Genomic DNA, 121,896 nt, shown 5'->3' with positions numbered 1-121,896 from the left:
CTCCCAGCATGGTCTCAAGAGCATGGAGGAGATTGCAGGAGACAGGTAGTGACTCTGGAAGAGCTGGACAGTGCCGTAGAAGGTCCTTAACCCATCAGCATGACCAGTATCCGCTCCTTTGTGCAAGAAGGAACAGGATGAGCACTGCTAGAGTCCTACAAAATGAGGACTTTTGCTGTACGAATCCATCGCACCCTCTCGCGGCAGGTGCCGGCCAAATTCCAGGTGAAACGCACGAACACCTAACACCTCGCATGGCACTTTGAAAATGTGTGGCCAGTCACACTCTTGGCACAACGGGAGACTGCAGACAATCACTGTCATACTGCTGTGAAATTTGTCTAAGTTCCCCACGAGTCTGACTTTGCAAACACACACACTGACGTGGGTGTGTGTGCTCCATTCACAGGAGACGTGGCTTCCGACGGAAGCAGCTGTGGTGAGCTGTCATTCTGGACATTCCAGCTACACAACACCTACCGTGTTTGGACAGTCATAGACTAAAAACTGTCCACTGTGAGGCGCGTGTGTCTGATTGCTGTATTTACGTGGACATAAATAAAAACATATATCGCCGTGGTGGCGACAAGCTGCAGCAAACGATCATGCACACGGAGTGGACACTGACAGCCCCCCAGGTTGAAAAGGACCGTCAGCTCAGAACACGCAGCGGGCAATCTGACTGTCATGTCACCCAACGTGAGCTCTGTTCCACATGATGCGGTGTGTGTGCTGCGACATGCCGTCCACAAGACACGTGTCGGGCAGAACACGCGCAGCTGACTGGAGGCACCTGAACAATAGATGTGGACATGATCAGAGCACACTGCTTCTCATTCATGACATTTCATGACTGTATGTCTGTGACCATGGGTCATCACTAGAGGAACAGATGGATCATATTTGTATTGATCGCTTGATAAATGCAGTGTTTTTATATGGTGTGGGATTTAAATTTTTTTGGAATACTTCCATGTCCTTGATATGACGCAGTTTCCCGCAGGTTTCAAAGAACAGTTCCGTAGCTCAGTGGTAAAGTCTCAGTGGTTTTGAAAGATGTGAGTTTATGTCCCGGGTGCTGTGTTTTTTCTTTTTTTCTTTTTTTTATTTATTCCACATAAGCGACGATGTGGTCGCACAGGTCCCAGCTGGTTTTTATTTCTTCCACATAAGCGCTGCACCATGTGGTGCACCTGGCACTGTTCCTGCTCAACGGACACCGGCGCTTGCACTAACTCTAGCACCGGGTTCGTGCACGCCTGCCTGTTGGCGCAATGTTTCTTGTGCTAATTTCAATCTGTTTCGCGCTGTTTCACACCGTTTTCATCCAAACTTCGTACTATGTGTGAAGGGGCCATAACAATCTTTATTCAGACCAGGAAAAGTTGTAACAGTCAGTGTGCTGAGTCAAAATGTCTCTCTTTGGAGGAGGATTTTAAGTTGGGATCACCTCTAATACCATCACTGTGAGGGGAAAAAGGAGACAACTGTCCTGCCTGATGATGATGGACTGCCATGAGACAGGCTGGGTTCCTTGTTCTTATGGCATTCTTGTGAACATTGTTTTAAAGTATTCCCGTAATTTTCTACATGCATTTGATGACAAACTGTCGATCTTCTGCCATCAGTCTTTCATGTGAAATTCAGTGAGCAGGTGAGAGAAGCACTGGATGGAGGGGAAGCAATTTTGGACAACTGGTACTGCAGATGTGGTGATGGAGACAACTAGGAAGGTACTGGGTGTGACATCTGGACAGCGGTAGGAAGACAAGGAGACTCATCGGTCAGCCTCCTAAACCCCTTCAAATATCCTTGAGAGGTTAAAGAGCTGGTCCACTGTTCCACGACCAGGATGGAATCCATATTGCTCCTCCTGAATCATCTTATAATCAGGGTCATCTTATATTCTGGCCAAAATTTCATTTTATTTGTCTACAACGGCATATTTGACAAGAATAATTAATGAATATTAAAGTGCAGATTTTCTGGTTTAATTTGTTTCGTGTGTGTTCAACCAGGTTTAAAGGACCAAAAATATCTGGACATGCTAGCAAGAAATTACTTTGAATACTTTGTCAGAATAACACTAAAACTTGTTAAATTCTTGTCTGTCAATGACTTCCCCAAGTCTGAAATTCAGATTCTGTCACATGGTGGGATTATTTACACTGCAGTCACATTCAGTTCCTGCTTCTTCTGGAGAACTTTCACCTTTAACCACTGAAACACATGTTCTCAATTGAAGTCATTTCACGCTTTGACAAAAAAAAGTATGTGGTTGTAGATGGGTTCTGAAGCAAAATCAGTAAAATATGTCTCTTAGTCCTGGATTTTGATATGTTTATGCATAAAAATCACAAGTTCTTCTCTGTTGGGGCGACCTCTAAGAACAGCTGCAGGAACACAGTCACTTTTCTGAAGAGGCCTGGGCAGAGCCTATAATGGATGAAGGGCACATAGAGAAAAACTCTACTGAAGATGAATAACATCACGTAGAGGTATTCCATCTGAGGATCATCTGATGGGTGCCAGCACCAGAAATACTGCAGCAATTAGGACCAATATGGGGCTCAAAATGGGAACCTTTGAGAGAGGAGACAAAAATCATGACGAGAGACGTGACTGTCAGAGTGAACTGAGCAAATGACCCTGATGTATTTTTGTAACATTTTCACTCCCAACTCATCACATTTTGATGGAAAAGGTTCATTTTGACTAAACTTCACTATGTGACGACGAGTTGGGTGCCCCTTTGTGTCACCATGTGACATGTTAAGAAATGCTATGTTACGGTTTAGTTCCACTAAATAGAAGATTGGACCCCAAAATGCAGTACAGCCAGATAGAGGAGGGTTGGGTTTAGAAACAAGGTGTTACTGTTTAATATTCAAACGTGACAGGTGACAAACAGTGGCAACGACTACAACATGACAGAAAGAATCCCAACAGTAACAAAAACCTGAAGAATGAGCGAATGGTGGAAACAAAAAGTGACTGAAAAATGGCCAGAAAGGACTTACAACACAGTGACCACTAGAGCAGACGGATAAACTACTGGAGCAGGAAACAAGTGCAACTCAGCGAGGTGAACCAAACGAGGGAAGAAAAAGAAAACAGGCTTAACTTAAGACACAAGTCCAGCTGCTCTAATCAGAAAGAATAAGAAGACATGTAATAACACCAAATGAACATAAGAGGGCGACAAACCATTACCCGCATAGTGGACTGAATCATGACACGAACTGCATATAACGCTGACCCACTTGTGCACTTGTAACATAATATAGCCACAACATGAAGACCAGAAGAAACCTAAGACCTCTAAGAAACCAAAAGACCTCGATACCCCTGAAAAACTGGTGAAAAGGAAATAATAACACGCAACCGACAGAGCCCTCTGAAGAGACAGAAGTAGACAACTGCAGCGGCGTATGCACACTACAGAAAGATGGAGGACACGACAGGAACTGAGGACAGGTGGTGAGGACCATGACAGATCAGGCATGGGCATGATGTGCATGCTCATCCCTGAATGCCTGCAGGAGACCAAAAGGAGGAAGCAACACACTTCACTCCAGCCTAAGACATGAGAAGGAGACACAGCACCATGCGCCCTCAGATGCATATGCGTTGTGAACACTGGAGGCAAGTTCGATGGGACATACCTGTAGGAATCTCACACACACACGGACCATGGGAAGAAAAGCTTGACAGGAATACTACGGGAATGGAAAATCACCCCCAACAACCCAACAGAACCAAAACCACTAAGCTGAACCATGACACAAAGGGGCGCTGACAGAATGTTAAAATGTTACGAGTTGTGAGTGAGAATGTCGTTTTTTTTATGCTGACATTTAGAGAACAGACATGAAACAGACCCTGTATGCCCTGGGCAGCTCTGGCTTCTTGATCTTTGGCTACAGGAGTCCAGACAAAGTGATGCCATAAAAAAAATCCAGGTAGTGAAGCTGATGACATCAATAAAGAGGAAAATTAAGCATAACTTTTGTTTAAAAAGAAGAAATGTTGATGTGTGGTGTGAATCACGGACTCAGCCTTCACCTGGCGTAGTTGACAATACTCTGGAAGTCTCCAGAGGCCAGCAGGAGCAGGCCGATGGATGTGGTGAAGATCAGTGCTGGAGACGGAGTCAATCTCTGGACATGAGCCATGGCCAGAATATATGGCTGCAGAAAGAACAAATGAGTGAACCATGTCTGCTCTTCAGACAGTGTAAACAGATTCTCATAGAAAACAAACAACAACAATATTATGGGGTGATTCTTAGACTACGGGCACTTTTATGTCCCTTGATCATATTTTATGAAAAAAAGAAAAAAGGGGAAATTTCACACTTTTATAGTTATTTTTACAATGAAAGTGTTTTAAGAAATTTGTCCTAGTAGTCTATGATGACTTTTTCACCTTTTTTCAGCATCATTATATGCAAATATTGCCGTTTTGTGCTTGTCCCACACCCAGACTTATGATCTTCAATGATAAAAATGAATAGTAAACAAATGTTTTTTCTAATGTTTTAAAATATCTCTGAATAAAATATCAGTAAAATAATCAAAACATAATTGGGGTATTCAATGTCATACAACTGTTGTGATTTTTTTAAATGAAATGTAGTTGTCCCACACTATTGCCGTAATTTCCACCACAACAATAATGTCCCTTTAAAACGTTTGTATGAAAGATTGTGTGGGTAGTTTCTATGGAGATAAACAGTGACATCAGAGCACATGTATATAGCGCCAAATCACAACAAACAGTTGCCCCAAGGCGCTTTATATTGTAAGGCAATGGTGTGGGGAAATTACATTTACAAGGCCAATAGTGCCCGTAGTTAAAGAATCACCCTATGGCTGCAGTCATATTGTGGTACAACTGCAACTCGACCGCCCTTCAATTGTTTTCAAACATGAGCACAAGCCAAATATAGAATGCACGTGCTCTGGACACACGAATCAATCAATTTTATTTATATAGCGCCAAATCACAACAAACAGTTGCCCCAAGGCGCTTTATATTGTAAGGCAAGGCCATACAATAATTACGTAAAAACCCCAACGGTCAAAACGACCCCCTGTGAGCAAGCACTTGGCGACAGTGGGAAGGAAAAACTCCCTTTTAACAGGAAGAAACCTCCAGCAGAACCAGGCTCAGGGAGGGGCAGTCTTCTGCTGGGACTGGTTGGGGTTGAGGGAGAGAACCAGGAAAAAGACATGCTGTGGAGGGGAGCAGAGATCAATCACTAATGATTAAATGCAGAGTGGTGCATACAGAGCAAAAAGAGAAAGAAACACTCAGTGCATCATGGGAACCCCCCAGCAGTCTAAGTCTATAGCAGCATAACTAAGGGATGGTTCAGGGTCACCTGATCCAGCCCTAACTATAAGCTTTAGCAAAAAGGAAAGTTTTAAGCCTAATCTTAAAAGTAGAGAGGGTGTCTGTCTCCCTGATCTGAATTGGGAGCTGGTTCCAGAGGAGAGGAGCCTGAAAGCTGAAGGCTCTGCCTCCCATTCTACTCTTACAAACCCTAGGAACTACAAGTAAGCCTGCAGTCTGAGAGCGAAGCGCTCTATTAGGGTGATATGGTACTATGAGGTCCCTAAGATAAGATGGGACCTGATTATTCTAAACCTTATAAGTAAGAAGAAGAATTTTAAATTCTATTCTAGAATTAACAGGAAGCCAATGAAGAAAGGCCAATATGGGTGAGATATGCTCTCTCCTTCTAGTCCCCGCTAGTACTCTAGCTGCAGCATTTTGAATTAACGGAAGGCTTTTCAGGGAACTTTTAGGACAACCTGATAATAATGAATTACAATAGTCCAGCCTAGAGGAAATAAATGCATGAATTAGTTTTTCAGCATCACTCTGAGACAAGACCTTTCTAATTTTAGAGATATTGCGTAAATGCAAAAAAGCAGTCCTACATATTTGTTTAATATGCGCTTTGAATGACATATCCTGATCAAAAATGACTCCAAGATTTCTCACAGTATTACTAGAGGTCAGGGTAATGCCATCCAGAGTAAGGATCTGGTTAGACACCATGTTTCTAAGATTTGTGGGGCCAAGTACAATAACTTCAGTTTTATCTGAGTTTAAAAGCAGGAAATTAGAGGTCATCCATGTGTTTATGTCTGTAAGACAATCCTGAAGTTTAGCTAATTGGTGTGTGTCCTCTGGCTTCATGGATAGATAAAGCTGGGTATCATCTGCGTACCAATGAAAATTTAAGCAACGCTGTCTAATAATACTGCCTCAGGGAAGCATGTATAAAGTGAATAAAATTGGTCCTAGCACAGAACCTTGTGGAACTCCATAATTAACCTTAGTCTGTGAAGAAGATTCCCCATTTACATGAACAAATTGTAATCTATTAGATAAATATGATTCAAACCACCGCAGAGCAGTGCCTTTAATACCTATGGCATGCTCTAATCTCTGTAATAAAATTTTATGGTCGACAGTATCAAAAGCAGCACTGAGGTCTAACAGAACAAGCACAGAGATGAGTCCACTGTCTGAGGCCATAAGAAGATCATTTGTAACCTTCACTAATGCTGTTTCTGTACTATGATGAATTCTAAAACCTGACTGAAACTCTTCAAATAGACCATTCCTCTGCAGATGATCAGTTAGCTGTTTTACAACTACCCTTTCAAGAATTTTTGAGAGAAAAGGAAGGTTGGAGATTGGCCTATAATTAGCTAAGATAGCTGAGTCAAGTGATGGCTTTTTAAGTAATGGTTTAATTACTGCCACCTTAAAAGCCTGTGGTACATAGCCAACTAATAAAGATAGATTGATCATATTTAAGATCGAAGCATTAAATAATGGTAGGGCTTCCTTGAGCAGCCTGGTAGGAATGGGGTCTAATAGACATGTTGATGGTTTGGATGAAGTAACTAATGAAAATAACTCAGACAGAACAATCTGAGAGAAAGAGTCTAACCAAATACCGGCATCACTGAAAGCAGCCAAAGATAACGATACGTCTTTGGGATGGTTATGAGTAATTTTTTCTCTAATAGTTAAAATTTTATTAGCAAGGAAAGTCATGAAGTCATTACTAGTTAAAGTTAAAGGAATACTCGGCTCAATAGAGCTCTGACTCTTTGTCAGCCTGGCTACAGTGCTGAAAAGAAACCTGGGGTTATTCTTATTTTCTTCAATTAGTGATGAGTAGTAAGATGTCCTAGCTTTATGGAGGGCTTTTTTTATAGAGCAACAGACTCTTTTTCCAGGCTAAGTGAAGATCTTCTAAATTAGTGAGACGCCATTTCCTCTCCAACTTACGGGTTATCTGCTTTAAGCTGCGAGTTTGTGAGTTATACCACGGAATCAGGCACTTCTGATTTAAAGCTCTCTTTTTCAGAGGAGCTACAGCATCCAAAGTTGTCTTCAATGAGGATGTAAAACTATTGACGAGATACTCTATCTCACTTACAGAGTTTAGGTAGCTACTCTGCACTGTGTTGGTATATGGCATTAGAGAACATAAAGAAGGAATCATATCCTTAAACCTAGTTACAGCGCTTTCTGAAAGACTTCAAGTGTAATGAAACTTATTCCCCACTGCTGGGTAGTCCATCAGAGTAAATGTAAATGTTATTAAGAAATGATCAGACAGAAGGGAGTTTTCAGGGAATACTGTTAAGTCTTCAATTTCCATACCATAAGTCAGAACAAGATCTAAGATATGATTAAAGTGGTGGGTGGACTCATTTACATTTTGAGCAAAGCCAATTGAGTCTAATAATAGATTAAATGCAGTGTTGAGGCTGTCATTCTCAGCATCTGTGTGGATGTTAAAATCGCCCACTATAATTATCTTATCTGAGCTAAGCACTAAGTCAGACAAAAGGTCTGAAAATTCACAGAGAAACTCACAGTAACGACCAGGTGGACGATAGATAATAACAAATAAAACTGGTTTTTGGGACTTCCAATTTGGATGGACAAGACTAAGAGTCAAGCTTTCAAATGAATTAAAGCTCTGTCTGGGTTTTTGATTAATTAATAAGCTGGAATGGAAGATTGCTGCTAATCCTCTGCCTCGGCCCATGCTACGAGCATTCTGGCAGTTAGTGTGACTCGGGGGTGTTGACTCATTTAAACTAACATATTCATCCTGCTGTAACCAGGTTTCTGTAAGGCAGAATAAATCAATATGTTGATCAATTATTATATCATTTACTAACAGGGACTTAGGAGAGAGAGACCTAATGTTTAATAGACCACATTTAACTGTTTTAGTCTGTGGTGCAGTTGAAGGTGCTATATTATTTTTTCTTTTTGAATTTTTATGCTTAAATAGATTTTTGCTGGTTATTGGTGGTCTGGGAGCAGGAACCGTCTCTACGGGGATGGGGTAATGAGGGGATGGCAGGGGGAGAGAAGCTGCAGAGAGGTGTGTAAGACTACAACTCTGCTTCCTGGTCCCAACCCTGGATAGTCACGGTTTGGAGGATTTAAGAAAATTTCTAGAAATGAGAGCTGCTCCATCCAAAGTGGGATGGATGCCGTCTCTCCTAACAAGACCAGGTTTTCCCCAGAAGCTTTGCCAATTATCTATGAAGCCCACCTCATTTTTTGTTCAAGGGGAATGTTCAAGGAGAACATGCAGCTAAACATGTCACTCCTGGTCTGATTGGGGAGGGGCCCAGAGAAAACTACAGAGTCCGACATTGTTTTTGCAAAGTTACACACTGATTCAGGGTTAATTTTAGTGACCTCCGATTGGCATAACCGGGTGTCATTACTGCCGACATGAATTACAATCTTACCGAATTTACGCTTAGCCTTAGCCAGCAGTTTCAAATTTCCTTCAATGTCACCTGCTCTGGCCCCCGGAAGACAATTGACTATGGTTGCTGGTGTCGCTAACTTCACATTTCTCAAAACAGAGTCGCCAATAACCAGAGTTTGATCCTCGGCGGGTGTGTCGTCGAGTGGGGAAAAACGGTTAGAAATGTGAACGGGTTGGCGGTGTACACGGGGCTTCTGTTTAGGACTACGCTTCCTCCTCACAGTCACCCAGTCAGCCTGCTTTCCCGGCTGCTCGCGATCTGCCAGAGGGAACCTTACGCTACCGTTCGCTACCTTACGAATGCGCCGAATGCTGTACAAGGCGTTTAAGTGCAGCTCGAATTTGCACGAATGTCGTCCGAATGTTCATTTGGATGACATTCAGGCTCATTCGGGCTGCCTCCACCAGCAGGCACGAGGAACCACAGTGCGTGCGGTGCACGTTTGAGTCGCCACCTCCTATAAAAGAGGCTGTTGCTTTGTCCACATTCTTGTTTGGCCTTCAACGGCTGTGCGTATTGCTTCGCAGAGGGCGCCCTTGGCTGGTGTGGTTGGTGTACTGCACAGGACTGACTTTACCTGATCTGATTAATATGGTGGGGTAAGGGTTTCATTCCCTTTTGGCCGAGTTCCCTTGCCTTAATTTTATGCATATTTTGGTTGTTCCTTTGTTGGTTTGTTGCCTATGTTGTTTGTGTTTTGGTTTGCAGTGTTTGTTTGTATTTAGTTGGTTTTTATTTGTGCCTGAGTTGGGACCTTATTCAGTCCATATTAATCACGATTAAGGTGAACAATTTAACTTTGTGCAAAGTGCAACATAATGCCTGATGGAAAAACGGTGCCATGAAATGATAAATGTGTAATTTGTGATATGTTTTATATATTTTAAATCAATTGTGAAGAATAAATCTACCTTGTAATAAACACACCTTTCTGTTTCCCATACCTAGTGTAGCCTTTTTGTAACAAATTGGGCCTCCAGTAACTGCAGCACTGCACATCACCCTTATCTTTAAAAGTAAGAACCAGTATTATTACAGCTGAGTCTGAGTGACAGAAAACAAAGTACCAATTTATTAAAATGTTGATACAGAGAAATTTGAAATGTGCTGGAGACACCGGACAGGTAACCGGGATCAGGTGGCTGTCCATGTAGCTGACAGATGGATGATGACCCTGGAGACAAAGTACATAAAAACGGAGTCAAAAAAACATGAGGAGAATAATTCAGAGATATGTTCTACACAGATGAGGAGGCCAGCTACCGCTAAGCGAAAGCTGAGTTTCTGGTGAATTCTGAAATTAAAGAACCAGGGCTTTTATGCAGGTGTTGATGAGTACTGGACAGGTGAAGATAATCAGTTCCACAATGTGGCACCTACAGAAACAGAAGGGGAGGGGAGCAAAACATTGCATACACCAAGGCAGAACCCCTCAACGGAGTCCCCAGGTGACCCACCAGGCCTGCCCAGATGAGCCCGATAGAAATCCCACAGGATGGAGGGGTCCAGGATGAGGCCCCGCAACACCCAGGATTGTTCCTCAGGTCCATAACCCTCCCAGTCCATCAGATACTGGAACCCCTGGCCCCGGCAACAAATGTCCAGGATCCGCTGCACAGTCCAGGTGGGATGGCCATCCATGAGCAGAGTGGGAGGAGGGGGATCAGCCAGAGGGCACAATACACTGGTGTGCACAGGTTTGATCTGAGAGACATGGAACGATGGGTGGATGCTGAGAGACTGGGGCAGATACTGCTGGACGGCCGCTAGGCTGAGGACTCGATCCACAACATATGCTCATGTCCAATGTAATGTGGTGCCAGTTTCTTGGATTCTGTTCACAGAGGAATTTCCTTGGCTGATAACCACAGCTCCTGGCCCAGTCAGTACTGAGGGGCTGGGGTTTGATGCTGATCTGCATGGGGTTAGGTCCTGTCCCTTATCTTGAGCAGAGTGGAATGGGCTGTCTTCCACACCTGCCGACAGCGCAGCAGGTGGGCATGCATGAATGGCACTGCCAGGTCCTCTTCTTGCATGGGGAACAACGTGGCTAGTATCCCAAACAACACTCAAAAGGCAAATATCCTGTGGCTGAGCTGACCTGAGTATTGTGGACATACTCCACCCATGGCCGCTGCTCACTTCGTAATGTGGGGTGGGAAGATGTAACACACCGGAGGGTGGATTTGTGTTCCTAGTTTACTCATTCTGCCTGACCATTGGTCTGTGGATGATAGCTGGACGAGAGACTGACCAAGGCTCTGAGTGCTGGGCAGAAGCCTTTCCACACCTGGTAAGTGAACTGGGGTCCTCTGTCTGACACGATGGCCGATGGAATGCCATGCAGTCAGAAAACATGGTGGACTAGGAGATTGTTGGTTTTCTGGGTGGCTGGTAACTTCGGCAGCACCATGAGATGTGCTGCCTTGGAGAGGTGCTCAACAATTGTGCGGATGGTGGCATGTCCTTTTGATGGTGGGAGTCTGGTTATGAAGTACAGAAAGACCAGGGGCAGTGAAGAATGGGCAAGAGCCTGAGGAGGCCAGGTGGGGGCTGGTGCGATGATTTGCCCTGACGCAGATGGTGCAGGCTTTAATGTAGTTCCTCCCATCTACCTGGAATATGGGTCACCAGAATTGGCAATTGAATATTTCCAAAGTCTGAGTGGTTCTGGGATGGCACAAGAGTTTGGAGCAGTGGCAAAAATGAAGAACTTCAGACTGGGCATCTGGAGGAACAAACAGCCATTTGGGAGGTCCTCCTCCGGGATCAGAGTGATGGCGTTGTGCCTCCTGGATGACTCTTTTGATGTCCCAGGAGAGGACTCTCACCACCAGGTCCGAAGGAAGGATATGGTCTTGAGTAGCTGACTGGTCTGCATGTAAAAACTGTATGGAGAGTCCATCCAGCTTTGTGTTCTTGGATCCAGGACGGTAGGTTATGGTGAAGTTAAATCTACCGAAAAAAAGCGACCACCTAGCTTGTTTGGAGCTTAGTTATTTGGCAGATTGTATATAAGCTAGATTCTTGTGATCAGTCCACACTACAAAAGGAACGGCAACACCTTCCAGCCAATGCCTCCTTGAATGCCAGGAGTTCCAGGTACCCCATGTCATAGTTTCTTTCAGAGGAGACGTCGGGGGAAAAATGCACAAGGATGGAGAAAGTGATCCCCTTAGCTCACTGGAACAGGTGACCCAAATCCCATTGTCAGAGGCACTGACCTCCACAATGAACTGGCGGTCCAAGTCAGGCTGAATAAGGATGGGTGCTGAGAAGAAATGGTCTTTAAGTACAGAAAAGGCAGTGTCTGCTTCGGGAGACCAAATTAAGGGGACTTTGGATGATGTGAGTCTTGTGAGAGGCGCGACTACCTGACTAAAGTTCCTAATGAACCTATGGTAAAAGTTAGCAAAACCAAGAAACTGTTGAAGTTGTTTGACAGATGTGGGAATGGGCCTTGGGTAACTGCACTGATTTTAGCTGGGTTGGGCTTAATTTGGTTCTTGGAGAAGATGAATCAGAGGAATGATATGGTGTCTCTGTGGACATCCCACTTCTCTGCTTTGACAAACAATCGGTTCTCCAGCAAACGCTAGAGAACCAGACAGATGTGATGGGTGTGTTCGGTACGTTTGTTGGAGAAAGTCAGAATGACGTCTAAATAGACATCACAAACAGGTTGAGGAAGTCCCTAAGGATGCCGTGAACAAGGGCAAGGGCCTGAAATGTGGTGGGAGTGTTGGTAAGGCCAAAGAGCATGATCAGATATTCAAAGTGTCCCAGGGTGTGTTGTACACGGTCTTCCACTCATCACCCTCATTGACTCGGACAAGATGGTACACATTTCAAAGATCTAATTTGGACAAAATAGCTGACATGTGCAGGAAGTTGAATGCTGATTCAAAGAGGGGAGTGGGTGCCAGTTGCGGACTATAATGGCATTCAACCCCCTAAGAGCAATGCATAAGCACAGCATCCCATCCTTCTTGCCCAAAAAAAGAAGAAGCCTGCCCCCAGCGGTGATGAAAAGAGGCGAATGAGACCAGCAGCCAAGAGTCCTTGATGTATTGGTCCATTGTTTCCCTTGCTAGATGTGGCAGGTTGTATGACCAACTGGTAGGGAGGGACATGCCCAGAAGCAAATAAATAGAAGAATTGTATAGTCAGTGTGGAGGAAGCGATAGAAGCGTGATTTATTGAACACCTCACCAAGGTTCTGGTAGCACTTAGGAATGGGTCTCTCTATGGACTCTCTGGCAACTAAACTATGGGGTTCGGATGACAGTAAACACCAGCAGTGGCAGGCTTCACTCCACCGGTTATTTAAGCCAGTTATTTAAGCCCTCACAGTCTCACAGTCCCTTGCTCGATTGTTAAATGTATTTCACTTTCCAGCTCTCATGTCCTGCCTTGTTTTGCTTGTTGATCTGCCTGCCGGTTTTTGACCTTGTTTTGCCTTCGACCACGTTTTTTGTCATGTTTTAAAATATGGCTGAGGTTCTTCTGAGGAAAATAATTAAATCTTAAACTATTCATGTTTCAGAAGGATTTAAAGTGCTCACCATGTGGCCTTCTCTTGCAGCGATAAAGCATAGACGAGGACTGCTAAAGAAACTCCCGTTCACCGAACCAAAACCAGACAAAGCTGCAAACACAGACATGATCCAACCCCAGCTTCTGAACACCTTGTATCTGTGAAAACATCACATATTAAATGACCTGCATTTGTAAAGCTTGTTCTTTCAAAAGCCTTTAAAATAATACTACACATACTCAGTCATTCACTCATCTTCAACCATCCATCCAATTTCTATACCCGCTTACTCCAATTAAGCGTCACAGGCGTGGCTGAAGCCTATCCCGCCAGTCACAGGGCATGAGGCGGGGTACACCCTGGGCAGGACACCAGTCTGTCGCGGGGCCACATGTAGACAAACAAACACATTCACACCCGCATGCACAATTTAAAGTTTCCAATCTGCCTAACCCGCATGTCTTTAAATGTGGGAGAAAGCCAGAGCACAAGGGGGGAACATGCAAACTCCACATAGAAAGGCCACAGGTGGGAATTGATCCCATGTCCTTCTTGCTGTGAGCCAACAGTGCTAACCACTAAGCCACCATGCTGCCCCACTACACAACAACTGAAAAGAAACAAAACGGTGAAAGAAAACCAGGAACATAAATACCGTGCGATAATGAACAAAGTGAAGTCAGATCAGAGAATTAATTGAATTAAAGGCAGGTGTGTGTGATAGGAAATAGTGCAAACCCAGTCATGGACACCAGAGAGAGACAGAGAAAATAAATGAAACTACCACTCATGCTTCTCCCCAGATTCCATAGCATTAATGTGAGTGTGCCATGATTGCGGCTGTGGATATAAGAATGAACAACATGAAACATTTATTTAACTAGTTGGTGAATGACCACACACATACAGTTTTGTGAGAGTTTACAAGGAAAAGTGACTATGATGGCTACAGTGGAAATTAGCATGAATGAGGTGGAGTATTATTTTTTTTAATCAACCAGGGATTCGGCAAATGAAAGTGGACATGAAGAACGATGATGAACCTGTTTACATCCCAGAAAAGGTTGTGATGTGAGCTTCTCTTCAAATAAAGTGAAGCCATCCCTTCCTCCCTCCCTCATCTTCTCTCTAAATGTGGGTGAAGCTTTTCTTTTGTCTGTCTGATGTGCTGATCAGGGGTTTTTATTTATTTTTTTTTCAGAACACCCACGCACCCAAACCATTATTTGAGTCTTCTGTGTAGGCTCTCAGTTGTCCAGGTGGTTAGAAAAGTGGGAGTTGAAGATCTGTCTGACCGTCAGCTCCTCCAGAAGTTCTCAGTTCACTCGCACTATCTGTTTATTATGCAGTTTATAAAAATAAAAATGCTGTTTTTAGGTTGTAACAAATGTCTAATCATGCAAGAAGAAACATGGTTATTGGAACATAACAACATGAATAGGAATAGGCTCCTCTGGCTGATAAGTAGAAAGTTTTTAACTTTCAGCTGATGTCTCATCCTCCTGGCCAGCAACACATTCCCATGAATCACAATTTATTATCTAACAATCTCACCTCTGGTCTTTTCAGCTCCCCAATGACGTAGTTCAAGTTATACCAGCCGGCGTAAGACCAGAGTCCTTGATAAAAAGCCATCCCTAGACCACTTACTGAGTACTGAGTCCCTTTAAAGGAATTCTCAACTTTTAGATTTTCCACAATGATGGTTCTACTCTGTATGAGCTCTGCGATGCCTCCCACAATGATGGCCGTCAGCGTTAGAACCTTGGCCACAAGGAAGACCACCTGGATTCTGATGGCAATACGCACGTTCAAGATGTTGATTATGGCAACAACCATTAGAAGAACTGCAGCGACACATTTCACCACCAGCTGAGGAGGGTCACAGCCTCGGTAAAATGGTGCTGTGGCATATTCAGCAATAGTGATTGACAGTGCTGCCTGACCGAACGGTTTCACAAGCGGGACAAAAGTGAATGCTGCAAAGAAAGCAGGACATGAGTTGTAAATCTTCAGTAGGTAGATGAACTCCCTACCAGATTCAGAAAAAATCATCCCAAGCTCGATGTAGGACAGTGCTGCAAACATAGCTACAACTCCTGAGACAGCCCAGATCACTAAACTCACCCCAGGACTTCCTATGTAGGCCAGAACAAACTGAGGAGACATGAAGATACCAGAGCCGATCATTTCCTTTTTCACTGTGGACTCAAAATTTGGCACTTCCTGTTTGGGACTCCCTGTACCATGAGCTAGCTTTGCGCTGCTTCACCCGTATTATAAAAGAACAAAAAGCTTCAGAAGGTAGAGATATGCGTGGAAGCTAAAGTTAATGGGATTGAGATTAATATATGCAATATCTATGCCCCTAAAATAGAGGAAGCAATTTTTTTTCCATAAAGTAAACAAAATAATGGTGGATTTGTTGGGGATCATTATACAAGACCACCTTCTCCAAAAATTAATCAAAAGACAAAATGGCTATTGAATTAATGATGGAAGATCTTGGATTAGTTGATAAATGGAGAGCAGTCAACCTGAGGGAAGATCTGCTGAGATAATCCATCCCACCTCACAGGTGTGCCATACCAAGATGCTGATTAGACACCATGATTAGTGCACAGGTGTGCCTTAGACTGCCCACAATAAAAGGCCACTCTGAAAGGTGCAGTTTTGTTTTATTGGGGGGGGATACCAGTCAGTATCTGGTGTGACCACCTTTTGCCTCATGCAGTGCAACACATCTCCTTCGTATAGAGTTGATCAGGTTGTCAATTGTGGCCTGTGGAATGTTGGTCCACTCCTCTTCAATGGCATCCCAAACATGCTCAATGGGTGACATGTCCAGTGAGTATGCCGGCCATGCAAGAACTGGGACATTTTCAGCTTCCAAGAATTGTGTACAGATCCTTGCAACATGGGGCTGTGCATTATCCTGCTGCAACATGAGGTGATGTTCTTGGATGTATGGCACAACAATGGGCCTCAGGATCTCATCACGGTATCTCTGTGCATTCAAAATGCCATCAATAAAATGCACCTGTGTTCTTCGTCCATAACAGACGCCTGCCCATACCATAACCCCACCGCCACCATGGGTCACTCGATCCACAACACTGACATCAGAAAACCGCTCACCCACACGACGCCACACACGCTGTCTGCCATCTGCCCTGAACAGTGTGAACCGGGATTCATCCTTGAAGAGAACACCTCTCCAACGTGCCAAACACCAGCGAATGTGAGCATTTGCCCACTCAAGTCCGTTACGACGACGAACTGGAGTCAGGTCGAGACCCCGATGAGGATGACAAGCATGCAGATGAGCTTCCCTGAGACGGTTTCTGACAGTTTGTGCAGAAATTCTTTGGTTATGCAAACCGATTGTTTCAGCAGCTGTCCGAGTGGCTGGTCTCAGACGATCTTGGAGGTGAACATGCTGGATGTGGAGGTCCTGGGCTGGTGTGGTTACACGTGGTCTGCGGTTGTGAGGCTGGTTGGATGTACTGCCAAATTCTCTGAAACACCTTTGGAGACGGCTTATGGTAGAGAAATGAACATTCAATACACAAGCAACAGCTCTGGTTGACATTCCTGCTGTCAGCATGCCAATTGCACGTTCCCTCAAATCTTGCGACATCTGTGGCATTGTGCTATGTGATAAAACTGCACCTTTCAGAGTGGCCTTTTATTGTGGACAGTCTAAGGCACACCTGTGCACTAATCATGGTGTCTAATCAGCATCTTGATATGGCACACCTGTGAGGTGGGATGGATTATCTCAGCAAAGGAGAAGTGCTCACTATCACAGATTTAGACTGGTTTGTGAACAATATTTGAGGGAAATGGTGATATTGTGTATGTGGAAAAAGTTTTAGATCTTTGAGTTCATCTCATACAAAATGGGAGCAAAACCAAAAGTGTTGCATTTATATTTTTGTTGAGTAAACCTGGAATTATAAATAAAAGCAACACCACCGCCTTTCCTCACATCACGTGAAACGTGACTAAAAGTGTACGCTGGTGGGCAGGCCTCATTCAGGGGAAGGAAAGCTGTGGATTTAAGCCAGGTCTCACATAATCCAAGCATATCCAAGCGATGCTCCACAATTAAGTCATTCACCAGCAATGACTTCAGAGACAATGATGTGATGTTAATGAGACCCAAACTAAGGATCTCGGTGGGATCAGCAGATTTTAATGAAGTCATGCGGAAGTTCAGCTCCTCAGCAGCCAGTGACGCAGCGTGTTTCAGCGGCCAGAGGAGCTCAGGTGAAACACCGCGTCTGCAAGCTTGCAGACGACAGCACCGGCGCAAAAACTCTGCAGCCCGGCGAGAGGCAGCAGCAGGAAGCTGCGGCAAAAAATGGGCACAGCTTTAGCGGAGCCGGTTCGGTCATCGGAGAGGACAGTCCAGGAACGACAGGACGAACCCAGCAACCTCTCGTGCGCAGCACACGCTCCCACACCCAAAAATATCGTCCATCCCAGAGGAGGCGAGGATCAGACCCTCTAGTGAAGGCTGCCAGGTAGAACTTAAATTTCATCAATGATGTCCTGAATATGTCCTGAAACTGAACGTATACTCACAATATCACCTAAAGCAGGGCTGCCAAAACATTGCAGCAGATAACAGAATATTTACAGAGGAATCCTGTAAATGGTGATATAAACACCACATTCGGCATAAATACTCCTTAGACATTACTCTTTTGGAAAAAGAAACAGCTGGTGACTTCAACTGGTAGAGGTCACTTGAAGAATTACACCGGAGTCAAAATTTTAAAATGCTCCAATTATATTGAAAACTATACCACATTGTCTTATCAAAAAGGTATAGTTTGGACTATCTGTGACTGAATATTGTGGAGTTATGGGGTAAAAACAGCAAGAATGGTGACAAAGGTGAATTTCAGTTTGTACAGGGGTAAAACGTTAAAGTTGCTCCAATTTTGGTAAAAAAAAAAAAAGTGACACAAATTATTGGCTAATAGTGTTTTTAAAAGGAATAGTTTGCACCGTGTGTCATGCTTAGTTAGCTGCAGGGGAGCTCCATTAAAAAAGAATACAAACAAAAACAAACAAAACAAAACAAAAAAAAACAGTGAAACTGTCATGCAGCCATCTGTGATGGGTTATTTTTGGTGTTTGTTCAGGTCTGTTCCCCTTTTTAGTCTGTTAAGTTATTTCTTTGTTACCTCTGCCAAGGAGGTTATGTTTTCGGTCGCGTTTGTTTGTTTGTTTGTCGGTTTGTCTGTCTGTCAGCATGATAACTCAAAACGTTTTGAACGGATTTTGATGAAATTTTGTGGAGTGGTTGGAAATGACAAGAGGAACAAGTGATTACATTTTAGTGGTGATCCGGATCACGATTCGGATCACCACTAATCACCTCAAAATCTCTCATCAGCCGTTAAAATTTTCACCGAAAACCAGCTTAATTTTTTGAACCATGTCCACTTCGATGTGCCTCACAGGTTTAGAAAAAATTTTGATCAAACAAAGCGCCAGTCTCTCAGCAACGTCTCAGACAAAGGAATTCCGACGAGGGGCTGGACGACTCCTCCCACAAGGAGTGGTCACAGGCGAATGACGTCACCGACAGGCGTAGAAAAACTCACGCATGCGCACGAGGTTTCAAGCATGTCTGACATAAAAACATATGAATAAATCCATATAGTTTTTGAAAAAAATAAAAAGGACCTATACTTTATTGACAGACCTCGTATATTAATAATCTAATGATTATTATATACAATTTTAGAGAAAGAGACAAAAAGCAATAGATCACTGTGCCAAGGAGGGAATCTAGGATCAGTGACCCTATGGCCTTGTTTAGAAAAGTGTTTCATAAATGTTAAAAAATTAATATATTCGCAGTTTAGTTGAATAATAAATTGAATTTTGTCTCTTATTTGTTTTTGTCTATAAGCACATGCAATATCAATATCAGTGCTCAGATGACAGTAGCTTCTGGGAAAGGTGCAAGTTGCAATAAACTGTGATGCCAAGCGCTAAGGATACATGCTATTTTTACTACTGAGCAAACATCATTGTTAGACTTTTTTAGGTTCAATGATTCCACGGCGTGTAGATGTTATGGCGTCAGTGATCCCATGGCCTTGGCGGAGGTTTGCACTCTCTGAGTGCTTCTAGTTTTATTTGTGTTAACAGTCCTTTAGGTTTCATTTGATTTTTGCAGTTCCTTTCTCTGATGTGTTCAGGTTGACTTGGGGGTCAAGTGTTGTATTTCTCTTGACATGGAAGTCTGGTCTTTGCAGCACTCTGTTCTCCTTTGGTCAGTACATGTTCTTCTTTTGTAATCAATACAGGTGTGCCTCATTAGTTCAACTGGTTATTTAAGGTCACATTTTGAGTTTGCTGGTCCATTGTTTGTTGCTCATGCTTCTCATGTCATGGTGCTGTGTATTATATTATTTATCATTGAAATTCTTTAAGTTTATTTGTTTGTTGATATGTTCTGGTAATTCCCTGGGGCCCTAAGCATATTTGGCTTTTGTTTGTACTTTCTGTTTTGCTGGTTTTTCTCTCACCCTGTGTTCAGGGTTATTTGTATTTTGGTTGTAACTTTCCTCACTCTTGCTGTTTTTGAAACCTCACCCTAGTGATGGCAATTTCGAAGCCTCGTGAACCAAAGAGCCACTGCAACACAACTGGCTGACAATCAACACACTGCTTTGAGGCGTTTGATACAGTTTGAAAGGTGACATCTGCTGGATTGTTTTGAGAATTACCGTGACCTGTGAGGCTTCATCACGGCATTGCTTTGCGCCATGCAGCTCCACCGCGACGCACGGGATTCCTCCGCATGTCTGTCTCAATGTGCCGAAAAAGTGCTGATGTCCACGTCTTCCGCAATTCCTGTGCTAGTCAGACGACATACCGGATCAAGACAGCGTCCAGTTTAGAAATGAACGGCACATGGAAAGAGGAGCGGAGGAATCCCGCGCGTTGCGGCGGAGCCGCATGGCGCAAGATGAAGCCTCACAGGACATGTTGGGGCATGTCCAGCTCATGCTCAATTTCTCGGATATTCACACGACTGAAAAACAACCGGAAGCCGTCCTGAGAGGCCAACACGGAGGTGGTTTTGTCCCGCGCCATGAGCAGCACGGTGGCGCATTCATCCGCTTCTTTTTCCATGAAAAAAACTCCTATAACAGTAGAATGTGCCGAAAAAGTGCTGATGTCCACGCCTTCTGCCTTTTTGTGAAAGTCAGACAACGCCCCGGATCAAGAAAGCCTTCACGTTGGAAATGATCTGGTTGTTTCAGCGGGGTGTCAGCCTGTCGATCGGCGCTCAAAGCGCGCCGCGCTCTCAGACGCTGTGGGCGGTCTTTAAACCGGCTGGAGCACTCCTTAATCTGTGCAATCCCCATAAAATCATCCCTGAAAGCCATATTAATTTTCCGAATGGTGTCCACCTGGAGGTCTCTCACAGTTTCAGGAAAAAATTGATGCAGCAAAGCTCCAAATCGTTCAGACATTTCCTTAACGACAAGAGGGGTGGACCACTGCTCACTCAAGGCCTGCTCACAGGCGAATGATGCAACCAACAGGCGTGAAAAAACTCACGCATGCGCACGAAGGTTCAAGCTTGGCTGATGCAATCACAAGTGATTCAAATCCATATGGTTTTTGAAAAGAATAAAAAGGTCCGATACTTTTCTAACAGACCTTGTATAGTCTAACCTATAACCTATGTTGATGTACTGTGTGAATAAATGTTGTATATGAATGGATGCCTGTTTTGTATGGTGTGTGTCTATGTTAGATCCTATGTGTATGTTACTAACTATAATAAATGAACTCCAAACTAGACCTAAATATAAACTAATGCTTTCCTTGGCTCCGATTCACGTGGTGATTGGCAATAACAGTGTCGCTAGCAATCTCCTCCTCTCAAAAACCCACGGTTTGAGCTGCAATTCAGATCTCATTTAAATACTTGGCAGGTCATATTGAAACGCACAGATTGTTCGACTTTTCAGCGAAGCTCGACACGTGGTGTGACGTAACGGGGCCTCGCTCGCAGTGGTCTTGTGATGGGGTGTGCTCGAAACGCTGCTCACTGACACTTCTGGTTCAAAAAGCTCGATGCTGTGTCGAGCAGACTGACTCGAGCTTAACATCACTACCTCACCCCTATTTGGATGACGCCTATTTTTGTTGAATCCTTTCACTCTCCTGCTGAGTTTTTGATATTACACCCTTAATGGGATAAATACTGTATTTTTGTTAATCTTTTCGCTCACCTGCCGTGTGTTAGATACCACACCCCCTGTTGGACGTAGACCTATTTTTGTGGAAGCCTTACCCACTCCTGTTTTTGTATATTGGGCTCATTGACTGTGTATTAAAACTTGGCAACTTTTTTTGAACTCACCTCCTGTGTTTTGGCTGTCTTGCATTTGGGTTCTATTTTGTTAAATACCTGGCTCTGAATCCTGACAGAAACAATGAGTTGTATAGGGCCTCTTTAATATTCCTAATCAATCAATCAATGTGTCATTGAACATTGTACTTACCCAATAAAAACATTTTCAGCCACTGTTAACATTGTCTACTTTCCCCCTTAATCATAGACTTCTATGTCCCCACTTTAAACATGTTCCATTCCCGAAAATAACAATAGTGAATGTTGAAGTGAATTGGTGAATGTTTTGGGGACCACAGTGCAGGCCGGATCCAGACCGGTTTGGACCGATGCAGTTTGCGGTCAGATTTTTTTACGCATCGTTCGTCATCGGTTAAAAAAAAAAACTTGAATAGTGCCGAACGTGTCCCTGCGGTGAACACGGCTTTTGTTTTGATCCCACAATGCACCGCGCAGGTGGATCAAAACAAACATAGCGTCAGTCGAGTCGATGATCATGGCATCCAGGAAAATTGGGCGCTTATTTCAGCAAGAAACGGTGAGTGGTTTATAAATAGTTTTCAGACAATAGTGTGGTTTGAAAGGGATTCTATGATGACTGAAATTACATGTTCGGCAGTTTTCTGACTAAAATCGTTGGTCGATCGATGGGCGAAACTTGGGGGGGCAAAACCCCACTCGCTCAGTCGCTGTCGATTGTTGATGCCGACGATATCGGACATGCCACATGCATTGATTGTAAAAGTATTTCATTTATCCATAAATCATCATGGAATTATGCCTGGTTTAAGTGTATTTATGCCACACACAAACTTTCAGATCGGAAAACATTTATTTATTTACTAAATACATGTATCCGAATGAAGGCACCCATTCGGTCACGTCGCATAGGACACTTTCCGATAATCAAAGAAATTAAATCATTGTTGACACACAGAACTTTCTTCATATTTTAAATACACTGTAAATTGATAGTTATTTTTTTTCTTCTGGAGCGAATAAATACTATTAGAAATAAACTCTATAAAATTCCAAAAACTACACTGTAAATTTGCAGATCTACTTTTCTTCTGGAGCAAATAAATTCTGCAAAATTCTAAAAACTATTTTTAAATTATAGAGAAGTTCCACAGCCATGTGATACACGAATAAAATAAAATACGAATAAAAGAATGAAGATTATTAAATACCAAGACGCGCATGATTTTTATTTTATCATTGGGCAAAAATGTATCTGTCAGATTTTCACTCTGGATCCAGCCCTGCAGTGAGCTTACATTTCTCCACAAATTTAAGTTTGCAGTTTTCCTGATTGATGGTAAACCCGTGAGATATATGATCCTCAGATAAAATAAAGACAGTGTAGTCTGCCTATTGAAGCTTCTGGGGGGAAAAAAATCAGGCAGTTTTTCTTCCAAACAACCTTCATTATCAGTTTCATAACTCAAATCATTCCGTTTGTTACAGAAATTAGCACAAACTACAGAATTTGGACAGGACACATCTCTCCAAAAGGGGGGAAATGATGTACCCTGCATTTATATAGAAAACTGAGAATACAAATATCAGTGAAAGTACAGATAAATGATGATAAACTACTAAGAAACATTATTTAATTATTGTCTTTCCTCCTCAGGAGCTCCACAACAACATGTTTAAAATGATCCTAATTATCAAACAATCCTCAAAGCCAGGAATGGTAGATTTCTTTGTTGTTTGGCAGAATCTTCATCTTCATGATCCAGGACAATCCCAAACACACCAATTCCACACTCAGCTTGTCAAGAGCTCCAATCAACGTGTCCCTTGATTCCACAAAGATCACAGCACCGTACAGGTCTGTAAACCTTTACTGGCCAACAAAAGCACCCAAGTCACTGGCAACCATAATCCTACTTTTCCCCCCAAGTCCATAGAAGCAGTGAACAATGATGCAGGAAGAACACATATACGGAACATTTTTTTTTTTTTTTTTTGTCTCACACTTTTTGTTGCACACTTTTCTGTCTCGCCAACCACTAATATAAAGAAAAGGATGATAAATAAAGTGAAAATGCAATTTTGGCCTGAAGGCCTTGTGTCTCCTGTCACAAATATGTGTGCAGTCTCATACCTATTTATGTGTGAGCGATATTTTCATGCAGCTTTACCATAATAAAAATAATTTATTTTGAAATAATCACTGTGGAGGCAAGTTTCCAAGTTTTTATTAGACTACATTCAGAGAAACAACGCAACCAGGAAAAATTTTTATATACGTTATTTTATTGGTTTGGAAAAAGTGTGGGAAAGAAGAAACTTGATCTGGATCTTCAAGGGATGCATCCTTCCTGCAAATGAAATCCGTGGGAATGTATAGAGAGGTGAGTGTTCATCTCACACACACACACACACACACACACACACACACACACACACACACACACACACACACACACACACACACACACACACACACACACACACACACACACACACACACACAATTTTTGGCTCTGTGACTTTCAAAACTAGGTGAAGGCCATTCATCTTTGAACTTGACCTAGTCCATCAAGAGATGTATCGTTGCTCTCAATCTGGTAAACCTGTGTTATTCCGTTTAAAGGTTATTGGGAGTACAGTATTGTGGATAGTTTTGGCCCTATGACCTTCAGAATTAGGCCAAAGTCAGTCATCATTGAAGTTGGTCCAGACCTTGAAGGAATGCATATTTGCTGCAAATTTGATGAACCTGTCTGAAATTCTTGGGAAGTTATGGAGCGTAGTGTTGTCAATACACACACACACAGACAGTAGTTTTGTCTCTGTGACCTTCAATATTTGGTCAAGGTCACTCATCATTGAACATGACCTTGACCTTCAAGGAATATGCATCCACTGAAGCTCTGCTGCAAATTTGGTAAATGTGTCATCAGTCACCTCATGGCACTTGAATAAGTGTAAACGTACCCATCCCCGGAGTAAACACTTTGACAACAATGGTAAAGAAAAAAATCCCTCAAGTGTTTTTGATTATTTTGTTTATTTTATTTATAATTTGATATTTAATATATAATACTCATATTGCTCTTATTACAAAACTAGCGTGCTGCCCGTGGGGATCCACGGGCTCTAGATTGGGTAGTGTTTATAAAATAGGTAGGTGACATTTTTTGAAGGGTGGGAAGGGATAGAATTTTCAAGCTTATGTGCAGTTCATAGATGACATTAGTAGTGGTTACCTATCGATAACTTTTAACCAGTTGCATACGAAAATGCTTTTCTCCCCCGTAAGAATGTCTCACTCCACTGTCTCCTCCAGGCCAGACCTTGAGGGCAGAGATGTCTCCTCCCTTTTGAGATAAGTTGCACTTTCACATGAAGCCTCAGCATTAAGCAGTCAAATTAAAAATGCAAGAGTTTGTGCAACATATATATGTGTGTGTGTGTCTGTATATACGTGTGTGTGTGTGTAATGTTTATGATCACACAAAAAAACAAAATGCTTACATTTTTTCTCAAATTTCCCTCCTGTTTTATCATTATTTATAAAATTTGTCGTGTCCAGAAATCAGTTACTGCAAAGCATCAGTTCGATACATCTTCTCTTGATTTTCTGTATGCATTTCATATAACAGTACCCGATTTTTAAGGTCTTGTTCACAATATCCCCATTTGGCCCTCCACAGGATCTCAGCTGAGATTTTTTTCCTGCAGGAACATCATTAGGCCTCCATTCTAAGTGTGCGTTCCCCTCAGGGTACTTGCAATCAGGCCGAGTGTGACCATGGGCCTTTTCAACAGTCCTTTACAAACCTAGTCAACAGGTTCAGGGTTGTTTTTCTGCCACACAAAACCTTTTCTGTTCAAACATGGAAAAATCATTGCTTAGACTTCACATTCACCATAATTCTCATGATCATCCTCCTGTTGCAATCCATCATCATCTCCTAGTTTTGCATGTGTCAACAGTGCCATGTAGACACATATGTTGTGTGTTGGGGGGGTTTGGCTGGACATTTTGGTGTTCTTTTCTTTTCTTTGCTCTCCAGGTGGTATGTAAACTGATTTATTGTCTGTGGAGAAGGTGGTGGCAGAAGAGTCCTTCACCCTCATCAACGTGATATGCAGCACCTGTGGATGATGCTCACGTGCAACCTTAAAGACTTTCAGCTGAAGCAGATAATGAGATGGCGTTCTGCATTTAAGCCATGTGTGATTCAAGCAGAATTGCCGGGAACTCGACCTTGTGATGTTCGTTTGTGAGACGCTGAGGACCGCGCCTGGGTTTGACACATAGTGCCTGTGAAGGAGGACAGGTGAGGGACACATGCTGTCAGCACACATCAGAGGTGATTTGATTGTCTGAATAATTGTTAACAGTAATTTGGTATTTTGTTACGCAGTATATGTGAATATTGATGAGAGTTGTGCAGCTTGCTTCTCACGGCCGTGGCGTGCGGACAGATGATCCTCCACCTGTTGTGAGAAGCTGCTCATTTACATAAAGCTTAAATTCAGACCTGAATGTGTTGCTGATAGTGTGTGCCTTTGAAGGATATTAGTTGTAGCTGCTGACTTACCTCACCTTTTCTACCTTCACAGAGTCGGTTTGTCGTGTCCACCTGGGGGGTGTTTGGCGGTGAACGTGAGTCCAGAAGCGCCGGGCTTCCATCCCTTTGGGCGCTGGAGAGCGCGCCGTCCTTCACTCCGCCAGACAGACGCGCTTTATGTTTGTACACTGAGTATTGCACAAAAGGGGGAAAATAAATTGTTTTGTTATTGGAACCGCTTTCTGGTTATTTTAGCGCTGGGTTCAGTCAGACGCAGGTCCGCTCCTCAATCCGCGTCGACACATAACAACATAATGGAATATGCAGCAGGAACAGCGACTTTTTCTGGATCAATTTGTCCCTCAACGAGCTCCACATCTTTATACAATCATCAGCCTCCAAACCAGTGGTACGCTTTGTGCAATTTCCCTCCATGAATTACCAGTCATTTGAGTCTTTTTCTGCCTCTGTGTTGTAAAGTTGGTTATATTTGCGGACTTTTCTGCCAAACGTATTTGATGCACAATTGAAATGTAATCGGTGGGCTACGGGGAGGGTTCGCAGCCACGCAGAGGCCTCTGGTCTAAAGCAGTTGTCTTTGGTTCTCCACACCCAGGGATATGTGTGAAATGTAACACCATATTACAGTCCAGGCAGCAAACAGTGTTTTGTTAATAATCGCCAGCCTTGAATAAAAGTCTGCCTCATTTATGCGCTGGGTCTGGGCACGATGTGAAAAAAGTAAATGCTCTGGCTTTTAATCAAGGAAATATGGTACCCACTTTCCTCAAATCGGCGAGTGTCAGTGCTGGACTTCATTTCGTACCTCTGTTGCAACTGGACACATCCAGCCTGCTCTGTCCCATATATGTGAGGGATTTGGAAATATATATGGATATGCATTGAGATCGGACGGGACATTTTGTCTGATGTTAGCAAAAAACTGTTAAATAAAATCTGGTATATACGGTGTTTATTACATGGAACCATACAAAAGCAATGGAACTTTTACTTTTGCTTTTGCAATTGATACAGTTTATACAATGACAGTTTAGGCGAGTTTTACTGTATCCCAAATTTCTCCAAAAATATTAGTTGTATCAACTTGCTGTTTTCTCTGCATTCATCCTTGACCCAAAATGATTAAGCATACCAAACAGCAAATGTCTCCATGATCGAAGCCATACACATGCACGCATACTTGCACACAAAGGCCACTTGGCTATTAATATATAGATAACTGCACAAGATTGGTTTTCCAGAAAAAAGAAGGCCAAATAACTCATCCCTGAAGGAATATAATATATATATATATATATATCAATTCAATATCACTGTAAAATTGTTCAAGGCAATCACAACCTTTTTTATTCTATCAGTCAATCAATGTGATGCAATTTATACATGCAAAATGTGGAAAATATGCCATTATACAAAAGTCACACTTCACATTTATGCCTAGCAATACACGATATTACATGTTTCAGAAATATATGAGAGGTTTTGAGCCTGACCCAGAAAAAGTAGGCTGTGGTTGTCCATCTTTTACATTCTGAGAAACCAAATGTAACAACCAGCTTTTTCTGAGTCAGGCTCAAAATGTCTCAGTTGTGCTTTTGTATCTGAAGAGCAAAATGTAAAAAATAATAATTTCATATTGCAGCAAAAATAACTGAAAGTCAGGAATGGCTGACCTCCTTGGGGTACAAGGGGAAGATTATTTGTTGACACACCACAACACAATTTGATTGTTTGATTTCAACTCCATTGTTGTGGTTTTCAGAGACAAAATTACAAAAAAAAAAAAAAAAAACTGTGCCACTGTCCAAATACTTATGGCCTTGTCTGTGGGGCAGAACATGAGCGTTATATTGTTCACCAAGTTGTACTTGGATCTCAAAAAAGGCAAAGATCAAAGCAACCTCATATCAATTCATGAATTATACAACTCATTTTCTTGAATAATTATTAACTACTCAAGCTCCAACAAGTGTGACTTTGGACAGAGTTTTACAGTGTTTTGTTTTGTTAGGACAACAGAGTCTGGAACAGATATCACTATGGATGACAAGAAGCTCAGCCTGAAACGAGAAGTGGGGTTAATCGGGGCAGTCTCCCTTATTGCTGGGACGATGATCGGCTCAGGCATCTTCATGTCCCCACAATCGGTCCTCCTCAATAGTGGCAGCGCTGGAGCTAGTTTGGTCATCTGGGCCTGCTGCGGTCTACTGGCTATACTGGCATCGTTCTGCTATGCTGAGCTAGGCACCGTCATACAAGAATCTGGAGGCGAGTACATCTATATCCTCAGGACCTCAAGCTCGGTGGTTGCCTTCATGGTGGTCTTCAGCTCTGTGTTATTTGTGAGACCTGCTGGTGTTGCTGGCATCGCACTGAGTTTAGCGCAGTATGTCGTGTCTCCTTTCTACTCCAACTGTCCCCCTCCGGAGCTGGTGGTCAAGTGTGTGGCTGCAGCTGCGATTATAGTGCTTGCCACCGTAAACTGCCTCAATGTTCGCTTTGCAATGTCAGTCCAAGTGTTTTTTATGGTGGCTAAGGTTCTGGCTCTGGCTGTACTCATTATAGGAGGCACAGTGATGCTTATCAGGGGCCACACTGAAAGCTTAGAAGACTCCTTTGACAATACCAATATTGGCATCAGTCCAATTGGCATTGCCTTCTACCAGGGACTCTGGTCCTATGATGGCTGGAATAATCTGAATTATGTGACAGAAGAGCTAAAACATCCAGAGGTAAGAGGGCTCAGTGGGAAACAGTCACATGCAGTGTAAAATAACAGTTTGAGAGAGATAAGGATGATGTCAAGATATTTTTAGATAATGGGTCAGGATTGGAACCAACATGTTTTCTATATTTCCATGCTTCTTTACCAATTTACAAACTTGGACAATTTTAAACACTGTCATCCAGAAGCTGTTATTTATTAAAAGAAGAGTAAAACCAACAAACCAAAGACAGTTGATAATTCATCATTATTCTAGAATGTATGAACACTGGATTTGTATCATTTTTTGGACGGGGGGTTGTATACAGTTTTATATACTGTTATCTTGATGTTTTATCTTATTTTATGCTGAGTTATCTCTGTGTGTGTGTGTGGGTGTGTGTGTTAGTGCCTATCAGTTCACTTTTGATTTCTGAAGAGGTGTGCCCAATGGTCGCCTGCCAAAAAGAGTCTGAAAACAAATGGCTTGACTTGCAACTAGTTAAAACACCAAAATATGCCATAAGTGCTCAGCAGAACTGCAAAACAACAAAATAAATAAATAAAAATAAAAATCACCAAGATATCTAACAGTTATCAAAAGTACAGCCTGAATCACAGACTATGACTTTGTTTAAATTGATATAAATACAACATTACACTACTCGCAGATTACCATCCATAACTACGGCTAGGCTAGGTTAGGCTAGGTGGCTAGTTACAATATCTATTTCATAATGGCTCAAGGTTCAACATAAGCTTTTATATGTCACTATTTAATAGCAACTTTTATGATTTGTACACAAGGTGAACTTTATCAATAACAATCCTCATAGCTAAGGATTAGCTTAATGCGAAATGGGGCAAAATGGAGCCTGATAATCACAAAATGGGGGTAAAATGTAACGAAATGGAGCAAACTGACCCAGACTGACTCTAAATATGATTCACTTAAGTACTTTTATTTAATTATTTTTAAGCAAAATGGTGTGAAATGGGGACTGATAATAACGAAACGGGGGTAAAACATAGCGAAATGAAGCAGACTGACTCCAAATATGATTCAATTAAGTACTTTTCTTTCTTTCTTTTTTTTTTTTTTTTTTAGAAAAATGGGGAATGATAATATGAAAATGAGGGGTAAATTTTAACGAAATGGAGCAGACTGACCCATTGACTGAAGTTTCATCTCTTGAACGTCAGATGGCACACCTGCCCCTAATACATATACTGAGTGTAACTACGCTGGTCTGCTCAAAAAGGACTTCACGCTCCTTACTGATGTCCACAGACATTTATTTCTTTATTCAGCTCGTGTAACAGCCATGGAACAACCGTGGGTAACACCAGTGGAACACCGTGAAAACTAAAAAGACAAAATGCTACATTTAAACTCATATTCATAGACATTAACCCTAAATTACACATTTCGGCTGTAACAAGACAAAACAGCATTATAAAATAACTTTTACCGTGTGCGCCTGTTTGACCAGCAGTAGAATGACACCATAAGCAGATTCTGTGTCTTATATGAGTTTTACGTGCTGCTCTGACTTTCCTTGTCCCTTTTTCTCTCCCGCTCTACACATATGCCCTTCCGGGTCGTGCAATTACGTGGCTTATTTCCTCTTCAGCACAGGTAATTTCAAAATAAAATAAACATCTTAAGCTGTAAAGCCGTGTTACACATAGCCTTAAATAATCGTGCAATTATTCACCAAAATGAACAAAGGAAATTTTGTATCATATTCCTGTTGTCGTGGTAACCTATATACAATTCATTTTGGCGTCAGTTACACTGAGAGCATGTCACAAAACAACACAAAAGCCAAACAATTAAATAAAAGTACTTATTTGGAATCAGTCTGGTTCACTCTGCTCCATTTTGTTACATTTTACCCCCATTTCATGATTATCAGTTCCCATTTCGCTCCATTTCGTATTTTAGTATGGCCAAAAAACACAATTAGAAAAAGCAAGTCGGACATGAACGTACTCCATAATTATCTCAACAGCACTGGGAAACACACACACACACACACACACACACACACACACACACACACACACACACACACACACACACACACACACACACACACACACACACACACACACACACACACACACACAGATTGAAAGCTTACCAGCTAACGACAGCTACTTGCAGACTGTCTTGGACAGTCTTATGACAATAGCGGTACAGCTTCGGATGTTCTCCAGATGTTCTACAACCGTTTCAGTTCCTTTGTTCAACACTGGGTAGTTTTACAGCAACATGTAAAACAGTTAACGGTAAAATCTCTCTCACTGACCAGATTAGACACCAGGATTGACAGTGTAAAAGCAGTCTGTTACCACCTACCAGACATCATACAGGCACTGTCTGCTCTTCAAACTGTCTCAGTGCACAAAAAAGGACTCAAACACTGACAACAACCACCAGCATAAAAAAGGACTCTTTGACATGGTGTTTTGTGTTGTGCACCGTAATCTGGTACAACATACTGTAGCAGTCAGAAAATACCTGGAATAGATCAGGCTGAATGGGCTTGTTGCCTCCAAAACTGATGCCAAAGATATAGCGGAAACCTTTGAAATTGAAATGACATTTTTCAGAAAAAAGACATCGTAAAACAACCCAACAGTTTCTGTAAAACAGCAGAGAGGAAACCCAGTCTCCTCCAGAGGAACATTTCAGTTGTCGGCTTTATGGTGTCAAATCTCACATCATGTAATCACGTTCTCACTGGGGAGGCCGAGATTTCATTGTCAGGTGTAAACAAGCGTTTGCGGCAACTTGTTTGCAACATTGTGTCATTATGGAGGTGAGTTCAACCAGAATGTGTATTTAGGTGTTTAACTAAGATAATCGTGAGTCTTTAATGTGAGTTTTAAAAAAATCGATGCTAACACATTAGCATGTTTATGGCATTTGCAATGTTAAAGTTAGCATTAAGCTAAGTCATTATCACGCCTCCCTCCCCAGCGCGCAAAGGATTCTGGGATACTCTAAAAGGTCAATAGAGATTTTTGTCTTCTCCCTAGTGGACACAGCCCTTAACAGCCGAAATGACAGATTTTTCCAGACTTGAAGATGTTTATAATCTTTCTGGCTTTCTTTTTTTTCAAAAGAAGACATGTCAGCCGCTACTCACACACAGAAAAGTGGCACACTCACAGAAAAGTGTAAAAACTGGAAAAAGGCCATTGACGACAGATTCAGAGGATTTGGTGTTGGAGGTCAGAGCTGCTTGTTATACTTTTCCTGATAATGTGACCTCCCCATGGGAAATGCTTAACTACATTTACAAGGAGCAGCTTTTGGATCTGTATGGAATTTTTATTCTTCTGGTTTTGATTGTTGTAATAATTTTCAGAATTTCTATTTTAAAATACACATTTAATGTTAACATTCAAAAAATGCCTATGTGCACTTTGGACATAAAACCAAGCTTTTTGCTGTTGTTTTCAAGTTAAAGTTCTGTATCTTTTTATTATTATGGCTGGTGTGTTTTTTTACTTTTAAGAATTACAATTTTAAATTGCACATGTTGGATGATGCACTTAGGAATAAAAACAAAAGTTAAAATTTTCCATTTTTGTCAGTGTTGTTTTTATTTTATTTGTATGATGAAAGCTGGTCAGAGGTGTTGTGTGGGCCGCCAGAAGAGGAGGTACTGCTGGCCCACCACCAGAGGGCGCCCTGCCTGAAGTGCGGGCTTCAGGCACGAGAGGGCGCTGCCGCCATGGACACAGCCGGGAGTGACAGCTGTCGCTCATTACCTCTTGACAGCTGTCACCCATCTACTCAACATCATCTCACTCCATAAAGACCAGACGTCATCTCCACCTCGTTGCCGAGATATCATACTTCATTGGAGGTAATAGCCTCAGCCGTTTTGTAATTGTAATATTTGTATATTGTGAGTGTTTGCAGGAGTACCAGTTCCTCCGTCGGTGGAAGCTGTGAGAGCGCTGAAGGCACTCTTTTCCCCTGAGGAATCCACAGTACTCTGCAAGTTATTGAATGAGAGGTGGAGGTGGCATTCCCACCATTGTTGTTACTGGGTGTACACACACCCACACTTGACTGTCTTTGTTCTCGCCAGCAGTACCAGATCCGACAGTCGGGGACGGTGATCACCTGGGAATTCGGGACTTGGCGGCTCCGTATTCACCAGGTTCTGGGGCGGCGGAAATCGTGTGGTTCCGGCTCTTCTTAGGACAGACGTCTTCTATCCTCGAGCCTGCCCACACGTCACCTTTGTGTATTGACTGTTATGATATTCTGAGATTGTCTGTATGTTCGTTGTGCACATTCACAACATTAAATTGTTATATTTTGGCTCATCTATTGACCGTTCATTTGCGTCCCCTGTTGTGGGTCCGTGTCACTACACTTTCCCAACACAGAGGGATCCCTTGGAACTTTCTGCTTGGGGCCCCATGAGACCCTTGCAGCGCGGGTGGTGGCTACGGACTGAAAGAAAAGGAAGAAAATACAATGAGCAAACAGAGTATAATCAAGAAAAAAAAACACAAGAAGAGACAAACTAAAGTGATGAGGAAAACATTGTGAGGTCAAGTTATCACTTCCATAGATGGAAAGATCTAGCAGCATCTTCCATTTCAGCCTTAACGCCTGAATTTATATAGTTGTATAAAAAAATGTTTTGTGTGTTTTTGCCTTTAAGTAGATGGTAAATAATGTTGAGATTATTAATTTCACTTTTGCACAAAAAAATAAATAGTAATTTTGGTATTTTGGTAATAATTTATGTTATGATGTTATAATAATAATAATGGTATGTTGCAAATTTGTGACAACAGGCATACTGGTCAATGTGGTATGTTGCATATTTTAGTCAAATATTGTAGCATATATGCGACAATAGGCGTTAAGGGGTTAAGTAGGACGCAGATAATCAATGCAGATGTGCCGCAGCCACAGGTGTAGTCAATCAGTTCGACTGACAGAGAAACACAGAAGGGAGGGGGATACAAACACAGAGCCCAGATGGATTCCTCAGACCACAACAATTTTCAAAGAGGCTTTTTAAGTTTGGGAGTGGCTGATGCTGAGTAACGGTATTATACTATCAAACCCCAGAGATCTGAGTTTCCAGGTGCTTTAAAGACAGTGTGTCCTATGTCACACTCCATCTTAACCTTCTCTCAAATCTCATGCAATCCTTCTCTGTGTCTCTCCTCCGTTCCCTCGTTTGAGTTTTTCCTCTGGGGAGGTGATGGTGGTTAAGCATTGGGTTTCAAACCAGAGTTATTCTCCGTTCAAAACCCAGCCAGGCTGGAAAATCACTAAGGGCCCCCTGACATTGGTGTGTATGGGTGAATGTACGGCATCATTGTTAAACGCTCTGAGCTTCTGATGCAGATCGAACAGCGCTATATAAATGCAGTCCATTTATTTCTGTTTGTCGAGATCATCTGCCAGACAGACACTAGTGATCTTCCTGTGGGGGCAATAATGTTTTACTATATCAAATTACAACATGACGCCTGGTAAAATGCCCCTTCCTGTTGAAGACGTGATTATGCAACACAGTCTATAAAACAGCGGTGTTATACAAATCCACTTCTCTTTCTCTCTCTGTGGAGCATGTGCACAATGGAAAATTGTCGTTAAAGGCTCTCCATGTAGGAACTATCCAGACATTTACTGTCCAGCAACCTGGCTACCTGTTTGTCTTGGAGACATCTCGCCACTCATCCAAGTGTCTTCTTCAGATTTGGAAGCTAATCAACTTCTAGATGCCAACAATGGAACATGATGTGCAGAAACTCACTCTGAAGAGAGAAGTGGAGCTCACAGGAGCCGTGTCTTTCATTGCTGGCACCATGATTGGTTCTGGGATCTTCATATCTCCACAGTATGTGCTGGCTGCAATTGGCAGCCCTGGGGCCAGCCTTGTTATCTGGGCTTGTTGTGGCCTCTTAGCCATGCTGGGGGGCCTCAGCTATGCTGAGTTGGGCACAGTCATCCCCGAGTCTGGAGCCGAGTATATCTACATGCTGCGAACCGTGGGGAAAGTAGTGGCCTTCATGTTTGTCTTCACCTTCATCAATGTCATGAGGCCTGTTAGTGCCTCAGGAATTGCTCTGGCCTTTGCAGAATATGTTGTTGCCCCCTTCTACAGCTGCAGCCCTCCGCAGCTGGTGGTGAAATGTGTAGCCGCAGCTGGTATTTTGACACTGGCTGTAGTAAACTGCCTGAATGTCCGCTTGGCCACAGGCATCCAAGTGGTTACCATGGTAGTCAAAGTCCTGGCTTTAGCAGTAATCGTACTGGGGGGTGCTGTGACGCTTTTCCAAGGCCAAAGTAACAGCTTCAACAACTTCTTTAAAGGAACAAATATTGGAGCCAACTCCATTGGAATTGCTTTCTATCAAGGCTTGTGGTCCTATGATGGCTGGAACACTTTGAATTATTTAACAGAAGAGCTGAAACATCCAGAAGTAAGAATTCGACTATTTATATGTAATGACAAATGTATGCGCAAATGCCTTGCAGTACCTCTGATAAAAATGGCATATGCAACAACATGCTTGTATCATTTATTAAAATGAAATTGTACCAAAATGCAAACACCAACATAATGCAAAAACAACAAATACCATCATCTTGTAATTCACTAAACTGAAAGGCTTTAGTGCTCTTCACTTAAGATAAGATAGCATAATCCTTTAATAGTCCCATGATGGGGAAATTTATGATGTTACAGCAGCACAGGGACAGTCACAGAACAACAGTGCAAGTATGCAAAAAAATAAAAATAAATAAAATAAAGTAGAAGAAAAATTACTAAAATACAGAAGTCAAGTTCTGTGCGGAATAACAATATAGATACAGTAGAATAGATTACACTATGTACAAGCAGAAAGAATGTCTCATAATGTTGCACGAGTGTTCATGTAATGTACACAACTCTTGTCTTTTGAATTGTTGGACACTGGGACTCCGAGACTGAGCCACCTGGGGTGTGCAGAAGTACGTTCTGAGTGTCAGTCCCAAGCTCGGATAAATGAGTAGGGTTGAGACCACTGGTGATTTGTTGCTGTAGAAATAAATGAAATTGAATTGAGTCAAAGTTTACAAGTTTTCAAACCCGGAAAACTAAATAATACACAGGGAGAATGTGACAAATTTGAAACTGAAAATGAGTTGGTGAACATTGAAAATTCCTGCAAATTCAAATAGAAAATACTGTTTGAACATTTGTTCCAGTCTTTTATATTGCAGTTTGTCAGTTTCTTTCATTTCTAGTGCTGAGGACCTGTGACCACCAATGTCGTCAGTGTTTATGTAGCTCTGCACTTAAAGCTTCGCTAATCTTGACACAATATGATGTTTATTGCAGTCATTAACAGCTATAGTTAAGTATCACCCAACCAGACTGGTGAGATTAAAGATGTAGTCCCCTTCCAATTTCTACAAAAACTGACAAAATTTATATTGTGAACATTATTTCTGTACCTCAAATTACACTTTTATATTTTGTAACGATTCCATGGAAAATGTAGTGAGTTTTCACCATGAGATTTAGTAGAAACCTAAAGTTTTCCCAGCAGGACCTATGCTGTGCCCATCATTCCTTCTCCTTCAATTTTAAGTCTCTTCTAGTTTTCTTTTTCTCCAGACTGCCTATAATTTTTTGCACCTGCATATAGGTTTTCCCCTCTCCAATCAACTTTTTAATCAAACTACGCTGTTCTTTCTGAACAATTTCTTGAACGTCCCATTTTCCTCAGGCTTTCAAAGAGAAAAGCATGTTCAACAGGTGCTGGCTTCATCCTTAAATAGGGGACACCTGATTCACACCTGTTTGTTCCACAAAATTGATGAACTCACTGACTGAATGTCACACTACTATTATTGTGAACACCCCCTTTTCCTACTTTTTTTTTACTATAGCCCAATTTCATAGCCTTAAGAGTGTGCATATCATGAATGCTTGGTCTTGTTGGATTTGTGAGAATCTACTGATCTACTGGTACCTTGTTTCCCATGTACAATAAGAAATATACTCAAAACCTGGATTAATCTTTTTAGTCACATAGCACTACTATTATACTGAACACTAATGTATACCTTTTTGGAATCTTTGTGATCAGGCAAATAATGTATAGTTTTCTTCTTTTTTCTTTCTTTTTACTTGTATCACCATTTGCAGGATTCCCCTTAATCTTTTAGTCACATAGCACTACTATTATTCTGAACACTACTGTAAAACAAACACAATAACAACATCTTATAAACCCAGAGAATATATTCACAAGGGTTTTAGGCACAATATACAAAGAGTTTAATGCTGTTGTCCATGTGGAGCCTGATCAGAGTGTCTCAAATGCATTTCTCCTGTCGTGACTGTACTGAGATTATCCATAATGCACCTGGACACAGCATGTCCACACTAAAACCTTCAAAATTAGTGCAATACTTTAAAACTAAGACATATAGCTGATGTTTTCACTTTATAAAACTTCAGAAGTGACGTTAATTTAAATAACATGTCCGAAATTAGTTTGGTTAAAATTTTAACCATAAGTTAAAACTGTATGCTGCTGGATGACTTGGGTGATATTGCCGGTGAGTTAGCATTGTGTCGAGATCAATTATTTTGTGACCAGCTCTTCTCTGTGTCAGGTTGAGCAAGGCACAAACAGACGGTGGACACAAATGCAGGCTCTCAAACAGGACATACAGTGGCTTGCAAAAGTATTTAGTCCCTTGGTTTTTCACACATTTTAATTTGTTTATGGCATTTCAAATACAAAAAGTAAACCAGTCTTCTCAATATAAAAAATTCTAAAATTATCTTTCTTAAACTCAAACTGAAAGTAATCTCTACAACCTGATATAAATTAATTAAAAATATAAAAGCCAAGATGATAGGTTGCATAAGTAATGGGCCCCTTTGGTATAATACCTGTAAATAATCAGTTTTATTGCCATTTTTTTTCAGACAAGTCAGGGGATGGATACATGAACATTTCCAAGTCACTGAATATGTCTTGGACTTTATTTACATCAATTATGAAGAAATACAAGCAGTATGGCACTCTATGGTAAATCTGTATGGAGTAGACAGTTCTGAAAAACTGAGTCACTGTGCAAGAAGGAGAAGAGTGAGGAAAGCCACCAAGACACTGGAGATTTTGTTTTAAGTTGTGTTGAGTGATATTTTTTAAACAAAAATTGTTGATTGCGATAATAAAGTATTTTGTTGTCACGTACAATGTTTGGCGAAATTCTATCCTGGGTCTTTTGGATCCTTTGGATCTATGAAGCTTAAATATGAAGAGTATCGATATCTGCGATACTGGGCCTGTATTTACTTTGTATCGGATCAATACCAAAATTCCCGGTATCGCCCACCTCTACCAAACAGAATTGTGCCGTCTGCATCACTTGTCTTTGCATCCATAGTCAAAATAGAGCCTGGAACATCTTTGCGAAATGGGAGCTATTAGAATGTTTGTGAAATTTTATTTCTATTAGTCAAGAACTGTACCATTTTGCTAGGTACTTTGAAAATATACACCACATTGACCAATCCATATTTACTTACTTATTGCAAGTACTCAATGAGTATGACGAACAAAACAAAAACTAATTTCTCATGTTTCTCTCATGTCTCAGGTGAATCTTCCCAGAGCTCTTGTGATAGCCATCTCCATGGTGACGGCTCTGTACCTGATGGTGAACGTCAGCTACCTGACAGTGATGACCCCTAAGGAGCTCATGTCCTCCACCGCGGTTGCAGTTACTTGGGGGTAAAGCAGCACGTCGCTGATTTAGATTCAAAGACATTTAACCACTCAGATTTGGTTTTAAATGAACAAATCCTGTATTTTTAGCATAATCAACCACACTTGCCCAACCAGCGTGTTGGATAGAGTTGAGTGCACCATGCCTGAAAATATTTGCTACCACTTGTACTTTGTCGAAGGCCCTTTGGTCCAAACTGACCAAATTTCACACAGCCTCATTGGTGGATGATCACCATAATAGGACTCGACCGATATGAATTTTTAGGGGACGATTCCAATACAGATTATCAACAACGTTTCGAGGTTGATACCAATATTTCAGGCTGATATTTCCTTATAGTAAAAAGTGTCAAAAATGGGGTCAAAATTTTGTATAATCCAGTTACAAAACATTCTTGAAATGTTTTGCAGCATATGTTTAATTCACAGAAATTTTCAACATGGAGCAGCGACGTCCTAAGTTCTTATCTGCCCCGGGCCTGGGTTTTCATCCTGGTTTTGTCTGTGTTCATATCCCATGTCTTTGATTTTCAGTTTAGGATTACTTTAATCACTGGTTATTTTGTGTTTTACCACTATAGTCATTGCTTGTCATTTCTGTTTGTTATACTTTTGCCACATGTTAGTTCTGTTTTAGTTTCAGCCCCAACCTTTAATTCTGTTGCTGATCACTTTTCAGTTCTCACCTTTGTTTTCCAGGTTTTGTTTCTTTGCCCCTTCCATGTGTAGATTTTTCTTGCATTATGTTTGGGACTCACCTTCCACTTCTTTTTGTGTGCTGTTTACTTTACTGCACTCTCTTTCACCTGTTCACTTCATCTTTGGCTCTTTCTTTCATGCCTCTATTTCTGTCTGGTTAGTGTTTGTTTTACTGCACTCTCTTGCTCCTGTTTGCCTCCGTTTAGTCCCCTTCCTGAACTTTCGCACACACCTGTTTTCACTTTCCTTAGTCACACCCTGTTATTTATGCCTTGCATGCTTCTCTGTTTGTTTTGAGCTTGTCAGCGTTCCAGCCTTGTTTTGTCCTGGGCCGTTTGCTCTTCCATGTATGACCTTGTTTCATTTTGACCCTGTTCATTCCATGCCATGAATCATGACAAGTTCTTTGAGTGACTGTGTCTCAGAGTTAAGCTCTGGTGAGTTTGTGCTGGTGGGGGACTTAAATCTTGATTGGTTGTCATCAGTGTCATAAAAGCTATATGTGACACCAAATTTAAGTCAATTAATAGACTGCCCAACTCGGCCTAACATTAAAGATCCTTCTTGATCATCGCTTCTTGAGCTAATAACAACAAATGCCCCTCATAAATATGACAATATTGGTGTTTTTGGAAATGACCATAGTGACCACTGTGTCATTGCAGTGATCAGAAATGCCAGACTTTCTAAAGCCAAACCACAAATTTTCTTAGAGAGATTTTAAACATTTTCAAGAGCAGGCATTCTTGCATGGTCTGTTAAATGTTGTATGGAAGTGAATCTCCATCCTTGGTGCTGTTGAGTTGGCCTGGAATTTATTTCATGAAGAGTTCTTGAAGCTAATCAATAAGTACACTCCTTTTGGTAAATTTAGAATAACCTGGTGGAATAATCCCTGGTTCTCCATGGAAATTGGAAATCTTAAAGAAAGATATCATGCCTGGACCAAGGCGCGAAAAACTAAATCTGAGGTGGACAGGATTATTTTTTGTCAGTTACACAATAAATGTACGTTCTTAATCAAGGAGGCTAAATCAGACTTTTTTTTATCTGAAACTACCACAGGAAACTAGACTCATCTGTATTTTGTCTTTTCCCTGCTTGGTTAGAACACCTCTGCAACTAGGGCCAGCCATGTGACAGTAGCCCGGCTCAGTGTGCTCACTCAAGTCAAAGAAACCAAACTTTATACCCCCTTCACACATAACACGTTTGAAGCCGAATGGTACACAAAGGAGGACTTGCATGCCACTCGTGAAAAATCAGAGCCACCTCAAACGCTTTGTATAACTTTCACCAAAACCATTCGTGCACACAAGTGTCTGAAAGACAGCGAGTGCCCTGCGAGTGCCCATTCGACTCCTCTCTCGGCATGTGTCAGCCAAATTCCAAGTGTCACACATGAGCATTCAACACCGCTCGCTGGACACTTAGAAAACACAGGGCTATTCGCGGTCTTGGCATGAGAATAGGAAGCTGTAGTCTTGTTTGAACCCTCCGTGATATCTTGGGATTTGACTACTTACCGGAACCTCCATGTAGTATATACACAGCGTCACTTGTACGGTGTACGGTTTGGTTTTCGGCTGCAATCACCGAAGCAGTTGCGAAAAGTTTTTTTGTTTCAGTTCCCGGTGGAGAAGAAAAGGCGAAGAGGTGGGAGATGTCATGTCAGTAAATGTTAGCCTACACATCTAACCAGAGTAGCTCCGTTGTCTTACCTGCAAAACCGCATCGACACGTTTGTGCTCCGGATCATAAACAAAAGGCAACACATGTCCACTTTCCATCGCATCGTCACTTTTTCTTTACATTTTCACTTTGTTTGCGTGTAATTTGGTCAAAAAACCATTGTAGTGCAGCAGAGAAGAGAATAATTAGAGCGGAATCCTGCAAATGGTGATAAAAGCATCAAATTCGGCAGAAATACTCCTCAGACAATCCTCTTTTGAAAAAAACAATTGGCCACTTGAATTTTCAGTTGGCGTTCAGGTAGAGGTCAATTCAAGAATTACACAGGAGTCAAAATTAAAAGATGCTCAGTCATATTGAAACCTATGCCACATGATTTGCCCGATCATAAAGATTCCAAAAAGGTATGGTTTGGACGGTCTGTAACTGAATTCTATGGAGTTATGGGATAAAAACAGCAAGAATGGTGACAAAGGTCAGTGTCGGTTTGTACAGGGGTCAAAAGTTAACGTTACTCCCAATTTTGGTAAAAGTGATGCAAATTACTAGTTGAGTTAACACTGTTTTAAATAGGAATAGTTTGGACCATGTATCATCCTTACTTATCATGTTAAGGGGTAACATATGTCACATGTCATAGAATCCAATAGACGTAGACCTTGTTTGACCTTTACTTTGGAAACCAAGCATTCAACACTGTCAAAACTATTCCATTTATTAATCCTATTAGCTCAACCAATAATTAAAGTTTATCTGATCAAGCTTAGAAATTGTGTTGCAACAAAAACCTGATGAAACATTTCAAGAAGGTACTTAAGCTCCTCAAATACACTCAGCATTGACATACAGGGTGAACACAAAAACACTCCTTGGTGTCAAATATTTATAATATCAAATGTTACATGAATAATTTTGCAATTTTGAAAAAGAAGAATCTGAATATTTGACAGCAATATTTGACAGTGTTCACCCTGTATTTTAAAAAATAGAAAAAGGACAATTTGTGTGAAAATTTGGTGTTTTCCCACAGGAATAAGATGTTTGGAAACTGGGGGTGGATCATGTCTGTGGCGGCAGCATTGTCTGCTTTTGGTTCACTCAACGGGACTTTCTTTAGTGGTGGCCGTGTATGTTTTGTCGCTGCAAGGGAAGGACACATGGTAAGATTATTTAATATGCATAGTGTTAATGTGCCTCAGATGCAGCGTAGACCTTTGTTAAAGCATCTGTGCAAAGTGCTTGTGCTGTTTACTTTTTAGAATTTAATTTTTACACACAGAAAGTTCATCACAACTGGACAAAAGAAGTGATAAAGAGTCTGGCCGATAAGTAGGATCAATAATGGGATGGATGTTGATAAAAACTTAGCAGATTCCATCCTTACACATATGATAAATAATATGTCACTAATGTTTGCATCAGTGCCTGTGATATGAAGCTCCAAAGTGAAGTTTATAGACACCTCTGTGTGAGAGGGAGGGGTCCCTGGCATACCAGGATGGTAGAATACACTGATGTGATAACCCAACTCATCATGGGAGCATATGGCTGGCAAGAAGATCACCTTGTCAGAATTTTGGAGAATGGAGCCACACCGATTCAAGTTCTTTGTCCAGTCATTATGACATCCTACCAAGTCCGTCCAATCTATTCACTTGAGGCCTGGCAGACACACCGGTGTGCCAGCTCTGCCAGAAGAGGGGGTCATCGAAGGACATTTTAAGCTGCTGCCCAAAGGCCTTGGGAGATGGGTGATACCATTGGCACACGAACAGGTTCTACAGGCAGTAGCAGATATCGCCTGCAATGGCATAGTCTCCAGCAAGTGGCAACACTCTTCAACGTGCTCCATCACTTTTGTTCATGCCAGGGAGAAGCCACAAACCCGACCAAAACACAGAGTACGTATTCTGTTCCCAACAGCAAGGGATTGGCAACTCTTGGTTGAAGTTGGTAGGCAGCTGAAGTTCCTGGACACCATCAGATCTGCCACACTCATGGTCATGATATTAAAGGCAACCAAGCAAGTGGTGGTACTAGTGTTAATAGTCCCCTGGGAAGATGGGATGGAAGAGGTACAAGAGAAGAAGAGAGCCAAATATGCCTCTCTGGTAGCAGAGTATCAGATGCAAGGGGGATGACTTGCTGTGAACCTAGTAAAGTAGGCTGCAGGGGCCTTGACAACCTGTTCTCACGGCAAGTCGTGATTCAGCAGCACGAAATTTACATTAATCTATTGGTTTGTGATACTGTGATGAAAAGTGCCTCATTTTCATCACAGCGGCACAAATTCATTCCTAAGATGTTCTAAAATGTGAACACTGCGTTAGGGTTACATCACCACTTGTTGCTTTGGCATACTCTTGACAATGCTTAAGAATGTATTTTGCATTTTCATGTGGATGGAGAGATTTTTAAAAACCAAAGGTGGAAAACTCCTGTTTTCACATCACCCTGTGTCTGTGTGGACGTAGCATTAGGTTGTGTTCTTTTCGCAGCCAGATATTCTATCCATGGCTCATGTCCACCGACTGACTCCGTCTCCAGCACTGATCTTCACCACGACCATCTCCCTGATTGTGCTGATCCCTGGAGACTTCCAGAGTATCGTCAACTACTTCAGGTGAAGGCTGAGCCCTTCATGCCCACCACACATCAACATTTCTTCACTGTTTTGAACAAACTGTTATGTGTTATATTGAAAGCAAAATAATCATATGATGAGTAGAGTGAAAAAAATGGTTTATTTTATCAGGACAGGAAAATGAGTCTAAAATCTAGCTGAACTAGTCAGCACAGGACAAATGACCAGTATACAGGAATAATTCAGCAAACTCAGGCAGAAGGTGAGGAACTAAAATAGTGAAAACAGTAATGAGACAATACACTACAGGTGTTATTGTGATGAAAATCAGCTGTGAGACAACATGGACACATGACAGTAAATACCGACAAACACATGAGGAAGAGGGGACATGAACAGAGAGCAAAAAAGTAAAAGCAAATAACCCAAACAAGCAAATAACCCAGGTCAAGGCAAATATGGTTTGAGCAAAAAATGAACTTTAAAAAAGGTTTCTCAGCATGTTTTTGTTTCTGGTTTATTTTGTTGTTGTTGTTCAGTTTGGTTTGGAGAATCAGGTGTGCTTACTAACATACCAAAAGTCTACTACAGTCTGACCCCTGGAAATGTCTCATTTTCAAGACAGTGTCCAAGATGGCCACCAAATCCTTAAAATGCCCATCATTATTCATCCTGAACAACTCAGTTTTGTGCCTAACCCCATATTTTGGGGTTCTAGGAATTTAATTACTATTTTTAAATTCCAGTAAAGTGATCACATGATTGTGAAATCCAATATGGCAGACTAATATGGCAGTAAGTCAAGGGCATTTTTTTGTAGTTGCGCGTCATATTGGTCCACCATCTTGGATTTCACAATCATGTGATCACTTCACTATAATTAAAAAAATAATGCATTCCTAGATTCCCAAAACATGGGGTTTGGCCCCAGAATCCTTGTTTAAGATGAATAATGAAGGAGTAATGGACATTTACAGATTTGGTGACCATCTTTGATGCCATCTTGAATGTCAGACCTTTCCAGTGGCCAGGCTGTGGCAGACTTTTGACACAAAAATAAAATAAAAAGTTGAAAAACCTTTTGTAGCAATCTTGTTAGGGTGAGATGGGTTTTCTTTTGTTTGTTTTGTTTTGTTTTTTTCATAAAAGCATTTGCCTGTGTAGAAAACCAAACTGAAACAAATCTTAAAACACAACATGGGGAAGACAACAATGATGGAAAACCAAAGCTGAACTATGGCACACATAAGATAGATTTTAAACACAAAACAGAACACAAGTAGACCAACACCAGGGATGGATCATGACACTAACCTCTTCATTGTTGTTGTCAGCTTCACTGCCTGGTTTTTTTATGCCATCACCTTGTCTGGATTGCTGTATCTAAAGATCAAGAAGCCAGAGCTGCCCAGGCCATACAGGGTCTGTTTCATCATCAAAATCACATCAGCATCATTTTTCTCAGTTCACTCTGATAGTCATGTCTCTTGTTGTGATTTTTGTCTCCTCTCTACAAAGGTTCCCATTTTGATCCCCATATTGGTCCTCATTGCTGCAGTATTTCTGGTGCTGGCACCCATCATAGATGATCCTCAGATTGAATATCTCTATGTGACGTTATTCATCTTCAGTGGAGTTTTAGTCTACGTGCCCTTCATCCATTACAAACTCTGCCCAGGACTGTTGAGAAAGTTAACTGTGTTCCTGCAGCTCTTCTTAGAGGTCGCCCCAGCAGAGAAGAACCTGTGATTATGTCCAACCACAAATCAGAAAATGTTGGGATGGTATGGAAAATGCAAATAAAAACCCTGCCGTGATTTTTACATTTACATTAACTTGTATTTTATTTCATTTAATAATTTATTAATTAATCATTTATTAATATTTTATTTAATAAGCCCAAGATATTTCATATTTTGTGTTATCAACTTCATTTAATTTGTTAATATACATCCATTCCTGCATTTCAGGCCTGAAACACATTCCAGAAAAAGTTGGGAAGCGAAAGCATTTGCCACTTTGTAATGTTACCATTCTTTCTTTCATTTAAAAGACATTTTGTCATGAATTTGTCATTGTCTTTGTAATGTGTGCAGAATGTAGTTTTGCATTGTGTTGTTGAAAAATGCATGAACATCCCTGGAAAAGATGTTGTCTTGAAGGCAGCATATGTTGCTCTGAAATCCCAGTGTACTTTCTACATTAATGCTGTCATCACAGAAGTGTAAATTACCTTTGCCAAGGCACTGACACAACCCTGGACCACGATAAACCCTGGCTTTTGGAATTGTTGGTGATGACAGTTTGGATGCTACTTTTCATCTTTGGTCTGGAGCACACAGTGTCCATTTCTTCCAAAAACAGTCTGGAATACTGAATCATCTAATCACAATACACACTTATACTGTGTGATGGTCTAACCCAGTTGCCTCCAAACCAAGAGAAGTCAACACTGCTTCTCGACAAGGTTAAAATAAAGCTTCTTTTTTGCACAGTGAAGTTTCAAGTGGCATTTGCTAATATAACTGTACTTTAGTGCTTGGTAAAGGTTTTCCAAAGTAATCCCATGCACATGTGGTATATCAGGTATTGATGAATGTCTATTCTTAATGCAGTGCCGTCTGAGAGCTCAGAAATTACAGATGTGGTGCCCTTACCTCTTTCCTCACTGAAATTCCTCCAGATTACTTGAATCATTTAATGAAAGAAACATAAATAGACAAACAGAAATAGACAAATCTTTTCCAAATATTCTTTAAGCAAGATTGTTTTTAAACAGTTCTGTTATTTTGTTGCGTTTCTTGACAAACTGGAGATTATCTGTCCATCTTTGCTCTTCAAAGACTCAACTTTTCATGAATACTGCTTTTGTACCAAACCATAATTACAATAATTTGTTGACATCACCTGTTTGAAGTAATGCTTTTTTTTTTTAGAATTTTTTTTTTTTTTCATATAGTTTTTAAAGTTTTTAATAAATTGGAACTCATTATGAAGGTAAATGTGCTGCCAAATGTGAGCGCTGATACACTTCATGTGAGAACACAGAATATGATGTGAGAGCAAAAACATTAAGCTGCATGTTTCTATTTTCACTTGTATCTGTTGTACGTTGTGTTTACAGTCTCGTGAGAAAAATATTCATAACTGTGTATATTATTTATTTAAATACAATGATGGTTGCAAGCCTTAATGAGTTTGTTTTTTTTTTTTCAATCAATTATCCAGTACAACGGTGAGAAGCTCTTCCACCACCTTCTCCAAAATCAGATCTACATGCCTTGACTTCAACAACACTTCTATAGCAAACAATTTGCACTGTATCCACAGAGAGGGGCGTGTAATGATGACTTACAGTTTGGCTTTGACCCCCGTCAGTACACTGGAATGGAAGGGGCAGTTTGGTTCACCAGTAGTCAGCACAAATACACAATCACATAAAACACAAGATGATAAATAAGGACATAAAACCACTCTGAACTTGTGATCGATCAGAATATTTATATATATAGTACAATAACAATAGCTTGTTAAGAAGCCAACAACTAAAAGGACAAATGATATCAGGTACTTGTTAGACGTGCCCTGGCTTGCTGAGGAAACTTTTACCTCTTAAATTAGTGGAACAACCATTCATTTCTGGAAACAAGCACCAAACTTCACACACATACTCCTTAGACATTACTCTTTTGAAAAACAAAACAAAACAACAACAAACTGTCCACTTGAATTTTCAATAGGCAAAAGAATCGCACAGGGGTCAAAATTAAATGATACTCCAATTATATTGATAACTGCATCACATTATTTGTCTGATCACAAAGGTATAATTTGGACTATCTGTGACTGAATGCTATGGAGTTATGGGGTAAAAGTTTAAAGTTGCTCTAATTTTGTTTTAAAAAAAAAACATGCAAATTATTAGTTAATGGGGTTTTTAAAAGGAATTTTGTGTCGTTGTGTGGGCTGCTGAAGAGGAGGTACTGCTGGCCCACCACCACCAGAGGGCACCCTGCCTGGAGTGCAGGCTCCAGGCACCAGAGGGCGCTGCCGCCTCACAGGAGCAGCCGGGGTGACAGCTGACACTCATCACCTGTGACAGCTGTGTCAGCTGTCACCACTCATCTGATCTGCATCGGTATATCAGCAAGACGTCATCTCCACCTCTTTGCCGAGATATCGTTCTACCTGAAAGGTAATATCCTCAGCCTGACTGCTTGATAGAAAGCCTTTTTGTTGTGATTTTTGTGAGTGATAACAGACTTTTTCTCCAACGAGAGGTGGAGGTAGCTTCCCTGCCGTGCAGATTGCTGGGTGCAGACGCACCCACGTTTAATTGTGTTTTTGTTCCTCGCCAGCAGTACCAGGTCCGACACGCGGAGGCAGTGGCCACCTGGGAGTTCGGGACTTGGCGGCTCCAGTATTCCCGGGGTCTGGTGGCGGAGGAAATCGTGTGGTTCCGGTTCTGCTTTGGACAGGCGTCTCCTATCTTCGAGCCTGCCCACACGACACCTTGTAATTTGACCTTTGATCTATTGTGTAATCTGTTGTGTTTGTTGTGCACGTTCGCAACAGTAAAGTGTTGTTATTTGACCTATTCCATTGTCCGTTCATTTGCGCCCCCTGTTGTGGGTCCGTGTACTTACACTTTCCCAACAGGATATCTCGGCCAACGTCATGGATCCCGAGGGGTGTCAACCGGCTGTTGAACGGCCAATGGAAGAACAGGGCGCACAGGCGCCCGCAGGAGGAATGATCGGTGAGTTGCAGTGGATCCTCACCGTTTTCACGGCTCGGTTGGATTTAATGACCGAGCAGAACGTCCTCCTTAACCGCAGGGTGGAGGCTCTCGCCGCGCAGGTGGAGGCGCGCCCTCAGGGCGCTGCAGCGGCTCTCCCTCCTGTCGACCCTGTGCGTAACAGTGACGTTCCCCTGGTCGTTCAACGACCCCTCCCACCTTCCCCTGAAGCATACATAAGCCCTCCAGAGCCGTACGGAGGTTGTGTGGAGACGTGCGCGGACTTCCTTATGCAGTGTTCGCTCGTCTTCGCACAACGTCCCGTCATGTACGTGACTGATTCTAGTAAGATAGCTTATGTAATTAATCTGCTTCGCGGCAAGGCACGCGCTTGGGCTACAGCGCTTTGGGAGCAAAATTCACGGCTCCTTCTGACATATTATGGGTTTGTGAGGGAGTTCAGAACAGTGTTCGATCATCCAAATAGAGGAGAGACCGCTTCAGCCGTGCTGCTGTCAATGAGACAGGGGCGCCGGAGCGCAGCTGCTTATGCAGTCGACTTCCGCATCGCGGCTGCGAGGTCCGGCTGGAATAACACTGCCCTCCGCGCCGCCTTCGTAAACGGACTGTCGTTGGTCCTGAAGGAGCTCCTGGTGGCTAAGGACGAACCGCGGGATTTAGACGGGTTTATTAATCTCGTTATACGATTAGACAATCGGTTAGAGGAACGCCGTCGGGAGCGAGGCGAAGGACGTGACCGGATACGCGCCGCCCCTCTCCCTTCCGGGTTCGAAAAGGGGCCGCCCTCCCCACGCTCCACAGCCGCAGCGCTTTGTGGGGCAACAGCTCCCCCTGCTGACGTTGTTAGGGAAACGCACAGGGCCAAAATGGGGAGGCTGATCCGTGGAGAGTGTTTTCTCTGCAGCTCAACAGAGCACACACAGAGAGACTGCCCCAAACGGCCAAAACGTCAACACTCGCCCTTAGAGACTGGGCTAAGGGGGGGTCAAGACATTCAAGTGAGACACACACAAATTGCCACACGACTCCCAGTCACAATCCTGAGCGGGGATTTAACCCTTCAAGCCCGAGCACTGGTGGACACGGGGTCAGAAGGGAATCTGCTAGACAGCAGATGGGCAAAGGAGGTAGGGCTCCCTCTGGTGGCGCTTCCTACGCCATTGCAGGTGCGGGCACTAGATGGCACCCTCCTCCCTTTACTCACACACAAGACACCACCAGTAACTCTGGTGGTGTCTGGAAACCACCGGGAGGAGATTGAGTTTTTGTAACTCCTGCCACCTCCCGCGTGATTTTGGGCATCCCATGGATGTTAAAGCACAATCCCCGGATCGATTGGCCGTCTGGGGTGGTGGTTCAGTGGAGCGAAACCTGCCATCGGGTGTGTTTAGGATCCTCGGTTCCTCCCGGTTCCCAGGCTAAGGAGGAGGTCAAAGTCCCGCCCAATCTGACGGCGGTGCCGGTTGACTACCACGATCTTGCTGACGTCTTCAGCAAGGACCTGGCACTCACCCTTCCCCCGCACCATCCGTACGATTGTGCCATTGATTTGGTTCCGGGCGCTGAGTTCCCGTCCAGCAGGCTGTACAACCTCTCACGACCTGAGCGCGAATCAATGGAGACCTACATCCGGGACTCATTAGCTGCCGGGCTGATCCGGAACTCCACCTCCCCGATGGGGGCAGGTTTCTTTTTTGTGGGCAAGAAAGATGGCGGACTTCGTCCATGTATTGATTACAGGGGGCTGAATGAGATTACGGTTCGCAACCGATACCCGTTGCCATTATTAGATTCCGTGTTCACCCCCCTGCATGGAGCCAAAATCTTTACTAAACTGGATCTTAGAAATGCGTATCACCTGGTTCGGATCCGGAAGGGAGACGAATGGAAGACGGCATTCAACACCCCATTAGGTCACTTTGAGTACCTGGTCATGCCGTTCGGCCTCACCAACGCCCCCGCGACGTTCCAAGCATTAGTTAATGATGTCTTGCGGGACTTCCTGCACCGATTCGTCTTCGTATATCTAGACGATATACTCATCTTTTCTCCGGATCCTGAGACTCATGTCCGGCATGTACGTCAGGTCCTGCAGCGGTTGTTGGAGAACCGGCTGTTTGTGAAGGGTGAGAAGTGTGAGTTCCACCGCACCTCTTTGTCCTTCCTGGGGTTTATCATCTCCCCCAACTCCGTCGCTCCTGATCCGGCCAAGGTTGCGGCGGTGAGAGACTGGCCCCAACCCACTAGCCGTAGGAAGCTGCAACAGTTCCTCGGCTTTGCTAATTTCTACAGGAGGTTCATTAAGGGCTACAGTCAGGTAGTTAGCCCCCTGACAGCCCTGACCTCACCAAAAGTTCCCTTCACCTGGTCGGATCGTTGTGATGCCGCGTTCAAGGAGTTGAAACGGCGCTTCTCGTCTGCACCCGTTCTGGTGCAGCCCGATCCTAGTCGCCAGTTAGTGGTTGAAGTGGACGCCTCGGACTCAGGGATAGGAGCTGTGCTTTCCCAGAGCAGGAAGACCGATAAGGTCCTTCACCCGTGTGCCTATTTTTCCCGCAGGTTGACCCCGGCCGAACGGAACTATGACGTCGGCAATCGAGAACTCCTTGCGGTGAAAGAGGCTCTTGAAGAGTGGAGACATCTGTTGGAGGGAACGTCCGTGCCATTCACGGTTTTCACTGACCACCAGAACCTGGAGTATATCAGGACCGCCAAGCGGCTGAATCCCAGGCAAGCCCGCTGGTCACTGTTCTTCGGCCGTTTTGACTTCTGGATCACCTACCGTCCCGGGACCAAGAACCAGAGATCGGATGCCTTGTCCCGGGTACATGAAGATGAAGTCAAAACGGAGTTGTCGGATCCACCGGAACCCATCATCCCGGAGTCCACTATCGTGGCCACCCTCACCTGGGACGTAGAGAGAACCATCCGGGAGGCCCTGGCACGAAGCCCGGACCCCGGAACTGGGCCGAAGAACAGACTTTACGTCCCATCAGAAGCTAGGGCTGCAGTCCTGGACTTCTGTCACGGCTCTAAGCTCTCCTGTCATCCAGGGGTGCGAAGAACCGTGGCAGTTGTCCGGCAGCGCTTCTGGTGGGCGTCCCTAGAGGCCGACGTCCGGGATTATATCCAGGCCTGCACCACCTGCGCCAGGGGCAAGGCTGACCATCGTAGGGCTCGGGGCTGCTCCAGCCGCTGCCCGTGCCCCATCGCCCCTGGTCCCACATCGGCCTGGATTTTGTCACGGGTCTCCCGCCGTCCCAGGGCAACACCACCATCCTCACGATAGTGGACCGATTCTCCAAGGCGGCCCACTTCGTGGCCCTCCCGAAGCTCCCGACGGCCCAGGAGACAGCGGACCTCCTGGTTCACCACGTCGTCCGGCTGCATGGGATCCCAACAGACATTGTCTCAGATCGCGGTCCCCAGTTCTCCTCGCACGTCTGGAGGAGCTTCTGCCGGGAACTGGGGGCCACGGTGAGTCTCTCATCCGGGTACCATCCCCAGACCAACGGGCAAGCAGAACGGGCCAACCAGGAGATGGAGCAGGCCCTGCGTTGCGTGACAGCCGCGCACCCGGCGGCCTGGAGTACCCATCTGGCCTGGATCGAGTATGCCCATAACAGCGGCCTCTCCCCTTTCGAGGTATGTCCGGGGTACCAACCACCTTTGTTTCCAGTGGTTGAGGGAGAGGTCGGTGTGCCCTCGGTCCAGGCCCACCTACGGAAGTGCCGTCGGGTGTGGCGTGCCGCCCGTTCTGCCTTGCTGAGGGCCCGGATAAGGTCAAAGGCCCATGCAGACCGTCGGCGGACCCCGGCCCCTGCGTATCGGCCAGGGCAGGAGGTGTGGTTGTCGACAAAGGACATCCCCCTCAAAGTGGACTCCCCCAAGTTACAGGACCGTTACATCGGTCCCTTCAAAATCCAGAAGGTCATCAGTCCAGCCGCAGTGAGGCTTCAGCTGCCGGCCTCACTGCGGATCCATCCTGTATTTCACGTGTCCCGAATCAAACCACATCACACCTCACCCCTCTGTACTCCGGGTCCGGCACCGCCTCCTGCCCGGATCATCGATGGCGAGCCGGCTTGGACTGTGCGCCGGCTTTTGGATGTCCGTAGGATGGGCCGGGGCTTCCAGTATTTGGTGGACTGGGAGGGGTACGGACCTGAAGAACGCTCCTGGGTGAAGAGGAGCTTCATTCTGGACCCGGCCCTCCTGGCCGATTTCTACCGCCGCCACCCGGACAAGCCTGGTCGGGCGCCAGGAGGCGCCTGTTGAGGGGGGGGGTCCTGTTGTGTGGGCTGCTGAAGAGGAGGTACTGCTGGCCCACCACCACCAGAGGGCACCCTGCCTGGAGTGCAGGCTCCAGGCACCAGAGGGCGCTGCCGCCTCACAGGAGCAGCCGGGGTGACAGCTGACACTCATCACCTGTGACAGCTGTCACCACTCATCTGATCTGCATCGGTATATCAGCAAGACGTCATCTCCACCTCTTTGCCGAGATATCGTTCTACCTGAAAGGTAATATCCTCAGCCTGACTGCTTGATAGAAAGCCTTTTTGTTGTGATTTTTGTGAGTGATAACAGACTTTTTCTCCAACGAGAGGTGGAGGTAGCTTCCCTGCCGTGCAGATTGCTGGGTGCAGACGCACCCACGTTTAATTGTGTTTTTGTTCCTCGCCAGCAGTACCAGGTCCGACACGCGGAGGCAGTGGCCACCTGGGAGTTCGGGACTTGGCGGCTCCAGTATTCCCGGAGTCTGGTGGCGGAGGAAATCGTGTGGTTCCGGTTCTGCTTTGGACAGGCGTCTCCTATCTTCGAGCCTGCCCACACGACACCTTGTAATTTGACCTTTGATCTATTGTGTAATCTGTTGTGTTTGTTGTGCACGTTCGCAACAGTAAAGTGTTATTTGACCTATTCCATTGTCCGTTCATTTGCGCCCCCTGTTGTGGGTCCGTGTACTTACACTTTCCCAACAGTCATACTTAGTTATCACATTACAGGATAACATATGTCACATGTCAAAGAATCCAATGGACATCGACATTGTTTGACCTTTACTTTGGAGACCAAACATTCAACACAGTCAAACCTATTCCATTTATTAATCCTATTAGCTCAACCAATAATTTGCACCACCTTTTACCAAAACTGGAGCAACTTCAACTTTTGACCCCTGTACAAACTGAAACTGACCTTTGTCACCATTCTTGCTGTTTTGGTGTGTGTTTCATGATTTGATAAATTCCTCTGTAAATATTCTCTTATCTGCTGCACTAAATAATGACAAGAGGCAAAACTCTGAATGGAGCTGGCTGGTTCCCTCCTCCTCCTATGCTACTGTGCTCATTTTTATGCATGTTTATTTTTCACCACATAAAATTCTAGTCATAAATAGTTAAGTATTTTTTCACTGACATGCATAATTAAACCAGAATGGCAAATAAAAAATAAATTCCCCCACTTCCTGTGTGTGACGTCACTACCTGGCAGATTGCTGTCCGGTGTCACAGACCGAACTGTCCCCCCGATGACACGGTTGACGGATTAACACCTCGTTTCTGCTTCAAACTACACTCTAGTCATCATCTATCTCAGCAACAGATATCTGAAGCTTTTGTACAACAATTATTTCCACATAAATTCAGCATTATTTCAACATAAAAGGCAGCGGAGGTAAACGAGCTGCTAGCTGATGTGTTCACTGCGCGTCGGACATTTCAAAGCGTCACGGAATTTTGCCTCAATTCTGCTTAAAACTGACTTTAGAATGATTTAAGAGGTTTGACCGTTATCATCTGATGGTGAATAATCCCATTAATCTATTTAATTGCTTTGGGTGAAGAGACTCCGTTTCAGACATGCTGCTATGGTCCGAAACAACGCATGCGCAGATGCAAAAGGCAGACCAATTTTTAGAGGCGGATCATTCGGTCTGCGACACTGGCTTTGCTAATGTGTACCTGCCTCCTTTTCCGCCTGAGCAGAGGAGGCGGAGAATGAATGGATTGGATGTTTAATGTCTGCTAAAATGGCCTTTGAACTCTGTATGGCTCTGATCTTGTACACGACTGGTGCTGTTGAGGTGATTTTCTGTCCAAATGATTTTCTGGCACTGATTAACAATTTTACCAAGCCTGGTTTGGTGTGTCAAGCTAAGATTACCAAACCATCAGATCATAGCAAAGGTTATTGAGCAAAATAAGCCAGAAATAAAAGATTTTCAGAAATGATCTGTCAACATGACCCCTTCAACGTTCTCAAAAAAAAAAAAAAAAAAAATAGTCTCTGGTTGGCCTTTTTACAGATGGAGTCAGTGTTTGCCTCAAAGATGAATTTATCATCCAAGACAGTGCCCATGTACTTGTACTAGCTGACTGTCTCCATTGCTGTGCCATTGATGAGAGTTAATGCAGTGATTGAAGGGTTACGGTGGAGAACAGTCAGGTTTGTCTGAGAGATATCAAGTTGTAAATATGAGTCCTTACACCATCTAATAAAATGGTCCAAGACTGACATTGGCCTCCAGCAGTCATTGGTGTAGAGGTGGTAACAAAACACGGCCCTTGGGTGATCCTGTGGAACACATGAGGGACTGAGACGAAGTGATGTTGACACGGGTTCTCTGTGACCTCACCGTTAAAAACTTGATCTGCCAAAGTCAAAGGTTGTTTAAGTCTGTGAGCTGGAATATGGGGCTGCATACAGTTGAAAGCTGAGGAAAAGTTGTCAAAGTGTAAACACGCCTGTGTCGTCTTGTCTGCCAGATGTCTAGCAACAAAGGTCAAAGATGTTGCTATGGCATCCTCAGCCTCCCTTGGTTGGCTGGGAAGTAAATAGTGGGTCAATCATACCCTGTGTCATGGACAGTGAACTCTTATTCACAATACGTTCAAAACCTTTCATCACCAGAGAACTCAATGCCATGTGGCGGGAATCATTCAGCACCTTTGAATCAGAAACAGATTCAGAATAACCTTTATTCACCAAATATCTACAAGAATACAAGGAATTTGACTTCGGTTTGAACTGTACTCTCTCTATACAAGCATGTATAAATATACGCTAAACACTAAATAATTCACAGTAGTAATGTGCAAATAAAGTAAAATGTGCAGTGAAAAATGTGTGCAAAAGAGAAACAGACAAACAGATTGAAGTCATACATGAGGTACATGAATTAATTAGTGAGTTTTTAGCAGGTTAAATTCTTCATCAGTGTGATGGCCTGTGGAAAGAAACTGTTAGTGCGTCTGGTTGTTCTAATGTACAGAGCTCTGTAATGTCGACCAACGTCAGACGGAGTTTTAACAGTGTGTGTCCAGGGTGTGAGGTGTCTGCAGACATGTTACCAGCTCGCTTCTTGGTCCTGGACCAGTATAAGTCCTGGATGGAGGGCAGGCTGGCTCCAATGATTTTTTTTTTTCTACAGACCTGACAGTCTGTGCCTGTCATGGTTGGAGGCAGAGGGAAATGGAGATACACAGGACAGACTGGATGATGGATGTGTAGAAGATGATGAGCAGTTCCTAGGGCAGGTTGAACCTGCTGAGCTGTCTGAGGAAGTACATCCTCTGCTGTGCCTTTTTCTTGATGGGTCTATGTGGGAGGTTCACTTCAGATCCCAGGAGATGGTGGATCCCAGGAACCAGGCAGTGTTCACAGTAGACACAGTGTTGTTGAGGATGAGGGAGGTGGGGTGCCTTGAGCAGGTTCAGCTCTGACCACACCAGAGGACCAACTGTTCCACCTCCTGTCTGTATGCAGCCTCATCACCATCTTGGATGAGGCCAATGATGCCGGGGGTATGTGACCCATCCAGCTGATTTTTATTAGAACACCAATCTCTCTAAGGCCATTGCTGATCATCTGCAATCTTCAGGAGTTTAAAAGAGGGGTTCCCTGAGGTGCAGTCGTTGGTATAGAGTAAGAAGAGCAGTGGGGAGAGTACACACCCCTGAGGGGCACCAGCGCTGATTGTCCATGTGTTGGATGTGATACCCTCCAACCTCACCTGGTGTGTCCTCTCAGTCAGGAAGTTGGAGATCCACTGACAGGTGGCAGCTGGCACAGAGAAGTTGGAGAGTTTTTGGTGGAGAATATTGGGGGTGTTGAACGCCGAGCTGAAATCCATGAATCTTGGAACCTTGGCCAATGGAACAACTAGGTTATTTCAATAACATTGGAAGGTTTTTGTGTAATAGAGAGCTGGAAATGTTTTAAGCAGTCAGCCACTGTCAGTAGTCAGTCATGCTTGTCTGCTCTGGAGTTCTTCAGATGTCCATTTCATTACCCTGAATCTAACTACACTCTGACTCACCCTGTGCTGGAGCTTTGGCCAATCAGAAGCCCTATCTAAAGCATTGGGCAACCACAGGATATGAATTACACTAAAGTAAAAAACAAGTACAAGACAAAATGGTAAACAAACACAGAGCTACCGGGAAACCTCTCAGTCTGATGTCCACTCACAGTGTTTCACATGCACAAAACTTTTTGACGAACTCCACGGACATCAACTGACAAGGAACGCATTTAACACATTTCCTTCATCAGTCATGGTGTGACAGGTGCTTTAGAGTCAGTGAATGAGAGTCATACGGGTGGAGATTTGGCTCAACTGTTAAAGAATATATTGGAAGTAAATTCATTATGGGTCATTAGAAAGATTTTGCACAGTGAGGAAAAAAGAAATCAACAGAGAAGTACAGAAAAAGATGCATCAATTTTCACAGACAATCCTTTTATAATCAAATCGGATCGAATCAGGAGGTGCCCAGAGATCCTCACCCTTAATATTTACTTCAGAGGACATTTATACGGAGTTTACAAAGGAGAGCAGCTGTAAAGATATTACTGTGAGTAAAAACGAGATAATTCCTCAAACGATGGCTAGGAGCCAAGAAGTTGAGAGGACCCAAGGTCAAGATAAGAGACTGTAACAGGCTGTACTTTATCACAACAACGATCAAGAAAAGGTGTCATTGAGGATGATTCATTGCTTGATTGTTTGAGTTAATAATAAATCGAAGTAGTTAAAGCAAACTGATGAACATATGTTTGCTTACTGAATACTGCCCTGTATTCAGTCAAAGTTTTGCAGAACTCGTGGAGTCTTCAGTTCGTCCTTGCACATCAGAAAGCTGACTTTAACAATCATCTGTCTTCAATATCTGCCTCAGCTGTCTGCAATGGAGGAAAAGGAACCTCAGCATCTCAAAATCAGACGGGAAATTGGATTGCTTGGTGGTGTGTCCTTGGTTTCAGGAACTATGATCGGCTCTGGTATCTTCATGTCTCCTCAGTTTGTTCTGGCCTACATAGGAAGTCCTGGGGCGAGTTTAGTGATCTGGGCTGTCTCAGGAGTTGTAGCTATGTTTACAGCATTGTCCTACACCGAGTTTGGGATGATTTTTTCTGAATCTGGTGGGGAGTTCATCTACCTACTGAAGATTTACGGCTCATGTCCTGCTTTCTTTACAGCATTCACTTTTGTCCTGGTTGTCAAACCGTTCGGTCTTGCAGCACTGTCGATCGCCATTGCTGAATATGCCACAGCACCATTTTACCGAGGCTGTGACCCTCCTCAGCTGGTGGTGAAATGTGTTGCTGCAGTTCTTCTAATGGTTGTTGCCATAATCAACATCTTGAACGTGCGTATTGCCATCAGAATCCAGGTAGTCTTCCTTGTAGCCAAGGTTCTAATGCTGACGGCCATTGTTTTGGGAGGCATCGCAGAGCTCATACAGAGCAGAACCATCATCGTGGAAAATCTAAAAGTTGAGAATTCCTTTAAAGGGACTCAGTACTCAGTAAGTGGTCTAGGGATGGCTTTTTATCAAGGACTCTGGTCTTACGCCGGCTGGTACAACTTGAACTACGTCATTGAGGAGCTGAAAAGACCAGAGGTGAGATTGTTGGACAGTTAATTGTGATTCAGGAGAATGTGTTGATGCCCAGGAGGATGAGACATCAGCTTACATGAAAGTTAAAAACTTTCTATTTATCAGCCAGAGGGGCCTATGCCTTCTAACATTCTTATGTTATAATAACCATGTTTCTTCTTGCATGATTAGACATTTGTTATAAACTAAAAGAACATTTTAACAGTTTGTAAACTGCATAATATTAATACAACCTTTATGAGTTGCTTAGAATTGTTTATAACAATATGCGATTTCGCAAAAGGCAGTACTACAGTGATTTATTGGAAAAAATAAACATTAAAGGTCCTTGAAAGCTCTTAAATGAAATCATCAAAAAGAAAAAAGCTGTCAAAGATTATCCAACAAATTTTTGCACAAATACTGATTCAACTGTTCAGGAAAAGAAAACTATAGTAGATCATTTTAATGATTATTTTGCTAATGTGGGGACAAATTTAGCAAACTCGATTGCGCCTTCTATTATGCATTCTTGGGATAACAGTACAACAAGAAATAACCTTTCAGATTCAATGTTTATCAAAGAAACTGATGAATATGAAATAATTGACATAGTTCATAAACTAAACAGGAAAAAATCTACTGATTGCGATAATTTTGATATGTTCTTGGTAAAAAATATTAATGATTGTGTCGCTAAGCCTTTAACTTATATTTGTAATTTGTCATTAATGACTGGGAGATTTCCTTCCAAAATGAAAATAGCTATAGTAGTACCGCTGTTCAAATCTGGTGACAAACATGTTTTTTCAAACTACAGGCCAGACTCACTGTTACCTCAGTTTCAAAAATTCTGGAAAAGGTATTCATTAAGAGGTTAGATGATTTTATATCCAAACATCACATACTAAACGAGCAGCAGTATGGATTTAGAAAAAAATCGTACTACTTCATTGGCGGTAATTGATTTTGTGGAACATATTACGAATGCAGTTGAAAACAAGCAATATACTGTAGAGGGATTTTTTTTTTTTTTTTTTTTTTTTTTTTACTTACAGAAAGCATTTGATACCATAGATCACACCTTATTATTGAATAGGTTATGGAAGTATGATATCAGAGGATTAGTTCACAATTGGATAGCAAGTTATCTGCACAATCAATATCAATGTGTTCATATTGGTGGGATAAATTTAGAAGAGGGCACAGTCCTTGGGCCTTTGTTGTTTCTTTTATATATTAATGACATATGTTTGGTTTCTAAGTTTGTGAGCTGCATTTTATTTGCTGATGATACAACTGTGTTTTGTAGTGGGGATCCTTTGGGACAGGTTCTGGACATGATGGAGAGGGAACTACAGATGTTCAAAGAATAGTTTGATTCAAATAAATTATCGCTTCATTTTGGTAAAACAAAATGTTTCATATTTGGAAAAAACCCAGCAATTTATGTAGAAATTTACTAGTACATGATATTGAAACTGAACTTGCAAATGAAACTAAATTTCTTGGGGTTTTCACTGATGATAAATTGAGTTGGAAAACACATATAAATTATGTTAAATCAAAAATGTCAAAAGCCATTGCCATTTTGTATAAATTTCAAGACTTCCTCCCCCAACACTCATTAGTTACCCTATATCATTCAGTACTTGTCCCGTACATGACCCGCTGTATTGAAGTTTGGGGAACCACCTACAAAACAAATACAAATTCAGTATTTTTACTACAAAAGAAAGCCATAGGAATTATTAAACTAATAAACCAATAATGAACCATATCATGAGCCAACAAATCCATTGTTTCTCAGTTTACACATTTTAAAATTTTGGGACCTGAATGATTATAGCATAATACTAATAATAATAGCATAAAAATGTTTAAAGTAAAAAATAAACTTTTACCACATGTCCAAGACCTGTTCAAAATGATGGACTCGAGTTATAATTTGCGAGGAACACTATTATTTAAAAAATCAAAGATTTGAACCACTGTAAAAAGTCACAGTATTTCTGTTAGAGGTGTTAAAATTTGGAATTTGTGCCCAGATAACATAAAATCACCTGGTAACGTAGTTGGCTTTAAAAGGCTCTACAAAAATCATTTAATTACCTGTTATAGCATGATAAATTAGGTTTATTGATTTTGTATTGTTTTGGGTTTGAGCATGGTGCACTGATGTTTGCTTGTTTTTGTTTTTGAATTTTAATTCAGTGATTAATTTATATTTTGTATTTGTTATCACGGGTATATGTGTATTTTTATATACATATGTATACTTTTTTTTTTTTGGTTAAAGGGGTGGGCGTTGTTGGATTGTTTTCATTATAAGTTAACTTTGTTATTTTTGGTCTGTGTGAGCCAAATAAATTCATTCATTCAATATTAGAAAGCTTTTTTCCTGCTTCAGCAAATATCTGCTAAGATACTGTCTACCTAATTTACTATCTGCCAGTAGAGTGATGTACTGTAGAACATATATTGGTAGACTAAGGTTTGATTCCTCCTGACACTCCTTGTCCTTGTCTTCTTGGACAAGACACTTCATCTACATTGTCCCCGTCCTATCAGCTTTAAAAGAATAGTGACCTTGGCTGGGGTAGTAACTTGAGTTGGGCTGGTGTCCCGTCCACTGGTAATCACAGATTCTCATCTGTAGGACTTACTTCTACCAGAGTGGTCAGTCCAACACACAGCCAGTTGAATGCCATGGTACAAATTATCAGCAGGGAATGTTCAGCAAATGAGGGTCTCTTTTTATTTAAATTATGAGTTTATCCAGGGGAGAATTTTAGCCACAGCTGGGTGGGAGAGTTTCTGGTTGTTGTTGCGACCATTCAAATAGTATAAAGAACCCCCCCCCCCCCAAAAAAAAAAATCTGATGATGTGTTTTTGTTGTCTCAGGTTAATCTTCCCAGAGCTCTTGTGATAGCTGTTTCCATGGTAACAGGTCTGTACCTGATGGTGAACATCAGCTACCTGACCGTGATGACCCCTAAGGAGCTCATGTCCTCCACAGCAGTTGCAGTTACTTGGGGGTAAATAAATAAATATTAAAATATCTTAAATTTGATAAAGTCTTTATGGGCAGCACAGTGGCTTAGTGGTTAGCACTGTTACCTCACAGGAAGAAGGTTGTGGGATTGATTCCCACCTGTAGCCTTTCTGTGTGAAGTTTGTATGTTCTCCGTGTGTGTGTGTGTGTGTGGGTTCTCTCCGGGTGCTCCGGCTTCCTCCCACATCCAAAGACATGCAGGTTAGGTGTACTGGAAAGTTTAATTTGTCCGTAGGTGTGCATGTGGGTGTGAATGTGTTTGTTTGTCTTTATGTGGCCCTGCGACAGACTGGTGTCCTGTCCAGGATGAATCCCACCTCAATCCCTGTGACTGTTGGGATAGGCCTAAAAACAGGTGAAAAGGCGATAACTTTTCATGTGAAGCCTCATTGAATTGTTCCTCCCCTCGTGCGCACGGCAGCTGACTGCCTGCTGAATGCTGTCCGGAGTGGCGGCAACAATATGGCCACAAATCTCGAGCAGCCCGCACACTTACCCCGTTCACAGCCACTGACATGACGCACAGCACACACACACACACACACAAGCAAAAGTTGAGCGGCACTGGCGTGATCTTTGCTGGCACAAGGATTTGCACGTGAATACCACGCAACACTCTCACGGATGTTGAGCGCCACTGGCGCGGCTGAAATGGCGGCACGTTTGTGCACACAGTGCTCACGATGGATGTGGACAAATACATTGTTATAATGTGATAGAGGCTGTGAAAATTCCCCCAACTTCAGGCAAAAAAAGCACTGAAAATAATAATAATTTTAAAAAACAAAATAAATAAATAAAAAACAAGAAGAAAAGTGGGAACAGCCACTCACAGACTGGCACAATGATGTTGTCCAGGAGCTGCATCTCTTAAGTTCCATTGACATCCTTACAGACAATAAAAATTAAAACAACATATCCGGATCCACCTCGTCCACATTGTCCGTACAGGTCACGCCTGCTGTCCCTGTGTACACGAGGACCACCACCGGCCAGCGCAAGTGAGCAAAGTTTGCATTGTACATGTCCAGCAAAAAGATACAGCTGCATCAGTGTCATCAGTCTTGGGTTTAATCATTATGAATGACGCAGGTGCATTATTCTTTTTCACTGCCATCACTGGCACCACGTCAATCACTGCAGCCACGATTTGCAGCCTCAAAACAGAGTCTGTGTCAGATGTAGACCTGCTGTCCCAGTCAGAAGCAGTAGCCTCCTCCTTATGCCTTTACAAAAGTAGCCTATGTGGCCTTTCCTCATACAATAGTGACACTGCTGTTCCCTGTAAAATCAGTCTCTTTCCTTGTGGTTTGATCTGCCACATCTGAAGCATTTGTCTCCCCCTTGTGGTGAAGGGACAGACACTGCATGCACCCTCACAGATGTTTTCAAGTGCTGAGATTCTCTCAGTACTAGAGGTGGGCAATACCGGGAATTTTGGTATTGATCTGATACCAAGTAAATACAGGCCCAGTATTGCCGATATCGATACCGATACTTTTCCATATTTAAGCTTCATAGATCCAAAGGATCCAAAAGACCTAGAATAGAATTTTGCCAAACATTGTACGTGACAACAGAATACTTTATTATCACTATAAACATTTTTGTTTAAAAAAATATCACTCAACACAACTTAAAACAAAATCTCCTGAGGTAGAGGGCTAACAAACCACAATACGAAGATGCGCTGCTCCATGTTGTGTGACTCAGCGTACCGCTGCTCTTACAGACAGAGAGTAGACTTTGATCAGTGCAGTCTGTGCGTGAGGGAGAGAAAAAAAGCTTGAGTATTGATCTTTTTACACGGCGATCGTTCAATATCAATACCAGCGTTGGTATCGATATTATCGATATTAGGTTCGATCTGCCCAACTCTACTCAGTACAGCTTCCATTGACATCGCTGTGTCTACAGCACACTGGAATGTTAATGCTTCATCACTTAGTAATTTTCTCTGAATGTTTTCATTATTTAGAACGCACACGAGTCTATCACGCAAAGCATTGTGTAAATAAATGCCAAATTCACAGTGTTCTGACAGTTTCTTTATAACAGCCATGCTGTGCCACACTCTCCCCTGCTTCCTGGTTACATTTATGAAAATAAAACCTCTCCGCTATTACCCTGGATCTCGGAGAGAAGTGGTCACTTAGTGTTTTTGTTAGGTCCTCACACACTCTCACGAGCGCCACTAGCTTAGCTTATGGCAAGCTAAAAATTTACCAGTAATAAACTTTACCAGTAATAAAGTTACGAAGATAACTGAAGAGTAGCCATAATAAATATTTAAGAAAGTTAAAGTTTATGACCAACTTCGCCTGTTATCACTCAAGCACATTGTAAACATTGACACAATGGAGTTTGAAGAGTTCAGAAAGATACCATTGGAATGGTTTGATTACCATTTACAGTTGGCAATGAAAAAGTTGGGTATTAACTGAAGCGACACACTCTGTGTGTTGTCGCTCCAACGAGAGCGGCACGCTGAGCAGGGTGGCGAAAGTAGTCCGGCGAGCTCAATCTGTGGGCGCAAGCTATCCCACAATGCCAAAATAGCAGAGATGCTGGTCCAATGACAGCGGCACTCTGAGCAGGGTGAGGTCCTCATACAGTTTAATTCCTGGTTTCTCAGGAGCTAACAAACTGCATAACAGCCGATATGTTGTCAAAAATACAGCAACTTTCTTTGCAGCTGGGACTTCATTGACATCAATGAAATGTTCAAACCTCTCGATATACGTTGACCATTGTTCCGTGGACTCCTCGAAAGCAACAATATGACCAATGAGAGCAGCCACCTCTTGTTTCGTTCCCCCTCTGATAGCATGGTCCTGGGCGCTAAACACAGTGAGTCCTTCATCCTCCAACGACAGCAGTGGGTAACTTGACTCGCCACCAGTTTTGTTATGACTTCACTAGTCTCACTAATGTGATATTATCATCACCTATAGCATAGCGATGCACTGAGTCAAAGACTGACCACATTTCAGGTGCGTTTCAACCCTGTTTTATTTGATGGTGAAAACAAACATGACCACTGATGCAATAGAGCATCCCCTGCTGGTGTGGAGGAATAATGGCATTATTACCAATACATCACAATTTGCAATGCCACAAAATTAAAGGACTGAATTTACCCATATGATTGCATTTTTTCAGAAGAAAATTCTGTCTTTTTTATGTAATTAGGTAATCCTTTACGTGCCCAGTGTCAGTGGCAGATATTTGTTTAACTCTCTGGGGCCGACACCGTTGTATACGACGGCTGAGACCATGTTTTACTAAATTATAAATAACTTTTTAATGATATGAGATAGAAACTTTTTTTTTTTTTTTTTTTGCTGAAAAGTTAACTCTGCGGACTTTCAAGCCAGCCATCCACCATCTTTGTACTCCTCATAGAAGCTGTGTGATGACATACGCAATGTGAGTGTCCAATTGGAATTGGTTCACCGTCACATGGGTTTCAAATATCCAGTCGTAGGGCAGAGCAGTCTCACGTGGTATCCCAAAGATCATTTGTAGAAGAAATGTGTTACTCTCTGGCATGTGAATGCTGTTTGAAGAGCCCCCTGGCTGCTGGCTCCATGCGTAAAAGTGCAGCATTGCGCATATGAATGAAGGTGATCACCGTAAGAAGGCCTCATACAACCTCATGTGGTCAACCAAGAGTGTCCCTGGGAGAAATGATTCGCTACTTGGCCTGGAATATTGTTGAATAAGCCTCTCTCACTCTCACTCGTGAAGTGCCATTTACGCATATGAATGAAGGGGGGGGTGTGAAGAGAGGCTGTTTACAGTGCAGGAACACATTCCAAGAGACAGTCAAACTCCATGGAAGTAAAAATGTTGTGTGGGCCGCTGAAGAGGAGGTACTGCTGGCCCACCACCACAGGGCACCCTGCCTGAAGTGCGGGCTTCAGGCACGAGAGGGCGCCGGAGCAACCGGGAGTGGCAGCTGTCACTCATCAACAACACCAGCTGTCACTCATCTTCATCAACCACATCTCCATAAGAGCTGGGCAGCATCTTCACCTCACTGCCGAGAAATCGTCTACCGAACAGGTAACACTCTCAGCCGTGTCTGTGCTGAATGCACTTATTATTGTCTTTTGAAACCTTTGCAGGAGTACCTGTCATCTTCAGTCCGCTGGGAGCTGGGTTTTGGACATAAGAGAGTGACGGACTTCACTCCTCTTTCCAAACCAGAGAAGTAACAGTCGGTTTCTCCACGTTTCTGTGTTTTTGTGTCGGAGGTGGAGATTCTCCCACAAAAGGAGAAATCTAATTGTTCTGAACTGTTTGCTGGGTGTTCAAGCTCCCACCATCACCTCTCTGTTCTTCCTGCCAGCAGTACCCGATCTGACAGCCGGAGGCAGTGGCCACTTGGGGACCCAGCGCTTGGTGGCTCCTGGGTGCTTCAGATCTGGTGGAAGTGGAAGACGTGTGGGATCCGGCTCTTTTCTGGGCGGGCATCTTCTATCCTCGAGCCTGCCAACACGACACCGTGACTAATTGACTGTTAATCTCTATTGTGTTGTCCGTTGCTCTGTTGTGCACATTCACAACATTAAATTGTTATATTTTGGCTTATTCCATTGTCCGTTCATTTGCGCCCCCTGTTGTGGGTCCGTGTCCCTACACTTTCACAACAGGATTTCTCGGCCAGCGTCATGGATCCCGAGGGGCGTCAACCATTGCTTGAACCGCCAATGGAGACACAGGGTGCACAGGTGTCGGCAGGAGGCGTGTTAAGTGAGCTGCAGCACATCTTAACCACCTTCACTGCTCGGTTGGATTTAGTAACCGAGCAGAACGTCATACTCAATCGGAGGATGGAGGCTCTCACCACCCAGGTGGAAGCGCGCACACAGGGCGCTGCTGCAGCACCTCCTCTCGCTGACCGAGCACAAAATACAGACATTCCAGTGGTGATTCAACGAACCCCCTATCCCCTGAAGCATACATAAGCCCACCGGAACCGTACGGAGGCTGTGTCGAGACGTGCGCAGACTTCTTAATGCAGTGTTCGCTCGTCTTTGCACAACGTCCCGTCATGTATGCGTCAGATGCTAGCCAGGTGGCTTATGTCATTAATTTGCTTCGAGGAGAGGCACGCGCCTGGGCTACGGCGCTCTGGGAGCAAAATTCACGGCTCCTAACGACATATACTGGGTTTGTGAGGGAGTTTAAACAAGTGTTTCATCATCCCAATAGAGGCAAGACCGCTTCAACCGTGCTGCTGTCAATGAGACAGGGACGTCGGAGTGCAGCCGAGTATGCAGTCGACTTCCGCATCGCGGCTGCGAGGTCCGGCTGGAATAACGTTGCACTCCGCGCCGCCTTCGTAAACGGACTGTCTCTGGTCCTGAAGGAGCACCTGCTGGCTAAGGATGAGCCGCGGGATTTTGATGGGCTTGTCGACCTGGTTATACAGTTAGACAACCAGTTAGAAGAACACCGTTGGGAGCGGGGCGAAGGGCATGGCCAGGCACGAGCCGTCCCTCTTCCTTCCGGGTCCGAAAGGGTGCCGCCGTCCCCACGCTCCACAGTCGGAGAGCTCCGTGGAGTTACAGCTCCCCCTGCTGACGAAGCTATGGACACGAGCAGGGCTAAAGTAAAATCAAATGACAGACAACGGAGGCTGGCTCGCGGAGAATGTTTTTTCTGTGGCTCTCAGGAGCACATACAAAGGAACTGCCCCAAACGGTTAAACTTCAACGCCCGCCCTTAGAGACTGGGTTAAGGGTGGGCCATAACATACACGCGGGGAGATCCCGTAGATCTGCACGCATCCCAGTGAGGATCCTGAGTGGGGATCTTACCCTTCACGCTCCAGCACTGGTGGACATGGGGTCTGAAGGGAATCTGCTGGACAGCAGATGGGCCAGGGAGGTAGGGCTCCCTCTAGTGGCTCTACCTTCCCCATTGAAGGTGCCATAGATGGCACCCTTCTCCCATTAATCACACACCAGACACCTCCTGTGACTTTGGTGGTGTCTGGAAATCACAGGGAGGAGATTGTGTTCTATGTAACACCTTCTACCTCCCAAGTGATTTTGGGATTTCCATGGATGTTAAAGCACAATCCCTGGATTGATTGGCCGTCTGGGGTAGTGACGCAGTGGAGTGACACCTGCCACCGGGAATGTTTAGGATCCTCGGTTCCGCCCGGTGTGACAGCTAATGAGGAGGTTAAAGTCCCTGTTCTGCTAGCTGCTTGGCGTTGACTGTAAACAATCGACTTTTCAAGCTCAGAGTCCGTCCGTCTCGTTGTCAATCACAGCATACACCCTCCCACAACACACCTGTTCACCATTTTACACATTCCACATGAAACGACACAAAAACACCTCATTCCAAATGTAAACAAACCCTTGCTTCCAGCTGTCGCTGTGCTTTCGCACGTGTCATGTTGATGCGTCACGTCCGACATGTTGGACTTGCGCGTGTCACTAAAAGGCTGTTAAAGTCATCTGCGCTCTGATTACTGTTACAACGGCAGCCAGCTGTTCACTGGCATTAACTAACTAACAAGCTGGCATCATGGCGGACAAAACAAGGTCAGTATTAAATTAATCCTTTTTCCCACACTCTCTCCTGTGACCGTGTTACAGTGCACATTTAGTTTGGATTTTACTTGTGTGCATGTGAGCGAGACATGCTTTGTCTGCTTTATTCCATCATTGTGCTGTCGGTGAGAGCCTTCTTTCACATGGGCAGCGCGCAGCTAATCTGGCAGGAATATGAAACATTAGATAACTAGAAGCACTCGGAGAGCGCAAACCTCTGCCAAGGCCAAAGGGTCACTGATGTCACGTGGAATACCCTTTGGCAAAGAGACTTATTCCACGTCGTTTCACGCATCTACCGTCATGTTTCAGATTCAGTGGTTAAACCCTTAGATCTTCAGAAAATGTATTTATAAAGAGAAAGTGCATGAACTACACAAGTTTTTTTTATTTCTAATAAGTTTATTCAATGAGGAGAAACAAATGCTAAATTATTGTTGTGTCGTAACTTAATTTTTGTTCAGCCTTTGTGACCCGTCTTCATGAAGTAGGTGCAAAAATGTTGAAATTGGCCCTATCCTGCAATGATAAAGAATCCTTAAAAAATTACTGGATCTGGATCATGTTCCGGATCATTACCAAAATTTAATGACTTCTAAGTTAGGCCAAGATACACTCCTGGTAAAAATTTCATTGAAATCCGTGGAGGATTTTTTTTTTTTTTTTTTTGAGTAATCCTGTTAACAAACAAACCAACCAACCAACCAACCAACAAACAAACGGATGTGAGTGAAAACATAACCTCCTTGGCGGAGGTAATTAACACCTTTCACTGGACTGGATTCACTGGATACAAACAGTTTTTTTTGGGTTTTTTTAACCATTGCTGTGACTGGAAAATGTCACATGACTGCTGTCTGATTCCAAGAATTCACCACAAGGCAACTCTGGATTATACAAATGTTGGAAAAAGGACAAATTTGATGGTGAGTCTCCAAGAACTTAATGTACCAATTTATATTTGTAAATTTATACATTAAAACGTTCCAGGCGAGGTGCTTCAGAAAGGTCGGTAGTGAGAAAAAAAAAAAAAAAACTTACATAAAAAGTCCAAACTGAATATGCATGGGCATGACGCATCAATGTGACACGTGCTTTCGGTGATAGCCCTTTCTTTCCAAAGTCCACTTCAAGACATAAGCCAAACTGGCTCTGAATGGGGGAAGCCCATGTGACATCACAGAAATCAGTTTCCTGCGGGTTACAAATTCCTTATTTTTTTCTGAATACTCAGCTTATTTGACATTTCATGTATTTCATGTAAATGCAGTCCATTACCATTTACCAAAAGTATGCCCTTTATTTGCCGATTCTGTCATTTCTGTCGACTCTTTTTTTGTTTTTTTAATTCTTTGCTCCTGTTATTCGTCGTCTCTCTGACGCTTTGTGCTGAGGACACAGTTCTTGTATCCTGGAGGTTTTGGACTCTTCCCCAGTTTTTATTTATTTATTTATTTTTTGAACAGTAATTGCTCGCTGGCAAATAAAGCATTTCTTTCTACACTTCTTTTTTATCTGCTCCCCCAGCGATGTTTTGGGGAACCAGCGATAACTGAAGTAATCATGATTAAATTTGTTGAAAATTTCACCTCGATGTCAATCTTTCAATGGTTTTTCAAAACTCCCAAAAACTAAAGAAAGGAACTGTGCCCTTAGCCTAAAACCACAACAAAAGCTGCTTCCGCTTCAAATTTTTACCCCCGGGTTCCATCCGGGTGCTCCGGTTTCCTCCCACATCTGAAGACATGCAGGTGGATTGGAAACTTTAAATTGTGTGTGCGGGTGTGAATGTGTTTGTTTGTCTATATGTGGCCCTGCGACAGACTGGCGTCCTGCCCTATGACTGGTGGGATAGGCTCCAGCCCCCTCTGACTCTTAATTGGAGTAAGCAGGTATAGAAAATGAATGGATGGTTGAAGATGAGTGAATGACTGAGTGTGTGTTGTGTCGTATTGTTTTAAAGGTTTTTGAAACAAAGAGCTTTACAAATGCAGGTCGTTTAATACGTGATTTTTCCACAGATATAAGGTGTTCGGAAGCTGGGGTTGGATCATGTCTGTGGCTGCAGCTTTGTCTGGTTTTGGTTCGCTGAACGGGAGTTTCTTTAGTGGTCCTCGTATATTCTTTGTCACAGCAAGAGAAGGACACATGGTGAGGATGTTAAATCCTTCTGAAACATGAATAGTTTATTAATTAATTTATTATTTATTTATGTTCATCACAAGCACCGCAGACATATTTTAACACGTGTCAAATTCACAAATTTGTGATAAATGGTAAAGAAAATTGCCATGTCAGAGGTTCATATTACTGACCACATTTTTCTAATTTTGTTCTATACTTATGAACGTGATTATGTTTTTATTTAGTGGTTGTTGATTTGTGAGCAGTTAGACAAAAAGAGTCTTTACAGTGCATTCTGAAAGTATTCACAGCGCTTCACTTTTCCACCTTTTGTTATGTTACAGCCCTATTCCAAAATGGATGAAATTATTTTTTTCCTCAAAATTCTACACACAATACCCCATGATGACAATATAAAAAAAGTTTTTTGAGATTTTTGTAAATTTAATGAATAAATCACGTGTATGTAAGTATTCACAGCCTTTGCCACGTAGCTTAAAATTGAGCTGAGGGCCTAGTTCAAAAACAATGAATTCTAACTGCTGATTTGCATTGCATTTGTCATGAACAAGCCATTATTTTATTTAGCACCATCTAGATTTATCTGTGAGTTGCCGATAATCTCTTTGACAGGTACTGAAAATTTCATGAAAAAAGTCCACACGGTTCCAGAGATATGCACAAAATGTACCCAAAAATAGCACATTTTTCATAAATTTTGTGTGACATTGATATTTAGCATTATCATTTAAAGTTGAAATAACCTTGTATTTTGTCCGTTAGTTTGTTTGTGCTTCATACTAACACACAGTAATACATTTTTGTAAAGGTAGAAATATTATTTCCTAGAAAAAACATCATGTTTCTAAAGCAAGGTAAAACTGTTGCAAGCGTAACGCTGAAAATAAGTCCTTGATTTATTTGTGTCAAAACCTTAGCTATATCTCCTACTCTGCTTCAATAGAATAATTATACTCATATTACTTGTTCAATAATACCAGGAACTAATGGACAGAATTTCTTTGTTTCAAGCTTCTGCAGACTAAAGAAGATACCTCCAACTGTTGTCGCAAGCGTTACGCTCTAGCACATTATAGTATATATGCACTGACAATTTCTAGCAATGACTGAACCGAGACCAATAGAAATATTGAAACTCTGATATATATATATAAAACCATATCTAAAATGATAACATTTCACAAAAAAAGACCACTTTTAAATTTTGATGGTTATGTCACACTTTGGATTCATTTTTTTTTAACTAGGCCTCAGGTGCTTCCTGTTTCCACGGATCATCCTTGAGAAATTTCTACAGCTTAACTGGAGTCCACCTGGAGTAACTTCAGTTGATTGGGCATGATTTGGAAAGGCACACACCTGTCTACATATAAGGTCCCACAGTTGACAGTGCATGTCAGAGCACAAACCAAGCATGAAGTCAAAGGAATTATCTGTAGACCACCGCGATAGGATAGTGGTACGGCACAAATTTGGGGAAGGGTACAGAAACATTTCTGCTGATTTGAAGGTCTCAATGAGCACAGTGACCTCCATCATCTGTAAATGGAAGAAGTTCGGATCCACCAGGACTATTCCTAGAGCTGGCCGCATGTCTAAACTGAGCGACTGAGGGAGAAGGACCTTAGTCAGGGAGGTGACCAAGAGCCCAATGGTCACTCTGTCAACGCTCCAGCATTCCTCTGTGGAGAGAGGAGAACCTTCCAGAAGGGCAACCATGTCTGTACCAATCCACCAATCAGGCCTGTATGGTAGAGTGGCCAGATGAAAGCCACTCCTTAGTAAAAGGCACATGGCAGCCCACCTGGAGTTTGCCAAAAGGCACCTGAAGGACTCTCAGACCATCAGAAACAAAATTATCTGGCCTGATGAGACAAAGATTGAACTCTTTGGTGTGAATGCCAAGTGTCATGTTTGGAGGAACCCAGGCACCAGTGAAGCATGGTGGTGGCAGCATCATGCTGTGGGGATGATTTTCAGCAGTAAGAACTGGGAGACTAACCAGGATTGAGGGAAAGATAAATGCAGCAATGTACAGAGACATCCTGGATGAAAACCTGCTCCAGAGCGCTCTTGAACTCATACTGGGGCGACTGTTCATCTTTCAGCAGGACAATGACACTAAGCACACAGCCAAGATATCAGAGTGGCTTCAGGACAACTCTGTGAATGTCCTTGAGTGGCCCAGCCAGAGCCCAGACCTGAATCTGATTGAACATCTCTGGAGAGATCTGAAAATGTCTGTGCACCGACACTCTCCATCCAACCTGATGGAGGTTGAGAGGTGCTGCAAAGAGGAATGAACAAAACAGCCCAAAGATAGGTGCACCAAGCTTGTGGGATCATATTCAAGAAGACTTGAGGCTGTAATTGCTGCCAAAGGTGCATCAACAAAGTATTGAACAAAGAGTGTGAATACTTACACTTGATTTCTTAGTTTTTTATTTTTAATAAATTTGCAAAAATTTAAAATGGGGACATAATGGGGTGCTGTGAGTTGAATTTTGAGGGGGAAAAATGAATTTACTCCATTTTCGAATAAGGCTGTAACATAACAAAAGGATGCACTGTACAGAAATCCTGGGTCTCACGTGTGTGTGTGTGTGTGTGTGTGTGTGTGTGTGTGTGTGTGTGTGTGTGTGTGGGTGTGTGTGTGTGTGTGGGTGTGTGTGTGTGTGTGTGTGTGTGTGTGTGTGTGGTGTGTGTGTGTGTGTGTGTGAATGAATAAATGAATAGGTGAATGCAAGAGGGAATCACTGTGAAGTGGTTTGAGCTTCTGATTCAGATGGAAAAGCGCAATATAAACGCAGTCCATTAGCCATTTTTAAAGAGGTGATTTCCGGAAGCATCATCAGTTAAGATATTCTGAAATTTAACAAGCTCATCACATCTCACAGAAAGCATCGTACGAACCCACAGAACCTGCAACAGGAAAGAAAAACTGTGATTGGCTCTGTATACTGATGGAGGATTGCAATTTAACAAATTCAGCACTATTCTGAAAATGTTTTGGGTATATATGTTGTTGAACATAAAACACTAAGAATATAACAATTAATCACAAACTTTGTAACTATAAAATAAGACCACTTTCACCTTTAAAAATGCAACCATTTGTTGTAGTAAAGCTGGATTCTTTTTGTTGATGTCACCTGCATTTTTGATAAAAGTAGTTGTATTTTACGATGTTTTTAAAAAAAAATCACTTTATTAATCAATAATCTTCAGCAACTCTCTTCCATGTTTTCACATATCAGCTAACGCAACCACAGATTTTTAACTTTTTGAGTTAGTTGTGTATTTCTTTATATATTTACATACACAACTAAAACCTGTAACTTGGTAATTTGAACAATTCTTTAAGGACAGAAAATAAAAAATCGTCCAATTTAGTCTATTTTATACCTGTTTACAGTCACAGCTCAACTATTTGTAACTTTAATGTTTTTTGTTGTTGTTTGTGTTGGGAAAGTGTCGTAACACGGACCCACACCAGGGGGCGCAAATGAACGGACAATGGATAAGAAAAGGAGTAACAATTTAATGTTGTGAAAGAACACAACGGAATACAAACAAGAATAATAATGCCAATTATACACAGGAGGACTGTGGGCAGGCTTGAAGATAGGAGACCTCGGATGAACGAAGAGCCGGGGCCCACACCGCTTCCACCACCAACGGCCTGAAGAACACCGAAGCCGCCAAGCCCTGAGTCCCCAGGTGGTCTCTGTCCTCCGTTGTCGGCCCTGGTACTGCTGGCAGACAAGAAACAGAAGGTGGTGAGTGTGAGTCCTCACACCCAGCAACCTTTACAATTAATTCCTCCGGGAGGGATAACCTCCACCTCCAGGTACGTCTTTACTCGTGCAGCTCCCGTTTGTCCCTCTTCTGGGTCTTCACGGGCATGCGACTGCACACAGAACAATATTAGATAATCAGTAATCACAGCAGAGAAGATTACCTCTAGTCGTAGAAGATTTCTCGGCGAGGAGGTGGAGTTGCCGTCCGGCCTTTATGGTGATGGTGATGAGATGAATGAGTGACAGCTGGTGCTGAGGATGAGTGACAGCTGTCACTCCCAGTGGCTCTGGCGCCCTCTTGTGCTTGAAGCCCGCACTCCAAGCAGGGCGCCATCTGGTGGTGGTGGGCCAGCAGTACCTCCTCTTCAGCGGCCCACACAACAGTTTGTTTTCTATGAGAATCTGTTTACACTGTCTGAAGAGCAGACAAGGTTCACTCAGTTGTTCTTTTTGCAGCCAGATATTCTGGCCATGGCTCACGTCCACAGATTGACTCCGTCTCCAGCACTGATCTTCAATACATCCATCGGCCTGCTCCTGCTGGCCTCTGGAGACTTCCAGAGTATTGTCAACTACTTCAGGTGAAGGCTGAGTCCACGATGCTCACCACACATCAACATTTCTTCTTTTTTAACAAACGTTTTAACAAACGCCCCATGAGTACCAGTTATGTGCATCCCTATATATATATATATATATATATGTGTGTGTGTGTGTAAACTGAACAAACAGCTGTGGTAATGGTTGAGGAAAAACAAACTGTAAACAGAAAAAACAATATTCCAAAAGGTAAAACTATGCAGTCTATTTTTTTGTATAGATTTATAGTTTAAAAAAGAAAAGTACAAACAAAACAAAAACAAGAAAAAATTTACAAGCACGCACCACAAGAGGGCAGATGGGTCACACCAGCCAACCTATTCTCACAACAAACATGGAGATTGTCATCCTGAGAATCCTGATTTCTCTCTTCGATACAGTCTCACGTCTTCTGCGATCCTCTGGACTCAGGACCCGAAGTCTCTTTGTTGGATGGGAGCTGCCGCCATCTTGGATTACTTTTGGGAACATCCTGATTGTGTTTTGGGGTCATCTAACGAACCTAAAAAAGTTGGTTTGGTTTAGTCCTGGGGGGGTGCAAAGGTAGTGGTCGTATGTGGTATGTGCTCAAACACTGTGTTGATGGCATGGCTGTGAAAGTTCTACCTGACGATGTTGGCAGCTTTTGGGCCACAATTTTATCAAGCACACCCGTTTGCTTGGGGGATCTTGAAAAAAAAGCTTTTGAAGTCAGAAAGGTTAGAAAAGTAGATCCTTACTTCGCATATGTGAGAGGTGGCCTGTGGCATGATCAGGTGGAGCTGATGTGCGTAGCAGTGGATGTAGTGAACGTTGGGGTACAAGTCTTGTATGTTCCTCTGAATGCCTGCAGTGGCTCCTTTCATCACGCTGGCTCTGTCATATGCCTGACAAATGAGCTTACTTTTCTGATCCTCAGGAAAAATGACAGCAAGATGCTCTTTCAGTGCTGTGGAGATGGACACTGCTGTAGCTGACTGCATGGTGATGAACTCAAAAAGCTTTCCTGCAAGTTGTTTCTCAGATCAATGTAGCGCAGTACAAGCGCAAGTTGTGACTGAGTGGCAATATCCATGGTTTCATCTACCTGAATGGATAAAAACTCACTGCATACAGTTTAGCAGCTGATTTTGCACCATTTTTGAGGTCCCCTTGAATACTGTGGCGTTCTCTAGGTGCTCTTTCAACACCCCGTCAAGAGAGGCAACGAAGTCCACCAAGCCACAGAAAATCCCAGGATTGTCTGAGCTCTCGCTGTCATCATGGCCTCTTAAAGAATGTATTGTAAGTAAATTCATTATTGATAATTACAAAGATTTTGCATTGCAAAGTACTAAGTAGTCACACAGTGAGGAAGAAAGAAATCAGCAGAGAGGGAGAGAAAAGAGATGCATCAGTTTTCACATACAATCCTTTTATAATCAAATCGTAACCAGATAGAATCATGAGGTGCCTCGAGATCCACACACTTAATGTTGATTTCAGAGGACATTTTGTACAGAGTTCACAAAGGAGAGCAGCTGTAAAGGTAAATATGTTACAGGGAGTAAAAAGCAGATAATTCCTCAAACGATGGCTCGGAGCCAAGAAGTTGAAAGGACCCAAGATCAAGATAAGAGACTGAAACAGGCTGTACTTTACCACAACAACAATCAAGAAAAGGTCTCACTGAGGATGATTCATTGCTTGATTGTTTGAGTTAATAATAAGTCAATGTAGTTAAAGCGAACTGATGAACATATGTATTACTGCCCTGTATTCAGTCAAAGTTTTGCAGAACTCGTGGAGTCTTCAGTTCGTCCTTGCACATCGGAAAGCTGACTTTAACAAGCATTTGTCTTAAATATCTGCCTCAGGTGCTGCAATGGAGGAAAAGGAACCTCAGCATCTCAAAATCAGACGGGAAATTGGATTGCTTGGTGGTGTGTCCCTGGTTTCAGGAACTATGATCGGCTCTGGTATCTTCATGTCTCCTCAGTTTGTTCTGGCCTACATAGGAAGTCCTGGGGCGAGTTTAGTGATCTGGGCTGTCTCAGGAGTTGTAGCTATGTTTGCAGCACTGTCCTACATCGAGCTTGGGATGATTTTTTCTGAATCTGGTGGGGAGTTCATCTACCTACTGAAGATTTACGGCTCATGTCCTGCTTTCTTTGCAGCATTCACTTTTGTCCTGGTTGTCAAACCGTTCGGTCAGGCAGCACTGTCGATTGCCATTGCTGAATATGCCACAGCACCATTTTACCGAGGCTGTGACCCTCCTCAGCTGGTGGTGAAATGTGTCGCTGCAGTTCTTCTAATGGTTGTTGCCATAATCAACATCTTGAACGTGCGTATTGCCATCAGAATCCAGGTGGTCTTCCTTGTGGTCAAGGTTCTAACGCTGACGGCCATCATTGTGGGAGGCATCGCAGAGCTCATACAGAGTAGAACCATCATTGTGGAAAATCTAAAAGTTGAGAATTCCTTTAAAGGGACTCAGTACTCAGTAAGTGGTCTAGGGATGGCTTTTTATCAAGGACTCTGGTCTTACGCCGGTTGGTATAACTTGAACTACGTCATTGAGGAGCTGAAAAGACCAGAGGTGAGATTGTTCGACAATTAATTGTGATTTGGGATAATGTGTTGATGCCCAGGAGGATGAGACATCAGCTGAAAGTTAAAAACTTTCTACTTATCAGCCAGAGGGGCCTATTCCTTCTAACGTTCTTATGTTATAATAACCATGTTTCTTCTTGCATGATTAGACATTTGTTATAAACTAAAAGAACATTTTAAGTTTGTAAACTGCATAATATCAATACAACCTATATGAGTTGCTTAGAATTGTTTATAACAACATTGCAAACAGATTTATTGAGTTTGTTCATTACATTTCTCAAACTAAGAGATAATGAAGATTTTTTCGACATCAGCTAAACATTGTTTTCAAGCTGTTAGCTATTTTCAGCTTTTAAATACTGAAGAACCCAGTTACACAAGTTCAGTATTATGTATTTATTCACTTGAAATAACTAACCGATCAATAAATGGTTTTAACATTATACTAACATGTCCAATAATTGTTTTAAGATTAGAAAGCTTTTTTTCCTACTTCAGCAAATATCTGCTAAGATACTACCTACCTACTTTATTATCTGCCAACAGAGAGATGTACTGTAGAATATGTATTAGTAGACCAGGGTTTGATTCCTCCTGACACTCCTTGTCATTTTCTTTTTCGACAAGACACTTTATCTATCTGCATTATCCCCGTCCACCCCGCTTTAAAAGCATAGTGGCCTTGGCTGGGTTAGTAACCTGAGTTGGGCTGACATTCCATCCACTGGTAGTCACATATTCTCATCTGTTTCATCCCACTGAATTCAGAGATAAGCACTGAATATGTCACTTGTCCTATGTAGGACTTACTTCCATTAAAGTGGTCAGTCAAACACTCAGCCAGTTGAATGCCATGATACAAATTACCAGCAGGGAATGCTCAGCAAATGAGGGTCTTATTTTATTGAAATTATGAGATTAGGGGGAGAATTTTAGCCACAGCTGGGTGGGAGAGTTTCTGGTTGTTGTTGCAAGTCTTCACATACAGTGAGGCAAATAACTATTAGATCCACTGTCGATTTTGCAGGTTTTCCCACCTACAAAGAATGGAAAGGTCTGTAATTTTTACCATAGGTACACTTCAACTGTGAGAGACAGAATCTAAAAAAAAAAAAAAAAAAAAATCACATTGTATGATTTTTAAATAATTAATTGGCATTTTATTGCATGAAATATGTATTTGATTACCTAATAACCAGCAAGAATCCTGGCTCTCACAGACCTGTTAGTTTTTCTTTAAGAAGTCCTTTTATTCTGCACCTGTCCACACAATCAATCACACTCCAACCTATCCATCATGGCCAAGACCAAAGAGCTGTCTAAGGACAGCAGGGACAAAACTGTAAACTTGCACAAGGCTGGGATGGACTACAGGACAATTGGAGAGCAGCTTGGTGAGAAGCCAACAACTGTTGGCGCAATTCTGAGAAAATGGAAGAAACACAAGATGACTGTCAATCTTCCTCAGTCTGGGGCTCCATGCAAGATCTCGCCTCATGGGGTAAGGATGATTCTGAGAAAGCCCAGAACTACACAGGAGGACCTGGTCAATGACTTGAAGAGAGCTGGGACCACAGTCACAGAGATTACATTAGTAACACATGATGCTGTCATGGTTTAAAATCCTGCAGGGCAGCAAGGTCCCCCTGCTCAAGCCAGCACATATACAGGCCCATTTGAAGTTCACCAGTGACCATCTGGATGATCCAGAGGAGGCATGGGAGAAGGTATTTTGGTCAGATGAAACCAAATTACAGCTTTTTGGTATCAACTCCACTTGCCATGTTTGGAGGATGAGAACAACCCCAAGAACACCATCTCAACCGTGAAGCATGGGGGTGGAAACATCATACTCTGGGGGTGCTTTTCTGCAAAGGGGACAGGACAACTGCACCATATTGAAGGGAGGATGGATGGGGTCATGTATCGTGAGATTTTGGCAAACAACCTCCTTCCCTCAGTAAGAGCATTGAAGATGGGTCGTGGCTGTGTCTTCCAGCATGACAATGACCCCAAACACACAGCCAGGACAATGAAGGAGGGGCTCCGTAAGAAGCATTTCAAGGTCCTGGAGTGGCCGAGCCAGTCTGCTGACCTGAACTCAATAGAAAATCTTTGGAGGGAGCTGAAATTCCAAACCTGAAGGATCTGGAGAAGATCTTTATGGAGGAGTGGACCAAAATCCCTGCTGTAGTGTACAAACTTGGTCAAGATCTATAGGAAACATCTGACCTCTGTAACTGCAAACAAAGGTTTTTTTTTACCAAATATTAAGGTCTGTTTTTCTATCGGATCAAATACTTATTTCATGCAATAAAATGCAAATTAATTATTTAAAAATCATACAATGTGATTTTCTGAATTTTTTAAGATTCTGTCACAGCTGAAGTGTACCTACGATAAAAATTACAGACCTCTGCATTCTTTGTACTTATTTTCCCCACTGTAGTATAAGGGCCAAAACAAATTCTGATGATGTGTTTTTGTCGTCTCAGGTGAATCTTCCCAGAGCTCTTGTGATAGCCGTTTCCATGGTAACAGGTCTGTACCTGATGGTGAACATTAGCTACCTGACCGTTATGACCCCTAGGGAACTCATGTCCTCCACCGCAGTTGCAGTTACTTGGGGGTAAATAAGTAAATATTCAAATATCTTAAATATGATCAAGTGTTAAAGTACTGGTGGAGGATATACGAGGTCTGTCAATAAAGTAACGGTCCTTTTTATTTTTTCAAAAACTATATGGATTTCATTCACATGTTTTTACGTCAGACATGCTTGAACCCTCGTGCGCATGCGTGAGTTTTTCCACGCCTGTCGGTGACGTCATTCGCCTGTGAGCACGCCTTGGGAAGGAGTGGTCCCGCCCCCTCGTCGGATTTTCATTGTCTGGAAATGGCGGAATGATTTGGACTTTTTTTCCATCAGAATTTTTTCAGAAGCTGTTAGAAACTGGCACGTGGAAACCATTCGAAAAATTTATCTGGCTTTCAGTGAAAATTTTACGGGCTTCACAGAGAAAAAGGACTGTTACTTCAGCTTTAAGGACCACTTTAAGAACACTCGGCGCACCGCGCTCCGAGCTGCGACGACGCAGCACAAGCCACCGGACCATTTCTAAACGGATGGCTCTGTGGATACGAGACCGTCGTGCTCTTTCTCTGGTTATCACAAGAGCTGGACATCAGCCATTTTCTGGCAGATTTCACTTTTAACAAGAGATTTTGTCATGGAAAGCCGCACGGAGGCTTCGCGCGTAAAGCCCGATTCACTTTGGAAGCGAGACAAAGGAACACCTCCGTTTTGGTGTGTCAGAGGACAAGTTTGGACATGACCAGCTCTCCACAGTTTCTCTGATACTTACTGGACTGGTAAGCATTGAAAGTCGAGATAGGCAGGCGAATGACGTCACCGACAGGCGTGGAAAAACTCACGCATGCGCACGAGGGTTCAAGCATGTCTGACGTAAAAACATATGAATGAAATCCATATAGTTTTTGAAAAAAATAAAAAGGACCGTTACTTTATTGACAGACCTCGTAGTAGCAAGCATCTTCCATCCACCACTTCCACAATATCTCCAAAACAAACTTGACATCTGGTTCTTTCAGTGGGGGAGATCATCAACATAGCAACAGTGACCTGATTTGCTCATTAATTAGATCACAGGGTCAGTAATTTCCCTTAGATAATTTCAGCGAATGTTTAAAGGTCTGTACAAAGTGTTTAGCTAGACCGTTGGTTGGTTGCTGGGTGGAAACGAGCTGAACAAGCATGCTTAATGCCATTGGATGTCAAAAAGTTAGCAAACTCCTCCAATGTAAACTGATGTCTATTGTTACTTAATAGCACTTCTGGCAATGATGGTTGAACAGTCCCCTCTATACTTAAATAGTCCTTTCTGATGTGGTTGAGTCCATCAGAATTACTTCTAGCCAATTAGAGTGTGCATCAACCACCACAAAGAACATGCGTCAACAGCCCAGCAAAATCAATATGAGTTCACTGCCATGGGGCTGTGGGCCAAGATCATGGGTGAAGAGGTGTCAAATTTCGTGTTCTCTGTATGTGTTGGTACGATATACAAGTTTTGCATTTCTCTTCAATCTGTGCATCAAGACCTGTTCACCACACATAGCTCTGTGCCATGGCCTTCATGTTGACTACTCCGAGATGTCCAGTGTGCAGTTCCTCGAGCATCTGCTGGCACAACTTAGGTGGAAAGATCAGCCTGTTTCCCCACATTCAACAGCCTTGCAGTAGAGACAACACATTCTTTCATACTAAGTACAGTGACAGACTACAGCCCAAGTGTTTGTTGGTGGGAAACGGGCAGACAACACATCCCCATCACGGGAGACAGTATGATGTCAGCTCTAGTGTCTCTTCTGACATCAGCACAATGCATTGATAGCCATTCCAGGTGTTTAATGAGTGTGTCAACTGAGCTTTGCCCATCCTTATGCTGTACCGGCAGATGGGACAAACTGTCTCTGTTGCCATGGTCTACGGCTCGCCGATACTGGATGGTGTAGTTGTGTCCTGCTAGTACCAGTGCCCAGCACTGCAGTCTCACTGCAGCCATTGATGGAATTGTCTTACTCGGGCTCAGTGTGGTTGCCAGTGGATGGTGATCGGTGAGCAGAATGAAGTGACGACCATACTGATAAGAGTGAAAACGCCTCACACCAAATATGATTCCAAGTGCTTCCCACTCAATTTCAGCATAGTTTTGCTCTTTTGTACTCAGCGTTTCTCAAGCAAAGTCTACGTGCTTTTCTTCGCTACTCGACAACATGTGGGAAATGTTATGTGCTGGGGTGTTTGGCTGGCTCTTTGTTTTCTGTTTCTCCCACCAGGTGGTATGTATTCAGGACTGAGTGGCTGAGCATTAGGACCTCACCTTGAACACCTGAGGCTTGTTTTCACGTGCAGGTCATCAGGACTCACAGCTGTGGTGTATTCTGTCTTGATCAGAGATTGCTGCACTTAAACCTTGAATGCACAATGTGTGATTGCCAGAGACTCGACCTTGTGATCAGACATGTGAGATCGGCGTCGGGAGAACAATCTCACCATTACGGACGCAGAGACCGCTCCAGGTTTGACGCCACAGTCTGTGAAGGAGGATTGGGTAAGGTCTCACGCTCTTCAGCACACTTCCTGAGGTAATTTGGTTTTGGTTTTTGAAGTAATGACAGTGGATTTGGTGTCCCTCACACCTTGTGTTATTGAGCTGTCACGTTATGCTAATTGTCGAATCAGCTTCTGCTGCAGTGGAGATTTGAACTGAGTTGTTCCGTGCCTGCAGGGTGAGAAGCTGATATATATTTAAGCCAGGAAGTGTTTGCTGATTGTGTTGGAGTTGGAGTAATTTCTCGATCTCACTTCCACATTTTGTTTCAGTGTGTGTGGGATGATGTGTGTGTGTGGCTAAACTTGAGGCTAATAGCCTGGTTTCAATGTCACAAAGGTCTCAAACCCTTTAAATCAGGGGTGGCCAACTTGTTCCAGCAAAGAAAACCTGCACCCTCTTGGCCCTTTCTGGAACAAGTTGGCCACCCCTGCTTTAAGTGTTCCTAACGTTTCACTGAAAACTTCAGCATGACTTTTCAGGACTTCCTCAAGCATGTCACAGGCTTTGTTCTCATTGTCATAATATCACCCCAGTCAAGTTTTATGTTCCTGAGCCATTCACAACCAAATACTGGGAATGAATTTCCTTTCACAACATATGAGGGCAATCTGACATTCTGTTTGTTCATTTGCTTTCAAAAAACCTTCAGGTAACAGTTGTTATGTGTCGGACGCGGGCGGAGAACCGACCCAGCGTTTGACAGGACCCAGCATAAAAGAAGCAGAGCACGGTTCAAAGGAAAACCAATTTTAATTAACATAGTGTATTTAGTGAAAATAACCCAAAGTCCACGGTCTGGCGAGGTGACAAAACGGCGCACTCCCAGCAGCGCAAAAGGTCCGGAGCCACAGCCATTCTGGACCCAAGGACCCCGCCGACATCCCCCCAGGTGGCCGCGACAAACCGAGCCTGTGAAAGAAGAAACCGTAAGGTGAGTCCAACACTCTCCACACTGAGAGACAACTCAAAGGTGCACACAATCAGTAAAACATTTCCTGGCCTAAATATAAAATCAGCTTCTCTCCCTGCAGGCACGGAACACTCAGTTCAAAACTCCACTGCAGTAGAAGCTGATTTAGACAATTAGCATAACAGCTCCATATAACAAGGTGTGAGGGACACCAAATTTACTGACTTTACTTCATGAAAGTCATAAAAACCAAAATACCTCAGGAAGTGTGCTGAAGAGCGTGAGACCTCACCCAATCCTCTTTCACAGACCGTGGCGTCAAACCTGGAGTGGTCTCTACGTCCATAGTGGTGAGATTGTTCTCCCAACGTCGATCTCACCCATCTGGTCACAAAGTCGAGTCTCTGGCAAATACACACTGTGTATTCCAGGTTTAAATGCAACCATGCCCTCATCAAGACAGATGCACCACAGCTGTGAGTCCTGATGAACTGCACGTGATAACAAGCCTCAGGTGTTCAGGGTGAGGTCCTCAACTCAGCCACTCAGTCCTGAACGCATACCACCTGGAAGGAGAAACAGAAAACAAAAACAAAGCCAACCAAACACCCCAGCCCACAACAACAGTAACGTTTTCAACACTACATCAGTCTCCCGTAGGTGCAAGCTTGTGACATTAATCATCCGGTCCGGTGATGTGGACTGACTCAGATGATGGTTGGGGTGGGTGTGTGTTTTCAATAAAAACCCCTGATCAGCGCATCAGACAGGCAACAGGAAAGCTGCACCCACATTTAGAGAGAGGAGGGAGGGAGATGCTGACCTCACTTTATTTGAAGAGATGCTCACATCACAACCTTTTCTGGGATGTAAACAGGTTCATCATCCTCTTTCATGTCTGCTTTCATTTGCCGCAGCACTGATTGCTTAAAAAAATTCACTTCGCTTCTGAAAGAAAGGACTTTACAAATGCAGGTCATTTAATATGTGATGTTTTCCACAGATATAAGGTGTTCGGAAGCTGGGGTTGGATCATGTCTGTGGCTGCAGCTTTGTCTGGTTTTGGTTCGCTGAACGGGGGTTTCTTAAGCAGCCCTCGTATATGCTTTGTCGCTGCAAGAGAAGGACACATGGTGAGCACATTAAATCCTTCTGAAACATAAACAGTTTATTAATTAATTTGTTACTTCATTATGATCCTCAGAAGCACCACAGGCATATTTTAAATCATGTATCAAATTCACAATTTGTGATAAAAGGTTTAAAAAAAATGCCCTACCAGAGGTTCACATTACTGACCACAATTTTGATGATTTTATTATATATTGATGAACATGATTATGTTTCGATTTCAGGGTTGTTGATTTGTGTGCAGTTACACAAAACGAGTAATTGTATAAATCCTGGGTCTCACTTGAAAAAAGCAACCCAAGGCAAAGAATTTGTTGTCTAATGAACCTTCTTGCTCCCAGTGTGCAGCAATTTTATTGGTGGGTGATTCTTTAACTACAGGCACTATTGGCCTTGTAAATGTAATTTCCACCACACCATTGCCTTACAATATAAAGCGCCTTGGGGCAACTGTTTGTTGTGATTTGGCGCTATATACATGTGCTCTGATGTCACTGTTTATCTCCATAGAAACTACCCAAACAATCTTTCATACAAACTGTTTAAAGAGACATTACAGTGTTGTGGTGGAAATTACGGCAATAGTGTGGGACAACTACATTTTGTTTAAAAAAATCACAACAGTTGTATGACATTGAATACCCCAATTATGTTTTAATTATTTTACTGATATTTTATTCAGAGATATTTTAAAACAGTAGAAAAAATGTTTCTTTACCATTCAGTTTTATCATTGAAGATCAAAAGTCTGTGTGTGGGACAAGCACAAAACGGCAATATTTGCATATAATGATGCTGAAAAAAGGTGAAAAAGTCATCATAGACTACTAGAACAAATTTCTTAACACACTTTCATTGTAAAGATAACTATAAAAGTGTAAAATTTCCCCTTTCATACAGTATGATCAAAGGACATAATAAGTGCCCGTAGTCTAAGAATCACCCTGGTGTTGGTGCAAATTGTTCTAACTGTGTCAGTTGCAAAAAACAAAAGAAAAAGGTCTTTTGTACTTTGGGTGGAAAGTGTATCAACCTGGACTCCTGGTGTTCTCCGAGGCTCAAATCTGCTTATTGCTGGAGCGGTGTCTGCGTCCTCCTCCGTGTTCCAGCAGTCAGCGCTGGGGCGTGTCTCTGCTGCGCGTCCGAACAGAGATCTGGATCAAGAAACAGAAGTGCTCGCTCCAACCCTCTGTTCAGATCTCCGTGCGCACGTTGGTGGATCCACCTGCTGTGGTTGCTCCTCCAGAACAAGAGGGATCATCTCTTTCAGCATCAGAATCCTCACTGTCTGTTTCAGATTCTGACGACGCACTACGCACTCCGTCTTCCTCCAGTTCAAAAAATAACTCAAGCACTTGCTCCACATTCATAAAACGCCTCATTTTTACAAAACATTAACCACACACATTTTCCACCAGTGATAAAGAGAAAGCCACCACACAATCAGACCCATGTGGGGTGGGTGGGCTGTGATCAAACACATGTGAGGTTAGTGAACACATGTGGGGTTAGTGACTTCTGATTGGAGCCAGCCAACCAATGAGGAAGAAGGAGTCATATTTCTTCCCCTGTTGCTGCAGCAGTAGAGAAGGAAATGATCCTTTTGGCTGCATGTGTGTGCATAAACGCGCAGCGAAAAATGACAATATATTCAAGAAAACACATGGAGTAAAGAATACTGATGCGTCAAGTTATACTAGTCCTATTAACATAATTTAAAAAGTGCTATGAAGGTTGAAGTCTCCACGTTCAACGCACATTTAAACAGAGCCTCAGAGTGCAGCAGATTGAATGTTACATCCGCTTAATTAGGTCATGTGACTTTTTACACAAGGGTACGTCATTCGACTCCAGAGGGTTAATGTCTTTTGTTGTTGTTTGTTTGTTTGTTTGTTTTCTATGAGAATCTGTTTACACTATCTGAAGAGCAGACAAGGTTCACTCAGTTTTCTTTTTGTAGCCAGATATTCTGGCCATGGCTCACGTTCACAGATTGACTCCGTCTCCAGCACTGATCTTCACCACATCCATCGGCCTGCTCCTGCTGGCCTCTGGAGACTTCCAGAGTATTGTCAACTACTTCAGGTGAAGGCTGAGTCCACGATGCTCACCACACATCAACATTTCTTTTTTATTTCTTCTTTTTTTAAACAAACATTTTGCCTAATTGTCCTCTTTATTGGTGTTGTCAGCTTCACTTCCTGGATTTTTTTTGGCATCACTTTTTCTGGACTCCTGTATGTGAAGATCAAGAAGCCAGAGCTGCCCAGGGCATACAGGGTCTGTTTCACGTCTGTTCTCTAAATGTCAGCATAAAAAAAACACATTCTCACTCACATCTCATCACATTTTAAACATTCTGTCAGTGCCCCTTTGTGTCATGGTTCAGCTTAGCGTTTCTCATCGTGTCACATGGCGACACAAAGGGGTTACCCAACTCGACATTTGGTCAAAACCAACCTTTTCTGTCAAAATGTGATGAGTTGGAAGTGGAAATGTTACAAAAATACATTAGGGTCATTTGCTCAGTTCACTCTGACAGTCACGTCTCTTGTCGTGATTTTTGCCTCCTCTCTCCAAAGGTTCCCATTTTGATCCCCATAGTGGCCCTCATTGCTGCAGTATTTCTGGTGCTGGCACCCATCATAGACGATCCTCAAATCGAATATCTCTACGTGATGTTGTTCATCTTCAGTGGAGTTTTTCTCTATGTGCCCTTCATCCATTATAGGCTCTGCCCAGGCCTCTTCAGAAAAGTGACTGTGTTCCTGCAGCTGTTCTTAGAGGTCGCCCCAACAGAGAAGAACTTGTGATTTTTATGTATAAACATGTCAAAATCCAGGAATAAGAGACAGATTTGACTAATTTTGCTTCAGAAGCCATTTACAACCATGTACTTTTTTCAGTGAAAGCGTGAAATGGCTTCATATGAGAACATGTGTTTCAGTGGTTAAAGGTGAAAGTTCTCCAAAAGAAGCAGGAACTGAAGGTGGCTTGCAGTGAACATAATCCCACCATGTGGTGGAATCTGAATTTCAGACTTCAGGAAGTCATAGACGGAAAATAATTAAACAAGTTTTAGTGTTATCGTAACAAAGTATCCATATAATAAAAGGGAAGTGGCCTCTGTGTGTTTGTGTATCTGGAGCATCAACTGAAATCCAGAAAGAGCTGACTTTCATTATGTATTTTTTCATGAGGATTCAAATCATGAAAACAGCAAGGTGATCATACCAAGTCTCACTTCCACAATAACAGTCTGTATTTCAAAATAAAAGCCTGTGAGGTTGTTGCAGACCTGACAGAATTCATCAGTCTGTCCATCCTCTAACATCCCAGAAAACAGATTCAAATCTGGACATTTTCTGTAGGCATGTGACCCCAAACCCAGAATGAACATGTTCACACTCCTGACAAAACAGCAGAATTGGGCAGCGCAGTCTCATTTGAAGGTGGGCGCTAAAGGGGTAAAATATGATGTATATGACATCATTTCTCTACTTCTGAAGATAGAAACATGGCACTTTCTCTGGGTTTTTGGGCAAATTGCACACAAACAAAGTGAAAATGCAAAGAAAACGTGATGATGTGGTAGGAAAGTGGACAAGTTTTGTCGTTTGTTTATGACCCGGACCTCAAACATATCAAGGCGGTTTTGCAGGCGAGAAACTGCAACTACTCTGGTTAGCTGTGTAGACTAACACTGACACTAGAGTGCCTTTATTAGAGAGAGTGGTGACATGACGAGTGGAAAAAAAATCGGTCACATGACTCATAGTGCCATCTTGGGGCAAAAATAGTGTTGGCTGGTAATGTGTCTGCATGTAAATCCAGCTATTTTATTTATTTACACTCTGAAAATGCCGGGTTGCTGTGCATTTGGATGCACAAATAGTCAAAGGGCTTCAAGATGTACAGATTCTCTTCAGATCTGAACAGAAGAAAAATTTGGGAAAATAAAGTCAGCCGTGTGGGATGGAAGCCGACATCATCATCAAAGCTTAGAGATGTAATTTATTGTTCAGTCCCATTGTCGTTGTACAAACCAGATATTCGCATTCACCGGACAAAAAAAGTCCCAAAGTTTTTGTATTGTTTTCCATGTAATAAACACCGTTGGATTTTGCACAGCGGATTTTTCACTCACATCGGATAAAATGTCCCGTCTGATCACAATGTATTTCCATTAAAAACTCTGAGCAGTCTGCATGTGTAGCGGTACAAATTAAAGTTCAGCTCTGACATTCGCCGATATGTGGAAAGTGGGAGAGGAATAATTTCTGTAAGAGTTGTGGGCCGCCAGAAGGTGGAGCAGGCTCTGCTGATTGCGTCAGAATGTCCTTCAAAAATGCATACTCTCACTAGCTTATGGTAAGCTAACAACATACAGTTTCTCTCTGTGTTAGTACACGCCCGCGGCCGACGTGCTTGATGAATTCCTGTGCAAAAAGTAATTTCAATTTATTTTCATTTATATAGCACCAAATCACAACAGAGTTGCCTCAAGGCGCTTCACACAAGTAAGGTCTAACCTTACTAACCCCCAGAGCAGCAGTGGTAAGGAAAAACTCCCTCTGAGGAAGAAACCTCAAGCAGACCAGAATCAAAGGGGTGACCCTCTGCTTGGGCCATGTTACAGACACAAATTACAGAACAATTCACAAAACGAATATCCAGGAAATGCTGTTGGTGCACAGGACAGGAGGGTCTCCAGCACAAATACCACACCCATCTCTGGATGGAGCTGCACCTTAAACAGAGAGAAAAAACAGCATCAGGGATCAGAAAGACAAGAAATACAGTATAATTTGTCAGCATTAAACAACAAGAAAAATAGGAAATACTAAGGTGATCGCCGGCCACTAGCCTTAAGCTTCACTAAAAGACCCAGAATTTAGGTAAAGTTGAGGCCGCGGCCCGCTCCATTTCCTAATAAAATGAATTAAAAGAGTAAAAAGCGCAGAACTATACTATGCCAGTATGCTAGCCATATGAAAGGGAAAATAAGTGTGTCTTAAGTCTGGACTTGAAAGTCTCTACAGAATCTGACTGTTTTATTGATGTAGGGAGATCATTACTTAAAAAGCCATCACTTGACCCAGCTATCTTAGCTAATTATAGGCCAATCTCCAACCTTCCTTTTCTCTCAAAAATTCTTGAAAGGGTAGTTGTAAAACAGCTAACTGATCATCTGCAGAGGAATGGTCTATTTGAAGAGTTTCAGTCAGGTTTTAGAATTCATCATAGTACAGAAACAGCATTAGTGAAGGTTACAAATGATCTTCTTATGGCCTCGGACAGTGGACTCATCTCTGTGCTTGTTCTGTTAGACCTCAGTGCTGCTTTTGATACTGTTGACCATAAAATTTTATTACAGAGATTAGAGCATGCCATAGGTATTAAAGGCACTGCGCTGCGGTGGTTTGAATCATATTTGTCTAATAGATTACAATTTGTTCATGTAAATGGGGAATCTTCTTCACAGACTAAAGTTAATTATGGAGTTCCACAAGGTTCTGTGCTAGGACCAATTTTATTCACTTTATATATGCTTCCCTTAGACAGTATTATTAGACGGTATTGCTTAAATTTTCATTGTTACGCAGATGATACCCAGCTTTATCTATCCATGAAGCCAGAGGACACACACCAATTAGCTAAACTGCAGGATTGTCTTACAGACATAAAGACATGGATGACCTCTAATTTCCTGCTTTTAAACTCAGATAAAACTGAAGTTATTGTACTTGGCCCCACAAATCTTAGAAACATGGTGTCTAACCAGATCCTTACTCTGGATGGCATTACCCTGACCTCTAGTAATACTGTGAGAAATCTTGGAGTCATTTTTGATCAGGATATGTCATACAAAGTGCATATTAAACAAATATGTAGGACTGCTTTTTTGCATTTACGCAATATCTCTAAAATCAGAAAGGTCTTGTCTCAGAGTGATGCTGAAAAACTAATTCATGCATTTATTTCCTCTAGGCTGGACTATTGTAATTCATTATTATCAGGTTGTCCTAAAAGTTCCCTAAAAAGCCTTCAGTTAATTCAAAATGCTGCAGCTAGAGTACTGACGGGGACTAGAAGGAGAGAGCATATCTCACCCATATTGGCCTCTCTTCATTGGCTTCCTGTTAATTCTAGAATAGAATTTAAAATTCTTCTTCTTACTTATAAGGTTTTGAATAATCAGGTCCCATCTTATCTTAGGGACCTCGTAGTACCATATCACCCCAATAGAGCGCTTCGCTCTCAGACTGCAGGCTTACTTGTAGTTCCTAGGGTTTGTAAGAGTAGAATGGGAGGCAGAGCCTTCAGCTTTCAGGCTCCTCTCCTGTGGAACCAGCTCCCAATTCAGATCAGGGAGACAGACACCCTCTCTACTTTTAAGATTAGGCTTAAAACTTTCCTTTTTGCTAAAGCTTATAGTTAGGGCTGGATCAGGTGACCCTGAACCATCCCTTAGTTATGCTGCTATAGACGTAGACTGCTGGGGGGTTCCCATGATGCACTGTTTCTTTCTCTTTTTGCTCTGTATGCACAACTCTGCATTTAATCATTAGTGATCGATCTCTGCTCCCCTCCACAGCATGTCTTTTTCCTGGTTCTCTCCCTCAGCCCCAACCAGTCCCAGCAGAAGACTGCCCCTCCCTGAGCCTGGTTCTGCTGGAGGTTTCTTCCTGTTAAAAGGGAGTTTTTCCTTCCCACTGTAGCCAAGTGCTTGCTCACAGGGGGTCGTTTTGACCGTTGGGGTTTTACATCATTATTGTATGGCCTTGCCTTACAATATAAAGCGCCTTGGGGCAACTGTTTGTTGTGATTTGGCGCTATATAAAAAAAAATTGATTGATTGATTGATTTATTCACCCCAGGGACACAAAGTAGTCCTGCACCCTGAGAACACAAAGCCCGGGCCGGTACATAAGGTTTAATTAGGTCAGCTATAGGGAGGTGCCAGTCCATGAACAATTTTATAGACTAGTAGCAGAATCTTAAAATCTGATCTCACTGGGACGGGAAGCCAGTGAAGAGATCCCAAAATGAGTGTAATATGGTCAGCCTGTGTGTGTGTGTGTGTGTGTGTGTGTGTGTGTGTGTGTGTGTGTGTGTGTGTGTGTGTGTGTGTGTGTGTGTGTGTGTGTGTGTGTGTGTTTATTGAACATATCTGACACTTTGATTTTTTTGCCTCTGGACTTTGATAGAGGACATCACGGGGAAATAAATTACTGACTGACGCTGTGTTCACATGTCGACAGTATAAAAACTGTCAAAGCAGTCGTGATTTCGTTCCTGTCATCTTCAGTGGCAGACTTAGGCGATGATGTGAGACGGCGTCATTTTCAATGTTAAGAACGCGGACAAAAATTTACTTAATTGAAAGATATAACAAAGTTTTAACATTTTCCACAATGTTATAATTAAAACATGAAGCCCTGGCTCTGTAAAAGTTAATGTTTTGTGAAGTTATAGATTAATTCCTCTCTGTAATATCATACAAATTATTCACATTTACTGGATTAAAACCAGGTGAGTCTCTGCACTTAACTATTCCGTCTCTTGCTGTCCATCTTTCCTCCTTGTTAAAGATGAAATAACATCTGGTTTGTTGTTCTTGCTGCACTAAGCAGCAGAATTGAAAATCTTTAACGTTTGAAGACCAGTGCCATCACAGTGTGCGGCTGCCGCACTCACAGCCAGAGGTGGAGGAATTTTTCCACCAGCCTCTCATTGAAAACGTCACATTCATGTTACTGTCTGCTGCTTACAGCAGTGATTCTCAACCGGGGTGCCGCGGCACCCTAATGCGGAGCTGTCGGTGTGTGTGTCTGTGCCTGTGTGTGTGCGCGCGCGCGGAGTTAACAGGCTGCAGACTGCGAGGGAGGGGGTGGGTGAGAGAGAGAGGGAGGGGGTGGGTGAGAGAGAGAGGGAGGGGGTGGGGTGAGGGAGATTCCTGAATGCAGGCGCGACACGTTCAGTGCGCAGCGAGCGCGGAGCAGAGAGAGGATTTTAACCCAAGTGAACGTTAACAAAACGGAAACATGAAGCTGCCTTTACTTCTCTCTGAACTTTCTCTAAAGGTGTGATTCTGCCGTTACCGTCCCGTTCTCACCATGTGCGCGTCGTATGCTGAATTTATGAGATCATGAGATGAAATAAATGGTCAAATATCTTTAAAAACATATTTAAAAAATGAGAATATATGAATGAACTGAGCCACAAAAAAAAAAAAAAAACAATGTTCAGACGCACAGATCACAAAAAGCAGGTGAGAACTCTGAACAGCTGTATATGTATATTTTAACAGCTGTTATTTTCCAAAGGTATTTATTTGTTCAATCTTGAGCATAATGCAGTGTTTAAGCACAAAACGTGACTGATGAGGAGAAACAATTTCAGAAATGCAACAGAAACAACCACAAATCAGAAAAAGTTGGGACTGTATGTAAAATGAAGATAAAAATAAAAATGTTGCACCATTCCCAGTTTCTCCACTCACAGAAGCCAAACGTTCTTCCAGAGTTGTGTAATTATACTACAATAGTAGAATATAAAGAGGGGGAAAAAAAGAAAAAAAAATAGACAATATATTCATCAATCGCAATTATTTGTCTGACAATTAATCGTCTCCAGAAATTCGTAATCGTGACAGCCCTACTTGAGATCAGAGCGCAAAATGCTTGAGGATTTTCGAAATGCGGTGTTTTCTGTATCGATTTTCTATTGCGATAATTGGGTTTTGCGCAAAACCAGAGGTAATAGCATTATAATAATATTTTGGTTGGTGGTGTGCCGCAGGATTTTGTAAATATAAAAAGGGTGCCGCAGCTCAAAAAAGGTTGAAAATCACTGGCTTACAGCCAACATATGAATGCATCATGAGTGAACGCTTGATGTTAAACCAACCAAACTCCTCCATTCTATGGGATCTCTCTCCTCTAACAGTGACCCATGATGCACCTCCTGCTCCTTTGCCATGTGAGGTGTATCCAGGACAAACTCTCTACGGATCCTCTCGCTATCTCGTCCTTGACTTCATTGGTGAAGGACAGTTTGGAAAAGTGGCCAGATGTCGGAACATCGATACAGCTGCCACCGTGGCTGTTAAGATCCTGAAAAAGGAACAAGCTGCTGAGAGAGAGGTAGATCATCCACCTTTTTTTATTGTTAATGATGCTAAAGCCTATAATGATGTAATCTGACCTCCTGACTGTTAGAGATGTCGTTTATCTGTGTTTCATGTCCTGTTCTTTTCGACCAGTTGACCATGCTCAACACCATCAGGGTCCTCGATCCCGTGAAGAGCTGCATCCTTCAGTTCCACGAGTGCTTTGAGGACCTGGGACGGATCTGTATGTCCTTTGAGATGCTGGACAGGTATAAATGTGTTTTTGTTGACTGGAGACAACAATCTGCAGAACAACATGTTTGTATTTATGAATGAAAGCAGATGACAAACGGCTCAGAATATTGAGAACTTTGATTTGTTCTTGCAGCTGCTGCTGGCGTTGGAGTCTCTGGGTGGTCTTGGACTCGTCCACTCTGACCTGAAGCTGGACAACATCATGCTGGTGGACCAGCAGGCCGAGCCCTTCAGGGTCAAACTGATTGATTTTGGTGTGACCTTCAAAGTCTCCAGCATTCCACTTGAACTGATGGTCCAGCCTCTGGGTTTCAGGTCAGTTCAACTGACGAAAATCATTAATTCATGTATTTGACACATCTTGATAAGTTTGAGTTGTATTCAGTGTTCATGGTTTCATTTTCACCACCACTGCAGAGGTCGATGACTGCCACGCTCCATATTTTTCATTCCAAATTGGTCATATATCCATTTTCTTTGTTCTGAGAAAAAAAAAAAAAATTTCTGGTTTTCTTGTCTCACTTTGTCCCACAGCAACATTAAAATAGTGTTGATTAATGTACAATGTTTTCTATTCATTGATTCTATTAAGTGTCCATTTAACATTTAACATGTCCAACACTGATGACAACCAGCAAAGAAATTAAAATCCAGAATTGTTCACTGTATATAATTAATGATGGAATAATATTTTTTTCCAAATCCCTACAAATCCAGACTGATGCTTTCTTCAAAACGCTCCATGTCCATTTTGTTATATAATGGGATTATCTACATGTATAGTAAATAAATACATACATATTAATAATAAACAACAACACAATCAACTTCAACCGCTTATCCATGTTCGGGGCGTGGTGGGGCTGGAGCCGAGCCCAGCAGTCACAAGGCGTGAGGTGAGGTTCACCCTGGACAGTCTGTCACAGGGCCATAAACAGACAAACACATTCACACCTACGGACAATTTAAAGTTTCCAATCCACCAAACCTGCAAGTCTTTGGATGTGGGAGGAAGCCGGAAACCCACACAAACTCCACACAGAAAGAACACAGGTGGGAACCGATCCCATGGCCTTCTCGCTGTGAGGCAGCAGTGCTAACCACTAATCCACCGTGCTTTCAAGAACAACATGTTATTGATTATTGTGATTATATGTGATATTCTGCTGTTTTTCACAGCAAGACTGAATGAATGAATGAATCATCTTTATAATCAGGGCAGAATGATGGATTTTTTAATTTTTATTTTTGATTGTCCATTGATAGTCTGTGTTTATTACAGACTGGAGACAGACACACTGATTGTTCTGTTCCATTGAAAAGATCCATTAATAATCATTAATTCCATTCAAAACACACACAAGAAGATTTGATTTGCTTAAAACATGAAAGGACGCGGGCGCATACTTATTGGTTTACATCACTGCAACGGCCATCTCTGATTGGTGGAAAAGACATGTTACAGTTTGTGTGCACTGAGCTGTGGCTCTTATCACATTATGGAGTGAATGTTTGTGATTATTATTTTGGAAAATAATAATTTGAGACATGTCGGTGTTGTCCGATGCTGACATCATGACAGCGTGTTTTTGACTTTTTTCAAGTGGAAACAAACTCTTCTTCTGTTATCCTGTGCTGCTGTCTGATAGAAGTTTTCTCACATGGGTCTTGTTTTCTCCCCTCAGGGCTCCAGAAGTTACCCTGGGTCTCCCTCTCTCTCAGGCCATCGATATGTGGGGTCTAGGCTGCATCCTGGTTCACCTGTACCTCGCAGATCAGCTGTATACCGCTGATGTGGCGGTAGGTGATCTTAGCACTGATGGTGCAACTGCTCACACATCATCATGGACAATCCCAAGTGGGATATCATCTGATATACATATTTTCTTTCCAAATAAAGGCAGTTGCTGACCTTCTGGACACGCCAGAGGACCGACTCATCAGCAGTGGAGTCGTCACCCAAACCGCCACTGCAGAGGCCGATGACTGCCACACTCCAACATGGAGACTGAAGGTGTTGTACCCAGAAAATAATATTTTTCTATTTCCTGATTACAATTTTAAAATCAGTAACATTTATGGACAAATGTTTCAAGTGTTCTTTGTTCCTTAGTGTCCTGATGAATATGAAGATGACAGGGATCTGGAACACGATCTGCGCTGAGTATGAGGACAGGAAGGCTTTTGTCAGCCTACTTAAACAGCTGCTGCACCTGGACGCCAGACAGAGGACAACTGCAGCCCGAGCTCTGAGACACCCGTCTGTGACAATGTCACATCTGAAGAAGAGCAGCAGCTCTTAGTAAGTCCACGTGTCTGTGAACACAGAACAAACATCACACACCTTCAGACAGCTGATTGATTATTCCTGTGCTTTCCACAGTGTGATGGAGTCCCAAACGCTGATGGTCTGTCCAGAGACAATCCAGCAGTTGGAGACAGTGAGGATTTTAGTGGAGTGTCTCAAGAAGCTGATTCCTCCAGTGATGGTGGGACCTTCAGTGGTGGGGCTGCAGATGGTGGGACCTTCAGTGGTGTGTCCAGAGAAACTGTTTCCTCAACTGGTGGAGCTGCAACTGGTTGGATTTTATTGACGAGGCTGAAGAAACTGTTTCCTTTTTTCAGGGTTCATGAGACAAAGTCTGTAATAAAAAGTCAAAAGGAGAGATTGTCTTTCTGTGCCTTTTCTGTCCTCTTTGCATGAGGACACACAGCACACACATCAGCCTGAAAGCAGAGTATTTTGACATCAGAGGATATTTATAGAGATTGTGAATGAGCGTACGTGCACGGTGACCCTTTACTGTGGAACGCACTGAGAGTAAAAGGAGACAACTGTTATAATAATAATAATAACACTTTACTGAGTGATGCTCTGTGAAGGTGAGTCAAGGTTAAAGTGGTTGATTTCAACATGTGACACAGCTGCATCACAATGTCAATGTCAGCAGCAGATGAGTGGGATCTGAGGACACGGTCCCCAAGGATATAATTTTGTCCATTTTTAAGCCAAATGCATCAGGCTGGTGCACTTTAATGGCAAAATTAACCAGAACGTCAGTGACATTTTAGCTCATCGTGGTCCATGAGGTCTTGAAGAGTAATAAAATCAAACTAAATGACACCCAAGTGGAGAAGATAAGGTTCTTATAACAGGCATCAAAACTCATTAAAATCAGGTTATTTACAAGCTCACTTGTGGAAATTTCACAAAAACAATAACCAAGCTTTGTGCACAGTGATCAGTTCTTCCAAACAAAACAAACAACTGAACTCATTTGAAAATTGAGGGAGCAGATGCAGCTTTTCTGAAGTGTGGACAGATGTCTCATGACAGCTACAGCTCATATGTCCTCCGTCCCAGGCTGCACAATAACTCACCTAAGAACATACTGCTTGTGTGTGTGTGTGTAAATATAAATAATAACAGCAAAAAAAAAAAAAAAAAGTCAGACAAAGCACAGTAATTTAGATGCTCGTGCTCATTCACTGTTTGAGATCAGGTGCTGTTGATTCTGTCAGGACACAGAGACATGCAGAAGCTTGACTAAAGATCTCACACTCAAAGAAAAGCAGAGAGCCTTTACTCAGAGAACCACCTGACGTGTCCATGCAGCAGGAATGGGAACGCTGCAGGGGAACTCGCACACGTGCACAACACTAAATATACAAGTTCCTTGATGCTTCCTGAGAGCTCACAGGTCACCAGCTTTGCTTTGGTTCAAAGACAGAAGCAGCTGGCACAAGGTTGAGGGCGGAGCCTGACCAGTCCATGAACTTTTAATGGTATGAATGAGTGAACATACTGTGTTTTAACCCTCATCAGTAGAACTTCTGTTTTCTAAACCTATTAACATGTTTTTATTCTTGCCATTCCGACAAGTATCTGCAGTAAAATTACAGCATCAGTCTTTTTTCCTCTTGACTTTTAATACTTACCGATTCCCTGCTGTTGCTGTGATGCAAATAGCCATAATTATTTAAAAAAAAAACTCCTCCGAGACATCAGTCGTTATGAAAAATTTGAATAAGTGGGTAAAGAAAATTAATGAATAATGAACTTGATATCAGTGATGCTGATCGAACAGTTACCCTTTATCAATGGAACGTGCCTCCAATAACCGGACTGGGGTGTGTATACTGCTTTGTGAAATGACACATTTATTCCTCAACACATTGACCACACGTCCTACTGGATGTAGCTCCAGTGATTCAGGATTTTCAGCATCAAGCAGTGGCTGCAGTTATTTATTTGTTTAAAATATAAGACTTTGGAAATGAAACAAACTCACTGGAGGGTCACAGGCCAAAACTAAATGATGATGCTTTGTGAAGTACGTACATACAGTTTATGTTCTAATTAAATATATTTTATGGACAATTAGCATTCTAAATGTAAAATAAAATTTTAAAATAAAAAATACTGCATTGTTTAATCTACTTAGGAGTGGTAGCCAAGTGGTTAATGCACTTAGTGTCATTGCAGAAGGTTCCTAGTTTAAACCCCACCCCTGCCACTTTTTCCATGTAATGTGAAATTGCGTCAGGAAGGGCATCCGGCGTGAAACTTGTGCCAATTCAGCATGCAGATCCACCTTGGATTTACTGTGCGACCCTGAGTGCAATCAAGGGAGCAGCTGAAGAGTCTTACTTAAACAATAGGTACAGAAAGTTCCAACCAACCATTAAATTCTATTTTCAAAAGATGGAAGTGGTTCCATTTCTTTGTCAAAACAAGTTTTAGTTAAATCTGAGAGTTAACCAAAAGCACAAAAACCAGTAAACTGTTTAACCTGAATTCAACTTTTGATCCTCAAGCTCACATTTACAGCCATCCAACCATGACCAATTAAAATTCATCAACTGACACCTAAATCTTTGCTGTTTAGAGTATTGAAAACTTTCATTAAAAAGACCATAAACAGCCCCTCCAAGACAGAAAATAAGGGTTGTTTTGCTCTGTATGAAAATGTGTTTTCATACAGAGAGGTCCCTTTACCATTTTAAATCATAATGACAACAGAAACTACCCAAATGACCCTGATCAAAAGTTTACATCCCCCTGTTCTTAATACAGTGTATTTCCCCCTTTAACATCAGTGTCAGCTTGGAGTCTTTTGTGGTAGTTGTGGATGAGGTAAAGTTGCCACTGAATATGTCTTGGACTTTATTTACATCAGTTATGAAGAAATACAAACAGTATGGTAAAACTGCATGGAGTAGATAGTTCTCAAAAACTGAGTGACTGTGCAAGAAGGAGAAGAGTGAGGAAAGCCACCAAGACACCCAGACAACCCAGAAGAAGTTATAGGTTATGTGGCTGTGAAATTGTGCACAGTGCAAAATTTGCCTTTTGCATCCTATTGTTGGACAGATGCAAAGCCTTCGCAGTACCCAATGGCCACATTTGATGGCCTTGGGTAAAAAGTAAAAACATAAAACAAATTTATCTTTTAACTTTTTAATGCCCCATGTAAAATGTGAATATAAGCTCCCTAAGAAATATTTTCAAAAAGATTTTAAATGAACAAAGTGTCTAACAGAAAATTATCAGTGGCTTTTGTGCAATAAAGTTGCAGTTTGTAAAATGTTATTTTTCCAGCAGAATTTTAGCAACAAACATTATTAAAAGAAAGAAAGAAATGAAGCAGCTCCAGTGGGGAAAAAAGTGTCATTGTTTAGATCCACTGAACCTCAGACTGTCTGCAAACTGGAGAATCTCCCTGAAGGAGCGCGCTGCCCCCTACTGGCCAGTCACGGGAACCTGCTGCAAGAAAAACAAGCAGCAAGAGTTCAGAGGTCACAGACATGCAGGATGTTCTCAAACAGAAAAAAGACCAGATTCTTGAATAAAGACAAAATAAAACCTCTATATGTCTCCTTTTGTGTGTATGAAGTGGAGCTGTTTTTGGAGGCGGAGCTTTATGTTTACCTGCTGTTGACAGTGTGGTGTTGATGCTGCTCATTTCAGGGCAGTGGGGTCCTGTGGTGTTTGTCTGGATGCGCCTCTCCAGCTGTAGCCTCACATGTCTGATCTGTGAGCGCAGCTGTTTCTGTTCCCTCAGTTTCTCCTGCAGAGTCCACCTGTCACTGCAGCTCGTGCACAGAGCCCTCAGAGTCAATCAATCAATCAATTTTATTTATATAGCGCCAAATCACAACAAACAGTTGCCCCAAGGCGCTTTATATTGTAAGGCAAGGCCATACAATAATTACGTAAAAACCCCAACGGTCAAAACGACCCCCTGTGAGCAAGCACTTGGCGACAGTGGGAAGGAAAAGGAAAAACTCCCTTTTAACAGGAAGAAACCTCCAGCAGAACCAGGCTCAGGGAGGGGCAGTCTTCTGCTGGGACTGGTTGGGGCTGAGGGAGGGAACCAGGAAAAAGACATGCTGTGGAGGGGAGCAGAGATCAATCACTAATGATTAAATGCAGAGTGGTGCATACAGAGCAAAAAGAGAAAGAAACACTCAGTTCATCATGGGAACCCCCCAGCAGTCTAAGTCTATAGCAGCATAACTAAGGGATGGTTCGGGGTCACCTGATCCAGCCCTAACTATAAGCTTTAGCAAAAAGGAAAGTTTTAAGCCTAATCTTAAAAGTAGAGAGGGTGTCTGTCTCCCTGATCTGAATTGGGAGCTGGTTCCACAGGAGAGGAGCCTGAAAGCTGAAGGCTCTGCCTCCCATTCTACTCTTACAAACCCTAGGAACTACAAGTAAGCCTGCAGTCTGAGAGTGAAGCGCTCTATTGGGGTGATATGGTACTATGAGGTCCCTAAGATAAGATGGGACCTGATTATTCAAAACCTTATAAGTAAGAAGAAGAATTTTAAATTCTATTCTAGAATTAACAGGAAGCCAATGAAGAGAGGCCAATATGGGTGAGATATGCTCTCTCCTTCTAGTCCCCGTTAGTACTCTAGCTGCAGCATTTTGAATTAAATGAAGGCTTTTCAGGGAACTTTTAGGACAACCTGATAATAATGAATTACAATAGTCCAGCCTAGAGGAAATAAATGCATGAATTAGTTTTTCAGCATCACTCTGAAACAAGACCTTTCTAATTTTAGAGATATTGCGTAAATGCAAAAAAGCAGTCCTACATATTTGTTTAATATGCGCTTTGAATGACATATCCTGATCAAAAATGACTCCAAGATTTCTCACAGTATTACTAGAGGTCAGGGTCATGCCATCCAGAGTAAGGATCTGGTTAGACACCATGTTTCTAAGATTTGTGGGGCCAAGTACAATAACTTCAGTTTTATCTGAGTTTAAAAGCAGGAAATTAGAGGTCATCCATGTCTTTATGTCTGTAAGACAATCCTGCAGTTTAGCTAATTGGTGTGTGTCCTCTGGCTTCATGGATAGATAAAGCTGGGTATCATCTGCGTAACAATGAAAATTTAAGCAATGCCGTCTAATAATACTGCCTAAGGGAAGCATGTATAAAGTGAATAAAATTGGTCCTAGCACAGAACCTTGTGGAACTCCATAATTAACCTTAGTCTGTGAAGAAGATTCCCCATTTACATGAACAAATTGTAATCTATTAGATAAATATGAATCAAACCACCGCAGCGCAGTGCCTTTAATACCTATGGCATGCTCTAATCTCTGTAATAAAATTTTATGGTCAACAGTATCAAAAGCAGCACTGAGGTCTAACAGAACAAGCACAGAGATGAGTCCACTGTCTGAAGCCATAAGAAGATCATTTGTAACCTTCACTAATGCTGTTTCTGTACTATGATGAATTCTAAAACCTGACTGAAACTCTTCAAATAGACCATTCCTCTGCAGATGATCAGTTAGCTGTTTTACAACTACCCTTTCAAGAATTTTTGAGAGAAAAGGAAGGTTGGAGATTGGCCTATAATTACCTAAGATAGCTGGGTCAAGTGATGGCTTTTTAAGTAATGGTTTAATTACTGACACCTTAAAAGCCTGTGGTACATAGCCAACTAATAAAGATAGATTGATCATATTTAAGATTGAAACATTAAATAATGGTAGGGCTTCCTTGAGCAGCCTGGTAGGAATGGGGTCTAATAGACATGTTGATGGTTTGGATGAAGTAACTAATGAAAATAACTCAGACAGAACAATCTGAGAGAAAGAGTCTAACCAAATACCGGCATCACTGAAAGCAGCCAAAGATAACGATATGTCTTTGGGATGGTTATGAGTAATTTTTTCTCTAATAGTTAAAATTTTATTAGCAAAGAAAGTCATTACTAGTTAAAGTTAAAGGAATACTCGGCTCAATAGAGTTCTGACTCTTTGTCAGCCTGGCTACAGTGCTGAAAAGAAACCTGGGGTTGTTCTTATTTTCTTCAATTAGTGATGAGTAGTAAGATGTCCTAGCTTTATGGAGGGCTTTTTTTATAGAGCAACAGACTCTTTTTCCAGGCTAAGTGAAGATCTTCTAATTTAGTGAGACGCCATTTCCTCTCCAACTTACGGGTTATCTGCTTTAAGCTGCGAGGTTGTGAGTTATACCACGGAGTCAGGCACTTCTGATTTAAAGCTCTCTTTTTCAGAGGAGCTACAGCATCCAAAGTTGTCTTCAATGAGGATGTAAAACTATTGACGAGATACTCTATCTCACTTACAGTTTAGGTAGCTACTCTGCACTGTGTTGGTATATGGCATTAGAGAACATAAAGAAGGAATCATATCCTTAAACCTAGTTACAGCGCTTTCTGAAAGACTTCTAGTGTAATGAAACTTATTCCCCACTGCTGGGTAGTCCATCAGAGTAAATGTAAATGTTATTAAGAAATGATCAGACAGAAGGGAGTTTTCAGGGAATACTGTTAAGTCTTCAGTTTCCATACCACAAGTCAGAACAAGATCTAAGATATGATTAAAGTGGTGGGTGGACTCATTTACATTTTGAGCAAAGCCAATTGAGTCTAATAATAGATTAAATGCAGTGTTGAGGCTGTCATTCTCAGCATCTGTGTGGATGTTAAAATCGCCCACTATAATTATCTTATCTGAGCTAAGCACTAAGTCAGACAAAAGGTCTGAAAATTCACAAAGAAACTCACAGTAACGACCAGGTGGACTATAGATAATAACAAATAAAACTGGTTTTTGGGACTTCCAATTTGGATGGACAAGACTAAGAGTCAAGCTTTCAAATGAATTAAAGCTCTGTCTGGGTTTTTGATTAATTAATAAGCTGGAATGGAAGATTGCTGCTAATCCTCCGCCTCTGCCCGTGCTACGAGCATTCTGGCAGTTAGTGTGACTCGGGGGTGTTGACTCATTTAAACTAACATATTCATCCTGCTGTAACCAGGTTTCTGTAAGGCAGAATAAATCAGTATGTTGATCAATTATTATATCATTTACTAACAGGGACTTAGAAGAGAGAGACCTAATGTTTAATAGACCACATTTAACTGTTTTAGTCTGTGGTGCAGTTGAAGGTGCTATATTATTTTTTTCTTTTTGAATTTTTATGCTTAAATAGATTTTTGCTGGTTATTGGTGGTCTGGGAGCAGGCACCGTCTCTACGGGGATGGGGTAATGAGGGGATGGCAGGGGGAGAGAAGCTGCAGAGAGGTGTGTAAGACTACAACTCTGCTTCCTGGTCCCAACCCTGGATAGTCACGGTTTGGAGGATTTAAGAAAATTGGCCAGATTTCTAGAAATGAGAGCTGCTCCATCCAAAGTGGGATGGATGCTGTCTCTCCTAACAAGACCAGGTTTTCCCCAGAAGCTTTGCCAATTATCTATGAAGCCCACCTCATTTTTTGGACACCACTCAGACAGCCAGCAATTCAAGAACATGCGGCTAAACATGTCATTCCCGGTCCGATTGGGAAGGGTCCCAGAGAAAACTACAGAGTCCGACATTGTTTTTGCAAAGTTACACACCGATTCAATGTTAATTTTAGTGACCTCCGATTGGCGTAACCGGGTGTCATTACTGCCGACGTGAATTACAATCTTACCAAATTTACGCTTAGCCTTAGCCAGCAGTTTCAAATTTCCTTCAATGTCGCCTGCTCTGGCCCCCGGAAGACAATTGACTATGGTTACTGGTGTCGCTAACTTCACATTTCTCAAAACAGAGTCGCCAATAACCAGAGTTTGATTCTCGGCGGGTGTGTCGCCGAGTGGGGAAAAACGGTTAGAAATGTGAACGGGTTGGCGGTGTACACGGGGCTTCTGTTTAGGGCTACGCTTCCTCCTCACAGTCACCCAGTCGGTCTGCTTTCCCGGCTGCTCGGGATCTGCCAGAGGGAAACTAACGGCGGCTAAGCTACCTTGGTCCGCACCGACTACAGGGGCCTGGCTAGCTGTAGAATTTTCCACGGTGCGGAGCCGTCTCCAATTCGCCCAGCCTGGCCTCCAAAGCTACGAATAAGCTACACTTATTACAAGTACCATTACTGCTAAAGGAGGCTGAGGAATAACTAAACATTTCACACCCAGAGCAGAAAAGTGCGGGAGAGACAGGGGAAGCCGCCATGCTAAACCGGCTAAGAGCTAGTAGCTGCGCTAAGCTAGCAGATTCCTAAAAACACACAAAGTGAATAATGTGTAAATAATTTAGAGGTGATTCAGCACAGGGAGTGCTTTAGTTAAGGCACATGAAGATTACACTGTGAAACAAATCGTTATCTAAGTAACTAGATCAATCTAACTGCGCAGATTTAACAGATACAGCAAAACACAGCTGTGCTCCAGAACAGGAAGTGAGACAATACCGCAGTGAGAGCCAACCACCAGTAGAGGCAAGCAAGAGCCAAAATCGTCTTCAAACTTTTCTCCTGGACCATGTGGAGTTGCTGTGTTAACCTGCTGCAGGGCTGTTTCAAGGCATTTGGGGTCCTCTAACACTTGTTACACCCTGGTGGATCTCAGCTTCTTCCATTTACAGATGGAGAACACTGTACTCATTTGGACCTTCAAAGGGTATAGAAAATGTATGAAAAAAAACTTTGTGTAGAATTTGTCCCCTTTAAGAAAGCATCATAGTATACAAATAATGAATGTTTATGAGTTCAGTGGTACGAATATTGAGGTGAGAGATGGAACATACCATTCAACAAGGCCAGGCCGAGTTGAATGGTATGTTCCATCTTTAACCTAAAGAAATATTTGTTCTACTTTACACCCTGCGATTTTGCAAGTTCTCCCACTTAGAAATCATGGAGGGGTCTGAAATTTTCATCTTAGATGCATGTCCACTGTGAGAGACATAATCAAAAAAAAAAAAAAAAATCCAGAAATCACAATGTATGATTTTTTTTTAATAATTTATTTGTATGTTACTGCTGCAAATAAGTATTTGAACACCTACCAACCAGCAAGAATTCTGGCTCTCACAGACCTGTTATTTTTCTTTTAGAAGCCCTCTTATTCTGCACTCTTTACCTGTATTAGTTGCACTTGTTTGAACTTGTTACCTGTATAAAAGACACCTCTTCACACACTCAATCAATCACACTCCAATCTGTCCACCACAGCCAAGACCAAAGAGCTAAGGACACCAGGGACAAAACTGTAGACCTGCACAAGGCTGGGATGGACGACAGGACAACAGGCAAGCAGCTTGGTAGAAGACAACAACTGTTCTGATTATTTATTAGAAAGTGGAAGAAACACAAGATGACTGTCAGTCTCCCTCGGTCTGGGATTCCATGCAAGATCTCACTTTGTGGGGTAAGGATGATTCTGAGAAAGCTCAGAACTACACAGGAGGACCTGGTCAGTGACCTGAAGAGAGCTGGGACCACAGTCACAAAGATTACATTAGTAACACATGACGCTGTCATGGTTTAAAATCCTGCAGGGCAGCAAGGTCCCCCTGCTCAAGCCAGCACATGTCCAGGCCCATTTGAAGTTCACCAGTGACCATCTGGATGATCCAGAGGAGACATGGGAGAAGGTCATGTGGTCAGATGAGACCAGAATAGAGCTTTTTGGAATCAACTCCACTTACCATATTTAGAGGATGAGAACAACCCCAAGAAAACCATCTCAACTGTGAAGCATGGGGTGGAAACATCATACTCTTGGGGTGCTCTTCTGCAAAGGGGACAGGACGACTGCACTGTATTGAAGGTAGGATGGATGGGGTCATATATTGCGAGATTTTTGCAAACAACCTCCTTCCCTCAGTAAGAGCATTGAAGATGAGTCATGGCTGGGTCTTCCAGCATGACAATGATCCCAAACACACAGCCAGGGCAACTAAGGAGGGGCTCCATAAGAAGCATTTCAAGGTCCTGGAGTGGCCTGGCCAGTCTCCAGACCTGAACTCAATAGAAAATCTTTGGAGGGAGCTGAAACTCCAAACCTGAAAGATTTGGAGAAGATCTGTATAGAGGAGTGGACCAAAATCCCTGCTGCAGTGTGTGCAAACCTGGTGAAAAACTACAGGAAATGTTTGACCACTGTAATTGCAAACAAAGGCTACTGTACTAAATATTAACATTGAATTTCACAGGTGTTCAAATACTTATTTGCAGCAGTAACATACAAATAAATTATTTAAAAAAAATCATAGTGATTTCTGAATTTATTTTTTAGATTATGTCTCTCACAGTGGACATGCACCTAAGATGAAAATTTCAGACCCCTCCATGATTTGTAAGTGGGAGAACTTGCAAAAGCGCAGGGTGTTCAAATACTTATTTTCCTCACTGTGTGTGTGTATATATATATATATATATATATATATATATATATATATATATATATATATATATATATAAACAAAATAGATCCTTGTCATTTGATATTGTATTAATTTATACACAACAGAAAAGGGACTTGCATTTTGGTGTTCCACTGGTGCCATGATGTCAACAGTCCAACATGAACTTTTTAAATTAGAGTCAAAAATTGCTCTCAGTGAACTTGGAAAAACAGTTAGTCCGTGATGCCGTGCAGACTTTGTGTGCTTCCAAAAAAAAAAAAGAGAAAAATGACTTTGTTCCTCAGTTCAGTGAAAATCACATAAGAAATTTGTCCAGTTTTTCATCCTAACAGATCTTTGTGCTTCCAGACAGCCTACAGCATAGTGGATTTGTTTTTTGTTAGAATAATTAGCAGTGTCAATTAGCTCCTTCAAATCGTCGCTCTCTAGCAAACCAAACTCTGCCACGTTTAGCTAAATGCCGTCCCCGGTAATGTGAGTTCGCGGTGGTCGGGGTGTGCAATAGCACATTTCATATAGTACCAAAATTGCACGGTAATTGAAACACAGCGGCAAATGTTATGAATAATCCATGTCACATGACATGCAACCCAGCAATCAAATGACAAGGATCCACACCGCCATTATACAATTTCAAATATTACTCTTTAAGCTGTGTGATTTCAAATAAATGGTGACGCATCAGTGTGTCACAGAAAACATGTAATGTTCTGCTGTGAGTTCACAATGAGTTCTGCTGGTTTACATGTAACTGGAATACATTTGCCTTTTGTGGCATTAAAAAAAATAGATTCTGAAAGGAAGTTTTCATAAAGATTTATTAAATATCTGCTATCCACCAAAGCACATAAAACAAACTTGGCTACAGTGCAACTTTCACATGGAACCTGACAAACAAAACAGGACAGAGTGGCCTGTCATTAAAATTCCTTTTAGATGACTGTCTATACAACACTGTTACTCAGAAAACTAACAAAGCTTGTTTTAAAAGTAATTCTTTAATACAGAGGTCTTAGACATGGCCTGAATATGAGGACATGTCAAAACATCACACACACACACATACATATACATATATATATATATATATATATATATATATATATATATATGAGATGTGTTGCAGGGTCAAAGTAATCTATACTGATTGCTTCAAAAACTTTTTGTACATGACAAAATTTTGAATAGTCTTATTCAGAGAAAGCGACAGCTAAAAGAATATCTCTTTCTGCAGTATTCATCAGAAAAACATTCAAATTACCGTATTGTTTTAGTTCTGAAAATGTTTTAATGATTAAGGTTGTTTTATTAAAAAGTGAACATGTCCTTCATCAGAAATAAACTGAACTTAATTCCAGAGTATCTGAGTGTTTGTAGATGTGTGTGTGTGCGAATGCTTTTGTCAAAGTCCAGTTGAAGAATCACTCTGGTCTTGTCTTCTTTTCTGTACCACTGGAAGCGTTTGGCTGGTTTTCACGTCGGTCTTCACAGCTCTTCTCTCCTGCTTCACTTCTGCCCTCTTGTGATACTTGGTGGTACAACATATGAAGTCGCTCTGCATTCATATCGGCATTCTCCACTCCCTCACAGCACTTTATCCAGGACTGAGGAATGGCTTCGATGCCATAGTGGGCCCCGGCGATAGCCCCGGCCATGCAAGCTATGGTGTCTGTGTCCCCTCCAAGGGCCAAGCTGTATGCTATTGTCCTCTCCAGGCCGCTGTAGTTCTCTGGAAGGCATTCCCGTGGCTGTAGGCAGTGGATGGCGCAGAAGATAGCGGTGGGGACAGAATGGAGTGCAGCAATGCCGTTACCTGAGCGTGATGAGAGAAATAAATGGAGTAAGAAGTAAGTAATACAAAGTAATGCAGTTAAAAGTATCAACGATCCATGTGGAAAGACTGGAACTTGACCCTATGGTTCTATAATTTTAAATATTTGAGTACCTGGGCTACATGATGCTGGAAAAACTGATACTGCAATATTATTCACAACTGTAAGGGTGCTTGTTGAGAGAAACTGCTGTCCTTCCGTCCAGAAAAAACGTCCATGTCCTAAAACTCGAGAACCGTTCTGTAATTTGTCTGTAGCATGGCCCAAGCAGAGTGTCACCCCTATGAGTCTGGTCTGCTTGAGATTTCTTCCTAAGAGGGAGTTTTTCCTTACCACTGCTTCTCTGGGGGTTAGTAAGGTTAGACCTTACTTGTGTGAAGCTCCTTGAGGCAACTCTGTTTTGATTTGGCGCTGTATAAATGAAAATAAATTGAAACTGAAAAAAACTGCAAAACTCTCAAAATCAAACATTTTATACATTAATACTGAGAGGTCAAAGCACTGCCTGCCAAAAAAGAGATGCATTTCTGACATTTATGAATGCCTTTTTTTTTAACTAAATTTTGGGTTTCAAGTAGGACATGTACAGAAGCCCTGAAATGCTCACATTGCCCACTAGATGGCGACAAAGGCTGCTCAAATGTGTAGCAAGGTTTTGACTGTTTATTCATTTGAGAAGTTAACTTTTGGTGAAAATAAGACAGGCTGACAGCCAAACTCAACTTATAGTTGTGACTCCGATGTTATGGACAACTTGGACTAAATGCTGCTGACCAGAGGGCCATTACATCAACTCACAGCATTCTGCTGACTCACACAATGAAATAATTAATATTATATTTCTGAGGTCATTTATGTGGGATGTTTGGGGTCACGTTTCCAGAAATCTCCAATCCCTAGAATTTTTGTACTGACGGGTATGGACAGGCACTGGACGTTTGTGACAACTTGCAGTAAACTTGATGTGCAGTGTCTGCACGTTGCTTACTTGCATAAAAACTTTGGTTTATGCAAGAACCCTTAAATCTAAGTAAATTATGTTAGACTTCTCTTGTAGATTAGTTGCGTAAGATGAGAAACATGCATTTTTTTAAATCAAGCAGCAAAGAAGATATAGGGTGATGATGTTTAGCAACATGACTCTTGCACATGCACATTGCAATGAAGATGCTCATATGACATATTGTGCAGCTGTTGGTGGTGTGACAATACAGCTACTGTGAACGCTCCATAGAGGAACACAAGCTGCTCAACTGATGGATGCAAACTGAAGCAGATACCAACCCAGCTCAGAGATGACCTCCTCGATGCTGACTTTGCTCCTGTCCATCAAGTCTCTAATTCGGTAAAGGCGTTCACAGAAGGGCCTGTCTGCTTCCTTCAGGCTGCATAGAAACATCACACGAAAAGCAGTTTGTTTGTTTGTTTTACCCAGAAATCTGTTTTCTACATTGTTGTTGATCAGGTCAGTAACACGTGCACTACTCACAGTCTGGCATCCTTTCGTGTGGCTTCGTCACTCTCCACTTCCTCCATCTCTGTGATTAGTTTGCCGATGAACTGCTGAGGCAGGTCTAGCGCCCCCTGCAGGGAAAAGAAGACTGCCAACGCTTGCAGCACTGCCCCATTGTAACCCAGAGAGCAGGAGTGGGTCAGCATGGCACCCAGACGGGTAAACTGGACACACAGATATGCTGCATTTCATCAATGTGTAATAAAAAAATGGCATAAAATGTCCCGATTTACTGTGGAATCAAAACAAACAAAAACACTGGTAAAATGTGTTTTGTTTTGTTTTTTACTGCAGTTTGTCTTTAATGATTAAATAATATCTGTAGGTCTGGTTATTTATTTTGATGTACAGACATCTGATATACGAGGTCTGTCAATAAAGTAACGGTCCTTTTTATTTTTTTCAAAAACTATATGGATTTCATTCATATGCTTTACATCAGACAAGCTTGAACTTTCGTGCGCATGCGTGAGTTTTTCCAAGCCTGTCGGTGATGTCATTCGCCTGTGAGCACGCCTTGTGGAAGGAGTGGTCCCGCCCCCTCGTCGGATTTTCATTGTCTGGAAATGGCGGAATGATTTGGACTTTTTTTCCATCAGAATTTTTTCAGAAGCTGTTGTCATGGGACAAGTTGGGACATACCTATCTTGGCTTTCAATGCTTACCAGTCCAGTAAGTATCAGAGAAATTGTGGAGAGCTGGGCTTGTCCTAACTTGTCCTCTGACACGCCGAAACGGAGGTGTTCTTTGTCTCGCTCAAACAGCGGATCGGTCGTTACGCACGAAGCCTCCGCGCGGCTTTCCATGACAAAATCTCTTGATAAAAGTGAAATCTGCTGGAAAATGGCTGATGTCCAGCTCTTATGATAACCAGCGAAAGTGTACACGACGGTCTCGTATCCACAGAGCCATCAGCTTAGAAATGATCTGGAATTTTCTGCCTCGTCGTCGCAGCTCGGCGCGCCGAGCGTCCTTAAAGCCTTTCCTTAAAGCTGTAGTAACAGTCCTTATTCTCTGTGAAGCCCGTAAAATTTTCACCGAAAGCCAGATACATTTTTCGAATGGTTTCCAGGTGCCAGTCTCTAACAGCTTCTGAAAAAATTCTGATGGGAAAAAAGTCCAAATCATTCCGCCATTTCCAGACAATGAAAATCCGACGAGGGGGTGGGACCACTCCTTCCACAAGGCGTGCTCACAGTTGAATGACGTCACCGACAGGCGCGGAAAAACTCACGCATGCGCACAAGGGTTCAAGCTTGTCTGACGTAAAAACATATGAATCAAATCCATATAGTTTAAAAAAAAAATAAAAAGGACCATTACTTTATTGACAGACCTCGTATTATTATACCAAAACAATCCATCTTTCCTTGTTTTTCACATTTATGAAATAAGTACGTTCAGCCAAATATTCACACAAACCTGTGTGATGCCATGTGAGCTCATAATTTGAGCTTCACAACAGAACCAATTTTTTTTAAATAACATATTAGCTATCGCCTACATTACTTTTCTTCTTTAGTTCGTAAGATATGTTTAAAAAGATTTAAGTCATGAAAGAAATTTTCATTGGCACCTGATTCATAATATGATTTTGCCAATATGATCAAAACTTGTAAAACCATTTAGAATTTCGACCCCTGAAGGGTAGAAATTCAAGCCATGACCTACATTTGGTAGTGACATCAAAGATCACGTGGGGGCTTCCCCCGATCTGCATAAAAGATGCTGGGAAGGCCACAGCGACAGCCAATCAGAGCAAAGAAAAACAGCATGATGTCAGTTGGTTGCTCGCTCAAACAAAATAAACCAAGATGGTGGAAAACACTCTGAAACAGTTTATTTCTGTCTAAATCTAATGTTTCTTATATATTTTGTAAAAGTTAGTGAGAAATAAACGCATAAATCTAAAAACTCTGTTTTTGTCACTAGATAACATCTCTGAAGTGATTTACAAGACATCTTATGATCTTAGTGTGCACATCCCATGAACACACATCAAGCAAGTTGGTCAGGTCACAAGTCATCTCAAAGCTTCATGCACACACAGATAAATATGTTCTCTTCAGTAAAATCAGCTGTAATTTTAAAACACATTGCAAAAATAAACCGACATCATAATGCTTGGATTTCAGTACAAACTAAATTTTGTCAGTTTGGTGAAATTTGAAAGGATGTGCAGCTTTAATGAAAGATGACTGTTTGCCCTTTTGAGTCATTTTCCCGTTTAAAAGGTTACAATCATTTGTTAACTGTGTGCAAATCTGTTTTTATTCCAAATATCAATGAGCCCTCACTGATTGATCTTACAAACACATTTATTAGTATACATTAAAACTAGCACATAATGGATTCAGGTGGAACAGTGAATTGTGTCCATTATTATTGAAACCCGCTATATGGGAGGGGAGGTGATGGTCTACTGGTTAAGGTGTTGGGCTTGAGACCAGAAGATCCTGGGTTCAAATCCCCACCTGACTGGAAAATCACTAATGGCCCTTGGGCAAGGTCTTTAATCCCCTATTGCTCCCGGTGTGTAGTGAGCGCCTTGTGTGGCAGCACCCTGACATCGGGGTGAATGTGAGGCATAAGTGTAAAGCGCTTTGACCGTCTAATGCAGATGGAAAAGCGCTATACAACCCCTGGCAAAAATTATGGAATCACCGGCCTCGGAGGATGTTCATTCAGTTGTTTAATTTTGTAGAAAAAAAGCAGATCACAGACATGACACAAAACTAAAGTCATTTCAAATGGCAACTTTCTGGCTTTAAGAAACACTATAAGAAATCAGGAAAAAAAATTGTGGCAGTCAGTAACGGTTACTTTTTTAGACCAAGCAGAGGGAAAAATATATGGACTCACTCAATTCTGAGGAATAAATTATGGAATCACCCTGTAAATTTTCATCCCCAAAACTAACACCTGCGTCAAATCAGATCTGCTTGTTAGTCTGCATCTAAAAAGGAGTGCTCACACCTTGGAGAGCTGTTGCACCAAGTGGACTGACATGAATCATGGCTCCAACATGAGAGATGTCAGTTGAAACAAAGGAGAGGATTATCAAACTCTTAAAAGAGGGTAAATCATCACGCAATGTTGCAAAAGATGTTGGTTGTTCACAGTCAGCTGTGTCTAAACTCTGGACCAAATACAAACAACGTGGGAAGGTTGTTAAAGGCAAACATACTGGTAGACCAAGGAAGACATCAAAGCGTCAAGACAGCAAACTTAAAGCAGTATGTCTCAAAAATTGAAAATGCACAACAAAACAAATGAGGAACGAATGGGAGGAAACTGGAGTCAACGTCTGTGACCGAACTGTAAGAAACCGCCTAAAGGAAATGGGATTTACATACAGAAAAGCTAAACAAAAGCCATCATTAACACCTAAACAGAAAAAAACAAGGTTACAATGGGCTAAGGAAAAGCAATCGTGGACTGTGGATGACTGGATGAAAGTCATATTCAGTGATGAATCTCGAATCTGCATTGGGCAAGGTGATGATGCTGGAACTTTTGTTTGGTGCGGTTCCAATGAGATTTATAAAGATGACTGCCTGAAGAGAACATGTAAATTTCCACAGTCATTGATGATATGGGGTTGCATGTCAGGTAAAGGCACTGGGGAGATGGCTGTCATTACATCATCAATAAATGCACAAGTTTACGTTGATATTTTGGACACTTTTCTTATCCCATCAATTGAAAGGATGTTTGAGGATGATGAAATCATTTTTCAAGATGATAATGCATCTTGCCATAGAGCAAAAACGGTGAAAAGATTCCTTGCAAAAAGACACACAGGGTCAATGTCATGGCCTGCAAATAGTCCGGATCTTAATCCAATTGAAAATCTTTGATGGAAGTTGAAGAAAATGGTCCATGACAAGGCTCCAACCTGCAAAGCTGATCTGGCAACAGCAATCAGAGAAAGTTGGAGCCAGATTGATGAAGAGTACTGTTTGTCACTCATTAAGTCCATGCCTCAGAGACTGCAAGCTGTTATAAAAGCCAGAGGTGGTGCAACAAAATACTAGTGATGTGTTGGAGCGTTCTTTTGTTTTTCATGATTCCATAATTTTTTCCTCAGAATTGAGTGATTCCATATTTTTTTCCCTCTGCTTGGTCTAAAAAAGTAACCGTTACTGACTGCCACAATTTTTTTTCCTGATTTCTTATAGTGTTTCTTAAAGCCAGAAAGTTGTCATTTGAAATGACTTTAGTTTTATGTCATGTCTGTGATCTGCTTTTTTTCTACAAAATTAAACAACTGAATGAACATCCTCCGAGGCCGGTGATTCCATAATGTTTGCCAGGGGTTGTATAAAAGCAGTCCATTTACCACTTACCATATGTATAAAATGGATAAAATCAGCTATATGTATAAAACTGACAAAATCCATTATATGTATCTATTAGTTACAGTCAGTCGGCGCCAAATGATCTACGTGGAATCCCCAGCTCCTAGGCTCACATATGTCCTTGATTAAAAGCCTGACCTTGACTCTGGACCTGCCTCATTTAATAACTGTACCAAAAGTTTGTCTGAAAAAATAAATGCCTGCCTTAAATAAGCACCCGGCATTATGTGCATTAAAAAGATTACATTTGGTCGTGTCACTCTTTTTTCTAAGTATGCAGCAAAGTAATAAATCGTAAAGCCTGATTTATGCTTTTCCACATTGTAACTCTGTGGCCATGCAATGATGATGTGTGCGTGACCCTTTTAATGTTCTCCGTCGCATCTTTATGTAGTTTTCCACAGGAACAGCGGCTTTTCTGGATTAATTTGTCCCTCAATGAGCTCCACTTCTTTACACAATCATCATCCTCCAAACCAACGATACAGTACATGTAATTTCCCTCCATAAATTGCAGGTCATTTGAGCGTCTTTTTCCAACTCCGTGTTGTAAAGTTGGTCATATTTGTGGACTTTTCTGCCAAACATATTTGATCCATGACTGAAATGTAATCAATGTGTGCACTGCAAAAACTTTATTATATGATGAAAGAAGAAGGAGTGAAACTGGAAAAGTGACAAATCACAGCCCTTTGTGGTCTCCGTCATTTAGCAGATGCATCGGTTCGCAGCCATGCAGAGAGCTCTGATCTAAAGAGGTATGGTTTGTCACACCAAGGGATATGTGTGAAACTTAACACCATATTACAATACAGGCAACAAGCAGCATTTTGTTAATAATCACTGGACTTGAATTATGCCCTGCCTCGTTTATGTGCCGGGTCTGATCACAGTTTGAAAAAATAAATGCCCGGGCTTTTAATCACAGAAATAGGGTACCCAATGTCCTCAAATCGGTGAGTGTCAGTGCTGAACTTCATTTTGTACTTCTGTTACTGGGCGCATCCAGACTGCTTTGTTCGTTACATGTGAGGGGTTTTTAATAGAAATGCATTGCGACTGGACGGGACATTTTGTCCAATGTGAGCGAAAATCTGTTACACACGGCGTTTGTTACATGGAAAACCATACAATGGGACTTTTGCTTTTGTCCAGTAAGTGCGATTATCCGATTTATACAATGACAGTTTAGGCGAGTTTTATTGGATAAATGGGGTCACTGCACATGTATCTCGAGCTGCTGTAAGCTGTAGAATAAAGATTTGTCTGGCAGAAGTGCATACAGCTACAGGTATAACATAATTAAGCTATTCCAAATTCTGAAACACTTTTTATATAGCACTATGAAGAATGTGAGAGTTGACCACAAGGGGTGCAGGTGTGGATGCAGTTTATATGTCACACATGATGTGGATTTAAGCCACATGGACACCCTTTTTCTTACCCTTTTGACATCAGCTATGTCAGGAAAAGCCAGAGCAAAGGGGGCCGCCCTCATGGCCCCCCCGTTCCCAAAGGATCCCTTCCCATTAAACTGGTCTCTGGCTGGCTGGAACACATCAGTGAGCTGGGGGGAGGACAGTTTCTTCAACACGTGAATCACTCCAGAACCATATCCACGATCTGGTGATGCGCTGTACTCCTTTGCAAACCTAGAGCAGTGAGACACAGAGCCCTTAGGATTGTACAAATGTGTTGCCATCAATTTATTCTCTGCACCGCCAAACGATATTAAATGGTCCCATGTTTAATCAGCTGTGTGCATTTGTGTGGGTTTAACCTGCGAGCCATGTCATGCTCATCAAAGCCGGTGCGGGTGAGCAGAGACTGGACCACACAACGTGCCATAGCCGTGTCATCACTGTACTCCAGGATACCTGCAAACAATAACAATAGCATTTGCCTCACAAATAAGTTTTTATCAACATTTTGAAGTTACTATCCTGTTGTGGCTGAGCTACAATTTATGCACAAGAGTGCACATCAGTTCTGTCTGAGAGAGGAAATAGAATCATTCAAAGTGCCAGTGTCAGAAATTATTCCTTCATTCATTTTCTGCCTCTTATCCGGGTCCGGGTCATGGTGGCAGTAGACCACACTCCCCTATCCTCAGCCAAGTCCTCTAACTCTTCCTGGGGGGGGGGGGGGGGGGGGGGGGGTCATGAGATGTTCTCAAGCCAGCTCAGAAATATGATCCCTGGGTCTTTACCGGGGCCTCCTCTCAGTTGGACGTGCCTGGAAGACCTACGTTAGGAGACGATCAGAGGGTATCCTCACCAGATGCCTGAACCACTCAGCTTGCGCCTTTCTATGTGAAGAAGCAGCCGCTCTACTCCGAGTGCCTCTTGACAGTCAAACTTCTCATACTATCCTGGAGTGTAAGCCCAGATAGCTGACGGACGAATCTCATTTCATAGGAGCATAAATTGACTAGTAAATTGAGCCTCACCTTATGGCCCAGGTCCTTCTTCACCACAATAGTCCCGTACAGCGTCTGCAAAACATCAGACTTCACCCCAATCCACCTATTGATCTCACGCTCCAACTTACTCCCACTTGTGATCAAGACTCCATGATACTTAAACTCCTCCTCTTGGACCAATAACTCTCCGTAAACAAGATGGAACAGTCCACCCTTTTCCAACAGAGGACCATGGTCTCAGATTTCGAGGTGCCGATTCTCATCCCAGTCGCTTCACACTCAGATTCAAACCTGCTCAGTGCACATCGGAGGTCACTGTATAATGAAGCCTACAGAACCATATCATCTGCAAAAAGCAGACATGGAACTCTGAGTTCATCAAACTGGACACCCAGTGGTCCCTGACTGCCTTGAAATCCTTTCCATGAGCATCACAAACAGCACTGGTGATAAGCAGCAGCCCTGGCAGAGTCCAACACCTTCCAGGAACAGGGCCGATGTGATGCCGAGAATGCATAATCATAAAGAATGCATAAAGTAATCCATTGAAATTTTGATAACCAGGAGTTATTGAGAACACTGCAGCTTGTGTTTGTCATTTGACAATTACAATGTGCATTTCTTGGATCCACTGCAACTTCTAATCATATTCACACACTAATACCAGAGGCTCGGTGCTATGTGCCCACATCAAATAGAATCAACTGGTCTTATTCAAGGGCCCTTTGACACAGAGAGCAGAACTTTTGGTTAACTAATAGCCAACTCCACTAATTGAGATATGGTAGGATACAATCAATCAGTGCTTCAGTGGGCTGAATTACAACACTAGTTATCAGTGGTTTCAAAACTGCATTACCTCAATTAGCTGCAACATTATCATAGTACATGTAACAGGAAAGCCAAACTATGAGTCCTAGTTTTTATTCGTTTTGTTTTTAAAATCTTGTTTCTTGGCTGTTTTATATCATCCATCCATTTTCTGGAGCACTGTATATTATATGCATTTTGGGTTTGCTACACTAGTTTGACAAAACAAGTCATCTGAAGAAATTCAAATGCTAAATTATGTGTCACTTTTTGACTATTACTCAATGTGATTAATCAACAGATTAATAGACAAATAAATGATAGTTGCAGCTCAACAAGAATGTCACTCAAAAGTACATACATCCACCAACATAACAACAATGCCCTGCATAATTATTAATTTGGACTTAAAAATAATAAAAATATGAAGCCAGGCAGAGCGGTGGCTAAGCTGTTAGCACTGTTCCCTCACAGCGAGAAAGTTGGAGGTTCTTTTCTGACCTGGTCCTTTCTGTGTGAAGGCTGCATGCAGGTTCGGTGAATTGGTGACTGAATTGAGCATAGGTGCAAGTATAAATGTGTTTATCTGTCTACATGTGCAGCTCTGGGATTGACTGGCAGCCTGTCTAGGGTGTGCCCTGCCTGTGACCCAGTGACTGCTGGGACAGGCTACACCAGCCCATGACTCTGAACTACAATAGTTGGGTTTAGGAAACAGATGGATGGAAAAGTGAATTCAAGCAGTCAGAATTCTGACTTTCCTTCATCTCGCCTTTATACGTTTATGTGGGAACTGTAATACTGCAGACAAAAAAAAAAAAAAGAAAACACAGTCCTTTGGGAAAGTTTAGAAGCAGACAGTGCTAAAAATCTATCCTGAATCATGTTCAACTGAAGCCCCATCAGTCAACAGGTGTGCACTACAATAAGTAACTGCTCTGGGTCCTAGCTGGTAACCACCCACATACATTTGTGTTTGGTTCTTCCAAAATTTCTAGAAAGTATCCAGGGTACACATGGGAAACCGCTTGGACTTTTCCAGTTGCTGAGGTCCTCAGCACTGGTGCAGGTAGCACCCTCCCATATGATGCTCCCTAAGTAATTGTACGCTTGACTCAGATATTCCAGAGATATCCAAAACTCCTCCAAAGAAACCTCGTACTAAAAATATGCAGTCATCACTTTTGGGTGCTGCTGAGCATCTGCATCTCACATCCACACAGGAAGACTGCAAGCACTAGGACCTTAAAGAATTGGACCTTCATTCTCCTGTAAAAGACTCGACAAGCAACGCTGTTCAGCATTGGCACAGCTCATAAACTCTTCCCAGACAGAGACACTGTAGTGTGTAAGAAAGTGTTTATTTATGATAAAAAAATATATAAATAAATAAAAAAATCAACATGTGTTGTTTTTGTGGATTTATTAAAACAGATCCATCAATGAACAATGTTGAGGTTCTCATGGTGAAACCTGATTACTGTGGAAAAACATGATCTACCTTTTACAGGTAAATACTGTATTGATGGTACATCATGTTAACATCGCTGAAAGTCATCATGCGCATGTGGAGTTGCTGACTTGCATGACATTGAAGCTATTGGGGAAAAAAATGGAAGCACTAAAATCTAAGTTAAGAACAGTATGTGTCTGATTTGTCAAGTTTTGTCATACAGTTTATATATACTTTTTGAGGTCCTGTGACTTATACTCTGGTGTGAATTATATACTGAAAATCACACAAGTCCCTTCAGCTGCTCCCTTGTTTGCACTCGGGGTCACCACAGTTGATCCAACTCAGATGTTGATTTGGCACAAGTTTTACGCCGAATGCCCTTCCTGATGCAACTCCACTTTACATGGAGAAATGTGGCAGAGGTGAGGTTTGAACTGGGAACCTTCAGCATTGAAACCAAGTGCACTAACCACAAATCACACAAACGGAACCCAGTTTTCATATCAACTATCAATGAAGTTGAAATTCATCACATTTATTTATATTTTTGGGTTTTTTATCATTTTTAATGCTTTCATGATGCATTAAATGTGCCTAAAACGTTTCCAAAGTACTGGATGTATGTGTATAAAGTACGACAAATCATTTTTTAAAACTTGATGTATTTTTATTCAAATATTTATGGAAAATAAATTAATTGTACATTAGCAGCCAACACTTGTCTGAGTGTCCTCAACCTTTGAGATGGAGAGATGTCTGGGAAGAGCTTATGAAGTCATGAGGTCCATGGACCGGGGTATTTAGCCATGCCAATTATCTTTGCAGGAAAACAAAGGTCAAAGTGATTCCTATATGGCTGTAAGGCAGACTTGGACTTAAGGTGATGACTGGATGTCTTCGGCAATATCTCTATGGAGGATCCTTGAATGCACCAGGAATGACTGTGTCCAAGGAATGACTACTTAAGGAGACACAGATGAGGTGTGTCAGTTGTGTTGTTAGGGACAGTCACCTACCTACCACATATCAGTCATGTGGTGTGCTTGTCTGGTCATGATCCGGCATGCCAGCACATCAGTGTTGAGGATCGAGCACCCGGAAACAGGATACAAGGGGAAACCTGCAGAAGTGGAGATGCACTGGTCGTCTGACTGGGTGGTTGCCATCCAGGCACTACGTGGCTGCACCACCAGCTCGTGCGCCCAGGCCTGACACCTGGATCGTGGTACAATCTAAAATCTCGCCTCGGGTCCAAACATTTTTCAGGGCCGGCCCTGTTCAAAGCATTTGGACCTCACAGCGTGACATCTGTACCGTCAAACCTCCACCCACCGGCTCCTTTGGTGGCCTCGTCCAGGCTGTTGAGGTGCCGCAGTACGTTCTCCATGGGCACCTCCTCCGCTCCCTCGAACTCGGCTCCGACGCAGTCGCCCAGCACCGCGCCGACCAGAGCGCCCCTGAAGCGGGACAAAGACGCCGGGCCGCCCGCCGCCGCTCTCACCGCCATTCAGCCGCCGAACTACACCAGGAAAACTGCCTCGCTGCTCCGCTGACCGCACTGTGGGGAACCGCGAAAAATGACAACCACAACGCCGTTAAATACCAAAGATATATCAGGGCTAATATCCCTCCCGTCTCCCACTTCCGGAATCCGTCTGACGCCTGTTTGACGCCGACGAAAGAGCGCCGTCCGCGGACATAGAAATGTGCTGAAATAGACTGAGATTTTACTGCCGAATGATGCTGCGTTTACTTCTGGTTGCTCTACTTCTAGAATCTCCAAACAGCAAAACGATTAAAATAAATGCACCCTCAACTGTTTTTCGTTGTTGTTGTTTTTGTTTTGCACCGGTTGGTTGCTAAAAACTGTAATTACTTTGACGTGTTGTGAAGTAGTATTTTGGTGGTGGGTTTTGTGCTTCGCAAAATTTGCTTTAACGCCTGTTGAGTGGAACGACTACAAATGCTGTTTCGGTTTCGCGCATACACGACGTTTTACGGTATATACGCTTTCAATACATCGCCATCTGCTGTCATCAGAGGGGATAACAACCCACTGGCACTGTGACCAAGGAATGGATGAAAATGTTTGGTGCAATATATATATATATATACTGCTGGGATAAGCTCGAGACTACAGGCCAGGGGTGGTTCGGTGGGTGGGGGGCGAGCCCACCATACAAAAAAAAAGAAAGATATTTACCTTTGTTTAATTTTAATGTAATGTTTAATTTTGGGCAGTATGGTGGTGGTTAGTACTGTTCCCACACTCTCATGAGCGCCACTAGTTTAGTTTACGGCAAACTACAAGTGGACACTCTCGTTTTGGCCGAACTTCTAGCCAGTTTCTGGGTACTCTGTGTTAGTCCGCGGCCGACGGGCTTGATGAATTCCTGCGCAAAAAGTAGTTCCCAGATAATGCTGATAATTCCTGTGAGATAATGAGTATATCTCATCTAAATTAATTCTAAAGTTTACCAGTAATAAATTTACAAACTGAAGAGTAGCCGTAATAAATATTTAAGAAACTTAAAATTTATGAACAACTTCACCTGTTATTGCTCAAGCACATGGTGTCTTTTAAAGTAAATAAACGAAAATAAGTAAAATAAAACAAGATGTTTTTAAGTTTGATAACCTAATGTTTGCTACAGTTAGTCATTATTTTCCACTGTATAAAAAAAAAAAGAAGCTGAACATATCTCACTGTGTTCATCAATATGAAATAATTTTTACACTGTATCATGTGTCCTTAGATGTAAGATAAAGCTCTATGATCTACATGATACTATTATAAAGTGTTTTTGGAGATTCCTGACCAATCTGTCAAAATTCCCTGGTGATTACGAAAGATGTGGTTTACAATAAAACAAATTAAAAAAAAATAATAAAAAAATAAAATTAATAATTTAACTTTGCTAATTTGACTTTTTTATGTTAATATTCACCATTGAAAGAGTTTATTACATCAGTGACAATATTACACTGTCATTTTACGAATGAGCAGAATCTGCTCAGCAGTTTGCCCAATTGCAATGAATCAATAGTATCTTCCGCGACTGTTTTTTAAGCAGGTG

The 121,896-nt window shown here is 42.3% G+C and overlaps 4 protein-coding genes and 1 pseudogene across 4 annotated transcripts; 3 read left to right on the top strand and 2 right to left on the bottom strand.

The window, feature by feature from the left end:
- Positions 1-2,034: 2,034 nt before the first annotated feature.
- LOC117531874 lies at positions 2,035-15,558 on the bottom strand (annotated as a pseudogene).
- Positions 15,559-34,765: 19,207 nt separating this feature from the next.
- LOC117500902 (b(0,+)-type amino acid transporter 1-like) lies at positions 34,766-45,577 on the top strand. The gene is made up of 6 exons (XM_034159690.1): positions 34,766-35,500; positions 38,685-38,818; positions 42,237-42,366; positions 43,705-43,829; positions 45,125-45,212; positions 45,309-45,577. Exons 1-6 carry the CDS (start codon positions 34,796-34,798, stop codon positions 45,537-45,539), a joined length of 1,413 nt encoding a protein of 470 aa, XP_034015581.1. The 5' UTR covers positions 34,766-34,795; the 3' UTR covers positions 45,540-45,577.
- A 12,062-nt stretch (positions 45,578-57,639) lies between these two features.
- On the top strand, positions 57,640-74,625 carry LOC117500904 (b(0,+)-type amino acid transporter 1-like). The gene is made up of 4 exons (XM_034159691.1): positions 57,640-58,460; positions 61,342-61,475; positions 70,089-70,218; positions 74,469-74,625. Exons 1-4 carry the CDS (start codon positions 57,744-57,746, stop codon positions 74,595-74,597), a joined length of 1,110 nt encoding a protein of 369 aa, XP_034015582.1. The 5' UTR covers positions 57,640-57,743; the 3' UTR covers positions 74,598-74,625.
- A 1,636-nt stretch (positions 74,626-76,261) lies between these two features.
- On the top strand, positions 76,262-87,507 carry LOC117500901 (b(0,+)-type amino acid transporter 1-like). The gene is made up of 6 exons (XM_034159689.1): positions 76,262-77,172; positions 79,685-79,818; positions 84,241-84,370; positions 86,329-86,453; positions 86,561-86,648; positions 86,951-87,507. The coding sequence occupies exons 1-6, from the start codon at positions 76,456-76,458 to the stop codon at positions 87,179-87,181; spliced, it is 1,425 nt and encodes a 474-aa protein (XP_034015580.1). The 5' UTR covers positions 76,262-76,455; the 3' UTR covers positions 87,182-87,507.
- A 20,147-nt stretch (positions 87,508-107,654) lies between these two features.
- adprs (ADP-ribosylserine hydrolase) lies at positions 107,655-120,578 on the bottom strand. Its single transcript, XM_034159557.1, has 6 exons — positions 120,152-120,578; positions 115,912-116,008; positions 115,576-115,783; positions 109,747-109,934; positions 109,542-109,642; positions 107,655-108,238 (listed from the first exon to the last, which is right to left on the bottom strand). The coding sequence occupies exons 1-6, from the start codon at positions 120,324-120,326 to the stop codon at positions 107,847-107,849; spliced, it is 1,161 nt and encodes a 386-aa protein (XP_034015448.1). The 5' UTR covers positions 120,327-120,578; the 3' UTR covers positions 107,655-107,846.
- Between the last annotated feature and the right edge of the window lie 1,318 nt (positions 120,579-121,896).

This window comes from Thalassophryne amazonica, chromosome 19 (assembly GCF_902500255.1).
Source record: "Thalassophryne amazonica chromosome 19, fThaAma1.1, whole genome shotgun sequence".
Lineage (NCBI taxonomy): Eukaryota > Metazoa > Chordata > Actinopteri > Batrachoidiformes > Batrachoididae > Thalassophryne > Thalassophryne amazonica.
The sequence above is the reverse complement of the archived record's forward strand: the minus strand, read 5'-3'. Positions and strand labels throughout refer to the sequence as shown.

What these genes read in the sequence shown, in the direction of transcription:
- adprs (XM_034159557.1), bottom strand. Translation starts at nt 120,326, where the DNA reads ATGGCGGTGAGAGCGGCGGCGGGCGGCCCGGCGTCTTTGTCCCGCTTC. An exon ending in CGAGGCCACCAAAGGAGCCG is followed by an intron (nt 116,009 to 120,151) that starts GTGGGTGGAGGT and finishes TATTGTTTGCAG; the next exon opens with GTATCCTGGAGTACAGTGAT. An exon ending in ACACGAAAGGATGCCAGACT is followed by an intron (nt 109,643 to 109,746) that starts GTGAGTAGTGCA and finishes GTTTCTATGCAG; the next exon opens with CCTGAAGGAAGCAGACAGGC.
- LOC117500904 (XM_034159691.1), top strand. Translation starts at nt 57,744, where the DNA reads ATGGAGGAAAAGGAACCTCAGCATCTCAAAATCAGACGGGAAATTGGA. An exon ending in GCAGTTGCAGTTACTTGGGG is followed by an intron (nt 61,476 to 70,088) that starts GTAAATAAATAA and finishes ATTTTTCCACAG; the next exon opens with ATATAAGGTGTTCGGAAGCT. An exon ending in CAGCAAGAGAAGGACACATG is followed by an intron (nt 70,219 to 74,468) that starts GTGAGGATGTTA and finishes TTCTTTTTGCAG; the next exon opens with CCAGATATTCTGGCCATGGC.
- LOC117500902 (XM_034159690.1), top strand. Translation starts at nt 34,796, where the DNA reads ATGCCAACAATGGAACATGATGTGCAGAAACTCACTCTGAAGAGAGAA. An exon ending in CTGCAAGGGAAGGACACATG is followed by an intron (nt 42,367 to 43,704) that starts GTAAGATTATTT and finishes TTCTTTTCGCAG; the next exon opens with CCAGATATTCTATCCATGGC. An exon ending in AGTATCGTCAACTACTTCAG is followed by an intron (nt 43,830 to 45,124) that starts GTGAAGGCTGAG and finishes TGTTGTTGTCAG; the next exon opens with CTTCACTGCCTGGTTTTTTT.
- LOC117500901 (XM_034159689.1), top strand. Translation starts at nt 76,456, where the DNA reads ATGGAGGAAAAGGAACCTCAGCATCTCAAAATCAGACGGGAAATTGGA. An exon ending in GCAGTTGCAGTTACTTGGGG is followed by an intron (nt 79,819 to 84,240) that starts GTAAATAAGTAA and finishes TGTTTTCCACAG; the next exon opens with ATATAAGGTGTTCGGAAGCT. An exon ending in AGCTGCCCAGGGCATACAGG is followed by an intron (nt 86,649 to 86,950) that starts GTCTGTTTCACG and finishes CTCTCTCCAAAG; the next exon opens with GTTCCCATTTTGATCCCCAT.